The following is a 144,179-nucleotide window of genomic DNA, read 5'->3' as shown; positions in this document are numbered from 1 at the left end:
TGTCCCATATCAGAAGAGCCCTCTAGTGTGGGACAGAGAAAAGTCAATATTTTTATTTAAATCAGATTGATCTCTTTCTAAAGAAGAAAAGGGGATATGATATAGATATGATAGGATGAATGGGTAGACTAATGAACCTACTTTTAAAGAGCAACAGCTTGCTTGAAATGTTTTACATTGGTATAGATTTTAGTTTATTGATAACAATTTAAAGTTAATTTTGTTATACTGTGTGTATATTTCTACTCTTGTTTAAGGTATGTTTGTACAGATCATTTAAAATTGTAATGGATAATTAAGAAATAGATTACTAATTAGTCATCTATGATAATCATACTTGTAGCCATGTTAGTTAAGTTTTCTAGGTATACATAGATATATTTCAGATACTTAGGTAATCTTCAAATACTTCAAAGACCTACAGAATATGGCATTTTTAAAATGTTTTAAAAATTTAGACTTTCTGGACAGTGAGACATGTCTGCTCCTGGCAGCACCAATTTAGTTCATAGAGGAGGATGGTCATTGAAGACACTCCATATGAAGTTTATCTTCTTCTTGACAAAAACAGCCATTTGAGCAAGAAACTGTTCTTGTCTAGACTGCCTGAAAAAATGTATCGACTGGACATGCAGGACCCATAGGAAGGTGACCACTGAACTTTGCTTGGCAAGATTGTCCTTCAGGTTCCTGCTTCACAGAGGAAACTGCCAGACATTCTACAGGACACAGAGAAAAGTGACTGAGAGACTCTTGGCCTGTGGGCTGAAGACAGATGCCCCAATTTTACAAAAGAACTTTGCATGACTGTCCAGGCTGCCAGCTGGCTCTGTCTACTCTCTGAAGACTCTTGAAAGTTTCTTGTATCCTTCTCCCATTTCTCAGGTAATACTATATCCTTCTGAGATCTTTGATGTTGTTAAAGTTAAAATCTTCCTTAAAAAAAAAAATTAAATTAAAAAAAACAGAAAAGGGGAAGTGTTGTGCTTTGGGATGTCTTGTATGTTGTGAATAAATAAAACGCTGATTGGCCAGTAGCCAGGCAGGAAGTATAGGATAGGCAAGACAAACAGAGAAGAGAGGCTGGGAAGTGGAAGCTGGGAGGAGATGCCAGCCTACAGCATGTAAAGGCAGCAGGTAAAGCCACAGAACACGTGGTGACATATAGATGAACAGAAATGGGCTGAGTATAAGAGTAAGAGCTAGACAATGGTAGGCCTGAGCTAATGGCTAAGCAGTTTAATTAATAAGAGCTTCTGAGTGACTGTTTTATACGCAGTTGTGGGGTCCATGGGGCTGGACAGGACTGGAGAAAACTCCAGCTACAATTAAGTGAAAATTTGTCAAGAGAAGTTCTCAGTTGTCACACAAAAAAAAGAATACTAAAGGTCTGTGCTATAAGTTTGAAAATAAAATCTATGCAATTGCTTCAGAAAATTGACATTTTAAAAAACATATTGTTATTATTCTATGTATGTGTGTTTATATGTGTGCATGTGTAATATAGGGGTGTGTGTGTGTGTGTGTGTGTGTGTGTGTGTGTGTGTGATGTGGCATGCCTGTGGAGGTCACTGAATAACTTTGTGCAGACAGTTTTCTCTTTCCACCTTGACAGATCTTCTGAGATCAAACCAGGCTATATCTGCACATGCCTTTACTCACTGAGTTATCTTGTGGTGGTTTGAAATAAAATGCCTCCCAAAGGGAGTGTCATTATTAGAAGGTGTGGTCTTGTTGGAGGAAGTGTGTCACTGTGGGGGTGGGCTTTGAGGCCTATTTTCTCAAGCTTCACTTGTGTGACAGTCAGACAACTTCCTGCTGCCTTCTGGTCAAGATGTATTCAGCACCACATCTGCATGTCACCATGCTCCCCACCATGATTGATAATGGACTGAACCCCTGAAACTGTAAGCCACCAGCTCAAATGTTTTCTTTGTAAGAGTTGCTGAGGACATGGTGTCTCTTCACAGCAATAAAAAAAAAAAAAAACTAACTAAGGCATATCTCAACAGCTGTTATTTGCTTTATTTGTTGTTTCTTAAATAATATTGTCTTTTAGGACTTGAACTGCAGTGCTTTAGACACTTCTGGCTTTCCAAGTTTCCATTAAGAAATTAGCTGTTATTGCAGAAGCTGACAAAGGAACATCTATCTATCTTCCTGGCTTCTGAGTGTCTTTCTCCAGATTCACTGCCAGAGCCCACTGCTGGTACCCAATGGCAGAGTCCTGAAAAATAGAGATGTCTCCTGCAGGCCCTTTGGGAGAAAAATATCTTTAAGACTCTGGAAGATAAGCCATCCAGAAAAACTAGTCCTCTGAGTCAATCCTCAAGTGATTTCCTGGGGCTAGGGGCACAGAGTCATGAGAGTAAGGTTGGAAGCAGAGTGTGGCTTTTTAGAGACAAAGAAGGCTGTCTCCTTCAAAGGGATGTGTCTCCTCTAACTGACCCAAAATTCCTGGTATTAACTGGGCTAGCGCTTTTTCAAGGTTGGATGGGATGATCCAATAATTTTGAACTAGAAATCAGCAGATCCTCTCTCTCTCTCTTTCTTTTTTTCTTTTTTTTTCTTTTTTTTTTTTTTTTGGTTTTTCGAGACAGGGTTTCTCTGTGTAGCTTTTGCGCCTGCCTCTCTCTCTCTCTCTCTCTCTCTCTCTCTCTCTCTCTCTCTCTCTCTCTCTCACACACACACACACACACACACACACACACACACATGCACACACACACACACACACACACACACACACACACACACACACACACCCTTTCTTAGCCCCAGGGTACTCCAGTTACTACTGCATTACATTCCTCCCTGTTTATAGTGAAACCTTCTGAACTACCTGTCTAAACTTGCTGCCTCCACTTCCCGATCTTCTGCTCGCTCACCAACCCAGGCCCATCCCTGAAATAAGGCTGTGCTTCCAGGCTCTCCCAATGACCTCATCTACTCGGATTACTTCAGGTATTACTTCAATGCGTCAATTTCCAGTCCCTCTCCTGAGCTCCAAAGCCATGTGTCCTGCTGCCTACCAGACGTCATGACTCAGCTAAAACACAATCATTTTAAGCTCTGCATAGGCAGAGCTGAATTCATCATCTTTTTCTCAAACCAAGTTGTTCTGGCTAGTGTTATGTCAACTTGACACACGCTATAGTCATTTAAGAGGAAGGAACTTCAATGGAGAAAATGCCCCTATAAAATGGGGCTGTAGGCAAGCCTATACAGCATTTCTTTTCTTACTTTCTTTTTTTCCCCATTTTTTCAAGACAGGGTTTCTCTTTGTAGCCCTTGTTGTCCTGAAACTCACTTTGTAGACCAAGCTGACCTCGAACTCATAGAGATCCATCTACCTCTGCCTCCTGAGTGTTGGGATTAAAGGCATGAGCAGCTACTCCTGGCCTGCATTTTCTTAGTAATTGATGTGGAAGGATGTAGTCCATTGTGCATGAAGCCACCCCTAGGCTGGTGGTCCTGGGTTCTATAAGAAAGCAGACTGAGCAAGCCAGTAAGCAGCACCCCTCCATGGCTTCTGCGCCAGCTCCTGCCCTCAGGTTCCTTCTCAGTTTGAGCTCCTGTCCTGACTTTTTTCAGTGATGAACAGTGATGTGGAAGCATAAGCCAAATAAACCCTTTCCTCCCCCCCCCCCCAAAAAAAAGAAATTAGCTGTTATTCTGAAGGATTTTCTTTCATATGTGACTTTCATTTATTCTCTTGCAGCTTTTGATATCTTTTTGTTATGTATACTCAGTGTTTTAACTATGATAGGTCATGAGCAGTTTCTTTTCTGGTCTTGTCTCTTTAGTGTTCTGTGTGCTCCTTGTATTTGTATTGGTGTGTCTTTCCTAGTATGGGGAAGTTTTCTTCTATGATTGTGATGATGCTCTTGTCTATGCCACTGACTCAGGATTCTTCTCCTTCATCTATGCCTATAATCCAAAGGTTTAGTTTCTTCATGGTGTCCCACATTTTTTTTGGGTGTTCCTTTCCTATGGGTTGTTTTTCTATTTTTAGATTCATTGATGATTTGGTCTAGACACTCTACTTTGAGTCCTGATATTCTAATATAAGGCTTTCCTTTGAGTTTTCTAGTTGTTATTGGAGTTTTCATTTCCATCTGCACCTCAGCCTGAGTCCTCTTCACAGTTTCTATCTCCTTACAGAATCCCATTCTCAAGTCCTGGGTTGTCTTCATCGTTTTCTTCAGCCTTGTCTGCTTTCTTGGGCATCACTCAGGCATTTATACTCCTTAAGTTCTTTCTCCTTAACTTCATTGAGCTGTTTCTTTGCATTTTCCTTAAACTCCTTGAATTCTTTGATAAAGTTTATGATTGTTCTTTTAAATTCTGTGTGCTAGAGTTCATCTAGGTAATTCTCAGAGCAAACATTTCTACAAAACCAGTAGGTTTTGAAGAGAATATACTGGCTTTATCGTTCATACTGTTTGTATTTTGCAATTAGATATGAGCATGTGAAATATTTTGTTAGTTCTAAGTCTGATATAAACATATTGGGGCAGAGGAGAGGTGTGCAGGTGATTTGGGCCTAGAGTTGGAGATGGCTTTGGTGAAATTAAGTCAAGTAGACAGAGGGAACTGCCTTATGTGCAGAATATGCCCCCTTGTCTAAATATGGAGTGTAGTGTAGTCCTGGCTCAGGGGAAACTCTGGAACAGTGGATATGGTGCAGGATGGGCCTGTGAGTTGTTTGTTAGGGGTGGGATTTTATGTTCACTTCCTCTTCTCAGTGCAGAGATTTTGTCTGGCTTGAGCTGTGTAGGCCTTGTGCATGTTGCCACAGTCATATGTATATCAGTCCTTTTATGTCTGAAAGACATTATTTGCTTGGACTCATCCACCACTGTTGGCTCTTACAATCTTTCTGCCCCCTCTTCTGCACAGATCCCTGAACCTTGAGGGGTGGGGTTTGATGAAGACATCCATGTAGGACTGAGTGCTCCAAGTCTCTCACTCTACATACTGTCCAATGGTTTGTCTTTAGGTGATATCACTGTATGCAAAAATGATTAACCTCATCCTCAAGAGGGAAAGAGAACTCACATTAAGTGGGCCATGGTGGCACATGCCTTTAATTCCAGCACTCAGAATGCAGAAGCAAATGGAGCTCATGAGTTTGAGGCTAGCCTGGTCTACATAGTTAGCTTCAGGCCAGCCAGGGCTAGAGGAAGACCTCATCTCAAACAATAACAATAGATAGATAGATAGATAGATAGATAGATAGATAGATAGATAGATAGATAGATAGGTGATAGATAGATGATAGATAGATAGATAGATAGATAGATAGATAGATAGATAGATAGATAGATAGATAGATAGAAGACAGATAGATTGTTGGAGGGCAACTTTTACCAAATTGTCTATACAAATTCAGTCATGTACCTGTTACTATCTGAAGTCCTGAAGATTTTGGAAAAGATACTATATATTCTCAAGTATCTTACTGTGTAGATGCTCAAGTGGTGCTAAGATCTAAGATGATTAGCTAATGAGTAACTATTATTACAGTTACTTTTGCTTCAAAATGGTCCATTAAACTTAATGGCTTAAGGTAACACTTTTTCCTTATCTAGCAATTCTGAGGTGAGGGTGTCAATGGGGTGGTTTTTCTGCCTGTCTGGCTCAGGCATATAGCTGCAATTTGGTGATGGGTTAGCACACACTCTCTCTCTCTCATCATTTCACTTTTTTGTAGGATATTGATCGAGTCACTTTCCCCCTTTTATTTGTGGCTACATTAACTGACTTATAATTCACCATGGACCATCATCCCTACTTCTTATAGAGTGCTAACTCCCATCTGAGAAGGAAGAAGGAATCTATTTGGCATTCAGCACCAGGTTTTTCCATATTCATGTTGAGTTAATAGTATCAACTATGAGTGAAACACTGTGGGTTGAGAAGTTAGGAGTAACCAATCACTTTTCCATTGGATGTAACACCTACTCCATGAGATGGAACCATTACATGACACTACTAAAGTGACCAAGAACCTGACTTATTATGTCATGGCCCTAGGGGAAAACCAAACACTATTGTTCTGCCAAAGGAACATAGCAATAAGATGGTTCCTTATGACATACTGCAATACCCATAGTTCAGGGCTTTGTTCAGTCTATATAGGAGAAGCTTTCTCTTACAATAGATGGAACCTGGCACAGAGACCCACAACTGGACAATGTGCAGAGAATGAGTGTGGTAGTGTGGTGATAACTTGTATGTGCTCTAACAAATAAAGCTGGCCTGAAAATCAGAGGGCAGAGCCAGACCACTAGTTAGCCATGGAGGCCAGGTGGTGGTGGCACACACCTTTAATCCCAGTACTTAGGAGGTTGAAACTGTGGGGCATACATGGGCTGCAAAGAGAGTGTGGAAAGAAATTCAGATAAATAGAGCTTAAGCTTTAAGCTGTTTACACAGAGGGTGGATACAAATGGTACCAGAAGAAGTTAGTTTAAGCTGTTTGTGCAGAGAATAGATAGAAAGGATGGCTAAGAGGAAGTTAGCTTGGGTTGTTTGTATGGAGATTAGAGACAAATGGTGAGGAAGGAAGTTAGCTCAAGTTATTTATGGTAAGATAAGATACTAGTCAGGGCATAAACAACTTGTAAATAGGGTGCCCTTTAAAATGACTGGTTGGTTCCTTCACCCCCCCTAGGGTTCTGAGGTTTTCTGGTATAAAAGAAGCTTACTGCCTATCAATAAACGAGTTCTTGCTTGACTTGACTCCCCGCTGCGTCTGATTGTCTCTGGGTAAGAGGGAGGCTGGGGAACCGGCAGCTGCACACTTGCTTTTCCTCGGTTCCAGGCCACCTCTACAGGTGACCTAAGTTCCTGGTGGGGCAGGAATGATATGGCTGGGCAGAGAGAGGAATGTAAGGTGGATGGTGACCGGAGCTCAGCCCTTTCAGCCTAAGGATTCCGTAGAGGTTAAGAAGTCCCTCTAGTGGCTGGCTCCTTTGTTTCTCTGATCTTTCAGCATTTACCTTGCTATCTGGCTCTGGGTTTTTATTAAGGCCCATCCAGATTCGTGCTACATCTGATGCCCAACTTGTAGGCCATGAATTCATGAAAAAGCTGTTAGGTTTTCTTTTGGAGTGTGCTTCTCACCACCAGCCGGCTCTGCCTTTTAGTCAGTTCCCACCACAAGTATTTCTTCCCCTTCGGTCCCCTGTGTGTGTTTTTAGAGAGCAGGTTCTCTCTCCCAGTGGGTTGTGGGCTTTCCCTGGACCCCCCCCCCTCCTTGGACTGCTGCCACACTAGGTAGCTCCCTCAGTTTACCATCATCCAAATCATCATTGTCACCAAATTTGGTGAGTCAATTGGGATTTCTTTTTTTTCTTTTTTTTTTTTTTTTTTTTTTTGGTTTTTCAAGACAGGGTTTCTCTGCGTAGCTTTGTGCCTTTCCTGGAGCTCACTTGGTAGCCCAGGATGGCCTCGAACTCACAGAGATCCTCCTGGCTCTGCCTCCCGAGTGCTGGGATTAAAGGCGTGCGCCACCACCTCCCGGCTAAACAAAAAAGTGTAGCCCAGGCTGGCCAAGAACTCGTGATACTCCTGCCTCTGCCTCCTTCAGCAAATCCTACCGCCGCCGCCGCCGCCGCCGCCACCACCACCACCACCGGCCAATTGGGATTTCTTAAAGGGAGGAATTTGGGTTTTTTTTTTTTGTTTGCTTTGTTTTTTTAAAAGACACAGTAAGTTTTTCTCCCACATGAAAAAATGGGAAACATTATTAGAATGGAGGGAGTTATGTCTCTGTTTGATAATATGCTAGATGGTTTGAAAATGGAATAATTAAATGACAGGATAATTAATTTAGATAGGATTTATACAATGTCAACTATAAATATTATCTGTTTGATCATCTGTTTTATCATTAAAAATATCAATTAATATGAGTGCCAAGATAAAAGTTTTAGAAAAATTTGTTAAAACAGATCATAGTGATATTCAGACTCAGAGGAATTTAAAGGAGAACTAATCTTAGCACTACATTATAAAGTTAGAAAGGAGCAGCCTAAGGCTTTCAAACAGCCAACCTTAATTTATCCTTACAGGAAATGCCAAATGATAGATATCCCCCAGGCTGTGTAAGAACTAAATGGACACCTATACAAATGTTAGATTTAAGGAGATTCAAAGAAGCAATTGTTTCATATGGCATGCATTCACCTTTCATGAAGAAGATGTTAAACTCATGGTCAACTTGTAATAAAATTATCTTTCAATACTAGAGAGACTTGAAATATAGATATTGCCAGTGGGAAAATGTGGTTTCTAAGTAGGTTCCACAAATGTACACTGGAGTGTGGAAACATGCATCAGTCTGAAGAGCCCTTGCCATTCAAGCATGAGTGCCTGAGTTTGAATCCCCAGAATCCACGTGAAAGCTCATGCTGTATCGTGCATATGCTGTCTCTGTGCTAGTGTGGCAAGGCAAGTGGCAGAGACAGAACAATACCCAGAAACCTGTGGGCCAGCTTGCACACCTTGTAACAAACAACATGGGGAGCAGGGACCTCCAGAGCAACGTGGCACACACGACCTTCCCTTACACACACAGACAAGCACTCACACAGACACGGACACACACATCGTGAGAGAGACAGACAGTTTTTAAAAAACAAGAAAACTACAACAGGGCTAAGGGGTTTAATTGCCTTTGTGCTTTAACTTTGTAGTTGCAAACCTCTTTAGAACTAAAAATAAACCGCTTTCCTGTTTGCTAACCCAAGAAACAGCTGATTTCCTAGAAATGCCCCAGGTACAGAAGAGGCTCAGCTGCTTTCAGTTTCCACCAGAGTTATACCCCAGGAAATGCCTTTTCAGGGGCCGGCTTTGGCAGCAATCCTGCAAGGCTGGAAGTGTGTTCAGTGGGGAGGGAGAACCCGCATAGGTCAGATCCCCAGACCCACCGCCCTTTCTTGTTGCCTTCCAAGATAGCCTTTCATGGTTTTGAAATCTTTCTGTAATCAGACTGAATGTAGACAGGCCTGCTGCCAGGGCCAGGCAGAAATGCTAATCACCATTTTTGGCTATCTCCAAGTCTTTCTCTGCAAGGGACATAGTAGCAAAAACAAAACAAAAAACCTTGAATCATACCACCTGCTCAGAAATCTTAACCGCTTCCTATTGCCTGGGATATGCACCATCTCCACACCACCCTCTGTAGCATCTTATGCACTCTGACCCCTGCTGCCCTGTTCTAAGCCCTGTCTAACTTAGACAGTCAGACTTTCAATTCAAGACCAACTAGACACCTGCACACACATGCATACACATGCACACACATAAAAGGTCACCAGAGTCCCCAGTCCTTCACGAACCAGAAAAGATATATTAATCTTCAACTCAGTAAGATCCAAGGTTCTGAGATTGAGTCTTAGATTACAAACACATCCTGCAGTGGAGTAAATGTTTATCTTTCTCAAAAATTCAGTTCTCAGATTCTACCCCAGAAGATGGTTCAGTCAGGATGGAAAGCCTTTTATGAGATGTGTAAGTGGAGATGAAGAGCTCTCATGACTGGAATTAGTGCTCTTACATAGTGCTCCCCAGACAACACACTGGCTCCTTCCACCATGTGAGCGGTGGGCAGTTACCTAGCTGAAGTCTCACCAGACACCAGCATGCTGGCACTCTGATTTTAAACTCACAGGTCCAAAACTGGGATTTTATGTTGTTTTTTAAGTGTATCCTGTTTGTGGTCTTTTTAATCCTAGCACCAAAAGACATCAAAACAAACACACCCATATTTACTCCTCCTATCAGAGTCTACATCTTAATATTTATTCTTTTTCTGAGCTTATAAAGGATTTTATGTCTTATAAAGGACTTTAAAGGAGTCATAAAACTAAACTATTGAGGAGCCTAAGGAAATTGTGCACTATATCCTATATTTCTGGATGTACTAAATATTTTAAACTAACATTTCGTGATTAACAGTCTCATAAAATACTGGGTGCTGTGGATGATTGATTGATAAATAAAGTGCTGATTGGCCAGTAGCCAAGCAGGAAGTATAGGCAGGACAAGGAGAGAGGAGAATTAGGGGAAGAGGAAGGCTGAGGCAGAAAGAGATGCTGCCAGCTGCCATGATGAGAAGCAGATGTTAAGATATGGGTAAGCCATGAGCCACGTGGCGACTTATAGATTAATAGAAATGGGTTAATTTAAGATAATAAGAACAGTTAGCAAGAACCCTGCCATGGCCATACAGTTTATAAGTAATATAAGCTTCTCTTTGTTTACTTGGTTGGGTCTGAGCAGCTGCAGGACTGGCGGGTGAGAGAGATTTGTCCTTTACCATGGGCCAGGCAAGACCAGGAAAACTCTAGCTACTACTGACACTTTGGGACTTGGAATATTTACTGAGAGAGAAATGTTGTAAATGCTTCAGTTGACACTCAGAATTGCCTAATATCAATTAATATGAGCTCACTGGACACTCTCCAAGGCACAGAGACATTGAAAGCATTTTGAATCTTAAAATATATTTTTCTGTCCTGTGTATAAATTTAGACCTTAAAAAGGGAAACTTGCAGCTCTTTGTGGGGCTATGAAGTCAGATTATTCTCTGTAGTCCTGGCCAATTGGAAAATCTTTCCCTGAGTTGTAGCTGAACAAAAGCTCGTTGTCCCTGTTCCTCAGTAAATTGCTCTCTGTCACCTGCTTAATCTCAGGACCCAACATAAAAACAGTTAGTTGGCTGAACTTTGAGTCTTCAAGTTTTACACCCACATCAATAAACTGAGGTTAGGAGTTTTGTGCAGACAGTCGTTCCCTGTCCTAGGTTACCAGCCAGACCTAGTAAGAGAAACCTGCATAGCAATTTGTTGCTTTGTACCTTTAACCTTGGTTCCACACATCCACATCAGACAGCTGGTTATCATGTTCTTGTGAACTGGACTGCTTTTCCTTGGAATAGTTTAATCTTAAAAACTACCAGCAAGTGTAGCTAGAGTTTTCCTGCCTGGCCCAGAGTCAGGACAAATCTTTGTCACCCACCAGTCCCACAACCGCTCAGACCCAACCAAGTAAACACAGAGACTTATTTTGCTTACAAACTGTATAGACATGGCAGGCTTCTTGCTAACTGTTCTTATATCTTAATCAATCCATTTCTATAAATCTATACCTTGCCAGTGGCTCGTGGCTTACTGATACTTTACATCTTTCTTGTCCTGGCGGCTGCTGCAGGCAGTGACCCCTTCTGCCTTCCTGTTCTTTTATTTCTCCTCTCTGTTAGTCCCGCCTATACTTCCTGCCTAGCCACGGCCAATCAGGTTTTATTCCTTGACCAATCAGAGCAACTTGACATACAGAACATCCCACACCAACCAAGACACCTGGTCTAATCTAAAGCTACTTTGAAACTTTATATTACCTAATAGCATACAACTGTCTTAACAGCTAGGGAAATTCAACAATTTTCCTATGTCAACCTGAGCTGTGATATAAAGTAGCTTCCAGTGAATTTATAATCCCTGACCTAAGCTAACATTATTGATGTCAAATGGACAATACAGCTTAAAGTGGTGCCATCTTCCAAACAATCAGCAGATAGAGATCCCCAATAGATTGGGATGCAATCATGAGAAAAACACACTACAATACAGGCATGGGGGATTCCCCATAGCTGCCAGGGAAAATTACAATAGCACACTTGTAATTTCAGACAGAAGCAAATGATATTCCCGAGTCTTTAGCCTCGTGGCCTTGCCTAAAATGAGGTTTCATATTAGAGAGTTTTTTTTCCCTTGGAGGCTGACATCTGAACAATTGCCATTTGCTGTTCTCATGTCATGACTCTTGGCAGCTCATTTCATTGGCTGTGTATTTTAGTAAAGCAGTGTCTCTAACAGTTCCTGTAGAGCTCAAGAGATGGCTCACTATTAAGAGCACTGCTTTTTCTTCTGGGGGTCCTTAGTTCAATTCCCAGCAAACCCATGATGGCTGAAAACCATCTACAATGGGATACAATTCCATCTTCTGGCATGCAGGTGTACATGCAGACAGGGTACTCATATATATAAAATACAAGAATAAATAAATAGCTTAAAAACACTTTTTAAAAAGGAGTTCCTGTGAAAATACTTCCCTGAAATAGTAGATGTCTCTAATTAGTATGTTACAAAGTATGAGTTTTCCAGAAAACAGTGGCTTTCCTTATTTGTGCACAAATGCAATGTTTATAAAATTAGACAGCATCAGAAAGGTTTTAACTAGGGTTACTGTGTTAAATTCCTGAGGATCCCAGAGCTCTGATATCAAAAATAAGATGTCTGAGCTGAATGTCTCTGAGCTCATTTGATGATTTCATGGTTTAGATTAAACCTGGACCTCCTCCCCAGATAAAAAAAAATTACAGCCAGTCTCTTATCTTCTACCATTATTACAAAGTAAACAGCTCTTCCCCACAGTGAGACATCTTCCTAGAGTGAAGAGAGGTCAAGGCTACCCTATGTGTAGGACTAATTTGGAAGTCATGTGTCCTTAGAATCAAGCTGCAAATTTGGCTCATGATAGAAGATAGTCATTCTACCACAGCATTCACTGGACACTACTAAAAATTTATCTCAATCAGCACTTGCTTCAGACCTTTCTTTTGAGATATTCTTCCTTTACAGAACCACTCATAAAAATGTTTGCCATCTTGTCAACCCTATCTTTACAGCATGTTTTCATTCCCTTTGTTTAAAGGTCCACACTCTAGTTTTTAAAGATTTTTTTATATGAATGTTTTGCCTGCATGTATGTAGTGCACCGTGTGTGTGCAGTATCCACAGAAGTCACAAGAGGGTGTCAGATTTCCCCTGGAGCAGGAAGTATAGACAGCTGGGAGCCACCATGCTTATATCATGACAAGAGCTGCTCTCAGGGCAGAGACCACAGCAGCAGACTGAGCATGGCCTCCGTCTCCTGTTGTTTACATCTCACATGGCCATTAGAACAGCAAACCAGCCCCTTGCTGTGCACTTGAGGATGTCTGGGAGAAGTTGGCACAGGTGTCTAGCTCATGAAAGAGGCTGGACAAGGACTCAAGGAGCTTCTATGGGAAGCTTTCTGTGACTGAGGCATCTGAAGAGAAAGTCAAGTGCTGTGGGATGTTCTGTATGTCCTGTGGGAGCCCATTCTCAGGTTCTTTGTGGCGTTACCCAGCAGGTCCGTATAGAGGATGATTAGGACCATAGGCCTGAGTGCAGGTGTTTGAGATGGTCTGCACTTGGCTGTGCTGGGGGATGGTCTGTATGTCAAGTTGCTCTGATTGGTTAATAAATAAAACCTGATCGGCCGTGGCTAGGCAGGATAAAAGGACAGAAAGGCAGAAGGAGACGCTGCAGCCGCCGCCATGACCAGAGAGGCTGCAGCCGCCGCCATGACCAGAGACACTGCAGCCGCCGCCATGACCAGCAGCATGTGAAGACGCTAGTAAGCCACCAGCCACATGGCAAGGTATAGATGTATGGAAATGGATCAATTTAAGATAAAAGCACAGTTAGCAAGATAAGGACAGTTAGCAGGAAGCCTGCCACGGCCATGCGGTTTGAAAGCAATATAAGTGTCTGTGTTTACTTGGTTGGGTCTGAGCGGCTGTGGGACTGGCGGGTGACAGAGGTTTGTCCTGACTGTGGGCGAGGCGGAAAAATCAAGCTACAGTCAAGGATCCAGTCTCTGTGAATAAACACACTTCCTCCCTGTTTCACAAAGAAAACTGAGAAAGAGAGTAGGGTCGGGAAACACACCAAGGTGTGGGGGTGGGGGGTAGAAGCCAAACAGACAAGTTTCTAGAATATCAAATGCAATGGAACCAAGGTCCAGAGAGCTGAGAAACCTTGAGAATTTGGCAAAAAAAAAAAGCCCTTTTAGGAAGCAGGTAGGTGCTGGGGATAATGCCCTTGTACACAGGTTTAATAAAACACTGATTGGCCAGTAGCCAGGCAGGAAGTATAGGAAAGGCCAGCAGAAGAGGAGAATTCTGGGAAGAGGAAGGCTGAGTCAGGAGATGCCAGGCCACCATCCAGGGAGTAGCATGTATGACACACAGGTAAAGCCATGGATAATGTGGCCACATATAGATTAACAAAAATTGGCTGAGTTTAAGTGTAAGAGCTTGTAGATGTAACCAACCACCTTATTAAATAAGAAACATAGAACCAATGTAAAGAAGAAAGCCAAGAGGTCAGAGCTCAGAGCTAAAACCTTACCCTTCCTCCTGCGGTGGTCCTACCTCTCCAAAAGAGACCTACTTCTTGTGTGTTTGTCTTTATATAGTCTTTCTGTTCTGCCTTCTCATTGGTTGTAAACCCAAACACATGACTGCCTCGTCACTGCCTGTATGTACAGCCCTCCAGGTCTTAAAGGCGTGTGTCTCCAATGCTGGCTGTTTCCCTGAACACACAGAGACTTACTTAGCTCTGCCTACCAAGTGCTGGGATTATAAGCGTATGCCACCACCACCCTGCTTTCCTATGGCTTGCTAATAGCTCTGACCCCCGGGCAACTTTATTAACATACAATTAAAATCACATTTCAGTACAAATAAAATACCACCACAAGAGCTAGTCAGTAGTAGGCCTGAGCTAAAGGCCAAGCAGTTTTAATTAATATAAGCCTCTGTGTGTTTCCTTGGGTCTGAGTGGCTGTGGACCAGGTGGGACACAGAAAAACTTCAGCTACAAGAGAGGGATAAGAAATTTGTAGATAGAAAGATGGTGACAAGAAAAAAGACAGAAACACAGGAAAGCTTCAGAACCTGGGTCAATAATCAATGGCCCAGAATTTTATTCAATGGGGCTTTTTATAACAATGCCATGGGGTGAGGCAAAATACCTCCCCCTTGCTATATACAGCCAAGTGTAGACCCTTCCAAACACCTGATACCCAGGCCTGTGTTCCAATCATCCTCTTATGCAGTCCTGCTGGGTAAAGCAAGCTCAGATCTTACTAGGAAACCTCTACGGGTTCCCACACTTGATACGATACAAGCCTTGTTCTCCAAATGAGCTAAAGTAAGTCTAGTTACTAGATGGATAAAACTTAGTCATCAGGGCACTTACCACAGGTGCAGAGAGATTAATGTACTATTAAAATCTTAAAACACACTGGTATTTTTAAGGGATTGGCCAGCCTGTTTGTTGTTACTCTCAGGATATGAAATTTGTGCAAATAGTGATTTGCTAGAGTCAATACCATCCGTGTGGTTGTCATCTGAATAGCTAACTTCTCCTAACGAGCTTACCAGCTTTACCATAATGCCTACTTCAGATACTGTTAAAAAATGTTTGAACAGGCCGGGCGGTGGTGGCGAAGGCCGGGCGGTGGTGGCGCACGCCTTTAATCCCAGCACTCGGGAGGCAGAGGCAGGCGGATCTCTGTGAGTTCGAGGCCAGGCTGGGCTACCAAGTGAGCTCCAGGAAAGGCGCAAAGCTACACAGAGAAACCCTGTCTCAAAAAAACCAAAAAAAAAAAAAAAAAAAAAAAATGTTTGAACAGCCGGGCGGTGGTGGCGCACGCCTTTAATCCCAGCACTCGGGAGGCAGAGCCAGGAGGATCTCTGTGAGTTCGAGGCCAGCCTGGGCTACAGAGTGAGTCCCAGGAAAGGCGCAAAGCTATGCAGAGAAACCCTGTCTCGAAAAACCAAAAAAAAAAAAAAAAAAAATGTTTGAACAGAACAGCAAATTGGAACCCAAATCAGAACCCAAAAAGGTAGATTATACATTTTATCAGTTAAGGAATATCTAAAATATTGCTTTATTTTCTTGCTTAATCATGGAAATGGAAAGGCTCATTTCTTTTTCAGAAAAACATAGATTCATAATAGCAGCTGTCCACAGGACTCTGTGCATTAAATCTGAGGAAATATACTTCCTCCCCCCTCCCGCCATGTATCAGACCCTCTGTCACTGCTCTCTGAGGCCTGAATTAGGCATATAGCCAAGCCCACCCACCATTTCCTGAGTTCTGGGGCTCTCAACTCCTGCCCTGGTGGCTACACTAGCAGAGCCAATCCCCAGCACTTGAAATACCTTTTTTTTTTTTTTTGTAGTAACATGGGATAAGATATACATGCAAAACCTGTTTCTGTATTTATCATTATTAAACTCTGAAGACAGAATAAATATGGCAAATTGCCAAAAGAAACAATCTTGAGTGGAAAACTATCATGAGGAGGCTCATTGAAATAGACGTGATAGACTGAGGATCTCCTGAATTTAGTAAAGTTGCATCCTGGATGTCATAATAAAAAACAATGATCTGTCATGTGGTCAGGGGCAGTAAAGGGGGAAACGTGCTGGCTTTTCGGTCTTTGCTGGCATTTACTTTTGATGGAAATGGGTCTTGTATGTATGTGTGACATAGAACACATAGGAGACTGAGAAACATCCATGATACAGCATACCTAGTGCTTCCAACTGTACACACAGTAGCCAAGGTTCTTCTTCTTCTTCTTTCTTCTTCTTTTTTTTTTTTTTTTTTTTTTGGTTTTTCGAGACAGGGTTTCTCTGTGTAGCTTTGCGCCTTTCCTGGAGCTCACTTAGTAGCCCAGGCTGGCCTCGAACTCACAGAGATCTGCCTGCCTCTGCCTCCCAAGTGCTGGGATTAGAGGCGTGCGCCACAATGCCCGGCACCAAGGTTCTTCTTAAAAGCATTTACTGATTTATTATCTATCATCTGTCTATCTACCTACTATCTATCTACCTACTATCTATCTATCTATCTATCTATCTATCTATCTATCTATCTATCTATCTATCTATCTATCTATCTATCTATCTATCTATCTATCTATCTATGTGCATGTGCTCGTGGAGTCCAGTCAAAGGCTTTGTATGTCCTGGAATTGCAGCGAAAGGCAGTTGTGAGCTGTCAGACTGGATGCTGGGACTTAAGTCCTCTGGAAGAGCCTTGAGCATGTTTGACCACTGCACCATCTCTCCAGCCCTAGTGCACACACTCTATGTGTGCTTTTCTAAGAGGGCTTGTCATTGTAATTTCCCTGGCCCTAAACATTGCTGGGCTCACTGGGCATTAAGACCTTGTGTTTCGACATGTTTCCATTTTGGGACTTATTTGAGTAAACCTACTGTTTAAGGTTCCTTTCTATTGCTGTGATAAAAAGCATCTTAGTGGAGTCTAGGTGTACTTTGGCTTTCAACTCCAGGTCATAGTCGATCACTGAGGGAAGTCAAGGCAGGAACAAAGCAGGCCTGTTTGTATTCCACACAGCATTCCTTCTGAACAAAGAATTCTTCACAGCCAAAAAAATGCCCTGAGAATCCTAGAGAATGCTGCTTAGTGGCTGGCTCACTCACTCTGGTTTAGCTAGCTTTACATCTCAGGGTCACCTGCCACAGGGTGGTCCTACCCATGGCGTCCGGGTTCTACATCAATCAACAGACAAGATGGTCCTGCACAGACAGCAATATGATCTAGGTGGTTTCTCAGTTGAGGCTATCAGATGACTGCAGGCTATGTCAGTTGACAGTTAAAGCTAATCAGGACACCTACACATTGTAGAATAGGTAGGCTGTATAGTTTTAAAACACTGAGAACAATTGTTCAAATTTCTAAAAGGTCTTGTAATAAAAAACCCAGAACCAGATATTGGGGTAAATGCTGGAAGGTCAGAGACAAGGGAACAAGCCACTGCCATGCCTTACCTCTAAGACTCCTCAGCCTGAAAAGTTCAGCCAATATCCCTCTACCAAATGAGCTTCCTCAGCTGAAAAGGCTTCTAGTTCCTGTCTCCTCACACCTTATATACCTTTCTCCTCCCAGCCATTAAAGGCATGTGTGCTTCCCTAGTACTGGGATTAAAGGTGTGTGCCTCCACTTCCTGGCTCTGTTTCTCTCCTAGACCGACTCAATCTCATATAGTCCAGGGTAGCTTTGAACTCACAGAGATCCAGAAAGATCTCTGCCTCCCGAGTGCTAGAATTAAAGGTGTGTGCCACACTGCCTGGTTTAATCTAGTGTCTTGTTCTGTTCTCTGATCTTCAGGCATATTAGGGTACACAATATATCACCACAACCCTTTTTATTTTGCATATGTGTATATGGTGCCTGTGTAGAGACCAGATGCAAATTCAGGTGTCATTTTTTAGGATATGACCACCTTGTAACTATTTATTTGTTCCCCCTTTCCCCAAGTGTGTGCTCCATGCACAGGTGCTCTTGGAAATGATGAGGGTGCCATATCCCTGAGGGTTGAAGTTACAGGTGGTTGTGAGCCACATGATGTGGGTGCCAGGATCCAAACTATGACCTCTGCAAAGGTAATGTCTTAGGGCTTTTCTTGCTGTGAAGGGCACCATGAGCATGGCAACTCTTACAAAGGAAAATATTTAGTTGGGGTGGCTTAGTCTCGGAGGTTCAGCCCATTATCGTCATGGTGTCGTGCAGGCAGACATGGTGCTAGAGAGTCCTACGTATTACAGGCAACAGGAAATGATCGGTGACAGTGGGAGTAGTTTGAGCACAGAACTTAAAGCCTACTCCTACAGCTACACACTTCCTACAAGACCATACACATCACCCCAATAAAGCCACACCTAATAGTGCCACACCCTATGAGATTATGGTGCCAATTGTATTCAAACTACCATAGATATCAAGCACTCTTATACCCTGACCCATCTCTATAGTCCGTGTGTGTGTGTGTGTGTGTGTGTGTGTGTGTGTGTGTGTGTGTGTGTGCATGAGAGAGACTGACTCTTATGGGACTTGATCTCATTGGTTAGGCTGGCTAACTGGCCAGTGTGCTCATTTTATCCAAATCTGGGATCACAAAGGCAATCCACTCTCTGGATTTTATATGGGTCCTGGATCCAATTCAGGTCCTGGTTCTAGATGAGTACACACATTTTGGACTGAGCTATCTCCTCAACTGTCTGGATAAGTGTTCTCTATGTCTTTGTTTTTCTACGCTAGGGTAAAACTCTTAGTCCCTGTCAGTACTGGGTAAAACCCTTTCCCTGTATTTTTTGGTTTACTTTCTTTTTCTAGTGTGGATACAAATGATTCCATTTTGACTCAGAAAATCTTCTCCCATTAAATGATTTCTTCTAAAGGTACCATTGTAGCTCAAATTCTAATTGGTCTTAACAATAAAAACCCAGAGTCAGATATTGAGGTAAATGCTGAAAGATCAGAGAGAAAAAGGAACAAGCCACAGCCACCACTTACCTCGTCAACTCCTCAGCCTGAAAGGGAGCTGAGCTGCTGTCTCCTCCTGCCTTATATTCCTCTTTCCACCCAGACATATCACTTCATGTCTCCACCTCCCTAGTGCTGGGATTAAAGGCTTGTGCCTCCCAAGTACTGGGATCAAAGGCATGAGATCCCAAGTGCTGAGATCAAAAGCCTGAGTATCCACTACCTGGCTGTTTCTCTTTTAGAGTGGATCAATCTTGTGTAGCCCAGGGCGGACTTGAACTCCTGATCTTCCTGCTTCCTCCTCCCAAGTGCTGGGATTATAGGTGTGTGCCACCACTGTCTGACCTCTATGGTTAACTAGTGGATAGTCAGGCAAACTTTATTTGTTAGACCACAAACAAAATATCACCATATACCACTAATTATCCTGTTGGTTGGTTTTGATAGTCTCTTGTTGCTAGCTTAAAGTTGTTTGGTGTCATCTGGTCCCACAAGTGGTAGATACCTAGAAGTTAATGTCAGCAAACCCTTTTGATCAAACTCAAGTAACTAAGAGGTTTAAGTTTTTATTTGTGTATGTATGTATGCATACAGGTGTGCATGCGACATAGCCTGTGTGTGGAGCTCAGTGAACACCTTGCAGAGGTTGGTTCTCTCCTTCAACTTTGTTGAGACAGTTTCTCATTTCTATTGCTGCACAGCAACATACTACAGACAAGCTAGTGTGCATGCTCTGGCTAATCCTCTTGTCTCCACTCCCTATCTCACAGTAGGGCCATTAAGAGGTTTAGGAAGATGGGGTCTGAGGCATTGCTTACCTGGACTCTACCTTTAAATCAAACCTATCCATCCAGTAGGTGATATCCTAGCATTTCAAAACACTGGACCAGATTTTTTTTTTTGTAGTTATACTTATGCATTATATTACCAGACAACAGTTGCCAAGATTTTACATGAAAGAAAACTGTGAAACCAAACTAGCAAGAGAAAAATTATATAACTAGTCCATGTGATGGTTCTTCACCTAGAAGCAGTGTTATGTTGTCATTGTGTTGGTATTTCCTGTTTTGATCAAAGATAGTTAAAGAAACAATTTGTTTGAAAACTCTAGTTTTGTCAGAAAGAAGATCCTGAGTACTTTTTAGATTCTGTTTTTTAAACTTTTAAAAAAAGGTTTATTGTATTATTCTGGTTATAGGGGGCGCCTATACACACATATAGTTACCCACAGAGACCAGAGCTGCAGTTTCAGGCAGTTGTGAGCTGCCCTCTGCTGGAGCAGCACAGGCTCTTGACCGCAGAGCCAGGCCTCCTGCTCGAGCCCTTCTCACAGATCTGAGCCAATGCTTTGGACAAGAACCAAAACTATGGCTGATAAAGATCTGGAAGAGGTGGAGCCACGTTCATCTACATTTTAGGATAATGATTTTGACTAATAAAATTATATAAAGAGCATCTGGCTCTTTGTACCTCTCAATAATTCATTTAAGTTTCCATTCTAATGTAAAGAATAACAGTTTTAATCTATGCCTCATCAATAATAGGCTACTTTTATCAAATTAATTATAAAATATTAAATGACAAAAATCCCTATGTAGCATTAATGTTCAAATTACCTGTTTTAAAAGAATATACTTGTCTACTGGTGTCTTCTGTGGTGTCTAAATCACCAGAATGCTTCTGTTGGAATGCAAAGGTACTTAAGATATCCTGTGATCTTTACTCAAGGATGATAGTCATGATAATAGTAGGAACACACAAACCTGAAGAAGACTACTATGCTGTTTGAAGTACATGTTTCTAATATAGAGTGGCAAGACAACACATAAACATCCCAATGCTACAAGAGAAGGGTGGCGGGACAGAAAGGAAGGACTAAAGCAACAGTGAAATATAGCAGGAAAAATGCTAAAAATCTCTAACTTTGTGTGTAGCATCAGGGTAACATATTGAAAGCTCCGAGAGGCTTGTGTAGACCTGCCCTGCCACCATTTACAGTGACACTGTCATGAACTGGCTCTGCTCATGCAAGCTTCTTTCACTGGCAAACACTCTATGTTCTCAGCATCTTTGTTTTCCTGGAGTACAGTTTAGAGGAGAGAGCCACACTCCACCTCCAAAGCTTGTTGGCTGCCTAAGTGCTTGATGCACTGCGTGGAACAGAGGAATGTCGGCTCCCCAGAGGAGCTGGAGTGAGAACGGCTGAGCCAGTGTTCTTGATGCACTCATAATCCATATTGCAGTGTGGGGAAAGGAGGAGACTAAAGGGGTCCTCCAGACTGCTGAGTAGTTTGGGACAAAGGTTTTGTCTCTATTTGGTACTCAAGGACTGGAACTGTAAAAGCTGGAATCAAACAGATTCTGGAGCCACACTGATTCTGGTTACTAGGGGCAAACCAATGCATGGCTCCTTTAAGAGATGGGTTCCTGGTTCCTACTAGCTGAGCAGCAGCAAGCTTTTCTAAGAGTTACAGCAGCTCAGTACAGTAATTCTGTCTTCACCCTAGGGCACCTCTCCTAGGGAAAGCTAACTGAAAGTGCCTCTGTGGCTGAGAGTGAAGCTTCAGAGATGCTTGCTTGAACTAAGCTGCATCAAGGGGAGCTGTAACAAATTTTGGACTGCTCATATTTGGAACTGTTTGTCTAAAAGTCATTACAACTTGGACTGCTCAAACGGACTTCAGGATGGCTGATGAGCCAGGCCCTGATCTTGGGCTGTCAGTGAAATGGTTACTAGAATTGACTTTTTTGAGCTTTTGCAAACCTCATAAATCAAACAGTTTTGAGTTCACCTACAATTTTAACTGTGGTGACTCTTAATCCATGTACTGTCTGTCTTGTTGGAAGAAAATGTAAATAGTTCTGTTAAGAGATCACTTTTGAATGTTTGCTAAAGTTTGCTAAGTGTAAATAGTCCTATAGTTTGTTTCTAAATGTAAGTTTGTAAGAATTTTAAATATGTATAGCAATATTCATGCTAGAATTGTTAATATGTTGATATTAATGAACCATAGTTTGTTGAAGCTAAGGGAGTCTTTTAAGTTTGATGTAGCTGCATCAGCAGTTTATTGATTTGATGCATTTGCATCAAGAGTTTTTTGATTTAAAAAAGGGCTTGGTGCAGCTAAGGCTGTAATAGACATCTTAGACCCATTCAAAAAGGGACATTCCATCTTGGTCATCCTCTTCTCCTCTACTAGGGGGTGTGGTAGCTATAGGGATTGCTGTGGTTGTTCCAGCTACTTGTAAGCTCTTAGTAGGGGCCCGAGTCTAAGCTGAGTTAAACTCTATACTTTCCCCTGCCACAGGTTGGTAGTCAGAGACCAGTTAAGTTCTTCTTGCTAGCTGCCAACCTAAGGCAGAGTATGCTTGATGGAAAGTGTATCTCTATGACGGGTAAGGCTGATTAGTGAAGATGACCCAAGGCAGACACAGTCTATCTGAAGGATCTGAGGAGCCCTTTAATTTATTAAGAAGGGGGAGCTGTAGAGACCCACAGAGGTTTCCTAGTGAGAACTTACTCAGGGTCCAAGAATCTGAGCTTGCTTTACCCAGCAGGACTACATAGGGAAATGATTAGATCACGGGCATGGCTATCACATGTTTGGAAGGGTCTACAATTGGCTGTTCAGTGTGCTTTGATCTAGCAAGGGGGAGGTCTTTTGCTCTACCCCTTGGCATTGTTATAAAAAAACACTTTTGAAGAGGCAGAAAGGACTGTTGGGTTTTGATTTAGGTACTCCTGGAGCTATCCTGTTTTTTTCTCCTCTTTGCTATCTTTTTATCTAAAAGTTTCTTATCCTCTCCTCCTAAAAAAAATCTTTAAAAGGTGGGTGCTGGCCTTCCTCAAGCCTCACTATTATCTACTCTCCCAAAAGAACTACCTATGCTTCAACTGTCTCAGAAGAGTAAAATACCCATATGACAGTCACATGCAGTGCTAACTGGTTATAAGCAGGCTTCTTTCATTGTGTGTCACCCCCACATACAGACATTTTCAGTCTAGGCTATTACTAACATTTGCTAATAAAAGGAAAACTTGATCAATTACTTTTAGTTAGGAAATAGACAATTTTTCTGTTCATATAATCTAGTCTTTATTAAGTCAAGTGACCAGTATCACAAACTCTGAAACTCTTAATTGTGGAGATTTGAACAATTTACTTCCTAATTATACCAACCGAGGGCAAGGTACAGTAAAGGTATTAAACTTTATTCTTGACTCAAGAAGAAAAAAACCCAAACAAACCAAAAAACAAACAGATGGGGCTCATGGGTAAAATGAAAGATGTTGTACAATCTTATAAGTATAATAAAACACAGTATATAATATGTATCATAAATACTCTCTAGGGACTGCAATGGATATGTGGTACATGGTCAGTATATGGATACCACACTTATTTTCATTTAACAACAAGGTACACATAATAAATATATAAACTCAATATGCCTGGAACACAAACTTTACCACCTAGGAAGAAAGAATTTGTTCAGCATACTCAAAAAAGAGAGACGAAATCATACGAAAAACCTGTTTAAAAATCAGTATATTTTGTTCATTGACTCTGAAAGACTTGTTGGCCCCTGTTTTCATTGGAGAAAGGACTGACATAGTTTAGTAATCAAGTGAACACAAGAATGTAAGACACAGCACTAAAAACAGGGTTTCTGTACTGGTTCTACAGCTGAGGGTAAACCACCAGCCCTGAACTGTATCTTTCGATCCCTTTAGATCTCAGCGAATCATACTGTGTTGTGTGTTTGAAAAACAAAACCCTCTTACTGAGAATAGACTTGTTACAAACAAAGTTAGTCAAAGCCTCCTTCTTCTAATGAAAACAACTACTACTAATGCTAACTCTACCTGATGCTTTCTGACAATAGATGGGACTTGCAGCAAAAAAAAAACCCTTTTAATTAAAGCAAACTTTATTTGTATTACAAATTCTATTCTGACATACTGGACCAAGAATATTTGAGACCATGTCTCTGAAATACTATGAAATGAGTTTTGGTTTATGATTCATAATGAATTTCAAAACAGTCAAAGTATCTTTCTTAAACATTTGCTTAACTGAATATTTCACTGCACACTAAAGTAACATTTAATAAGTTGGTTCTACTAGATAGCTTTTAATATTGAGTTTCAAATAAATTGAGACATGAAAAAGAGACGAAAATATTCACACTAAAAAACAAACCGTTGAATTAGTGTGAATTTAAGGAACCATACAATTCTCCTTTGTTGTAGTTAGAGACAATATTTGGAGATTTTCTGGGGCCATTTTATAGAGCTAAAACAATATGAAATCCAAGTAATACAGTTAGTCCCACAAACATTAACTATGAGAAAGTAGACAAAACAAAAAACAAAGAAATAAACAAACAAAAAAAAAAAACAGTGCAGTAAACATCTTAACTATTCATACAAACTCCAGCACAATGGGGACATGGCCACACTATGGTTTATCAGTATAAAGTTTACCAGTAGAGGACACCTGAAATGAACAACCACATAGTTCCACCAGCATGGGAAGAAATGCCCTCCTTTTCTTCTACATGCTGGCTAAAAATGGCAGTGCTGACTTGTGGCTGGAAGTGTACTCAGGAGTCCTTTATAGTTCAAGCTTTAAAAAGCTACTTCATTGTCACCTGAAAAGAATTAGGCAGGGCAGCAATTGGGCGTACTTCTCAACATACTTTCCAGTTTTTGTTTTTGTTTTTTTCTTGGTTCAATATTTCAAAGTCTAGATCTGTCACATGAGGAAAAGTAGTTTTGTTTTGTTTTTTTAAATCTTCTTTCATCCATGGGTAAAGTTTATGGAAAATAAAATCAAGTGCAGAAGATTAATAATTAGTTATAAAGACCAGCATCATATGATTATCAGGCATAAATAATGTACTTGTACTTGTTATGGCAAATCCACTCAGGACCACACAGTGGATTACCAAATGTGGACCCTGGCATCTCCATTTCCGCCTCCAACTTCTAGATCCACTGTAGATTGGAAGGAGGTGAAGGACTTCTGGGGCAAGGCTGAGTCTCACTGTCATCTGAAGATGCTGGCCTGACTGGGACACTGTATCATCAGTTCCAACACTCCAACCGTTGTGCACTGCACCAGCAGTTCATCTGTTCCCTGTGACCTCACTGTCACCACCAGTCTGCCATTATTAAAAAAAGAAGAAAAACAAGAACATGTTACCAGCCAGTGATGCATACTCTCCTATATAGAAGTTGCCTTAGGAAATTTGGGACAAATAATGTTTATGGTTAGAAAAGACTGGAGAGGAACAGCAACTCATAGCAGTCCTTGGAGTCACAGGGTGACAAAGTGTGAGGGTATGAAGAGCCATGCTCTCACATTAACATGTGGTCTGTAGTCAGTAAAGGTTACAGAATGTAATTACTGGGATGTTTCATAGAATTAAGGGTTTCTGTTTCAGAGATAAAAAAAACTGTGACAACGCAACTGTCTGTAAAAGCATTTTAAAGCTATTTTCCTTTTATCGAAAATAGATTTTTTTCATACAATATATTCTGATTACTATCCCCCCACTCCCATCTGAATCCACACCCTTTCTGTCTCTCCTTAGAAAAGAAGTGTCTAAAGGATAGTAATAAAAAAAAAAAAAAAACAAAGACAAGCAAACAGGAACAGGACAAAATAAGCAGAAAAAAAAAAAAGCCAAAGAAAAAGCACAAGAAACACAACGACACGCATTCGTACACACAGGACTCTCATAAAAATACACAACTGGAAGGCTAATATATTTGCAAAGAACTTGTAGGAAAACAATAAATGGCCATCTACTGTTGTAAGGTATCTACCAGAGAAGACTGCTCAGGCACAAGTTTAAGCCAATAGGTCTTTATTAAATAGACTGCTAGAGACTGCACTGGGTGTTCAGGACCAGCGTGCAGTCCTGTGTAGTTGGAGTTTTCTCCAGTGCCACTCAGACCCAAATAAACACATAGACGCTTATATTATTTAAACTGTTTGGCCTAATAGCTCAGGCTTCTTGTTATCTAGTTCTTATATCTTAAATTATCCCATTTCTATTAATCTGTAAGTTGCCACGTGGCTTGTAGCTTACTGGTACATCTTGCTTTTCATGGCAGCGTCAGCTGGCAGCGTCTCCTCACTCAGCCTTCCACTTCGCTCTGTATAAATAAAATGCTGATTGGCCAGTAGCTAGGCAGGAAGTACAGGCTGGACAAGCAAAGAAGTGAATTGTGGGAACAGGAAGGCTGAGAAGGGAACACTGGCCTGACGTCCAGGGAGCAACATGTAACAGGCACACAGGTAAAACCATGGAACACATGGCAACATATAGATTAACAAAAATGGGCTGAGTTTTTAAGTGTAAGAGCTAGTTAGTGGTAGGCCTGAGCTAATGGCCAAGCAGTTTTAAAAAATATTAGCCTGTGTGTGTTTATTTGGGTCTGAGCAGCTGCAGGAGCAGGGTGGACACAGAAAACCTCAGCTACAGTCCTGAGCCTTTCTAAGGGTGAGCTTTTAAGCACAAAACCACATCCTGAGTTGGCACACCCCAATTAGGCAGAAGCCAAGAAGCACAGTACATCTAGGAATTTTCCCAGCACTATGGACTTTGAGGGACTAGTCTTTGCTCTCCTTCTGGCAGGTGTTGCTGCCTACCTGCTGGGTGCCAAGGTCTGAATGGTATTTCCAACATGGCATCAGTTATGCTAAGGTCTGGGGCATGTAACGTTACTGATGGGGATGGAACCTGCCCATCAGTTACTTTTCTTCAGTATTACCAAAGAAAACTGTCACTAGCAAATAGACACATAACAAAACATTTTCCTCACCAACAGGCAGTTTTAAGGGCATGGCCACAGCATCTAGCAGTCTTCCATGCCTCATGTCTCTTCAGTCTGGCCAGCTCCACGATCTCTAGCTGTATGGTCAACACCTGTGACTGGGACACCATGCTGCCAGTGGAATGCTCCATGCGTCTGTTTGTGTTCTCACCAGGCTGAGGAAATGACAACTCAGAGGACCACACCACTCAGGGTTTGCTGCTATCCTGTCTTTTGAAACAAGCAAACAAAACCCAGTAATGTTTTTCTGTTTAATAGTATGATCTGAAACACTTTCTAAGTGGCTTCAGCATTTAGATAAAAATTTATGGTCTGGTTCATGGTCTTGTAGGTGAGAACTAAGGGCTAAGTCTCTGCCAGTGAACATGGTATCTGAAGTCTTCACATGTATGCACATCCATACAGTCAGACACTACACTAAAAAAAATTTCAAATAAAACTTTTTATACGTCAAGTTTTTGTGGCTACAAAGATATTCATTTGGAGTGCTAATTTTTAAAGAATAGTGACATTAAAAAATCAATACATACAAAATTGCTTAAATATATTGTTTATCTACACAAATAGGATTCTAAGGTTATACCAGAAATATACTATAAGAAAATATTTAAGGAAACAGAATTATGCTCATAATGTATTTTAAATAAATAAAGCAGTGTAATATGAATCTTAAAAGGTCTTATTAATTAAAAAAAAATCCAGAGCTGGGTATTGGGGTGAATGCTGAAAAGATCAGAGAAATAGAACCAGCCACAGCTAATCTCACCTCTCCAATTCCTCAGCTGATCTCGTTTCCTCAAACTGGAAGCCTCTAGTCCTCATCTGAATGGATCTCTGCTGAACTGCCACTCAAAAGCCTAAAAGCTTAACCAGGCTCTAGTTCCTGGTTCTCACACCTTATTTACCTTTCTGCTTCCTGCCATCACTTCCTGGGATTAAAGGCATGTGTCACCATACCTGGCTGTTTCCAGTATAGCTTCGAACTCACAGAGATATGGATGGATCTCTGTCTTCAGAATGCTAGGATTAAAGGTGTGTGTGTCACCATTTTCTGGCCTCTAGATCTAGTGGCTCTTCTGTTCTCTGACCCCAGATAAGTTTATTAGTGTTCACAATATATTGGGGAACATAATATCACCACAAAGCAGTATGAAAATAATGTTCTCTTATCTGATTACTTTGTATAAAAATATTACATAAATGCCTTAAAAACATGAATTGAAGTCTTCTTGACGAGAGCATGAGATGTCTGTTGTCTTCCCATTGAAACAAATACAACTGCCCAAAGTTTTATTTTTTTAAAAAGTTGTGTGTGCTGTGTACATACACATGTAAATATGTCAGGTGTGACTGACTGCATGTGCACATGCATTTAGAAGCCACAGGTCACTGTGAAGCATCTTCCTCTACTGCTGTCTACCTTCTTCCCTGAAAAAACGGTCTCTCACTAACCCTGAACTTGTTATCTGGCTGGCTGGGGCTGCCAGTGAGCCCTGGCATCTGCCCACTGCATCAAGCTGCCTATACTGGGTTACAGTGCATACACCACATGCCTGACTTTTATTTTGTTGCTGGGAATCTGAACTCAGGTTCTCATGCCTGTTTATGCAGGAAGCACTGTACTTACCAAGTCAAGTCTGCAACCCTTATAGGTATTCTTTTTTTTTTTTTAATAATTTATTTATATTTTATATACATTGGTGTTTTGCCTGCATGTGTCTGTGCAGGTGCCGGATCCTCTGGAAAAGGAGTTACAGACAGGTGTGAGCTGCCATGTGGGTTCTGGGAATTGAACCCAGGTCCTTTGGAAGAGCAGCCAGTGCTCTTAACTACCGAGCCATCTCTCAAGCCCCATCTAGTTTTTAAGAATCCATTTTTATAAAATTTTATGAAAACAGAAGTTTCAATGCCTTAAAATATTTAAGGCCATATAGCAAAACCAAACCAACAAAGCAGGCAAACCCAGCTTAACTCCCTCCTTGCCTTCTTTCCAGGTCATCCCCATTCCTGTGTGTCAGCTGCCTATCCCTAGAAACACTTTAACAGGGACCCTCAGTAGTCACACTGGGCTGGGACTCAGGAGATTCTCACTATCCTTCCTGTCCTCCATTCAAGTTTCTCCTGACTTGACTTAGTCCTGGAGCAGCCTGTTTTCAGGGGCCCCTCCTCCTACTCCAACACTGCTCACTGGGACCACTTCTGGGTGTGGACCCTGGGCTCCCCCAGCCCTTTATCCCTGTCTTTGTCCTGCTGCAGCCTGAGTGCAGAAGCCCACCATTGACCAAAGCTCCACTCCCTGGGGATTCAACCTTTTGGTGCAGACCTCATGGCCCAGCTTTAGCCCTAACCACTCTCAGCCTTTCCTCCTAGCCCATCTCCATTCCCTTTTGCCACCCACTGACCTGCAGAAGCTCTCTATACTAGGGACCCCATAACCACCCAGCCGAGGATCCAGAGAGGACATATGTAATCACCACCAACTAAAAAAGACAAAAGCAGTTATCAACACCAAGAAAAACTTCAAACATCATTAACTCCAGAAGTGCAAAGAAACACAAACACAAATAGCCAAGACAATTACAGCAGGTCCTGAGAATTGCAATACAGCTGAAGCACTAGGCAAAAAAACCCTACTGTAACTGAGGTACTGACAATACAAACACTGCATGCAAAAGCCAGTTTCCTCTCAGAAGCTGAGACCGGAGTAGAAGAAGATAGGAAGTAGACTACCAATCACGGTGGGTGTGACATCCAAATGGGCCCTCCGCATTAGACTCCGACTTCATTCTGCTGAAGATCATGCTCAGTGTCTGGTGTCAAGCCTGGCCATGCTCTGTGACGACTGCCAAGGTCCTTCCTAGAGATGATTAAGACACAGACCAGCTCATTAGTATCCCTGATTTAAATCAAACAGTGATGTCCCATGCTGGGGCAAAAGAGAGCGAGTAAATAGAGGCCAGTTCTCCCCTCACAGCATGTTTCAGAAAGATATCCAACTCCAAATGAAAGTGCTTTTCTAAGAGCAACTAGGTCAGCAACACTCTTGTCACCAAGACACTATCTTTAGAATTGGGCACTTTCCGGAGCAGAAGGGAGGCCCCAGGTTGATAAAAGCATTGAAAAGAAGAAAACCAAAAGATTTTTTTACATGGCAGTGTACCAGGAACCTTGAAGGACACAATTTTGCAGCATGAACTAAGTAATCAAGGCGGGTAAGTTCTTTTTCAAGAAGATACTAGAGAGAGTTATGGTAACAACTACCCCTTACTTGCATGCAGCAAATGCTGCTTGTCAGTCCTATTAAGGAGTCTCTAGTGCTTAGTGAATACAACCAATACACCAGGATACAACTTTGATGACCTAACAGTGAACTACTAAAAACATCACTCAATGCTTTGCAAAGGACCTTTCCAAATTTACTGACTATGGAAACAATGCTGATACTCTTCTCACATAAACTAAGTCTTAAATGTGAGACCACACACACACACACACACACACACACACACACACACACACACACACACAAATACTGCCTAAATTAAGCTAAATAGCTTAATAAAAAAAAATCTTACTTAATGTAAAATAGTTAAGTGTTATGCTGGAGCTTGAGTGGTGGCTCACCTCACAGCTTTAATCCCATCAGCTGGGAGGCAGAGGCACGTGGAGCTCCATGAGTTTGAGACAAACCTGGTCTATGTAGCAAGTTTCAGGCCAAACAGAAGTATATAGTGAGACTGTCTCAATCATGATGCCACCAAAAAAAAAAAAAAAAATGTTAAGTTGGAACAGACCAAGAGAATGAAAGTTATTTTAATGACTTTGAAAATAATTTCCATTTATTATGAGATTTAAAGTAGTCATGTATATTCTTTCTAAGCTGTCACTACACATGTGAAATATGAACTGAATAAGTTAAAATAAAGTACCTTGAATAAGTTAAAATAAAGTACCTTACTCTTGACAAGCAAATAATTCACTAAATACTATTCCTGATACCCTAGCTCTAGTTTGACTTGTTAATTCAAAACCATAGAATACAGAAGGAGAGAGGAGGACAAGCCAATGAAGTCATGCTAGCAAGTGACAACGACAGCTCTAACAGCATTTTCTGCTGCTGAGCAAATCCCCATTGAAGGCACCTTTACAAATACGCACCTGCAACTCTCTTTAAAAAGCATTGAATAGAGGCAGGCGGATCTCTGTGAGTTCGAGGCCAGCCTGGTCTCCAAAGCGAGTTCCAGGAAAGGCGCAAAACTACACAGAGAAACCCTGTCTCGAAAAAAAACAAAACAAAAAACAAAACAAAAAAAAACAAAACAAAACAAAAAAGCATTGAATAAACATATATAGTAACGTGGATAAATGAAAAACCATGGGAGAAGCACAGCATTAAGACTCAAAACTGTGACTCAATGAAAAATAAATTATCTCTACATTTTCTGAAATAAACACATTTCTCCCTACTATCTTGATTTCTATTTGAAAGATGGAATATGTGCATCAGAGATAGAGAAGACAGTGATTTATAAGCATGAACTTTAAATGTCTCATAAATAGAAGTGTACATTCCAAATACATAAAAATGTAGTCCTAAAACTCGATTAACTTCCTTAACGATTACAAAGCTCAGTTCCCCAAAAGATGTGGAACTATACAGAAAACAAAACAAAGTGTAAACAAGGTAGCAAGATAATATTTCTTAAGGATGACTCCCCCACTGTACAAAGCAGCAAGACAGAAGGAAATTATTGATCTCTGAAAAATTCTTGCTGTTTGTATCAATCAATGCCTTCTGGAACAATAGAATGTTTCCAGATTACGTTTCACTTTCACCTGGTATAAACACACAATATGTTATTTAAGTGGTTCATGTAGTGATCAGGTCTAAGAATCAAATGTATACTCTGGAGTAAACTGAAGGATGGCCAGAATTTTATGTATTCAAAGATTTAATATTCTCACATTCAAAGTGAAGCATAGGAAACAAGGTATTGCCAAAGCTGGGTCGTATGAAATCACTTTCATTCCCAAATTCTATCTAATACAGTATTGTTTCTGTCCCCCCTTCTGCCAAGGTCCTACTAACCTAAAGCCATGCAATCTCCTTTCTTAACTGCTAACTCTTTGTAAACGGCACAGAATGTCTCATAGCACTGTTGTTGTTGTTTGGGGGTTTTTTGTTTTTTTTTTATAAATGGAAACACTGGAAAAAAAATTCCTATACCACTCTATCGTAAAATACTGTAACTTTTTTCTCATTAACTTATCTGAAATTGAAACTCTATTGAAATAACAGTCAAGTATAAAAATATAAACTAATGGTCTTTGGCTGTGAAAGGATGACCCAGGGCCAAGTATTAAACAAACCTCACAGCTGCAGTGAAGCAGGACAACCTAGGGAGTCAAGGACTTGCTGCCAGTGTTGACAACTTGAGCTCTGTAACCAGAACCCCACATGGTGCAAGGAAAGAACTGACTCCTGCAAGTCTGTTTTCTGATGTTACTGTACATGTTTGTATGTACACACCCCCACTATAAAAGCAATAAAATAAATAATAAAAATAAAAGTTCTCACCTGCACTGAATGTTAAAAAGATGTTGGCCATTCCAACAGTGCTGGCTTTCTGTATCTATATCTTTACATCTCACTATTAAGAGTTGTTTTCTGTGTGTGAGAGACAAGTTCCCATGTTTTCAAGGCTGACCTTGAATTTGCTATGTAGAGTAAGGAAGTAACCTTAAACTTCTAATTCTCCTGTCTGTACTTGTTAGTACTGATATTACAGGCATGCTCCATCATGCCTGGTTCATGAGAATTGCTTTCCTAACCATCAGCATTTCACATTTTCTTCATTTCTTTGGTGGTATAATGTTTGTGAAACACATCATTTATTTATTTATTTATTTTTTGGTTTTTCGAGATAGGGTTTCTCTGTGTAGCTTTGCGCCTTTCCTGGAGCTCACTTGGTAGCCCAGGCTGGCCTCGAACTCACAGAGATCCGCCTGGCTCTGCCTCCCGAGTGCTGGGATTAAAGGCGTGCGCCACCAACGCCCGGCTAACACATCATTTATTTTTATAACTGTTTTTAAATAACTTTTTAACAGAAGGGGCCCAAATAAACACAGTTTTTATTGGGAATGCAATAACAAATAAATTTTTCTATGTGATTTGATAAATACTTACATGTATTCTTGGAAGGCACTTAAGTCATCCAACTGAGTGCCAATGATGAGCCATGCCAACTGGAAGTATGCCAAGGAAACAGTGAAGAACATAATGGCACATCATGACACGGTTGTAAAAGCTGGCTCATGGTCTTGTTAGAACATGAGTTTCAAGAGCTGCAAAAGAGAAGGACAATATTAGCAGATGAGTGGACAACACAATGTAGTCTAAGCACACACCTGAATATAACTCCACCATTAACAGGAACAGATGTGACTTTAATGTATGGTTCTAGATGATGCATTTAGATTTACTCAACTCACAGGAAATAATAGTGAGTACAGAGGCTGGCACAAGGAGAGGAAGAGAAGCTGTGGCTAGCATATATGATTTCATGTTAGGATTATGGGGAAGTATGGTAATGCACTGGTGATTGTTGACCACTACGATGAACGTACTTAACGTCACTGAATGGTTTAGAATACAGACAGTGTAGATTTTGCTATATTTACTATAATATGTTTATTTATATTTACTCTAACAGAAGAGTTACAACATGCTTGTTCCCGTACTCAGCCCACCAGCATCTATCCTCTTGTTCAAACAGTGTTTTTTGCGTGGCTACCTTGTGCGAGGAACCGTTGCCATGTGAATATTCCTCTGGCCTCTTCCCAGAGAGGAGGGATCCTTCCCCTACATTTCCAGGTACAGAATCTATTCCTTTCTTCAACTTCACATTTTCTTTCTCTTCTTTCTCTACATCCTTTTTTCCTTACTTGCTTACTTTACTATGAAGTAAAATTCAGATGGTTCCCAGTGTTAGTCTAAGGCTCCAGGCTCAGAGAACACACTAATGGCCTCTTACTGCATGTGTTAAAATGTGTATGATTTTTGGCCGGGCGGTGGTGGCGCACGCCTTTAATCCCAGCACTCGGGAGGCAGAGGCAGGCGGATCTCTGTGAGTTCGAGGCCAGCCTGGTCTCCAAAGCGAGTTCCAGGAAAGGCGCAAAGCTACACAGAGAAACCCTGTCTCGAAAAACCAAAAAAAAAAAAAAAAGTGTATGATTTTATCTAACAAGAATCCAAATAACAGAAGTTGCCTCATTCATAGTGAGAGGAATGGTCACAGCATACCTGATGTAAAACATGGAGCAGCTTTGCACTGCCACCTTCTGAGTGACTTGAAAAAGAAAAAAATATTGAAGCGTGGATCATATATGTTACCTCAACCCAGAAAAAAATAGTGATAGAAACTATACTGTATAAGTGCACTCTGAATATGCCAGACGCACAAAGATGAGTAAAGAACTTCAATTATCCTGAAGAAGAAAAAATCCCTCCATCCTCAATGTCTGATATATATATTATCACACAGTTACTACTCTAAGTAGAGAATAAAAACATGAACTTTATTGCAATATAAAAGTTAGGACTCATTTTTCCCCACCAATGTATGAACTCTATAGTTGACCATGATACTTATCCAATAGCATTTGTGAGAGGTAGTCACTCAAAAGGGAAATACTAGGCAGTCAGGGATACAAATCTGCTGGATATGTACAAGGCTGTTTACATGCATTTGTGCATGTATGTATGTGTGCCTGCATTCACATGCATGGGAGGTGATTCTCTAACAAATTTAAGTTCCAATGGTAAAGCATGCTGTCTTTGTCACCTTCATGCAGATCAATTTCTACTTACTTCCTTTCTTTTTAAAGATTAGCTTTAGTTTGTGTGTATGAGTGTTTTGTCTGCACATATGTCTGTGTGCAACATACATGCAGTAGCCAGAGGTCAGCGAAGGTGACAGAAGAACTGGAGTTACAGATGGTTTTAAGGTGCCATGTGGTACTGGGAATTGAACCTGGGTCCTCTGGAAGAACAGCCAGTGCTCTTAACCACTGAGCCATCTCTCCCACCCCTTCTATTTGCTAAATATCATCTTCATTTCTGTTTTTTTTAATTCTTATTTTTCTTTATTTTCTGACTTTCACACATCTGTTCTTCACTTTCTTCACCAAATAAAGAGACAGTTATGTGTACAATCTAACACACACTAGCTTCTGAAGGGTAAGCTGTTAGGATCATTATTGCTGCTAATGTTGATGCAATGCAAGACATATGCACAAAGTTCTTTCATAGCCTATGTGTTCATTCTCTCCCAGGTGAACAGTATGTCCTTCAAAATTTACATCGTATTTTTAATTATGTGTACGGATAGGCCACAGCATGCGAGGCAGTAAGAAGACAACTTGTGGGAGTCCTTTCTGTCCTTCATCATGTGTGTCTTGGGGACTAGACTCAGGCTGTGAGGCTTGGCAGAAAAAGCATCTACCCACTGAGACACCTCACCAACCTCATATTATCTGTGTCAAAAAGATTTAATGGAAAATTATTCATAATCTATTTACAAGATCACATGAATTTTAGAAAGTGGGTGAAGGCAAGAATGATTGTCAAGAGGACAGCAAATAGAAGAAAAGAATGTCAACAGAGTAATGCAGAATATTCCACAATTTCAAGGGGTCATTTTTAGGACAGGGAGCATGGGCACAAAATACGTGGCAAGATACACCAACCAAACATTTAAGCAAGTAATGAGCAGGCACACTTATACATCCAAATGCATAACATGGTATAATGAAAGGTCTAAAATTATCAAAGAAAAGTTTATAAAAATGAGTCTTTCCATGAGACCTCTGGAAGCAAGTGAGTTAGGACAATGCTTAGTTAAGTGACTTAGCTGAGGGGAAAATAAGATGAACGTCTATCAGAAGCCGGAGATCCAACATCTGAAAGATGTCTTTCTCTGACATCATCATTCTCCCTTACGCTTTCTGCTTCTCATACAGAAATCCTTGATGGATCTAACAATTTCTGTTCCCTGTGACATTCTATACTATGTTTCCTACAAAAATATTCCATGCTGTTTCTTCTTGCTCTAATTTTATACTTTTTCATTTAAATATTAATTTTTATTCTCAGTTGAATAAAATTATCACAAAAATTGTCTCATATGTTAAGATAAATATGAGCTCATGAGTTATTCTCATGATCAGTATGGTTGAGAGGGTACTGTAAACACCATGCATGTCATACTCAGAAAGGTTTCTTATAGTGGTATATTGTGTTCCCCAAAATATTGTGCACCCTAATAAACTTATCTGGGGTCACAGAACAGAACAGCCACAATATTAAACATAGAGGATAGGCAGTGGTAGCACACGCCTTTAATCCTAGCATTCCAGAGGCAGAAATCCATGTGTTCAAGGATACAACCAAGCATGGTGACTCACGCCTTTAATCCCAAGAAGTGAGCCTTTAATTCCAGGAAGTGATGGCAGAAAGCAGAATTATATAAGGCGTGAAAACCAGAAACTAGTAGTATTTGGCTGGTTAAGCTTTCAGGCTTTGGAGCAACAGTTCAGCTGAGAGCCATTCGGATGAGGACTCAGAAGCTTCCAGTCTGAGGAAACGGGATCAGCTGAGGAATTGGCAAAGTGAGGTTACTGCGGCTTGTTCTACTTCTCTGATCTTCCAGGGTTCACCCCAATAATCGGCCTCAGGTTTGATTTTATTAACAAGACTCTTTAAGATTCATGCAAGTTTCTTACAAAAATGAGAGTACTCACAGAAGTTGAAATAACTGAAATTTTGAATATAAACACTCACAATGATGAACCAGTGACTGTAATTAACATGCTTTTATAATACATTACAGCTTTGAGTATTGTTCTCCAACCTATCATGATGATCAAAATATCCAGGCAATTACATAAATAGTAATTTATGACAGTGTAGTTTGAGAATCCAAATTTTCAGTATGTCTTCCACCACATAGTGAAGAATAAAGAAACCGAAGAAAATCTCACAGGCTGCCAAGAAGAAATCAAAAGCTGTGATGTAGCAGATCACTTACACCATACTGCCTGGCAATTCAACCAATAATCTACATTACAATTAAACCACAACAATGCATAGGCAGAATCAGGAAAGCCAGTCCATCTATTGTCCTTCCACTACAAGGGAAAATAGATGAGATCTCTATAGCAAAATGGGGTGAGGGGTGGGCAATGGAGGGTAGGGCATGAGGGATGAGAACATAAGCAATGGGATGGTCGAGCTGGAACAGAGATGGAGTGGGAAAGCAATGAGAACGATACCATGATGGAGGGAGATATCATGGGGATAGAGAGAAACCTGGTGCTAGGGAAGTTGTCAGGAATCCCTAAGGATGACCCCAACTTGGGAAATAGGGAGAAGTTGCCTTAACTGAACTGGCTTGCCCCAGTAATCAGGTCAGTGAATACCCTATCATCACAGAGCTTTTCTCCAATGACTGATGGAGGTAGATGCAGAGATCCACAGCCAAACACCAGGCAGAGCTCCAGGAGTCCAGTTGGAAAGAAAAGAGAGATTTTATGAGCAAGTGCATCAGGATCATGATGGGGAAACCTGCAGAGATGACCAAACCAAACTAGTGGGAACTCATGAAAGTTGGATCATTGGCTATGGAGCCTGCATGCCCTCTGCACGGCAAGACAATTACGTAGCTTGCTTTGCTTGGGGGGCCCCCTGGTGGTAGAATCAGAATTCATCCCTGGTGCATGAGGGGGCTTTTTGGAGCCCACTACCTATGATGGGACATCTTGTGTAGCCTTGAGGCAGGGAGAAGGGCTTGGACTTGCCTCTACTGGATGTGCCTCCCTCTGGGAGGCCTTGTCTTCTTGTGAGGGGAGTGGGGGGCCGGTTGGGGGGAAGCGGGGGGAAGGGGGAAGAGGGAGGATCTCTAATTGGTGTGTAAAATGAAAACAAAATTTTCTTAACAAAAAAAAAAAAGGAAGAAAAGAAAAAAAGCAATAACAAAAACCTGCTACCACAAGTTACTTCAACCTGTTAAATAATAATGTTGATCATCATTACTAGCTCCATGTAGGAGCATGGGCTATAAAAGAAGTTAAGACTTCATAAGACCATCTACCCCAAAGTATTATTTCCTTCTTAGGAGATGCATAGAACCTAAGATATACACATACACACACATATAAACATATGTATATATCTTAGCTTTGATTACTGTATAATTTTTAAATAAAAAAATTCATCAACAAATAAGCCTTTCTAAGAACTGGATGGCATTCTACACCATGAGAAAACACAAGCCTTGGACTGAAGAATAGCATATAAGGTTTAGGCTACACCATGGCATCTCTGAACACTGTCTTAGGAGATCCTCCTCCTCCTTCATCTCCTGCAGCTCCTGCTTCCCTCGACCTTCCTTAATGCCCCAATTTCGTGTCCCATGTGTGCTTCAGCAGCACTCCAACCCTCACTTCTTAGGGACTGGAGCAGTCACTCAGTTACGTAACATCATATTACAAGTGCAGAGTTGGCCTTGGGATAGTTTTCTCCCCTTCCCAGGGCTTTATAGACCACAGTACTCAGAACCTGCTGTGGTCTGAAATACTGTTGACAGTCACACTGATGGCACTGATCTTATGTGTTTACTATAACTGGAAGACTTTTCTTGACAAATTCCCACTGGAGAGATGTCATACCGAGAAAGTGAAATGATACACTTAATGGCATCATCTTATTAGCAAAATAAAATGCCCAGCTGCATAATTTGAAAGTTTCTAAATTTAACAGTAAATATTACCACTACCTCCATTCGGGACAAGTGGCCACACCTGGAGGCTGGCCTTCCAGAGTTCATGTAAGCTCTAACATCAGCAATCAAGACAAGAACTGTGGTAAATGAGAATTCCTCTCCTTTATCAACTCTTCCATTCTTTACTAGTTAAATTTTGAAGTGTATTTTCAACAGAGAAAATACTGAAAAACCATTACCTTGTGACAGCCTCAGAGTGAACTCAAGAGAAGAAAGTGATCTATACACCTTAAGATGTGGCTCTGAATCTGTCAACCACTTCCAGAAACCAAGAAAACTGTAAAGTCATGGAGGAACTACCTTGATTATGTTCATCCTTAAAATCTTGGGAATGAAAGATATACTCAAGACATTCGATTGACTTTTAATTGTCACTTACCTGCCTATCGTTCTCCTGTCCTGATTTTCACAGGAATCATTAGAAAAAGTTTGACAGTAATTATAATGCACTTTGATTCATCCTAGTTACAACTGGCCAGAGCTGAGTTTAACGTGAAGTTAAAGCAGAACTAAGTTTAATGTGGAAAATTATGACAAAGTATACATATATATTATGAGACATATTGAACGGTAATATATGTGTAATCCATGTGACTGATCTTCCAGTGTTGCAACATGATACTCAGTGTGAACTGTGAATCTTCCTTGCTCTGCTTGACATTTTGTTCTCTGGTAGATGCACTGTTTATCTAAGGTACTACACAGTTTATTTTGCTTACTGTTCACCATTCATCTCATTCTTGCTTAAAGCAAGCTGTGTAGGTAAGGGTCTGTGTTTCTCACTGATATGTCCCAAGAGCCAAGAACAGTACCTGTACAAATACTTTGTCTGAGAAATACAGGATCAATGCATCAGCAAATAAGAGTTCCCAAAGAAGCTAGTGAAGTGTGTCTATTTCCTCACTGTTTCCCAGAGTGGTCATGGTAGCATCATCAAAGTTTTTGAAAGAACTTTGTGTCCTGGGCGATTCTTAAGCATGAGCAAGCAACTGGGAATCTACCAGGCCCCTGAATTCTCCGACCGATCTGAAAGTGTGGCTGTCAACTGTGAATGGAAAAAGGAGGGAAAGGAGAAAGGAGTCATGAAAAACAATGGTGAACATACTGATCACCCCAGTAATGATTAGAGGCAGTTGCTGGGGGGGGGGGGAGCGGGGATTGGGAACGGGTGCTTTTTCTAGAAAGCTTATAGAATTGGGATGAATTTATATTGGATTAAGGTTCTTTTGAGCATCTGTATGTTCATGTGTGTGGGTGTATGCAGAAGCCAGAGGTATACCTTGGATATCACTCTTCAGTAGAACCTGAAGCTGGCTAAAAGGGCTAAGGTGGCTGGCCAGTAAGCTTCAGAGTTCCTCCTGTAACTGGCTGCCCTCCCCACCCCCATCCCAGTGCTAGGATTACAAGTGCATGCTTTTAGCCAGGCGGTGGTGGCGCAGGCCTTTAATCCCAGCACTCGGGAGGCAGAGCCAGGCGGATTGCTGTGAGTTCGAGGCCAGCCTGGGCTACCAAGTGAGCTCCAGGAAAGGCGCAAAACTACGCAGAGAAACCCTGTCTCGAAAAACCAAAAAAAAAAAAAAAAAAAAAAAAACAAAAAAAAAAAACAAGTGCGTGCTTTTGTAGGTGGAGTTTTCTCTCTGGATCTCTCCGAGCCCCAGCAGTCCAACAGCCTACTTATAAAATAAACACACAGACGCTTGCTTATATTATTTACAAACCATATGGCCATGGCAGGCTTCTTGCTAACTGTTCTTATATCTTAAATGCACCCATTTCTATAAATGTATACCTTGCCACGTGGCTTGTGGCTTACCGGCATCTTCACATGCTGCTTGTCATGGCGGCGGCTGGCAGTGTCTCTCTCCACTATCCTGTTCTCTCCATTCTCCTCTCTGTTCTATGCCTACCTGTGGGTTCTGGGGCTTGAACTTGGGTCAAACATGCTTCCTCAGTAAGCACTTTACCAGCTGAACTAGCTCTCCTCTATTTAAAATGTTGTTGTTTTATTTTGTTTTCATTGATTGACTGGGACGGTTTCATGTAGACTGGGCTGGCCTTAGATATGCTGAGTAGCTGAGGACTGAAGATTATGCTAAACTTCTAATCTCCTGCCTTTACTTCCCAAGGATAACATCACAGGCACAGACCACCATAACCCATTTAGGTGGTCCTGAGGAATCAAGCCAGGTTTTGTGCATGCTAGGCAAGCACTCTATCAACTGAGCTACATCTCCAGAACCCTGGAATTAAAGTCCTCTATAAATCATAATATTTCTATCTGTTTGTCAAATACTCTTATTCCATCAATCCTGCAGCTTCAACTCTTACCTTGCTATCAGCCTGGACCCTTAGCATCCTTTGTCTATGTAGTGTCAAGAAGGGTATTTTTCCCTAGTCCATATTCAGAATAGGACATGTCTAGACAACTGGTTAGAAATAGGAAGGACATAAGCCTGCAGTACACACCTGACCCACAGAACAGGTTATTGTTGGTGTTGTACAATGAAAAGTCACTAAAAGTTGACTAGGTTTCTTGATCCAGACAGATGTTTTCCAAAGCCAGCAATGTGGGCAGCGGTTTGCTCCCTGCTTCTTGACAAATTCAGGTAATAGCCTGCTCCACTGCAACTATTCTCCAGTGGCGACTCTTGTTCTCTTCTTCCACTCTACACAATTCAACTTGTGTATATCCAACTAATTTAAAAGGACAGACAACAAACACAACCCCCAAAACAAAAACAGGCAATAGAAACAGTAAAATCATCAGAACATTTGTGTCTTGTGTCAATTACAGGCACTAGTTTCCTGGTAAAATAAGGTATTTAACATAAATTTTTCACTCTGGGTAAACACACATGATGATTCTTACTGAATCCTCAGAGTTACTTCAGAAATGAAGATTTAGTATGTCAATTTAGTCCCTAAAAGTATGAAGAACCCACACAAGGATGTCTGTTCACAGAGCCTATGCCATTGAATCTCAGTTCCAAGGCTGCCTTCCCTGGTGTGTGACTCAGGGACTAGATGACACAATGTCCCCAGTAAAAATTATAGAGAACAGGGAAAGGAGTTTCATTTTCAGCCTTTGTGTTTTCATATGAAACATAAGGGTACGTACCTTAGAGGCATTCTGTGAGGAAGAAGAGATACTCTATCTTTGAACAGGGTCTGGCACATAGTAGGAGCTGTACAAATCTCTCTTATCAATGATGTGAGATGAAGCAGCACATTGGAAAAGGCACCGCAGACTGAGGACATGCTCATGCTCTGTAGGAACTAGGAAAAGGAGTGTTAGAAGAATCAATACCATCGTTAACATGGAAACAACAGCTTTTGAGATCATTTAGTGCCTTTTCTCTAAAACTAACTTTTGCTAAATTTCTGTTTAAACAATACTAAATAGAGTGTATACTGGGTAGTTGACATAATCTGGTCATCAAAAATATGTATATTGTGATGTAATTCAGTTGGTTTCCATAAAATAATCTAGATAACTTCACAGAATCAAGACACATGGTTAAAAAGAGGACTTCAGCCACAACGATTGCTCAGGGCCAATAGAGCAAGAGGACACTAGGTGGCCCACTCTGAAACAGCCTGAGTGCTCAAAACTTCTTTGGATTGTCTTCAGTAATTGTAAGAATACATACCTTCATTTAATGCACAAGGTGCTTAAAGCACTGGTATCAAAATGGACAAGCTCCTGCAGATATGCCCATGTACAAATATAAACTCATTATCATTAAGCTTTGATATCAGACAAGTCCTCATCAGCTCACACTTTTAAAGTGATTTTAAAATTAAAAAGTGATTTTAATAGAAACATGTTATAGAGGGAAGGTGGCAGATGAGAGCTACCCAGTGCAGTCCTTCAGGGACAGGAGGGCAGTACAGAAAGAAAGGGCAGTACACAATTATGACAATTTGGTAGTGAGAGGCACTTTGTATTTGTAGAAGAAAAAACATCCTATTTTGACACCTGGTGACAGGGTAGGTGGGGAAGAAGAAAGAAAGAAAGAAAAGAAAGAAAGAAAGAGAGAGAGAGATAGAGAGAGAGAGAGAGAGAGAGAGAGAGAAAGAAAGAAAGAAAGAAAGAAAGAAAAAAAGAAAGAAAGAAAGAAAGAAAGAAAGAAAGAAAGAAAGAAAGAAAGAAAGAAAGAAAGAAAGAAAGAAAGAAAGAAAGAAAAGAAAGAAAACCCTGACAATAGCCAGACACAGAATCTGGGGCTGCAAAAACAGTTTATGAGAAGTGTGATCTCCACAGAGAGTAAACACCAAGAAGGTGTTCCCTGCACCTTCTAGCTTGTGAGCCAAGGTGGGGAACCACATCCAGAGGATGTTTACCTCATCAAACTCTATGGCTGGAGCAGGGAGAATCAGTGGTCCACCCATTTTTCTATCCTAAGTCCCAAGCCAACTGTGTAAGTGACCACACTGAGAATCATAGGCCCAGGAACCTGGTTTTGATTTAAAGTGGACACAGGTCCACGGGACAGACATAGTGGTATGAATGAAAATGTGGATCAAACTGAGAAACACTGCCAGACCTCTAAGAAGAGGAACAAATCTAGCCACGTGTGGATAACAAGCGAAGGCTCAGTGTGCATGGAGTGCAAATTGCTTTGGTTGATCACCTCACCCACTTAGTGCTCAGAGTAATCTGATGGAAACAGACCACTATTCAGCCATTCTCATACTCATGTGCGTAAAGGAAGAGCACCTCGAGTGAGAGGGACACTCCAACTGTCCATGAATTCTGTTCCCTGGAGTAGCCTGGAGGCCGCTCATGCAATCACTGCATTGTGGATCGGCTGGGGATCAGTGCCATACATTCAGCCCATGTTTTGAGTCAGGCACTCTAAGTAGGTAAGGCAGGGCTGGCTGGACTCAGCCTTCATATAGTCCTGTCTGGGCCTGAGAGATAAAATGACCCAGGTCCCTTATTACACTTATTAAAATTTCAAAATGAGAAGACTATGAGGGAAAAATCCTAGCTTTTATCTAGATTTTAAAGGAAACCTTGGAAGAATAGATGATCGGGTTGGAATCCCCGCAAGCAGCCCCGAAGAGAGTGGCACAGCATACAAAGCTGCGAGAGGACAGCTGAGGCTTCAACTGAAGGTCCAGAACTCGGACCTGCCAGGAATGTGGACCACATGTTAAGAAAAGCTGTGGGCAATGTGAGCAATGAGCAGAGCCCACAGATGAGGCCACATGGGCTTTAAAGAACACTACTATGAAGAAGGCATGCTATGACCTCCTCCAAGGTTCTACAATCTCACTACCACAGGGTGCACCATACTCAGATGGGTTCTGGTCTTACTCTGGTCCAGTCATTTTTGCTATTCTACTATTCTCTTTTGTAATGGGATGTTTACTCGGTGCCATTCTATCATGGAAGAATGTAACACATTTTGGAGTTTCACAGAGGTAAATCTTTGCTGAGTCTGAGGCTTTAGACTTTTGAACAATACTTGAACTGGCACACTTGGAGATAACAATTTATTTTTGCATTTTAAGATTGACATGACTGTTTCGAGGGCCAGAGGTGGAATGCTGCAGCTGGGATATCAATGGTCTCCTCAGAGGACTCATATACTCAAGACTTGGTCACACACCTTATGCAGTGTTCAGAGGAGCTTTGGGAATGTGACTCTGTCAAAATTCTCTTTGCCTTTATCAATATATTAATCTATTAGATGAAAAAACATATTCTAAGTACCCCATGTAGCGAAACTAGTATTTGAAAGAGCAGACTTCAAGCCAAAATTATTCAGATGAGATTAAGGTTGGTAAACATGAATAAAGGTATCAATTCTTTCAAGATCTGGTATACTATGTTAGGTTCTTTAATAACTAGGAAAAGGACTGAGTTGAATTTACGACTGACGATTCTAAAAGCTCTGCCGGGCACTGTTTTGGGAACTGGTGGTATATGCCATAATCTTATGCAAAAATATAGTAATGAACTAACACAGAACAATCTGTCATTTTTATATCTTACATAGTAGGAGAGTTTCAGTCAATATTTGCTAAATCATTAAATAGAGTGAATAATAAAATAGAATAAAGGAGAATGGCTGCCACAAACATACACAAAATCCCTTTCTCTCATTCCCTATAGTTAACCAACCTATATCTAAATTGCTTAACTTATAAATAGCATTGGTGCTCACCTTCTAAGTTTGCTATGGAGATTAAATAGGTAGTGATTTTCCGGAAGACATAAATAGTTGCAAGGCACCTGCCAGACTTTCTATAACTGGGACTCTATTACCCTCTGAAGGTAGAGCAGTAACGTCCACAACTTACCATAGCCCATTTCTTATATACTGGTAAATGCACAGCAGGTCCTAAAGAAACAGAAATGATACCTAAATTATTCTTAATCTTGTGCATTGAATTTAACAAACCAAATGAACAATTTTCAGGGAAAAATGAGTACTTTCAAAGTCTTTTTCCAGTACCTCCCAGAAGTCCTCCAGTCTAGAAAAGATGATTTTTTTCCCCCACCAAATGAACAATTTTCAGGGGAAAATGAGTGCTTTCAAAGTCATTTTCAAATATCTTCCAGAAGTCCTCCATTGAAGAAAAGAGGATTTTTCCCCCTACAAAGATATAATTTTAAGTGGTATTAAAATGCAGTATTTGCTGTATTACAAAAATTATTATAAAACATGTTGACTCAATTATACTCTATACTTCTTATATGAATGGTGACATAAATTCAACACATAATCATTAATGCGTGGTGCACAATTTCAATTTGTTTAATGTTCTCATTCAAATTTCAAATTAACACTTAAGGTAGTTAACTTTTATTGATGAAAATACTACACTCACATATTTCTTAAAACAGAGTTAAATGGCCCTTAGAAAAACCTCACACTCACACAAAATACTGATAATTTATGTATCATTTCTATGCAGCAGTCATACTACATATAATCTTGGTGTCACCCACTGTAACTATGGGTACACTACTGTTTAAATTATAATTTTCATACTTAAAAATTACTATTCCTGTCCATCAATGAATGGATAAGCAAAGCATACAGCCATAAAAAGGAATGGATTATTAGTACACATTAGACATGGAGGTATAAAAGAACCCATACACAAAAGCCACGTTATTTCATGATTCCATTTATGTTATGCCCCAAATTGGCAAACCCACAGGCAGAAACTCTATCAGCAGTTCCCACAGGCTGAGGAAGAGTCATTTAAAAGTGGACACCAACACACCTGGGGCTTTTTCTGCAGATGAGAGAAATCTGAAACTAGACAGTGATTTCAGAATGTGATGAACATGCTAAAGATCACTGAACTCTGTACTCTAAAAGGGTGAATTAATTTCAATTTCAAATTAAAAAATAATGTTCCAGTAAAGATCAGTGTCCATGACTGTGATTAAGAGCATAAGAAGCAAGTTCTCTAAGATGAAGAGGTCATATCAGGAGAATTTCTGGGCAAGGGAAATTAAAACGTGTTCATTATATTTATTAATTTAGGGTGTGTGTAGGTCAGAGAACAATCTGTGTGAACCAGAGTTCTCTCTCTCTCCATCATGGGGTTACCAGAGATCTAATTCAGTCTTTGGGCTTGGTGGCAAGTACCTTAGCCCACTGAGCCATCTTGCAGGCTTGGTAAGGGAAAATGTAAAGACATATTTAAGAGCACAATGGAAGAAAACACTGCTGTGATTTACACATGTAAGAAAGATCTTTCCCACAAACAAATTAAAATTTTTGCAAGAAGCCAAAATTGTCAGGTAACAATCATTCCAATGTTGTATTTTACACACAAATGCAGCCTTCCCTATACCAAAGCATCCAGCCTAGGAAACAACCAACTTACCTTTATTAAGGGTGATCTAAAACTCAGCTGGTGAAAATTTCATAGATGCTGTTCCTGGGTGGTGTTGTTTCAAGAAAAAAATGTACGCACAGGGATCTTGCTGCAAGAAACTGCCCGGAGGTGAAAATAATGGTCTGTAAACCAGTGACTTTGCAATGTCTCAAGAGGATGGTGATGCATATTCATCTTCTGACTTAAAGCAGATTCTCATAAGATGGACAGCACCAAGAGCTCTTAATTAAAGAAGATATTGTTTTGAGTGACACAGAGCTCTGGCATCCTCTGCAGGGAAACCTTTAGCTCAGAGGCCTGCCCACACTCTTGGCTGAAAGTCTTCATTATCTGTGCTTGTCTGAGGACTTATGATGCTTCTTCTCTTCCTTATCTCCAGAACTGTCCCATTTCTCTTTCTTTTCTACCTTTTCTTTATCATGTCCAGACTCCTTTTTCCCACTGGATACTTTATCCATCTTTTCGGGTTTAAATGAATCACCTTTTTCTTTGCCTGAAGACTTTGACTTATTTTTTTCCTTGTCTTTCTCACTTGGATAAGGAGACTCACAGGGACTTTCACTTTTGTGTTTTGAAACTGCCAATATTCCATTTTCATCCTTCCGCCTTTTGATTAAGTCAAGGGGCACTTCCCGGTCATTGTTTGAATAATCCCTTTTCCGCTCTTTCCTGTCCTTTTCGTCTTTCTTCTCTCTTTCTCTGGATCTCTCCCTTGACTTCTCCAAATCTTTCTTCTCCGTTTCTCTCTCCTTACTCTTGCACAATGGCGGTAGAGTGTGGTTGATGTAGAGCTTTGCTGAAGACTCCTTGAGTTTGACCAGACTGTCCTTTATTGTGGAAGAATGGGATGGAGAAGGGTGGGAATCAACCTTTCGACGTTTTTCTCTTTCGGGCTCTGCATTATCTGTTCGGGAAACTGGGGATTTCAAGGACACAGACACTGGTGTTTTTTCCCCTCCTTTAACAGTTTCTTTTGACTTCATTTCCTTTGCTAAATCTCTTTCTCTTGATGACTCTTTCTCTTTTTCTCTTTCTTGAGTGGATTTTGATTCTACATTGGGGACGATGATCCTGAACTTCTCATCTTTAGCTTTTTCCTCCTTCTTTAATTTTTCCTTGTCTTTGTCAGATTTAGGCATTCTTTCCTTGGTATCTCTTATTTTCTCATCTTTACTTGGCTGTTCTTCCTTGGGTTTTTCTTTATTGTCTTTACCAAGTACCCTAGCCTCTGGAATAACAGCTGGGGTCTTCTCTTTTTTTTCTTTTTCTTTCTCTTTCCCCTTTTCTTTGTCATTTTCCTTAACAGCTTTGGTGTTAGAGCCACTAATTCCATTGTTTGAATTCCCTTTTGGTATGGCGCTAGAAGCTTTATTAACAGCTTTCACACCACACTGAGACCTTTCCCGTGACTTGTCAGCCTCTTCAGTACTGCTCTCATCTGACTTAGATGTACTTCCTATAGATGATGGCAGCCCACTACTAGGCCCATTTTGTACACTTGTAGCAGCATTTCTTGGAGGAGGATCTTTGTGATGAAATTCATTTTCAGGTATCATGTATGTCTTTCTGCTTTTCAGCTGCCCAGAGTAGACCATTGCTAGTGCATATAGGTCTGGCTTCTTTTCTTTCTCTTCTTGGCAGATCTTATGCACTCTTCTTTCCAAAGCCTGACCCAGATTTAAAACTTTGGGGTACCATGGCAGTATTTTTGTTAGCACAATCAAGATATTCCTGATATGAGTATATTCACCTGTCTCAAGGCAATGTACCGATGCCTTGGTTAGTTTATAATGCCATTTATGTACAACATGTCGAAAATTCTCATAATCTAACTGATCAGCTTTATTTCCACCATCAAATCCAGTTGCTCGTAATATAGTAAGGAATCCTGGATAGTTTCCACATTCCTTCTCATAGGTGGATCTGTCGCTATGCCACCGAGTCACAGTCTCTAACATACAGCAAAGAAATCTCCCGTATCGACTAGCTTCATTTTCAGTAAAGCTAGCAACCATGTAAATTATGTCAGAGAAAACTCGGTCATAGCAGAGAAGTGTGGAGAAATTTGGAGTCTTTTGTTGATGGACCAACTCAACAAAATGAGCACAGTAAACAGAATCAATTGCTGAAAAAATACATCGAGGAAATATACACAACTGGAGAAACTTTGTGATGGTCTCATTTTTAGTGGATTTTGCTAAGAGCCAGTTGTCCTTTTCCAATTTCAGTCTCTGTAGCACTCGCTGTACATGCTCCATCTGTTTCTTTTCTTCTTCAAGAAGCTTGTCCTGGAGGGCAGTACAGCGCTCTTTCTCTTTTTTCTTTTTATTCAGAGGCATTTCTTGATTGTCGTCAATTGCTTTCATCTGGATCTTGAGTTTATTGACTTCTCGTTCATAGCTGGTGTGTGGAACTGCAAGGTCATACATTGTGAGAGACCAGAATGTGGTATAGAACTGAGGGCTGATGTCTTCCCAGACTTTGGAAACATGTAAGGAGACCACTGCTTCATGGACAGGAGCCATCACCATCTCACACGATGTAATGTACTTATGGACTTTATGTTGCTGTTTACTTCCCTTTTCTGATTTCTTAAGTTCATCATACTTTGATGAAATATGGTGTGCATACATTGGCCGAGACAGAAAAAATGCTGCATCATGGGGTGTATGAAATTCATTACAAAGCACATCAATTGAAGGTACTCTCTTTATGTAGTCATCTGTGCTTAAATTTGATGCTAAAAATCCACCAAACTGTACCAAAGTATCATGACACTGGTCATACAGCTTTCCAACAAGTTTCAAATGTTTCTCTCCGCCTTCCTGAAAGATCACCCCATTCCTCTGCTGAGCCATAAGCAAACAAAGAGGAAGGGCAAGATCATGGTCCAGTAGTGCATCCTTCAATCTCTGAGAGGATTTTTTAGTGTTTCTTATCTGGCCAAAATATCCACCCTCTGCTTTCAGCTGCTCTCCACCAGTCATGGCCTCTAGCTGCTCCATTGTCATTTCTTCTGTAACTTCTATGCCTGCCATCTTTTGAACCACTTCTTTCAATATAAGCAGGTCAAAACTTTTGCCTGCCTTTAACTGATTGGCTACATACTGAAGAAGACCAGCAAGATCAATTGGGTATTTACGAAAAACCGCACCACAGAAACTAGCCAGACTCTGAAGCCAGCTTGAGATGGTTGTGTCATCATGTTTCATTCTTTCTTTTTCTGGATTAGCTAATGCCTCGATGATACAGTAGGCCAAAACATCATAATTCAACGCAGTGAGATATTTCAATGAGTCTACCACAGGTGTTATTAAGTTATCATACTTCTGTATTTGTGACAAGACATAATCAAACAAAATGGTTGGATTGCTGTGGCTCAGTTTCCCAATCTGTCTTCCTGAAGGCTTCACATTTTCCTTGGTTAGACGCTTCATGATGTACTTGGCTCTGTCTACTGTATGGGCTTTAACTTTTACTAAAAGTGGGTGACTGTGGTAAGTCTCATTCTTCCACTGGCCATATAAGCGGTATCTATGCTGATAAGGAAATGTTTTAAACATTCCCCATAGTTCCTCTGACATACACGCATTGCAATCCATCAAAGAAAGAGACGGAAGCAGTACCTGATCAGTAACACTAAGCAAACAACTAAAGATAACTTCCATTTTCTCTTTATTTTCTTGTTTCCCATCAGACTGAAATTCCTTCATAAATGACTTGCCTATGCGCACAACCTTTGCAAATAAGATGGGATCATGGGAAAGGTGAGGACCAAGATAACAGAACATACTGAATACGTCTCTCCTTAAGTCCTCAAAGCTCTCTGCCTGTTTTGGTGACTTCTTGCTTTGTAAAGCATTGACAGGTGAGCCTTTAGCACCTTTAGGAACACCAACTCTTCGGTAAAGAGGCTCAATAGTTACATGTATAAGATTGCAAATAGCAAGGGCTATTACTTTATGTGATGCTGCATAGTACGGAGGCATCCGATCCATAATACTCTGTGCATGCTGCCAATCACCAATAGTTAACAAGGCTTCCAACAAGCCAAGCTTTTGATTGTCAGGTGCCTTCTCTACTTTATCATCCTTTTTCTTTTCTTTCTCTCGTTCATCACTTTTGTCAGAAGGCAATACAACCATAGTAAGTTTTCTAACAATGTGCTTGGCTTCCACAATTTCTCGTTTGTATTCATTCATAATGCAACTATCAGCTGGAAGAAGGTGTACATAAAGATCATCCAAATCAATAAGATTAAACTGCAGAAGTACTGCTGCAACTGTATACAAAGATGATGGAGTCTCACCATTTGGCTCCTGGTAAAACTTGAATTTGAATCCAAGAATATGACACAGTGTTTGTGGTTCACACATATTCATGTAGGCTTCTAATAAAGATATAAAGAAGTCATGGTGTTCTGGCCTACACTCAAACACTTCTAGAATGATATCCAAAACTCGATTGGGATCCAGATTAAAACATCCTATTAAAGATTTGAGAATTTCTAAGATTAAATCACTAGTAATATTTCCAGATAAATCTTGCCCCAATTCAACAATAAGCTTGGCATAACCTTCATTTTCTTCTCTTAACAAATTGAACTTCTGCTGTTTATAAAAGAGTTTTGTCTTGATTTTAACTGACTTTTGATTGAACTGCTGTGATTGCTTAATAAGGCCTAATGATTCCAATGTTTCTGGATCCAAGCGTTCCTTTAAAACTGTGTCTGAAACTAAATATAAACAGGCTAATACCAATTGTGTAAAGTGATCTCTCTTGCTTTTTTCTTCTAAACAATTCGTCTCGATGTCTAATATGCAGAATATATCAGCAAGAATAAGTGGGATATCTTCACGAAATTCACTGATGTCACTAAGAACATTTGATGCCTGTTCAGGCTTTAAAGTTCCTTTAATGACATGGTATGACAATTCATAGAGAGCTTGTTGAAAATCTCTACAAGCCAAAGTGTCGCGGCTTTTACTTTCACTGAGAATCCGGCATAAACGCAAAAACTCGCCTCTCCCAGATTTCTCCCAGTTCTTGATCCACTCCGCGGGAACCACCACAGTTGCAGAGGCCATCGCCATCTTCTCTTTGCTAGTAACAGAGCCCGGATGTGCAGTCCGCACTCACACTTGCTGGAGGTCAAAAGCCCCGCCCACAGCGAGTGCTGGAAGCTGGGCGTTCTAAAGAAAGGGTTTTAGGGTTGAGGTACTTTTCTGATTGAGGAACTGGAAGCTGGGAGTGCTGGATGCGTAGTGTCACAGTCTGCTGTCCGGGTGACTTTATGTCCTCTGGCACACACACTGTAGGTCACTGCAACGAAGAAAGAGCCAAATAAACTTCCAAAGGCACGGCTCAGAAGTTCCCTGCGCCAAATACCTCCATCTGGGAGCTGTCGTTAGTGAAGGACTGAGTACCCACCCAGGTTTTCTCTCAGCCTTACCTTCTTTCTGCATCATTTTTCTAGGTATCACAATCTTATTGGCTTGTTCATATTGGCTTATGTGAAACAGCTGACTCCGACAGGCTAGTCAGCAGACCCTGCGACTGTCTTCAGAATCCCACCTAAGCCTTGCTCTCTCCTCATGCTGAACCTGTGTTTGATCTGCTCACTCTACTAGGGACCCTTCCCAGTTCCCCCGGTGGAGTCTCCACTCCTCTTGGTTCTGGCTTTGAGAAACGACCCCTTGGTGACTACCACTTGGGAGCCTTTGATTTCTGTGGGTTAGGAGGCTGAGGTTGAGTTTTCCCCTTCTACAGTTTGTTCAACCATGCTTCTAGTGTGGGCCACACTGCTGGAAAATCTTTTCCCTGCATCCTACCATGTTATTCTTTCTGGTCCCCCTAAACCTCGAGGAGGCAACTTCCCCAAGTGCCTCTCCTTCCCTGCTGGTTCCCCTAATTCTACCACATCTCTACATAAAGTGTCTCTCTTCAACTTGCTCTAATTACCACTTTGGTTCATCATCATTTTCCTTTTGAAGGCTGACAAATACCCATTTGCCTCCTGTCTGCTAACCAAATCCTGGGTGGAAATCTCTAACCTAAACCACAAATATTCAGCTCATACTGAGTGAACCAAGGAGGAGGCTGGAAGATACATAGATAATCTAGAGTTAATCTATCCCTCCAGAAGAGCTCCTAGTAGTTCCAGGTATCTTGCCCATCCAGCTCGCATAAAGCAATGGACAGTGTCCTCTGCAGAAGCATTTTGCAGATGTAGGGTAGCAGTTACCAACCTGCGGGTCCTAGTAGTTCCAGGTATCTTGCCCATCCAGCTCGCATAAAGCAATGGACAGTGTCCTCTGCAGAAGCATTTTGCAGATGTAGGGTAGCAGTTACCAACCTGCGGGTCACATAGTAGGTAACCCAACAGATAAGTATATCAGATATTTACATTATGATTCATAACAGTAACAAAATTACAGTTATGAAGTAGCAACAAAATAATTTTATTGTTGGTGGTCAACACAACATGAGGAACTGTATTAAAGGGTCACAGCATTGGAAGATTGAAAACCACTGCTCTGAAGTCAATAGAAGAGTGAAGAGGACTTGAAGGAGTAAGACCCGATGAATCCTCAATGACAACTAAATGATTAAGATTACTCCCAATTAATGTAAAATGGTAACAGATGATACTGGGGTTTCCTGTGAGAAAATTGTTTTTAAAATATTTTTTTTTTACTTCTAAATTTGATAGGTATGTGCAAATACACAAATATATGCATTTTGTTCAGTGATTTTAAAATGTTTTATTTTCTTATCAGACTTAGATTGGCATCTGTTGCTGAAGTTCTCAGGCTCTATAGGGCCTTTCAAGGCTTTCAGAGAGAAGGACAAATCTGCTTGGTGTGTAACACCCTCTGCTGCACAGCCAGAGAAGCCTCTAGCTTTGAAGGATGACTATTTAATAGACCTATGATCACCCTAAGTGACCTTAGACCCTGTCTTGAGCCAGGTTCTGGCAAGTCTCAGATATCTATGACTGACAGTTCTACACAAGTCAGGAACAGCTACACCACAAGTCTACAGTCTATGAGTGCTGGATTTGCATCAAACATTTTATGAAGCCTAAACACAGAAATGTATGTGAATTTATTTGTATAGTGTCAATTGCAATGGAAAAGTATCAGTTCACTTCTTTCATTCTGGATGGAAAAAAATCCCACACACTCTAAACAAAAATGTATTGTGGAGAACAAAGTGAGTATGAAATAACTTTAAATGAGGACCAAAAAGAATAATATTAAAAATGTCAGGTAACAGACATATGCATCACATACAACATTACTTTTTTTATTTAACTCTTGTTTTAACAGTTGAATTTTCTTCTTTCCACAACAAAATCCAAAATAATACACACCAAAACACAGGTCATTACAACCAGCATGGAAACTAATGGAAGCTACTTTCAAACACAGTTGATCACTTCAAAATAGCTAGTGTAGACTATCTTGTTACTATTATAGAGAGAATACATGTGCAACTATTTATCAATATACAAGACAGTATAAAATTATATCTATTATAAAAATGGCCAATGATAATAAGAGATTAATGATTACAATGAATGGAATGTGAATGGATTAAATGCTTGTAAGATGACCAAGCTCCAATAACTGGTTAAAATGTAAAAGGCATCTCTAGAATTTTTGTAACATCATTTAAAGTGGACAATTATGTAAAAAATAAGGCAATCTTTAAAAAACAGTAAGGACAAAAAAATTTTTAAACAAGTTAAGTGATACTATATTCATCAAATAAAGAAAACGACCTACATCATAAAGAAAATGACCTACTTAATGAAGTATTAAGTTTGATAAAAATTATTTGATATTGGGGCTGGAGAGATAGTTCAGTAGTTAAGAATGCTGGGTGCTATTGAAGAAGACCTCTGTCAGGTTCCCAGCACCCATATCCATACCTATATTACAACTACATGTAACTCAAGCTCTTGAGGATCTGACATGCTCTTCTGGCCTCCTCCACACACACCACATACAGAGACTCAGGTTCATGTAAAAAGTACTAAGATATATATAAATTATTTTGTTATCATATAACAGTGACTTGACTATCATAAATTCTTAATATATTGAACAAAGCATCAAGACATATTTTAAGAAATATATCAAACTTCATACATGCTGAGGATCCCTAACCCCAAAGTTAGAGATGTGAATTTGATACAAAGTCTGAAGTCTGATCAACGGACACCACAAATCAAAAAATTACACAACATAAAACTCTTTCATTCACAAAAACATTACAACATTGCTAAAATGTTATTATATGTTACATTATATACCGTATATAAAGGCATATACAAACTTGGGTCCAATCTGTAAGATATACCAAATATATGCAAATATATTAAAATCTGGGGAAACCACAAATATTCAATACTTCTGGTTCTAAGTATTACGGATGAGGGATATTCATTCTGTACCATACCAAAAAAGATCATTCATATCTTTTTTTCAAGTATTTGTGGAAGATTTACAAAAACTGGTCATATATTAGGTCACAATGGGAACACCAGGAAATCCTTAGGTTGAAAATCAACAGGGTAGACAGTTTAATAAGAACCCTGGAACCCAGTCTTCGTATTAGATCACAACCACAGTAAGGGCAGATTCCTTATCTTCCACTATTCCCCAAGTGATGTCTAACTACTCCGGGTTGTTTTCAGTAAGGACTTTTAGAAGTCAGTTTAGACAGAATCTCCCTTAGGCATTTTCTATTCACTGACCCCCCCCCCCACAACTCTAATTCTTAGCTATAAATTCCCTCTTGCCCATCCCAAACTTGGGAGTGGAGCCTACTGACCCTCTCTTCACTGCAGACTCTACTGATATGGCTCCTATACAACAGTCTTAAAAAAGTCTACAGTGCTTTCAGCGGATACTGTTTAACACACTTTAACAGAGAACTTACACTGAAATGGAGAGAACATTTTATCCGGAAGCCTTTTGAGAATCATGAGATTGATGAGGCTGAAGTGTGTGGTAGTTTGACACTCTTGTCTCCATCATCTAATTTAGTCTTCTGTTTGACCAGTATGTCCAATTTAAATTTTTTCTTGTGAACACCTCTAAGATATTAAACTACAATTAGTAGAGTTATCGTGTAAAAGAGCCTTTATTTTTCTTCTGTTGACTCTGGTTATTAAGATAACTTTGTTATTTAAGGTCAACTGGAGTTTGCTATTTCAGGTAGACCTAAATAGAATGTAAATACTGAACTTGAGAACATGGGAAAGAAGAAGGGGGTTGGGAGGATAAAAAAGGGCCATTTAAAAAATCATGATGCTAAAAGAACTGCTTTATCTGGGGAAAAAAAGTGATAAAGTATCTGAGTCAGCTCTAAGCTGAAATTCTCAAATATCAATGGCTAAATACATATTTAAGTATTCTTGGCTCCCTAATTTCTATGAAAGGAAAATAACTGTTTCTATTAATAAATGAGCTTTCATAAATTATTGGTATGAGGATAGTGTTTTAAATAGCTTTTTTCACAGGTCCTTACTAAAAAGTGACAGTTAAATAATCTAATTAACATTCAATTTAATGGCAAGGACTATACAAAGAAAGTAGCTGCATTTCAAGGAAAAATCTAGCAAAAGATATAAAGTGAATTATTTTGGTGACCAAAAAAATGTAATTTTGTCTAAATGAACAAAATATTGTAAGCATTGCTTCAAAATGTAAATTTAAAGACAGAACTGTTCAGTTGGAACCTCCTGCTTGCTCCTGCACTGTCTGAGAAGCCCCATTCCTGTCTCTCCAAACCCTGCCCACTCAGAGAATCTCCAAAGGAAAGGCACCAAAAAGCCCAGTTCTACATTCTTGGTGGCTAAGGCTGCTTCCTCCCCTGAAACTGCCAGCTGCCCAAGTCCCCAACTAAAGCATTCAGCTTTTACCATACTTGGGCACAAACCCAGCTTGTGGTGGACACGTCATTACCCCTCAACTACAACCTATATAATCTCCCTGCTTTAGGTTCAGGCATGCAGCTTCTCCAACCTCAATCTCTGGGACTGGAGAACCCGCCCAGGAGTTGCTTTGCTCAAACAAATCTATTGTTATACCTTTGCAATTAGGATTTCTTACTGTGTCCTCAGAGAAACCTATTTGGGGGGAGTTAGGGGGCAGAAAACCTATAAAGAACTAAGAACAAAGGCAGAAAGAAAAATAAATACTCAAAAAGAGCATCTACTTTAAAAAAATAAAAAACAAGTTGAACATACAACTGTTATTAAGAGACCCCATCTCAAAAATAAAAAACAAACAAACAAAAAAGGTGGAAAGTGATAGACACCTCATGTTGACCCCTGGCCTTGGCAAGGAACATGTGGGTGAGCACACTTGCCAATACATGCATACATATATCACACACTCACCAAATTAATATTATAAAATTAGCTTCAGGGGTTGGAGAGATGGCACAGTGGTTAAGAACACTGGCTGGTCTTGCAGAGGACAGTGATTCAATTCCCAGAACTTACACAGTGATTCACACCCATTTGTAACTCCAGTGCCAGGGGACTTCATGCCCTCTTTTGATTTCCATGGGCACCAGGCACACATGTGGTGTACATACACACAAGCAGAACACTCATACAATAAAATACACCAATTTAAAAAACAGCTTCCAATACAACGAGAAATTATTAATTTAAAACGATTGGTTTGTCATGCAGTATATTTATGAAATATGGGCTCTTTCTGAATTTGTCCAATAAAAGATGACAGTATTATGATTAACTTGAAAAGTATTTGGGTAACATAAGGAATTAATTCAGGAAATAAACTAACCCCTCAATATGAAAAATGACAAACTAAAATGTCTTAAAATTCTGAGCAAAAATATGGCAAAAACTTCTTTGCTATGGTTTGGTCTACTGGTTTTAGACCTATTTTGAGTGAGAGGAAAGAAAAGGAAGAAGGGAAACCCTTATACTATTAGCCAATTAACACTTTCCTTATTTCCATTCAGCTGGTTCTGATATATAGGTATTTGGTGTGTTTTACACACACCTCTCTATATTAGCAATGGTGTGAATTAAAATCGGCCTACATGGTTTATTTTCATAATGCCAGAATCTTTCATTCAGCTCACTGTCTTGGTCTGTTTTGTTATGTGCTTTCTTTTAATTTCTTCTGTTTTTTTACCTCTCTGTCAGTGGTTTTCAACCTCCCTAATGCTGAAACCCTTTAATACAGTTCCTCATGTGTGGTGACCCTCAACCATAAAATTATATTCGTTGCTACTTCAGAACTGTAATTTTGCCTACTGTTATCAATCGTAATGTAAACATGTGTTTTCTGACGGTCTTAGGTGACTCCTGTCAAAGGGTGGTTTGACCCCTGAAGGGGTCGTGACCCATAGGTTAAGAACCACTGCTCTCTATGTCCTCTCTTGGAACTATGGAGCTTGTTGGTATAAAAATAATTGTTAAGAGTAGGTGAAGCATGTGTGTACTTGTATGGGTTTTTTAAGATTAAGACGTCTTTTAAAAGGCATCCAAAAGAATAACTTCTGCCAAATGTTTGAGCATATCATGGAGACATACCTAACGTTTGTTAAATGCATACAGTGTAGTATTTTTAGCACTCTAAACAATGTGTTCTTGTCGGAACATCTTGGCTACGTTTATTGCACCGCGTGAAAAATTAACAATAACTCCCAGTGTTAATTTAACACGGCTGATATTCTGATTTTGTTTATAAATGTGATCCTGAAAATAGCTCCTACAGGTGCTCCCTTTCTGAGGGGCAATGCATCAGGCAAACCCAGAGACAGCAATACACACTCCTAAACGCCTGGTACTGCGTCCTCTTCTCGAACCTAAACTAATCTAATCGCCCCCCGCCCCCGTCCCCGTCCCCGCCACCCCCGTCCCCAGCGTTTCTACAACCTTAGACTATTACCGAAAAGTACTTCTAACAGCAGTGAGAAGAACACTGAAACCGTTCCCGGGAACACTTTCAAGCTCTTCACCCCTTTTGCTCCCGTTCCTGGTTTTACTGCACCTGGGACACAGTTTAACTCTCCGAAGCTCACTGTCCAGACACCACCTAGTGCCCGTCAGGTGGGCATTTTGTGTCCTGAGCGACGCCAAGAGGAGCCACCCAGAGCCCAGGCACCCAAGTGGATGGCCTCCGCCTCCTCCGAGAAAGCCCGGGAAGGACTGGGAGTCCCGGCTTTTCCCCGCGTGTTTCCGGACGGGTGGGCGTCCAGTCGTGGCCCAGCGGGACGGAGGCCGCTGCCCGCCCACGTCGGCCCGCCCGCCCCCCGAACTCACCTCCTCGCGCCCGGCCCACGCCGCCGTCCGCGGCCGTGTCGGACCCGCGCCTTCCGGCCCCGGCCGCCGGGAACCGCCTCGAGGCCGCGGCTCGGGAAGGGGCTTCGCCGCTCCGCGTCCACCAGACCCGGCTCGACGGAGACCCGACCAGACCCAGCCGGCCCGACGGAGCGACGCGCGTGGAGAGCCCGGCAGGCGCTCCCCGGCACCTGGCTGACGTCACTGCCGAGCGACAGCGGTTCCTCCGCGTGCCCTGCGCGCATGCGCGGCCGGGCCGCGGTTAAGCGGGGCGGGGAACTGAACTGGGGTAACCTGGGTCACCTGGCCCCGAGGGCGCTCCTGTTAGAAAACACCTCCCCGATGCTGACTGTGTGGTCGCTCGCAGTTTCCTTGGAAAGAGAATGCTCAGTTCAAACAGTTCCGTGAAATTTCGGGAAAACCTTGCGGCGATTTAACTGATGGAAGATCTGGACGCGTGTTAAAGGGAGACTTCAGTTTATTTCTGCAAGTGTGCTAAGGAGTCTCCAAACTACAAAACAGGCCACAAGCTAGGGAAGCATGACTAAAATTGTTCAGTGTGCACAACTGCGATAAAGATCTGTTCCCAACCAAACTCTTAAAGATATTTCTCTGTGTAGCTCTGGCGCCTGTCCTGGAACTCACTCTGTAGACCAGGCTGGCCTTGAACTCACAGGGATCCACCTGGCTCTGCCTCCTGAGTGCTGGGATTAAAGGCGTGCGCTGCCACCACCGCCTGGCTAAAACTAAAACTTTTTTTTTTTAATCTGAAGGACGCATGCATCTTGACAAACAAGGAAATATTTTATAAAGCTATTGGAAATTACACTGGGGTTATTGGGAGATTGACTAGTTGTGGTTTTCTGTCATGGTCTCCATCGGCTATGAAAAGCAGAAGCTTTGATGAAGGGTGAGGGCTCCACTTTTTTTTCTTTAGATTAAAATTATTTTTAAGGCCAGGAGGTGGTGGCCAGCACTCAGGAGGCAGAGCCAGGCAGATCTCTGTGAGTTCAAGGCCAGCCTGGTGTACAGTGAGGTCCAAGACAGGCACCAAAACTACACAGAGAAATCCTGTCTCTAAAAAACAAACAAACAAAAAAATATTTTTAATGTAAAAAGACATTAGGTTTTAAACACACATTAAGATTTGAACTCATTTTGAAATTATCTCTGAAAATTAGCATTTCTATTGTGATCTCCATATAAAATCATTGTTCATATATGTGTATATCCAACCGCTATGTCATAAAACAACAGGCAATAATACATAAAATCAAGTAAGATACACATCTTTTTTCCTGACACTAAGTGTAGTTGAAAGTTTTCCTGTGTCCTGTCTGGTCCTGCAGCTGCGCGGACCCAAGTAAACAACACCGAGACTTACATTACTTACAAACTGTATGGCCTAATGGCTTGGCCTTCTCGCTAGCTAGCTCTTACAATAACTCAGCCCATTTCTATCAATGTGTGCATTGCCACGTGGCTTCATGGCTCACTGGTACTTTCACATCTTGCTTCTTTTGGCAACAGCTGGCAATATCTGCTCCACTCTCCTTTCTTCTCTCTCTCCAGTTCAAATGTCCCACCTAACCTTCTACCTCACCATTGGCCAAACAGCTTTATTTATCAACCAATCAGAGCAACACATATTCACAGCCTACAGAAAGACATCCCACAGCAACTAAGTCTGTTTGTTTGTCTCAATAGTAAGCTCTGGACAGATAGGGATCTACTTTTTTTTTTTAATCCACCATCACCAGGCTCTAACATCGCTTTACACATAGCAGTAGGTACTATATAAATGGCATGGCCATTCCCTAGGCAGTTGTTTCTATTTAGATACCTTTCCCGACTGTGAAAAAAAAAACAAAAAAAACTGAGCACTTTTTTTTTTTTAGGGTAAATCTTACTTCCCTCAGAAAAATACCACTCAAAAATCTCTGCTTTCCTTATTCTTTATTTTTAAAATTGGTTCTTCCATAATTTCATACAAATATGTTCTTTGATCATTTTCTCCCCCATTACTCTCTTTCATTCTCTTCCCCCTTCTTCACCTGTTCCGCCCCTGACTTTTATGTCTTTCTTGTGTGGCCCACTGCATTTAATTAATCTCCCACCATGGGTGGGAGAATATTTACTTCTGTTCTTCCAGCAACCATTTAATGCCTACAGCTTGGTGAGAGCTATACTTATCTGCAAATTTCATGATTGTATTTTTCCTTGCAGCTGCATGTTATTCCATTGTATACATGCACCACATTTGTATTATTCATCTATCAGTTGAAGAGTATTTAGGTTGTTTCCATTTATTAGCTATTGTGCTCAGCAAGCATCTGTGCAGAACAATGTCAAGTCCTCTGGCCATACGCAGAGGAGTGGAGCTAGTTCATATAGTAGCTTTTTGAGCAATATTGGCTGTGCTTGGTTTCTTGCACATGGTCCCCAGTTGGTAGAACTATTCGGCATGAATTAGGAAGTCTTACCTTATTTCACTGAGGGGCAAGGAGGGGTTTTCTGAGGTTTCAATAGCACACACAATCACACCTTTCCCAGTTAGCTCTCTCTGCATCATGTTTCCTAACCAGATGTAAGCTCTGAATTACTGCTCCAGTGCCATGCTTGCCTACCTGCTGCCATAATCCCCACCCTGATGGTCATGGACTCACCCTCTGTAAGCCCCAATAAACCCTTTTCTCTGTAAGTTGCCTTGGTCAAGGTATCTATCCTTGCACAACAATAGAAAGTAACTAAGGTAAGTGTTATTTTCTCCTCCACTGTATGGGTGATGGATAAAAGCTATGTGAAACAATTCTACTCATTGTCTGCATTGTATCTTAGAGGAATAAAAACCTGCTGCGGGCCGCAGGAATATCATAAGAACTCAGCTGGTTATGGCAAAGTCACTACCTGGAGGAATCAGGGCATTCCTCCAGAGGAAGCCAAATCCCAAGGAGTTTTTGGTGTTACTTGGCTTGTTATATATCAGCTGTATTCTGTTATGAAAATCATGTGTGCCTTCATAGATTTCCCAATTGACTTTTCCCTAAGAAAGGCTAACAGTGTGGACTGATCACTCTCTGGACATACACATTCCAAGTATTTGGAGAACAGCCTCAGGAAAGGCTTTCTCTGGAATCAGATATCTCCCCTAGCCACTTTCAAGGACTAAAGGAGACATCACCCAGGTGGTCACCCAATTTCTGAGGATTAACAGTGATAACAAACCACAGGCGAGTCTCCTGACTTAAGGTAAATTCCACAAGGGGACACCACCTAGGTCAGGTAGACATTAAGTAATAGCTTTACACAATTTAGCTCAGACCCCTCCTTTCTTACAGCCTTACTAACTTTATAGACATCTAACTACTTACCTAACCACTTCTAGGAATATTTAGATAACCCTCTGTGCTAACAGCTATGCTCAGCCAGAACTCCCAGTTCAAGCCTCCCTGTAATTATCATTATTGGTAGCTTCCGGCCAGGTTCATCACCGGATGGAGGAAAGTACCTTATCAGAGATACCTCTACTCTCTAAGAACAGACTTAAGCATCCAGGCTACCTGTTTGAGAAGGCCTGGTGGATGTGCTAATTAAGCTTTACTTCCTCCTTTCCCAAACCTTTAACTATCACCAGAGGCATCTAGCTGTACACAGGTTGCCTAGCGACTGAGCACACTTTCCCCCACCCTGCAGAAAAACGGCAGATAGCTTGGACAGATAGGAGCCACAGGAAAAAGGAAGAGAGTTTTATTTTCTCCCATTAACCTAGCAACTTATAGATTCTTAACACTTTCTAAGATTATAGTTGAGCACATAAGAGCCCCCTTCTTAGATATTACCTGAATTTAGCCTTTAGTTAATTCATTTCTCCATTGGTCACTTCCCTTTGGGGCTGCAAGTGATAATTAACGGTTGTTGCCTCCCTATGTGATTCTTATCACCCCTCCATTTGACCCTGGAAGCCTGTTTTTGCACTGCTAAGGGAATACTGCTTGTAAGTGTATATATACCAGGACTTCCAGGGCACAGGGACAGAGAGAAGAGAAGAGAATGGAAAAACTAGATGGGTAAGAACTTGAGAGGAACAAACTGAGATGGGGAAGAAGTAGATTGAAGGGCTACAGGAGAGTACTAGAGAAACGAGATGGAAGATGAGGAAGAGCCAGATGAGAGAGAAGGAGACAGGAGAGGAAATGATATGGGAAGGAACAAGATGGAAGAGAACCTAGAAGAGGCAGAACAAGACGAAGGAATTAAGATAGAACTTAGAGGGGATCGCTGACAAGTGTAGAGAGAAATCAGGCTAAAGATGACCTAAATATGAGAGCAGAATATAAGCTCATAACTGTCACAGAATAATAAAGAATATGGACTAAGGAGTTTCGTTTTCATAGATTCATATCTTCCCATTAAAGATTAATTATCAGCTGGTTGTAGATTCTTCCCGGACCCTGGGAGGGGACTATCGAGGGGCTGGACCCCCTTAGTCTCTGATAAAAACCCATGGAACTGAACCATGCATGATTATGCCTAGGACGTCATGCAGGCAAATCCTTTGTGGCATATCCCTGTAGAGTGTGCCCACTAAGTACCAGCTATCAGGTCTACAAGGTTTTCCTTACCCAGAACTCAAGAAGGGTTGCTTTGTTTACCATTAGTACAAGAGAATTACTACCAATATTGGGGGGTGGAGTTGTGAATTGAGCATGGCACACTATTTCTCAGTGTTCAGCAGCCAATAATATTAACAGTGTACCCACATACTCTTTCCGACATTTTCCCTCTTCTGTCTTTCTCACGCTGCCATTCCTATTACCTATATGTTCCAAATGTCTACCTGTCCTGGAGTCTGTCCTGGATTATACTTCTGTGAGGAAAAGGAAAAAAGACTGTGCATGATGGGTTTGCTGAGAGTCTAAAAATGTATGTTTAGTGTAAAAAGCATATAAACGTGTTACTTGTGTCCTTCCTGGACACAGAAAGGAAGGTACTTTTCCAGGGTCTATGCCATGAAAAAAGGCAACTCTTTCTTACCATATCAAGTCTTTATTAAGTAATATACACATTATTACAGTTACAAAATTCTTGATTGTCCAGGAACCTTGGATATATAATATCTTAAATTATGCCCATTACAGAGAGGAGAATAACAGCAAAAGAGATTAGGATTGGCCTTCCCAGGACCAAAGTAGAAAAATATATGAACGTATATGTGAAAGGGAAAAAAAGAAAATGAATTCTGTAAAATTTTACAAGTTAAATGAGAAACAGTATAATAATAAGCATCATAAAAAGATGTTCTAGTGACCATAATAGATATATGGCACATGGTCGATACACATGGATACCACATAATGAATGCACTTCAAATTGAAGTTTGTTTACTTGTAACAACATGGTACACATACATAAATACATACACACAATAACCCTGGAATGCAAACTTCAATACCCAGGAAGAAAAAAATTAGCGTAGCATATCTAAAAGAGAATAAGATAGACATGGAGCCATCGGCGTTAAGGGAACACAACATGCTTCGTGTCTGTAGAAGTTGCTAGAAAGGCCTATCTGCTCAGCAGTTTGTTGGAGGTTTGATGTATCCTATGAAGTAAATAAATGCTTGAGAATTTAAAGAACAGCACTAAAGCCCAGGACTCTCTTCTAACTGTTCTCTACCTGATGGCTCTCAAAAGGCCAGGTTATTCAGCACTTTCTAAAAACAACTGTTCTAGCCTGGTGTGGTTACACATGCCCTTAATTCCAGCATGTAAGAGGCAGAGAGCAGGTGGATCTCTGTGAGTCTGAGGCCAGCCTAGTTTACAAAGTTAGTTCCAGGACAGCCAGGACTATGCAGTGCGACCATCTTTAACAACAAAACAACAACAACATATATTGAGATTTCTCCCATAAATTTAGAAAGACCCTCACCTTATGAAAATCATTGCTGATATGCAACTTTCAGCTGATCCCTTCCAATAACCCCTTAATACTGGAGGCCCCTTACACGAAACCGAACTAAATTTGCATTATACATTTACATTCTGAAATATAAGATTAAGGATACTTGAGAACTACATTCTAGATACAATGTAAGTCAAACCTTTACTTTTACAGAGCTTTTATGTATTTCAAAACTTCCTTAAAATACTGCTTCACATGTACACATTTGCTGAAAGAAAACTTCCACTGCATACTAAAATATTCAGTAAGTTTGTCTTATTCATTAGTTATTTTCATATTAGATTCAGTTGTAAATGAGACACATGGGAAAGAAAAACGGAGAAATTTCTATGCTAACAAAGAATTGAAAAGTCAAGTTTAGTGACAGATTAAGGCTCTTTCCAATTCTCCTACATTTTATCCTATAATTTATCTTTTTGGCTTTTCTTACCAAATTTCCAACAAAAGCTAAATAACACAAAAAATAAATGATATGGTTAGTCCCACAAACTCAGAATATAATAGCAAAAAGGGACAGCACTTAACATCTATCTCAACTGTTCATACACAGTTTAACAATGGCTACACATCTATACTTTGCTTTGGAGTTCTCTCCTACTTCGTTTTTGAGAAAAGTTCACCCCAGAAAGGTTGGTGAAATAAGACTCCTCTCTTAGAAGGAAGTTTGCAGTAAGCTCCCAAGTTACTTCTGAGTGGAAGGAAATGTCTGGTTTTCCTTAGCGCACTGTACAGGCCTGCCATTGCTGACTGCGGGGGCTGGACATGAACTCAGAGCAGCTTTTAGAGGCTCCTTCACGGTCTCCTGACGACTTGGGTAGGGCAGCAGCTGGGTGTACTTTCAGTTTTTTGGTTTTTTTGTTTGGTTTTTTTGTCTTCTGAACTCAGTATTTACATCTAGATTTCTCATATGAGAAAAAGTAAAACAATCTTCCTTGAATCATGGGTAAAGTTTACGTAAAATAAATTAAAAGTGCAGAAAACTATAACAATTGGTCACAAAGACCAGCATCATCACGTAGCCGGGCATATAAATACCATAACTGCCATTGTCCTACTTGACACCCACCTCTTGGGATCTCGGGAACACACATACAAACACTCGTGGATTATTACACATGGGCATTGGCACTTCCATTTCCTCCTCCACCTTCCAGGCCCTCTGCAGACTGGGAGGAAGGAGGCCGGGAACTTCTGGGGTGAGGCTGACCGTTGAGTCCCATTTGTGTGCCTAGACCATGACCCGTCTGGGATGCTGCATCATCCGATTCCCAGCGCTCCAACTCTTCCCGTACCAGGCGCTCCATCTGCTCCCTGTGGATCTCACTGTCACGACCCAGCCTCTCATCCTAACAAGGAAATCAAAGACATGGCAGAAACCAGGGCACTGCATGCTGTATGTTACATAATCTTCACAGAAACTGAGTTAGGAATTTTAGGTGAAATAAGCTGTAGTTATGTAAGACTGCAGCTAGAGACAGTGTGCAATAACAGTTCTGAGAGTCCACAGAATGATTCCTCACTTAATTGTATCCCCCACTGCTGGTAGTATTCTCAGAGGGTGGATTATCAAGAGTCGTGCCTCCAGATTATTATTTGATCTAAGGTTACATGAGGAGGAAGACAAGCATCACGTTAAGTGTTATGACATGTGATGACTACCTTTATGCTCTACAGAACTAAAGAATGTTTCTGCTTAAGGGGGAAAAAATCTGAAAATAAAAGTGAACAGAAACAATATTTGTGAATTATGTAAATGTAACTTTAAATGGTTTTTATTCTTCTTCAATATTTCCAAATGGAAGGTGTCATGGGTGCCCATCTCTATCAATGAATACCTTGTCCCCCAGGGAGCTTAGGCTCACGACTACCTACCTCAGCCACCCCATCCAGCAGCCGCCCTAACACCTCTCGCCTCTTCAGCTTGGCCCGCTCCATGATCTCAAGCTTGACAATGACAGCATCAATCTTGGACACGATGCTGCCTATGGAGTGCTCCATGCGGTCCACACGTCTCACTAGTCTGCAGGGGATGACATCGGACACAGCAGGTCACGTCTCCTTGTCCTTCAACCCACCTGACTCTTCCACAGAAACGCCAGACAGCGTGAAACAGGAAACACTTTCTAAGTGTTCACAAGACTTAGAGACAAACTGTTATAAGCTGCCTGTGGGAAAGATAACCTCCATCCTCTTGCCAGTAAAACTGTGTCTAAATGAAATTTCATATATGTCATTTTGTGTTACAAATTCATCCACACATACAGAGTTGCTTTTCATAGCACAGCACTGAATAGTGGCTATGCCAAACAACCAGTAGGAGATCATGTAAATAAACAATTCACCTATACAATAGGTGTCTAAGGTGACACCAGAAATTGTACTGTGTCACATTTCCTCAAATAGAATTACAAGTTAATAAAACTGTTAGAAAATAGGGTGCTCTTTTAACATCTTTTTTTTTTTTTTTTTTTGGTTTTTTGAGACAGGGTTTCTCTGTGCAGCTTTGCGCCTTTCCTGGATCTCACTCTGTAGACCAGGCTGGCCTCAAACTCACAAAGATCCGCCTGGCTCTGCCTCCCGAGTGCTGAGTGCTGGGATTAAAGGCGTGTGCCACCACCGCCCAGCAAAGATTTGTTTATTTATTATGTATACAGTGTTCTATCTGCATGTACCCCTGCAGATAGGCACCAGATCTCATTACAGAGGGTTTGAGCCACCATGTGGTTGCTGGGAACTGAATTCAGGAGCTCTGGAAGAACAGGCAATGCTCTTAACCACTGAGCCATCTCTCCAGCCCGCTCTTTTAACATCTTATTATTTTGAATGAAAATATTTAAATGCCTTAAAACATGTCAAATGGCAACAATTTGAATTCTCCCTCCCTGGCCCCTCTCCTTGTGATCCTAGTGACTGAAGAGTGTCTCACATACTAGGTCAGTATACAACCACTGACTGTATGACCTGGGGACAACCTCTCAAATGCTAGTATAAGAATACTAGCAGGGTGGTGGTGGCACACGCCTTTATTCCCAGCACTTGGGAGGCAGAGCCAGACGGATCTCTGTGAGTTTGAAGCCAACCTGGTCTACAGAGTGAGTTCCAGGACAGGCACCAAAACTACACAGAGAAACCCTGTCTCGGAGGGGAAAAAAAAAAAAAGAAAAGAAAAAAAGAAAAAACACAAAAACAAAAGAATACTAACAAGGATAGTTGTCAAAAATTATTTTTAAAAATTCAATCCTTTTAAAGGTCTAGAAGTCTTATGAATATAAGACAAATGAAAACCATTTATCAAAAAGGCAAACACAGAAAAGTGAGAGCTTGTGGCATTTAAAAATGCACGACTCACATATCTTCAGATAATACTTTCCCCAGGTTTGATGAGAAACGCTGCAAATCCGAGACACTCAAAATGACAAGTAGGATAAACTCAGAGCTGCACATCTAGACACACACAGTGAAGGTACACAAAGACAAAATGACAAGTAGGATAAACTCAGAGCTGCACATCTAGACACACACAGTGAAGGTACACAAAGACAAAATGACAAGCAGGATAAACCCAGAGCTGCACATCTAGACACACACAGTGAAGGTACACAAAGACAAAATGACAAGCAGGATAAACCCAGAGCTGCACATCTAGACACACACAGTGAAGGTGCACAAAGACAAAAGCAAAGAACGAATGAAAGCACCAAGAAAACAGCTGGTCTTTGATGTACAAAGAATTTCACTGAGCTGCATTCTCAGGAGGGACACAGTGCATCTCACTGAAGATAAAGACATAGTGAAAGGAGGCCTGATCTACTGGGACTTACTTGTTACGAACATGTATGCACCTAACAGCTTCAAAATACACTGAGCGGAACCTTCTTGAATTACAGGGATACGTGAATAATAATGATAGAGAGGTGATTACCTCACTTTCAAAAGCAGAAGTAAACGTGCAGAGCATCAACAGGAAACAGGAGACAGCAACCGACAGCCATCTACAGAACCCTGAGGAGCAGCAGAATGAACATTCTCCTCAAGGACAGACCCTGTGTTAGGCCGTAGGACATGTAGGACTGACACACACATGTAAAAGGAGACACAGACTCTAAAATTTGCTAAGATGTTTTGGTTGGAAAGAACACAGAGGATATTAATGTTTTCTCTGCTTCCATACTTTCTGATAATGAAGATCTTTTATGAAAAGAAAAATACTCTAAAACTTATTTGAAAGAAATGATATTAGTCACGAAGAGAAGTAGATGTCTAACTCCATGAGAAGCCGCGTCATCTCATGTTGACCCTGGTCAACAAAGCTGGGAAAGCGTTTGTACTTACACCTGGAACTCTTCATAGGAAACCCCGCTGGAGATGCTGCCCCTTCTCCTGGAGCTATGCCCACTGTCTTCGTCATCCTCCTCCTCAGAGTCATCCAGGCTTCTTGGGAAACTTCTGCTGCTCATGGGACGTGGTAAAGAGCTATGTTCCAAGTCCAGGTCCTCCTAAAGAATGTGCAGTCTTCCAGTGAGGGGCCAACATACCAAGACTTCACAAAAAATTTTACCAAGCTCTTGGGCCAGGAGAAAATGGGTTGTCCTCCAGACTGGTTTTCTACAGTTATTTCATGGATTGACATTTTAAAGCAGGAATAAACGAAGTGAATAAACAAGCTACCAATGTGTAGGCTGAGGGTGTACGGAGGGAAAAGGAGGAAGAGAAAACAGTAATTAGTACATGGGGATGCTGATCCAGTCATCCCCTAAAGTGCTCACCCTCTCTTTTTCCAAGTCATCTCTCATCTGTTGATGCTCACGTTCCGTCAGTTCCTGATCACCATCCTGGTCATATTTAGTGAATATGGCCTCAATTTCTGCATCCGTATGGCCTTTCCTGAAAGTTTTGAGAGGACTGAGGTGAATTTCTTTGGTGCATGGTCCAGGCCGACCACTGAAACATCAGAACGCAGGAGGAAGGGAGACATACAGCATGTTCCAGAGAAATACCTGCTTCCCCAAATGAAAAATATTTCTCTACCAGTACTTGGGGAAGAAACATCTTCTCGTCAGCCACGGATTAACATGTACAATAGGCACTCCCAGGGTCTAGCAGTGCGGCCCTCACCCTTTCAGGTCCTGTCGAAGCTCATCAAAGTTTAACTTGCCCCCACCTTGCCGTAGACTCTCTGAAATGTCATCTACAGTATTTCTTTTAAGTTTTAGTTTGACCAATGCTTTTTGGTAGCCCTATTGAAAAGAAAAGAAAAAAAGACATGATTTTGGTTTTATTCTCCTTTTGTCTTTCAGTTATAGTGAAATCAAAGTTCAGCACTTGGTAGAAGACAGCAATTCAAGAAAAATGTGTTCCTGAATGAGTAATGAATGTAATCTCAGTTTTCTATAAAACTTGTAGAAAACTCAGTATCTTTCAATAAGTCAGGAACTAAGGACCTTTTCCATATGTATGTGTTTGTGTGTGTGTGTGTGTGTGTGTGTGTGTGTGTGTGTGTTTACATTTGAAATATAAAGTTAAATATGTATGTTTATATTTCAAACGTATACCACTATGAATCCCATAGCTGTTGGCTCCCCAGAATGCAGGGAATGTGAAGCAGCTATGGGCTGTTTATTTTTCATATAATAGTAAGAAATTTTCTTATAGGTAAAAATATATTTTTTAAAGCCAGTGAAATAAGCCTGAGGATTTTCCAGAAACTAGAGGCAATGCTAAAGAAACACTCTAGTGATCAAGTGTCTGACAGTCATTTGTGAGCCCGGGTTCAGACCCAGGACTGCAGAAATGAAGCAGGGAGAGAGTTTGCTTTGTGTGGTAAGCAGAGCTGAAATTTTGCAAAGTGGAATGAGCAATCAAGAACAAAATTAATTGTTTTGTGAGCTTTAATTTATTAAAACATTAAAAAATCACCTTGGTATGAATTTATTTATAATTCTATATTCAGTATTTATAGAAATATAAAACCAACTCCAATATTTACTAAGGCAAGGAAACTTAAACTATTAAGAGCTCTGAAAACAAAAGTCTTTAACTTCCTTGTAAACATATCCAGGATTCTGAACAGGGCTTGACTTCTATGATGCAGTCACCTCCCTTAAATGTAAGCTGAACACACTCGCTATGTTGGTGAATTATCATACCCTCTCTACAGATAGATCAGCTCCTAATATTTTTTATTTTTCTCACCTATTATTGAAAAACATCTCTCTATTTGAATGATAATGGCTCCCATCATATCATACATTTAAATGCTTGGTCCACAGTTGGTGAAACTATTTGGAAAGAACTGGGTGTGGCCTTGTTGGTACGTCACTGGGGGTGGGTAGCCTTTGAGGTTTCAAAAGCTCACACCATTCCCAGTCTCTCTCTCTCTCTCTCTCTCTCTCTCTCTCTCTCTCTCTCTCTCTCTCTCTCTTCTCTCTCTCTCTCTCTCTCTCTCTCTGCCTCCAACTCACAGATAAGATGTGAACTCTCAGCTACTGCTCAGTACCAGGTCTGCCTGCCTGATGCCATGCTCGCCACAATCACCATCATGGGCTCAGCCTCTGAAACTCTAAGCAAGTCCCAATTAAATGCTTTTCTGATAAGTTGCTTGGTCACACTGTCTCTTCGCTGCAACAGAACAGTGACTGAGATACCCTGCTAACAGTTACTTTAACGTGACGTTATTTGCAAGCGTCAACATATATTCATTATAATGTGTATTATTTATTTGTTGATAAACTGATCTTAGCTAAATTACTTCAGCTGTCTGCCTGGATCCTTCACACAGTGGCTGTGACTACTGTCCCACTGTAAAGTATTTCTTCTACAACCATGTTTCTTTTTGCCATTGTTTCTCTGCTGTGCTTTTATCTTTGTTGGCCCATTCTCTTTTTCTCAGCCAGGCTTCTCACTTTAAAAAAATATTTTATTTATTTATGTGTGTGCATGCATCTGTGTATTTATGCACAAGTGCCCGTGGGGTCTCACAGAGGCCAGAAGGCGTCAAGATCCCTGAACTGGAGTTACAGTCAGTTGTGAGCTTCCACGAGGGTGCTGAGAGCCAAACGCCAATCTTCTGAAAGAGCAGCAAGTGCTCCTAACCACTGAGCCGCTTCCTCTGCTCTCCTTTTCATTAAAAGATGCAGGGGGACAGGAGAGCAACACCACCTGCTGTGTGGTGTGTGAACTAAAGCAGAGCTGTGCAGTGGCCGGTCAGCAACAGAAGGAAGGGTCATAACCTGGCCACTGAGGAAGATACACACGTTACTTAGGTGGTCATCTGTAGACTAAATAGCTAACAGATCGCACTTTGCGACAAAACAAATTTGAATCCTGTTGTTGAAGGCCTGATGTTACATAACAATGTAGTAATTGAATTTCATAAATATCAAAACTCTGCAAGTGGAGTGCTTATGTTCACACTAAAAAGAGGAGTCAAACGCCATCACCTGTGGAGTAGAACCCAAGACAACGGGCACTCAGGGTCTGTCCAAGAAACTTCATGTAACTGAAGTTTTCCCTTAAAGCAGAATTCACACATAAGGGGGCTTAAGCTTAACAGAAAAGAAGTAAAGCAGCGGCGATTCCACCCTACCATGACGGGAGGGTGTTGTGTGCTCTTATTTATTTTTATTTAAGCCCAATGGAGCCACAATGAGAAGAACAAAGCACTTCCCTACCATCTAGTTAACGATTACTATGACACATTTGTTGAGAAGGTATGAAGGAAGTCCTCAGCCCCCAAGCTGTGGCCTGATCAGGAAATTTTCTTCCAGTTTTCTACACAGAAAGGCTAGAGGTGAAAGGAGAATCACTGCCTCCTTCTGTCTCAGTTCAAGTGGTAACAGAGACAAGGGTGGCATTAGATGCGTGTGTCCCAGAACCCCCGCCCCCTTTTCAGCCTGTTGTGAACTCAGGATTCTGGGGCACCGAGTGATTAAGAACCAAAAAGATTATTTTAAAATTGAATTGAGACCATAAAAGAATCCTCAGAATTTAAGTCCTAGCCTATCTATCAAGCCTCTCGCCAAAGGAAACATTTATTTCTAAAGTAAAGAGATCTATCCTTCACTTCAAATAACTTCAGGGAATCAGTGTTGATTTGGTAAGCTGATTAAAATAATGTTCCTTTTACGTAGGAAAAAAGTTGTGGGGATTGGGGTATAGCCTACCTTTCTGATAAGGTCTGAGAGTTCCATTTCTGCCTTCTGCTGGGCCAGATCCGACTTCACTTCCGAGTAAGTGTCATTGATGATGGCCAAAAACATGTTCTGTTTGTAAAACAGAGGACGAAACTCAATATATATTTTGAAAGCAGTCTAAACACTGACACATGCCTTTTCATTCACCTTTTTACCAAAGCTGAATAATCATAAAGTCACTGGTAAGTTTCACTCTCATACTCTTTGAAGCATTTCTCCACTAAGTCATACCAAAGGAAGTCTCACTTATAAAGCCACGCTGTGCTGGTTGGCTGTGGTCAGCTCAACACAAACTAGAGTCCCTTGGGAAGAGGGAACCTCAACTGAAAAACTGGCTCCATCGACTGGCCTGTAGGGGGGGTTTGTGAGCATCTTCTTGACTGGTGATTGGTGTGAGAGGGCAGTGGCCAGCACTAGCCATGCGCCAGGCAGTGGTCCTGGGCTGCATAAGCAAGCATGCTGAAGACGCCATGGGAACAAGCCAGCATGCAGCGTAGTCTCTGGTTCAGTCAATTCCTGCCTCGGGTTCCAGCCTTGATCTCCTGCACTAACTGTCTTCAGTGAAGGACTGTATGCAGCATGTAAGGCAAGTAAACCTTTTCCTCCTCGTGTTGTTCTTGGTCAAAATGTTTTATAACAGAAGTTAGAACACATTTTTTTGACATATTTTGCAAAGAGACAATAAAAAGCTACAAAGTATTAATGTATTTATGTACAGATGGAAGAATTATTATTGTTTTCTACTTTTAAAACACTGAAGTTACTGTGTAGAACAATCGAATTAATTAAACTTTTTTCAAGTTTTGCCATACACTCAGGTGAGGTACATGGGACATATTTTAAGAATTGAAATGACTTCAGTAACAGGCACAGAGTAGACCCCGTATAAAGACCAAGAAAATCTTTGTGAAAAGATGAAGACTTCAGAACTCATCAAACTCGGGTTCTTGTCTTGGTGTGACTGGGAAGAGATGACAGGAATTACCAGGAAATCAGGAAGAGATCAAACAACAACAACAGCAGCGCCCAGGAAGGAAGCAGAAGACAAAGGAAACCCCACCGTTTGCCTCCTACTATGTACACAGCTGGGCTCCCCAACAGCCAACCCTGCCTGTGTTAAAACAACTTCCACGGCAGCCACCATGTCAGACCTTCCAACCGGAACCCTCACACAACAATGAAAGGAAGCACCCTGACCCAGTCAGCTGAACCTCGTGTGTGGGTAACCTGGAATCTCGAGCCCCAGAATCATCTAAAACCCGGGAAGGGAAGCCTGTGATCTGGGGCTCTCAGGAAACCCGAGCTCACTCTTCAAGTGGAAACTCTGTAGTAAACTTCCACATCATCCGTCCCTCACTTGTAACTCTTCCTTGACAGAGACACGAACCAGGGAGACAGGGCAGTCTAATCCAGCTTCCACATCCAGCAAACATGGCATGGCCCACACATGTTGTCTGACCTGTGTGTAAGTGTTGTGTGAATGCAGGTGTGCATATGTGTGCACCAACAAGTGCACAGGCAAAGGCCAGAGCAAGCGTCTTTTCTTGTCTCCGTCTTACTGTCTTGAGACAGGATCTCTCACTAACCTGAAGCTCACTCATTGGCTACATTGGCTGAACAGCAAAATGTAGGAATCCACTTGTCAACACCCACTTCCTGGTGCCCCGGAAGGTGGAGGGTACTGTGCGGGCACAGGCAGCCATTTCTGGCATTCTACTTGACTGCTGGAGATGCAAATTCAGGTTCTCATGTTCTCAGAGCAATCATTCTTACCCAATCAGCCATCTCCCAAGACCGTGTCTGACTTATTTTAAAATATAATTATGTCTTTGCTGTTTGAGATTATAGTTTAATACAAGTGTTTGGTTGTTTTTTTGTTTTGTTTTGTTTTGTTTTTTTAACAGCACCTCCCTTACCTGTGTACCAGGCTGGCCTCAAACTCACACATACCTGCCTGCCACTTTCTCCTGAGCGCTAGGATGATTTGGCCCACTCGTTTTAAGAATTTGTCCTGCATTTCTTTTCTCTTTATGTATGTGTTGGGAGGCAGCCCAGGTATGCTCACCCATACAGGTGTGTGTGGCAGCCACAAGGATGCCTTCCCACTCACTTCTCCCTCCACCTGATGTATCCACACGGGGTCTTTCCCTTGAACCAGAGCTTCCCTCATTTGGCTAGTCTGTCTGGCCATTTGTTCAAGGGATCCTGTTTCCATCTCTTTGAGCTCTGGGACGATAGGCTGGCTGCCATGTCTGAACCACATTCACGTGGGGGCTGGGGACCTGGACTCGGACCCCTAGGCTTGAGCAGAGAGCACGTCACACACCCAGCCCTGTCCCTAGCTCCTTGCATTGCATTTGTAAGATGGAAAAAGTAACAGTGCCGCCCTTAAAAACTGCTTGTGTTGGTTAGTGAGGTAATCCACGCCGTGCTCAGGAACAGCGACAGTTCTAATCACTACAGCTGCTGTCACCCACCAATCTCTACCTGCTTTTCCTAACATCGTCCCTCCCCGGAGGTAATGAGTATTCCCGTGAGTTTGCCACACACTTTCTCAAAGCACCTAGTAAACCAGCTCCGTCTCCTGCACGCTGTTTGTATCTGGCAACTGGCTTATAGCTGCAGGGGTATAGTTAACTATGTCTGCTTTCCCCACACAAATCCACAGAATCAGAGGAAGTCCAGGCTCTGTTTCCCTTTTCACGGCTCCCTTGGCTGTATAACACATTACCGAGTGCACAAACACTGTAGTTTACACTCTATATGACACTGACCATCTGTATAAGAATACAGTGGCCCAGGCAATATTCATCCAGTGACTGGTGAATGAAAATTAAGACTCTTATTTCAGTGGGGAACTATACATCCCTATCAATAAGGAAGACTATTGCTTAATATTGGACACCAGAAATTAAAACAGAACATAAACTATACATACACCCATGGGTGTGTGCTCCATTCTGAGCACAGGTAATTTCAGTTAAAATAAGGCTTTGGTTTTCACTCTCCTTACCCAGATATCTAACATTCTATTTTCACTTTCAAATGCTTAAATGATGGCTGCATATATTTTAGTTCAAGTAAATTAAAGTGTGGGTTCTGTGAGATTTCCACCCAGTAGACATAGGTGGTGGCTAGTGGAGGCTTTTGTGAGGCAGTCTGAGAAGCACTGAGAATTCTTTCACGTTCTGGGGTTTGATTTCATGAGAGGACGAGAGCACCTAGATTGTAGGTGGCAGCGTCTAGTGCGGCACAATCACCAAGTTCTCCTTTGAGCACTTCAGCCACACTGTGTCCTCACAGGCGGCAGAGGACAGCTGAGGGGTCTGCCTCAGGATGCACCTCATGCTTATAAAGATCTTAGCAGAGAGCCCGGAGCCCCAGAACCCAAAGGACTGCCCACGTGAGAGGGAAACAAAGCCTTGTCAACCCCTACTTTTTCCTTAATCTGTAGCAGGAAGAGGTCAGTTAATGAGGTAAGTTCAAATCTGGCCACGATACTGGCAAAAAAGCAGGGTGTGAAGGAATGGACTTCTCGGGACCTTTTGTCCCATGAGTGGTTATCTAAGACTTAATGAGCACCATCTGCCGAAACGGGATACCTGGGGAGACTGCAGAGATGAGACACCTAAATTGAATCATTCAAACCTCCAGAAAGGAAAATCTGAAAAATGATAGTGTTTGGATGAAATATACTTTCTTCCTCAGTTAAGCTAACTTCCGCTTAATACTTTTTCACCAGACAAGTAGAATGTAGAAATGTTAAGAAAACCACAAAACACCTTAAAAAAAAAAAAAAAAAAAAAAAAAAAACTTAAAGTAAATGGTAAAAGTTGTTATAAATCAAGAGAATCAAAGGTATTTTAAAATGTATTCTGGGAGCAATTCCTAATTACTGTTAGACTTACTTTTAAGTTTAACAGATGCAGATTCTTTATAGGCAGTGTATAGGCCTGTGGGCTATGAGAAGGTTGAAATATTACCTTTGCCTTGACATGTGATAATTCACCCAGCTATGACTCTTGATGTCCTATTTCTAAGTTGCTTTGTAAGTTCCTATTTTCTCAAAGAAAAGGCAGGAATGGAAAGTCACACTAGCAACTGACTAAGAGGCAGTAGGTGACACCGTGCTGTGTAAGCAGGTAAGCACGTCCTACTGCTCAGGCAAACCACCATTTAGGAAATTGATAAATCTGCACTTGTAATTACTTTTACAGTGGTTAAATACACATTTATAGATGATCGAAAGACCATGGGAAAAACAAATTATTGTCCAAAAACTAAAAATCAATGAAAAAAATAAGTTTTCTAGAATCAGCATTTTTTTTCTGTTTTCCACATGTTTATTTGAGATGATGGGTGACCAAGCAGGAGAGAAAAGGGAAGGTGGTGATTCATGAGCACAAAGTTTAAATCACCTCACTATAAAAAAAATATACATATACATACCAAAAGAATGAAGAACATAAAGAACACAAATGTAGTGAAATAAAGTGGTCCCAAAACTCGGTTAGCTTCCTCAATCTCTGCGAAGTTGATATCACCCAAAATGATGCGGAACTGAGTGAAGCTAGGGAAACAAAAGAGAACACAAGACAAAACCAAACAGTGTCCAGCTGCGGACGAACATGTATTAAAGATGATTTCATATCTTTATGAAACGCCGGGACAGTCTGGGGAGTTCGGGAGAGCCGCCAAGAAACCGAAACTGCCGGCCTCTTCGGGGAAGTCTTGCTACCTGAACTGCCAATTGACGATGCCTTTTAGTAACGTGGTTTCATATGACATATGTCATTTCTACTTCACATCAAACCTGATTATTAGATGGTTTATAGAGTAAGAATATATAACCTGGGTTAAACCTGGTAACTCAAATCTTTATAATAGTCACACTTGGTCAGAAGTTAACATATCTTTAAATAAAAACAACGGTGACAAAACACATATTGAAAAATGGCCAAAATTGTAGAGTTCAAAGGTCCATTTTTTTCACAGTCACTCAAAGTGAGGTCACAGCGGCTAGACACTATCAGTGACATCATTTCATTTTTTGGCTTTCCTCAACAGCAAGACTAACTAGGGATCCCCATCCACAAGTCACACTAACTCCCAGTTTCATGATCTACTCTTTCCCTAACTACCAAGTAACTTTGTGAATGGCACACAACTGTAATTCAGAATATTGTGGGTCTTTTTGTTTTGTTTTGATTTAATTTTTTTTTCCAGTATATTTGGGAACACTAGAAAAAGACTGAAGATTTGTGAACTGGTTTTAGTTTTTTCTACAATATTAGAAACATATTTTATCTCTTAGAGGTTGAAATTTAAGATACAAGGCAACGATATACAAGAGGAACGAAAATGCAGGGAAATGGCCTCCTTATGTGCGGAGAGCGGGAAGGAGGACGGAGCCCTCGGACGGAGCCCAGGGCTAAGCATGCCTCCCATGTGTACCTCCCCTGCAAATGGCCATTTAACACCCCCACCTCTGCTGGGTGTGGAGAAGACCTTGGTCTTTGGAACAGTGCTATCCTTCTACAGTGATTCCACTCTATCTCACTACTTGAAGACTGCTTCCCTAAGAACCAACATTTCCAAACACCGTGTTTTCTTTGGTCAGACGATGTTTGTAGAACAGGAATTCAATCTGTCTTTATTTTTAACATTTGCTAGTCAAATAGTGACAAGAATAATATTTTGGCTTTAGGAATGCTGTGAACTGATTAAACTTTATACATTTTAAAAATATTATTTGACAATTTCATACATTTATAGAAAAAAGAACCTTTTGTTTCATCTCATAGATACTTACATACATTCTTGGAAAGTACTGAAGTCATCAACTTGAGTGCCAAAGACAAGGTATGCCAGCTGAGCATAGGCCAAGAAAATAATGAAGAACATAATGGTGAAACCAAAGAGGTCTTTGGCACATCTGGACATGGTTGTGGAGAGCTGGCTCATGGTCCTGTTAAAGTTGATGAATTTGAAGAGCTGTAAAAGGAGGACATTGTCATTAGATGAGTGGATGATACAATGTGCTCTTCATATACAATGGAACTATTCTATCATAAGAGGGTATGGACTTTGTTACTGGCTATGACATGAACTTTGAAAGCATGCTAAATGAAATAAGGCAGATGCAAAACCTCAAATGTTGTATGCCTCCATCTGTGAGGCACTCTGAATAGTCAAATTCACTGGGATAAGAAATACAATGGAAAGCCGAGCTGTGGTGGTGCATGCCTTTAATCCCAGCACTTGGGAGGCAGAGCCAGGCTGATCTCTGTGAGTCTGAAGTCAGCCTGGTCTACAGAGCAAGATCCAGGACAGGTACCAACACTACACAGAGAAACCCTGTCTCGAAAAAAATCAAAAAGAAAAAAAGAATACATTGGAAAGTTGATGTGCTGGGATATAGCATTTCCTGTTGGGATTACAAAAATGGTAATGTACAGCAGTGACAGATACAACACTGTGCTGTATGTATTTCATGCTTCTGGAGTATGCATATAAAATGGTGGAAATGGTATTGTGTAATTTTATTTATCATAGTAAAGAAAAATAGGTGAGATATTACTCACTTTTTGTCTCTTTCAAGTCTAGGAATATCTATCTTGCCATTCAAAAAAGTATTTGTTGAGTACCTAGCTCATGCTAGGTCCTGTCCTCAGGGCTGGGAATGGAACAGTGTGAAGTATCTGTTGAGTACCTAGCTGTGCTAGGTCCTGTCCTCAGGGCTGGGACGGCAGTGGCAGGAAGGGTAAGAAGGTGGTTTTAAGTCTCAGCTCTTAGCTACTGCTCTGACCTCTTGGGCTTTTAACTCTGCATTTGGCTCTGTTTCTTATTTAATAAGATTGTTATATCTACATTAGTGTAAAGTATTTGTTGAGTACCTAGCTCATGCTAGGCCCTGTCCTCAGAGCTGGGAATGGAACAGTGAGCAGAACAAAGCTTCTGCCTCATGTTGCTCACATCTTAAATCACAGTCACAACGTAGTAAAAAAAAAAAAAGTGTAAGTTCGATCGATGAATAAGTAATAATGTCTCCCAAAGGACTAAATCAGAAAATAGTTTTGTGCATCATTGTCATGTACCAAGTCCCACAATGTAGGGGTAACTTTGGGTAACTGCCTTCCATCTTCAGTAACATAAATAGGTAGATACTGGTATATTTATCCCTAGACACCAGACGGACTGGGAGGCACTGGGAGCCAGCCGAGCCCGATTGAGAAGCCCAGTGAGCAAGTGCCAAAGGATCTGAGTGTATCCACGAAGACTGGAGCTCAGGAGGCAGGACAAGACATGCTAAGATGCATGCAGCTCACAGTAGACGGCTGTGTAGGGAGCACGTGGGAGTGAGCGTTAGGAGTCACTGTTCCTGCCTGGGAGAATCCAATGGCCGTGTTCAAGAAGCAATGCAATACATAAGACAGCAACTCAAAATGCACACCAAGAGAGAAATCTCTAGAGTTCCACTTAATGGTCTTTTATGAACAGCTTCTGGACACAATAAAAATCTCTATAGGCTGTTATCATCAATATTAATCATTAATGAATTTCCTACTTTTTATTCACTCATTCTTTAGTGCTGGGTTGGAACCCAGGGCCTCCCATGTTCCAGCCAAGGCCTCTGCCACTGAGCAACTCCACCAACTCCAATTCCTACGAATTTTATGATAACGTTTGGTGTGTTGGAGATGGCCTCTCTTGAACGAGTAACCAGTGAATGACAACATGGGAAACGCAACGTGAAGTCCATGTTTTTGGTTAGCCCCAGGCCTTGCAGTGTCTTGTTGCTAGGTACCCACTCTGGAAGCTGCTTCTGAGAACTTGCTGTGATGGTCCTAAAACAGTCGCCATTAGCAACACGTGGATAAAATGTGACTATGGGGACGGAGGAGCTGAGGTCTCAATTATATATTAAAAACTTCGTTTAAGTGCACACTGTCCGTGTGCTCAGGAGCACAGCACAGTCCCAGAACCCGGGCAGGTGGCACGTCGGTAGCTGCCTCAAAATGGCTGAAGTTTTCTGTATCTCCAGAACTCAGGCTCACCGCTCATGAGATGCCCTGTCGTTTACACAGAGAATGAGTGGGAAAGTAACTGTTCAGAAGAGCAGCCTCAGCTGGGCAGAGCTTCCTCAGACCTGAGAAGGATCCGGGCAGCCAACATTGTCTCATCCACAGTTACAGGAAGGTTCACAGAAGCTGCCATCTACGTGATGAAAACTATGCAGCAACCTTGGCTGGCCGTGTCAACCTGGCCAATAAGGCAAATCCATGTCTTCCAATGGCCTGTGTGACTCATGTTTATATATATATTACATATTATATATAAATCACATATATACATATACTATATAAAATATATATAATAAATACATATTAGTAAATATATACTATATATTATATATATAGTAAAGATATATGCTATATATATATATATAGTAAAATAAAAAATATGACATAAATTACCTTGATCCAGACCAAAAACACCATGACAGCAGCTATATTGTTGAACTGTATTTGCCAGTATGCCACATGCTCGAAGTTGGGGAAAGTGCTTCGATCTTCGAGAAACTGCAGCAGACCCTCTCCATTTGACAGTCGGTAAATGTTAACTACCACAGCTACTACGGATAACTGGAAGACAAAAGATTTATAGTCATTACATCACTTTAGAAATAGATAATCCACTCTAAAATGACTAGTTTTCCCCATTGATGTATGGATTGGAGGACTGACCATATTCCTCACCCAATAGCACTCATCAAAGGCATCAGCTAAAACATGAAAACAACATATAGCTTACATCCCCCTAGGGACAGAAATCAACTGAAAATATGTGAGGGGTGTACATCCATGTACACAGAGGAACTCATACAGTAACAAGCTCAAACGCACAAGGGAAGGCTTTCTGCCCAGCCGCCCACCACAGCTAAAGGACCAGACTCAACCTGTTTCTCAGGCAGGAGGGCTTCCTACTGAGTCCTATACCTTCTCCTGCTGGGGTTCCTATTTTCTTTGCTCTTGCATGCTCTGAAAATGTCAGCTGAAAGGGGTGAGGGGCCCTTTCGTTGTTAGAGCAAATCCAATAATCTTTTATTTAAATCTCAGACAACTTATCATCCAGTCAAGATGTCTTTAATATAAAGAAAACCAGTATCACATTCACACATCGACTTTCTTTGAGTTTTCTTTCAAACTAGGGAATGAAGAAAGGAAAAGAGATCTTTTTTTGTGAGTATGCTTATTGTTAAATCACAACTTTTTTTCTTCGAAATTCTCATTTCTAGCTACAAAAACAACAACAACAACAAAACCTTTCTCCCAAACCAGAACATGACCTTTAGGCTGTCTTGTATATCCCTGCGTCTCTAAGACCTGGAACACAGCTCAGGACTGGTATGTTATCTTTGTTAAATAAATGACTTCACTCCGTGAAGATAAGCCATCAACATTATTTGAATTTAGACTTCGAAAGTTTTTTGTTTTTTGGGTTTTTTTTTTGTTTTTTTTTGTTTTTTTTCTGGTAATTCCGAAAGGTAATTGGCTAGGACCCACAGCTAGCTGACTGGCACCAGCCTGGAGGCTTCCATGTATTTGCTGGAGAAACAAAACACAGGGAACTATCTCCATGGGATTTTGAGATGTTGGGTTTTTTTCAGGTGGCCTTAATTTTCAGCTGCATAAAACACAAGCCCTGGCACTCTTGCAGAGCTTTCCTGACCCAGGGAAGCAAGCCGCACCAGCAGGGATGCCCTTCCCTCCAAAGGAGACACAAAAGCCCAAGCTTCTGAATCCAGTCCTGGCAGCACTTAGGTTCAAGCAGAATTAAAAGCTGGAGGAAGGGATGGGTGGTGGTGGCCCACGCCTTTAATCCCAGCACTTGGGAGGTAGAGCCAGGTAGATCTCTGTGAGTTCAAGGCCAGCCTGGTCTACAGAGTGAGATCCAGGACAGACACCAAAACCACACAGAGAAACCCTGTCTCAAAAAACAAAACAAACAAACAACAACAACAAAAGCTGGAGGAAATAAACCTTCAAAGAGATGCTTGCACAATGCTATGGCTGTGGGGGAGGGAGCCACCTTTGACTTCTATGTCAGAAACTAAGAGCCCAGGGGTCCCCAAAGTGTGTGTGTGATGCAGTTCACTGGTGTGGAGGAGAAAGCCTGACATGATCTGTGGGTGAGTAGGTGGTTAGAAAGTGTATTAGTGGTTTGAAGAGGTGATAAGCAAGCCAGTTTGATATGAAATATGAACATGAACCCCTGAATTATATAATACTATACACTTTTCTTGATAGACTTTAAAAACATTTTTGTAACATGTAACACACATGTTTATGGTCTATATAGGAAGTAGAAATATAGCCAAATGTTAAAAGCTAGAATCCTACTTATTTGTATCTTTTTAATTCTGTGCAGGTCTTTGTTTCCATGGCTATACCTGTTACATCTCTACACACACCACAACTGAACACATTCAGAAAATTAGGGTACACAGTTAACTTTTTCACTGATCGGCATTTGAGATTTAAAATGTTCACTGTTGACTAGTTTGGGTAATATGGAAACTACTTGGTTAAAAAAAGTCTGTAATTAATTACCATATAGCACTTACTTTTTTACAGTTCTATGCCCATCAACCTGAATATAATTATATATATGCTAAAAAGCAACTTTATACCTTAAAATCCCAAACATTGTTTCCTAGAATAATTTAAATGTATATGGTCCGGGACTCTGTCATCACCGATAAAGAAATATTCTGAAACATAATTTCCACACCTGTCTCCTTGTTTTCGTTAGTACTAATTTTTTTGTAACCTTGCTCAGTATTAATACTTTAGTAATGTGTGGCTTAAGTAACTGCCTTGTCATGTGTAACCATGTGATGTTACAAGAACACCGTGAAGTGGGGAGGCGCCAGCATCCACTGGGCCACCATGAAGGGGGAGGAGCCGGCATCCACTGGGTCACCATGAAGGGGGAGGCGCCGGCATCCACTGGGCCACCATGAAGGGAGAGGAGCCAGCATCCACTGGGTCACCATGAAGGGGGAGGAGCCGGCATCCATTGGGTCAGGGAGGCGCCGGCATCCACTGGGCCACCATGAAGGGGGAGGCGCCGGCATCCACTGGGCCACCATGAAGGGGGAGGAGCCGGCATCCACTGGGTCACCATGAAGGGGGAGGAGCCGCCATCCACTGGGCCACCATGAAGGGTGAGGAGCCGGCATCCACTGGGCCACCATGAAGGGGGAGGCGCCGGCATCCACTGGGCCACCATGAAGGGGGAGGCGCCAGCATCCACTGGGTCACCATGAAGGGGAGGAGCCGGCATCCACTGGGTCTCAGGCTGTAGTTTGAAAGGACGTTCATTTCAAGTGGAAGCACTTTCTGAAGCACACATGTACGTGACTCCGTTAGGAGGGGGCGGAGTAAATGAGAGAGCCAGATTAAGGATTTAACAAGCATTTCTCTGTGAGAAGTACTTGGGAATGTGCCAAACACACATGGGTCCTAAGGTCTAAGCCATTTTCCTATTATTATTATCAATGGTGCTAATACCCCTGTTGCCATGCAGTACCTGTCCACACGGTTCTTCCTCGTGTTTTAAGATTTTTGTTCCTTCACACATGAACAGCATGTTCTCTGTTTTATCAACAAATTCTAATGGGCAATACTTGATAAAGATTCAATACATGGTTCACAAAGGCCTAGTAATTTCAACTTGGAGTGAGGAAAGACTACTGTCAGGAAGAGGGCTGACAGGAGAATCTCAGTGGTTACTGCAGCCCTCCTGAGAGCCAACTGGAACGGTGAGACTGGGAGGCAAGGACACACAATGACACCGGGGCACAGCTGTGCCCAAAGACGGCACAAACATATGACATTAGTCACACTGATACACACTTCAAAATACAAGAAGACAAAAGCGTCTATGCTGCTGAAAAAGGAAAAGCTCAGAGAAATGAATTTTTACACCGAGGGCTCTGGAAGGAGGCAATGGATGTGACTGACGGATATGGTTTAAATTCTGTTCCCTCTGGCTGTGTGACAAGACTTCCAAACAACAGGATGTCTTTGGCATTACACAAAAATTTCCAGGCTGTTTCTTCTTGTCATAATTTGATACTTGCAAAAAAATTAATTTTCACTAGCAGAAAAGTATTACAACCCCCCCCCCCCCCGATAGTTTTAGTCTAGAAATCTTCTATGACATACCAAAGGTAAATTTAATTACTTATTTGTATGATTAAGTCAGGGTTCAATAAAAACAACCCCATTATAATCAGGAAGGTTTCTCATACAAAGTGAGAACTACAAAATTGTAACACAGATGTTAATATAAAAGTTTAGATTTTCTAATAGAAATACCAAGATTACCAACACTGAGATTAAAGGCAGCAAGTTAACAGGCTTTGGAATACAGACAGGAAACGAGGGAGTCACGGCTGGGATGCCGGCTTTCCCCTCCAACCTACCACAACAATCACAACATCCAGACAATTCCAGAAACTCCTGAAATAGTGTAGTCTGTGAATCCGAATCTCCAGTATCTCTTCCACCACATAGTAAAGGATAAAGAAACAGAAGATAATCTCACAGGCTGCCAGGAAGAAATCAAAAGCTGTGACGTAGCGGATCAGTTTTACAGGCTGGAACTGCCAAGAGGGCACCACGCCACCTGTGGCTGGGAATTCAACCAATAACCTGCATTGCAAAAAGAACAATTAACACCACAGTGTATGCTAGACCTAGGAAAGGAAGTACATCTGCTCTGTTCCTGTACTATTGAAGTGAAAACCACTGCCACTGCACGCTACCTCAAGCTGGGAAACGTGTATGATCTGGGTGGAAACAGGGCATGCATTTCACAACTATAAAACATGGGGCTACCTCATGTATTCAGTTACTAAGTAACATCTAATCAGTCTTCAGTTTGCTAGTTCCCTTCCCTTGAAGGCTGTATATCCAAGACACTCAATACCCACCTGCTGCGTGGAATAGACTGTCCCTCTTTTATATTAACACAGCACTGGTTTTCACTACATTCCTAACTGAACTGTGCAGGTTCATGGTGTGAAAGTTCAGTGATCCAATAAACAGAAGTTGTGGGAAGGCTGGAAGGCTGAGTCAGAGATGCCAGCCCACCATCCAGGGAGCAGCATGTAATGTCACACTGGTAAAGCCACGGAACACGTGGCAACATACAGATTAACGAAAATGGGCTGAGTTCAAGTGTAAGAGCTAATCAGTGGTAGGCCTGAGCTAATGGTCGAGCAGTTTTAATTAATATAAGCCTCTGTGTGTTTTCTTGGGTCTGAGAAGACCAGGCGGGACACAGGAATTTTATAAGTGGCTGTGGGACCTTGGTGCTGGGTGAGCATAGGAAAATGTCAACTACAAGAACCACCTTCCACATAACTAGAATGTCGTTTCAAAAGCCCCCAGTCACATGGCTGGTATCATAATGCCCTCCACCACAGGACAGTGGCCAAACCTAGAACCCAAGCTTCTAAGACACACAGAGGCTCTAGCATTGACCAGGTCAAACCCAGGACTCTGGAAAATGGAAATTCTTGTCAATTCCCTGTCAATTTCCCTATTTGATGTGGAGCACCAGAGACAGGCAGAATAATTCTAAAAGTAATGGGTGTCATTTCAGCCTTAGTGTGAACAAGGCAAGGGGCCCCTGTGTGTCAGAGTCCCTATGTCCCACTGGGTCTCTGAGCTTCTTAACCACCTAGGAACTTAAAAAGAAATGGAGTAATGGCCCTGACGGGGCCACCTTTGAATTCTAGGGATGATGCGGAAAAAAATTAAATTAAATTTAAAAAAAGCAAAAGCAAAAACAACAACAACAACAAAAAAAAAACCACACTGAAGACATCCTGAAATAAAACATTTACTAGTCTGCCAGAGTTGCCTGCCTATTAGAATCCTCTTCAAATCAACACTGGGATCATTATGAAAAGCTTAGTGGCAATTATAATCAATTCTCATTCATTTCTAATAAGATCTACTTGGTTTAAAGAGGTATGTTTATGTTCAGCAAAAGTTGACAAATATAAATACCAGCAAACTCTAACTGCCTATTAAATCAGAGTTGAATTTAATGTGAAAATTACAACAAAATCCTAATATTATGAGAATATATCCTGACTTCCCGTGGAAATCTACGTGCAGATGACCAACGTGAGTGATCTGGGGGTGTTGCTGATGTGGCATGTTGGGTGAACACTGACTAACTCTTACCTTGCTCTTACATTTTATTTTAAATAGCACTCACTATTTACAACACTACATGACTTGTTTCTTCTGTTTATCTTTGCTGAATACAAGCTTTCCAAGTGCAGGGATCTTTGTTTTGTTCTCCGACATACTCAAATAGCCGAAAACAGTAACCAGCACCCATACGTCCAAGAGCAGCTGACAGAAGGCAGAGTAAAGCCAGGCACCAAGACCTTTGTCACAGTTTCCCACAGCGGCCAGGGCAGCAGCAGCAGAGCCTACGCCTGGAACCTGGGGTGTCCCAGGGACACTCAGGGAGAGGAGCCGAGGTTGGGTGGCCAGAGGACTTGGTAACAAAGGGTGGCCATCCTTATAATGGCCAAAGGTAATGGTTAAAAAAAAAAAAAAGCAAAAGAACAACAGAAACCTTCCTACAGTGCTTTGACTGGACAGGATCTGGAAATGGGATAAACTTGACCAGATTTAAGGTTCTTTCCAAATCATAACATTCCGGGATCTTAAATCCCTCTGCAAATATCCATTTTACTGAGTTACCCCCTTCCCTTGGTCTCAGCCCTTATTCTTGGTACCCTCCCTTAGCCAGCTGCAAGAAGGGTTTCTCTAGTGCGTTTCCAGAAATGGCTGTGCAGATTACTACCCACACAAAGGATGGCTACAAGCCCACGGTACACACCTGACCACACAGAACAGGTTAATGTTCGCGTTGTACACTGAAAAGTCAATGAAAGTCGCTCGGGTCCCCCGGTCCAGCCAGAAGTTTCTCCTGAGGCCAGCAATCTGAGCAGCCGTTTCCTCCCTGGTTCTGGAAAGATCCAAGTAATAGCCCGCTCCACTGTACGTGGCAATGATTCCCCAGTGGCTGCTCCCATTCAAGTCCTTTTCACTCGTGTAGACCCACCTAATTAAAATAAAAACAACAGGTCAAGTTAGGGAAAGACTTGTCACAGCTTGGAAGACAGTTGCTGCCTGCTGGGATAACGTATGTATAAAAACGGTGTGCTTGGAAAAACGTTTCTATTTCTTTTCCTAGTGAATCCTCACAGCTACTGTTTGGTCTCAGTTTGGTAAGGAGGGCCCCGAGGCTTTGTAAATTTGATTTATTCCCAATGTGTTTGAGCTCAAGAGTCTAGAACCCACACTAGACCCGTCTGTCCACAGGGCCTATACCACCACGTCCTCCCATACCTTTTCTGATGCCTGATTTGAGGTTTACATCCCTCAAAGGCCCCAGTGAAAGCTGCGGACAAGAGGGGCATGGGCACTAAGTCACCCACTGTCTCTCCTTGCTTCCTAGGACACAAGAGGACACCTGTCTCAGAGGTGTTCTGTAGGTGGGATGAGATACATTACAACAGGGCCTGGCACAGAGTAGCTGCACCGATGTCTCTTATCGATGGCGTGGGGCAAAGCAACAGTCCAGAAAAGGAATTAGGAATCTCTATGCCAGCACTCATATGCTGGCGGGAGTTAGATAAACATGAGGGAAAATAAATGAAAAGAGACAAAGAAATAAAACAGGATGGGAACAGTGTGAAGGAGTAATCTATTTTAAAGATTCATTCATTCATTCATTCTTTATTTGTGTGTGTGTGAGAGAGGGGGGGGGAGAGGGAGGGAGGGAGGGAGGGAGGAAGGGAGGGAGGAAGGGAGTTAGTTCATGTGTGTCATGTGCATGCAGGCACCCACAGAGGCCAAAAGAGGGCATGAGGTCATCCCCTTAAACTGGAGGTGCAGGTGGTTGTGAGCCTCCTGGGAAGAGTGCTGGGATCCCCACCTGTGTCCTCTGCAAGAACAGTACGTGCTCTTAACCACTGAACCATTTCTTCAGTACCCCTAAGTCTGCACTTTAAATAATTACGTTCTGAACAAAAACAGATTCGTAAGAACTACTAAAATGAATTAGTGGATAATCTTGTTTGTCCTAAAATAAGATAATACCAAAGCATCTTACAACCTCTAAAGGCTCGGATCACTTCATTTTCTTGGGTTATATGATCGGCTGTGGGAGCCCACAAAGGCTTCCTAGTGAGATCTGAGCTTGCTTTACACAGCAGGGCTGCATTAGGGGATGGCTTGGCCACATGCGTGGTTACAAGGTGTCTGGGATTGTCTGCACTTGGCTGTGCTGGGGGGGAGGTCTTTTGCTCCACCCTTTGGCATTCCTTTAAAAGCCCTTTACCAGTGACAGAAGGGGCTGCTGGGTTTTGACCCAGGCCCTCCCAAGGTATCCTGTATTTCTAACTGTCTCTCTCTCCCCTCTATATTTCTATCTAAATCTCTTACCCCTCATTCCTTAAGAGTCCCTGGAGTAAATAAATGTGGGAGCTGGTCCCCCACAATCGACAAGTCAGTCTTTTTGAAATGTGCATCTAGAAACATCAGAGAAAATGAGGAGAAAAGGTCAACTTGACCCAGGCCCATTAGAGGAATCTTTCTGTCTGAGAAGGAATAAAGAATGAATGCCACCCACTGGACACACGGCACAGACACTCACGCAGTTCCGTTTCGCGGTCCAAATGGAGCCCTGTCCTCACTGCTGACAGAGTAGACATCGTAGCACTCTTTAATTTCATCTCTCAGGTCCTGAGGAATGGAGCAGGATCCGTTCCTGACTCTGAGTTGGCGCAGACGAGGCACCCCGAGCAGCAGGTTCTCATAGAAAATGAAGCTTCGGTTATCAGCTGGTGTGTGGTTCCCAGTCTGTGCCTTCCAGTACAGCCCGTCCAGGAAGGCGCCTTCTGTGAACTGAAACAAAGAATTCTGGGTAGGTTCCGAACTCAGACGCTGGCTGGCTTCTGCTTGGAGCATATGTATAACCCAAACGTCACCAAGGCTTTGAGCAAGGAGAGCGATAAGCACAGGCCACATGGTCAGAAAAATCTGGGTCTGGATCTTGCTGTCATTTGCTAGGTGTGGGGCCTTGCGTAGGATTCCCTAAGCTGGGCTCCCACATTTGGGAAATTCATCTTTTTCTGGTCAGGACACCTGGCACAATATCAGTGTACTCTGACTTCTGTGCTGGGACTAATGACTGAGAGAAGCATGTTTCATAAATACACAAAGACCATTAACTTTGCTTTCCCTTAGAAAAAACATAACCCATAATCCCATAATCCCGCATAACCCTAAGTCTGGAATGAAAAGGTAAGAGTGTCAATTACCTTCTGTACTGGATCTTTTTCTACCTGGATTGCTTTGCTACACGTGGAGTCCTTCAACCCTACCCATTCTCTTTGTGAGTGGTGTTTATTATCATGGGAAGGTGCATGTGAGATGTTTCATGTTGGGACAAAAGGCTCTTCCTCAACAGAGAACAGAGGTGGTCATTTCTCCGTGCATTACCAGGGCATCCACAGAGACCTGCCACACTGAGCAGGGCCACGGGCAGTGTTGCACAACTGTGGGGTTTTGTTTGTTTGTTTGTTTGTTTGTTTGTTTGTTTGTTTGTTTTTGAGCTAAGGATCGAACCCAGGGCCTTGCGCTTGCTAGGCAAGCACTCTACCACTGAGCTAAATCCCCACCCCCTTCAACTGTGGGGTTTAACGACAAGTGTTCTTACATATTAAAGGTTGCAGTGGCCCAGTTTTCTCTATGCCTGAAACCAAGACCTCTGGCTTCAGAGATTAATAAGAATTTCCCACATTATTTCTCCTGGGAGAAATAATAATTTCCTTTTAAATTTCCTCTCCAATTTTCCAAGGTTCTGAGCAGCACACCATCTGGACTGGCTTAATCACTGTCCTATGTTACTCAGTGCTTTTTGTTTGCCAGTTGGAGCTTAGAATTGAGGAGAAGGCTAGGTTGAATTTTACAGGGGCAGACCTTTGAAATGTGTCCATGTCTTATTAGGAGTTGGACACATTCTTGGAGGTGAGGGCACATACCACTGTCAACAAAGACACGAATCACAAAAAGTAGAGCAGCGTTTGGCACCCAAACTGCCTACTTGGGACTTGTGTCATAGGACATTCTCAGCCATCATGTACAGAATCATGCATGACCAAGGGAACAGTAAGCTATAATGAAGCAGCAATCATACTTAAAAAGAAAAAAAAAAATCCAGGTCTTTTCTTCTCTAGCCATGTGACCATACACAGGTGAGCACCCTGAATTTCACTTTACAAACTGGGGCATGCGTATTATTATGTACCTGATAAGATCACTAAAGGAATTTAAGAAAGGTGTAAAACATTCAGCTCTGTGAAAAGTGCTTTCAATGTTCTCAATAAATACCAAAAGGAACAGGAACTCTACATGACTTAATATAATTCACGACTCCTGAAGATACTTATGAGTTGAAATTATGATACCAAATGGGTAATCTTCATAGACAAGGAAGTACTTTTAGTCATTTGTAAATACCTTCCAGAAGTCCTCCATCGAAGAAAGAGTTTTAAAGTTAGTCTTCTCTGTTTTAGACACTGGGGTGTCTATGAAAAGCTGTGACAATGTCCGTGTGTAGTAGTACACATTGGAACTCATCATGCCATAGGTCACTGGAACACAGAAAGAACCGAGTGAGCATCAAGAGGGACCCTACACACACATCTGCAGAGCCAGCAGCCTCCAAGAAGGGACTGTTCCTGGTAGGTGGACTTTTGGATGGATCAGTGTTCACATAAGGTCATCTCTCCCCTCTGCCTCCCTCTCCTGCCAATACTCCAGGTTATCCCCATCTCTCTGCTTACATAAGAAACATGCAGCTTCAATACTGGCCTATGTGAGACAAAACAGGCCCAATACTGAGTACTGAACTGACTTCCAATGGGTGTATTGTTTGGCCTCCTACTGTTCCCTGGATCAGCCCCTGAAGCTGTTGAGACTGCTGTGTTCAGAAGCCGACACATGCTTTGGCATCTCCCCAGTCGGCATTTGTCTGTCTTCTCCCCCATACACCCCGGCTCCTACTTAATTCTCCCAGATCAATTCTTCCTCCCTGTCCTCTCACAGCTCTGAGACTAACCTCCACTCACTTAGACACCTGAGACCTCTCTTCCTTTGCGCATCAGGGGAGACAAACCTATTTTGGCCCTGGAGCCCTATGCTCATCTCCTCTTGATGCAAGCTGGCAGAGGATCCTCTAGCCTTGGCCACAGCTGTGGGGAGACTCCTTACCAACAACCATATTGCTCCCTCCGTGGTCACCTACGCCTACAGGTGGTAACCTTTCCCAAGGGGCTCTCCTCCTCTGCTGGTCCCTTAGCCTGTCATGTCCTTACAAACGGCCCCTTGGTTTAACTTGCTTTAATTACTACTGTGGATTGCTATCTGCCTCCCACTTGTCACTCAAATCCCAGATGGAACACTGCAATCCAGGTTATGGCCCCACTGTTAGCACTCATGGATCGTAATGGATGGACCATGGAGGAGGCAGGATGACGGCCCAAAGGCGTAGAGTCTCATTGCTGGTCACGTTTCTTACTTCCTGAGTAGCTGTTTTTACTCTGCGAGCTACAGAACAAGAACAGCTTCATTCCTGTTCCATAAGTTGTGATAATTAGCTACCCTACAGGACTTACGGGTGCTTTATAAAAATAGCTCAAACCTACTTAGTACAGGGATAACAGTCACGAAATGTCCAGTCATGCTGACTTCTCCTTTCTAACTGGTGTGCTACAAAGCATCTATTAGAAACCCGGGACTTCCAAGCCAGCTGGGTGGCGCAGTGAGTAAAGGCACTTATCACACACCCCTGGTGAGCGGAGAAAACGGGGGTCCTTTGGCCTCCACATGTGCACCACGGCATGCCTGCTTCCATACACACATCACACACACATTTTGAAAATTAAAGCTTTTAGCACTTTAGCAAGTACTGTTTTATGCTGGAATTATTATGACCACAGGTGTAATGTGCTATAATTCCTATGCTTTGCTAAAGACAAAAAGCTTCACGAAGAAGAAATTCATTTTCTGTATCTTTTTTGTTTGTTTGTTTGTTTGTTCTTGTTGTTTTGTTTTTCGAGACAGGGTTTCCCTGTGTAGCTTTGCGCCTTTCCTGGCTCTTGTTCTGTAGACCAGGCTGGCCTCGAACTCACAAAGATCCGCCTGGCTCTGCCTCCCAAGTGCTGGGATCAAAGGCGTGTGCCACACACACACACACACACACACACACACACACACACACACACACACACACACACACCCGCCCGGCTCATTTTCTGTATCTTTTGGCCACAGTGATGAACACACAGATGATTATTTCCTGATTCTATAATAACTTGTATTAAACTAATTTTTCTTAAATGATTGGTAAACCTGTCACCCTTGCCCTTCTATTATCAAGCAGCATATCAAATTAAGATCATTAAAGAAATGTAGTGATAATAATCCAACATGAGTATGTTTGAGAATTCATCTCAAGTAATCACTTCAGCAAAAAATTAACAGAAACCCACAGTCTGTGCACTTGTATACAGAGTATATTAAATAACTTCTAGTCCCTCAACCCACCCTTCTATGATCTAATGTATTTAGAATATGAACAACGTTCTTCATATGATACCTGACCAACTTCCCACTCCAACACCAGACTGATCCTAGTTCAGGATTTGGAATTCTAATCCATTCAATGGGACAGTTATTAGACATGAGTATTAACAAGGAGTGACCTCTCCCTCCGAACAAGGGACTCCTATGTCCTCAGAAAGTGTGCTGCCCGGCCACCTCACCTCCACAGAGGGATGGATAGAGGCACAAGGCCCTGGGCAGCAATGCCTGTGAATTCGTCAATACAAGGGACAGAGGAGATAAAAAAAAGTGATGATGGAAGAGCCTCACAGTCAACCTAATAAATGATTAGGTTGGTTACTTTCAATTAGTGTGAAGTTAGGTGTACTTTGGGGCACAGGTGGGGTGTTTTACCTACTGGTCACTGTTGGAAATGATTTGTTGATGGGTTGAAATTGTAGACATCTAAACATGGTATAGACACCACCTTTGAAAGATGTCCCCTTTGTCTCCCATTAGCCTTCAGACCAGACACTGGTGTTTGCTGCTGAAATTCTCAGGATCAGTATTATCTTTCACGGCTTCACTCAGAGGGAAGCAAAATCCCACTATTTGTGTTGCACCCTCTGCTGGACATCAGAATTGATGCTTCTAGCACTGAAGGACTAAAACTGTCCAGCCACCATGAACTATTTCTGAACTGTGTCAAGACACAGCTCTGACTCAGGTATCTGGAGCAACATTTCCATATATGCCCAGAGCAGGAACAGTGTGGGTACATGTCAGTGGCAGCTCAGCTCAACATCAGACAGTCTGGGTGAGAATCTCAGCCGGGTTCCACAGAGTATCTGCCTCTGGGCTCACAACAGAGGGTGCTGGTGCCCCAAGATCTTGAACAGCTATAACTAACCTTCCTAATCGTGAACTTGAAAATGAGCATAATCACACTCTAAATGAACTGTGATGAGATCAGCACTGTGTGAAACATATAAACTTAAATGGAGACTGGAAAGGAAGATAAACATACACTTATATGATACTAGGTAATGGATATGTAGGAATGTGCGTGCCTATGTGTGTGTGTATGTGTGTGTGTGTGTGTGTGTGAGAGAGAGAGAGAGAGAGAGAGAGAGAGAGAGAGAGGAGAGAGGAGAGAGAGAGAGAGAGAGAGAGAGAGAGAGAGAGAGAGAGAGAGAGAGAGAAGCATGTACACATATTCCACCTGCCATTTCTTCTCTTAACCCTTCATTTTCCATTTTTCCAAAAGTCAGAACAAAATACATTAATACACAGGCTACTCTTGAACACACTGACACAGGAGAAAACTTCCTGAACAGAACACCAGTAGCCCAGGCACTAAGATTGGCAATTAATAAATGGGACCTCATGGAATTGAAAAGCTTCTGTAAGTCAAAGGACACTGTCAATAACACAAAAAGGTAGCCTACAGAATGGGGAAAGATCTTCACCAATGCCACATCTGACAGGGATCTGATTTTAAAAATATATAAAGAACTCAAGAAAGTAGACATAAAAAAAAAAAAAACAAATAAACCAATTTAAAAAATGGGGCACAGATCTAAACAGATAATTCTCAATACAGGAATCTCAAATGGCCAGTAAACTTAATGAAATGCTCAACATCCTTAGCCACCAGGAAAATGCAAATCAAAATGACTCTGAGATACCATCTTACACCTGTCACAATGGCTAAGATAAAAAATACAAGTGACAGCTTATGCTGGAGAGAATGTAGAGCAAGAGGAACACTCCTGCATTGCTGGTGGGAGTGCAAACTTGTACAGCCACTATGGAAATCAATATGGTGGTTTCTCAGAAAATTGGGAATCGATCTACCTCAAGACACAGCTATACCAATCTTGGACATATACCCAAAGGATGCTCAATGATATCACAAGAACACTTGCTCAACTATGTTCATAGCAGCTTTATTCATATTACCCAGAAACTGGAAACAACCTAGATGTCCATCAACCAAAGAATAGATAAAGAAAATGTGGTATATTTGCACCATGGAGTATTACTCAGCTGTTAAAAAAAAATAACACCATGAAATTTGCAGGTAAATGGATATAACTAGAAAAAAATCATTCTGAGTGAGGCAACCCAGACCCAGAAAGGTAAACATGGTATGTACTCACTTATAAGTGTATATTATCTGCAAAGTAAAGGATAACCAAGATATAATCCATAGAGCCAGAGAAGCTAAGTCAGAGGGAGGGCTCGAGGGAGGACTACTGAATCTCCCTGGGAAGGGGAAAGAAAATCGATATCACGAGTGGAGGTGGGGGGACGGGAACAGGAGGAATCAGGTTGGGGGAGGATGGAGGGAAGAGTAATGAAAGAGATGACTGGAATTGGGGGCATCTTGAGGATAAGCTAGAAACCAAGTGCAATGGGAACTCCCAGGAATCCACAAGGGTGACCCTAGCTAGGACTTGTAGCAATGAGAGAGAATCAGAACCTGAACTGGCCATCTCCTGTAACCAGGCCAGACTTCCGGTGGAGGAATTGGGACCCCAGCCCAACCACAAAACCTCCGACCTACAATTTATCCTGCCTACGAGATGTGATAGTTCAGGTGGTGCGGTCATTGTGGAGTGGCCAAACAATGACTGGCCCAGCTAGAGACCCATACCACAAGGAAGCCCACCCTGAGACTGCCTGGAGGGCCAGGACCTAGAGGCTAGACAGCCCAGAGACCTGGGACAGAAGTAAACACGAGTGTGTGTGGGGGGGGGGGGAGCGCCACCACAGGTTATCAAACATGCAGCGTGTAAACTACGAGAAGCTGCCTTGAAAACAATGATGCGTTAGCCAATGATACTATTTTATTCATTGTTGAGAAACTATAAGCTTAAACATTAAAAAAAAAATGCCATATAGCATAGAGTTCCATCTACTGCATTTATTTCAATGGCTGGAAGCAAAAGAAAAAATTCTAATTTCATGAAAGAAAAAGAAAAATGTAAAGTTGACAGGAAAACATAAACAAAGCAAAACAATGGAAATCTGGCAAAACCATGAAATCTGAATGTGTTAACCTCTTACTAGGAAAAAAGGGCTTTAAAATAAAAAGTAACTTATGAATTTTTTTCTAAGAAACCTACTTCATATAAAGTTAAAGAATGGAGGGACACTTCACATTTGCTACAAAAGCTTAGAGACCTTACTTCAATCTTGGTCCCACGTGACACTGGAAAGAGAACCAACTCGATCAAGCTGTCCTCTGATCCCTATGTGCAGCCACAGCTAACACCAGCGCATCACATCGTGCACACAATAATAAATGTTTCCCAAAAAGAGTAAGGTGACATGCTGCTTACTTCGTTTTTTGTCAACTTGTCACAAATTAGAGTCACCTGGGAAGAGGGAAACCCAAGCAAGGGATTCCCTCCACCAGACTGTCCCGAGGGTATCTGTGGGTGACTGATGTGGGAGGGTCCAACCCCCTGTGGGTGGTGCCAAACCCTGGCAGGTATAGGGGAGGCTGCTGAACAAGTCAGAGGAAGCAAGTCGGTAAGCATTGCCCTCCTCAGTCTCTGCTTCAGTTCCTGCCTCCAGCTCCTGCCCTGGCTCCCCTTGATGATGGACTGAAAGCTGTAATAGGAAACCAACCCTCTTCTCCCCGGGTTGCTTTGTGGAGATGAAAACACAGCAACAGGAAGTGACAGCAGTTACCTGACAAGGGAGATCAGAAAGTGAGCACTGGCCCCAAAGAGAAGATTAGTCCATACTGATCGATGCCATCAACCATGACGTCACTCGCATAAATTCTTAGGTGTTAAATAACACATTATCAAGACGCATGAAACGATACGTGTAATATAAAAATAAGCAAAATCACATGGGAAACTCTAAAATGACAGACTTCTGTTTAAGCGAAAACACAAAGTAAAACCTCCTAAAACAAGGATAACAAGCTTAAGCAGATAAAACCTTTACATAATAAATTAGCTAACAAAAAGGAAGATATGTACATATTAAACTAAATCATTTAGCAATTTTAAAAACTGCTTAAAAAATCGTAACTGTCACAGAAGGTGACACCAGGTACAAAGACAGCAGAATCAAGATGCCTCGGTCCCAGAATCTACTGCTGCACAGGAAACTTAATTTTATATATATATATCTATCTTTATCTCACTCCATATGTTCTCCTGGGATACAATATGAAACTCTACTTGAAGGGACTCTGTCTATAAATGCACAGTGCTAAGTATACATCAAAGAGTTACTAAGTTTGAACTGGTGGAGCTGCCATCAACTTGCAGGAAGTTCTCCGAACTAGTGAATGAGAAAACCAGTAGGAAGTTGTCCGAATTAGTGAAACGAGCAGGAAGAGGGGGAACGGAAGCGAGTAACATGCCAGCAGTGAGGAGCAGCTCCGCACACAGCACCGCGGAGTTGCGGATATTCCTCTACGCTGTGTGAAGTCGTGTCCCTGTGATTGGTGTAATAAAAAGCTAAATGGCCAATAGCTAGGCAGGAGGTACAGGAGGGACTTCCGGACAGAGAGAGCTCTGGGAAGAGGAAGGGCAGAGTCGCCAGACAGACGTGGGAAAATAGCAGGATGAGCATAATAGAGATGATGAGGTAACCAGCGTGGAAGAAAGTAGATTTTTAAAAAAGAGTTAGTTTAAGTTATAACAGCTAGTTAGAAACAAGCCTAAGCTAAGGCTGAGCTTTCATAATTAACAATAAATCTCTGTGTTATTTTTGTGTGTGTGTGTGTGTGAGCTGGCAGGCCAAAAACAAAGTCCCTCTTCACTGAGGTGCACAGGACAGCATCCACCCCCTAATCCCCAACCTCCAGCTCCCCACCCCACCCCCTGCTCCTTCCTTCCCTCCCAGCATGACAGATGCAGGGGGCCAGTAAGAATAAACCAACCCAGAGATCTCTAAAATGAACAAGAAAACACAACTGGTTGTGTAACTTCTGTCAGGTTCTCAAACTCTTCATCTTGGGTTTATGTCTTTGGCCTTGTTTGCAAACTTACTTTTTCTCATATCGAAGAAGCTCTGCTTTAGTTGACCAGGTACAGCTATAATTTTTTTTTTAAGTTCTTTTGGCAACTGATACTCAGTCTGGTTAATTACTCAAATTCTAGGCTTACTTCACATTGGGAATATGCTTACATATGTGTTGTTTGAAAATGCTGAGTAGTTCTAATGGACATGTTAATGTGAAAGCCAATGTGGTTTAATATTTAAGCACCATCTCTGTGTTGGGAACAAACGCAATCTCAGTGTTCTGTACTCGAAGGGCTAAGAACATGAAAGTCTGAAACATTCCATCTCCTGCTTCCTGAATTTCAGTGTAATATGCACATGACTTCCAGCTTTAGCATTTTGGTGTTGGAAGCCATGTCTTTAAAAAGGTCACATTGTGAATATAAGGAATGCAACATGCTGAGCTCCCAACACTATGGTGGTGGCTGCCAGGGCTGGAAGGAAGGCAGGTGGTAGTCAAAAGACACAACCCTCCAAGTCAGCAGAGCCCCGCGATGTAAAACCCGAGAGACGGTGATGGGAAAGAGGCCGGCATCAGCCCACTACTGAAATAATCAGGGCAAATTCTCAGATGATAGAAATGCTCTAAATCTGGACTGTGGTGGTTAAACCTCTGTACATTAGAAAAATAAATGACTCAGATGCTTGAGTGGATGGATCTTAAAGCATGTAAGTTACATCTCATTCAAGTTGTTCCCTAAATAAAGCTTTCTTCTTCCAAAGGAAAAAAGAAAAACAAACTAACGTCATTTTAAAGCTTGTTCATGGTTATTTATTTTAAATTTCTGGATTTTCTCTGTTGGCAGATTGTGCTTTGCTATCCAAGATGATTACATTTCAGAGCTGCGGTCAGACCATTATCTTCATGGTAGGTATTAAACTAAATATTTAATAATTGTGGCACATCTACCAAGCACCAGGAATAAACAATAGGTCATTAAAACAGAAAATAATAATGTGAAACTTCATTTAGATTTTTTTTTCTCTAAGCAAACATTCCTGGGTCTGCTCTCCTGTGAATTACACTCTTGAGAATATTTCACTTTTTTTTCATCTACCAGCTTATTGTAGGGAGTGTAAATGAGGGAGATGGGTGAAGGTACCCACACGGGGAAGCTGCTCTTAACTGGAGCCACCTCTCTAGTCTCTCACCAAAGAACATTATTAAATGACTGATTAAATTCTCATTCTCTCCATGTATGAAAAAGACGGACTCTTTTCTGTGTGGCCGTCAACTGTTAAGCATCCCTCAGTCTACATTGGAAGAGGTAGGTTTCTTCTTAGGAGCTTTGTAAAAAGCCTAGGGATGGCACAAACTGGCTTCCTTGTCCCCATAAAAGGCCTCAGAGAGGACGTAACAGAGTTCTATGCTTCAGGGCCAGCAAGATGGACAGCAGTTAAGGCACCGAACGTGCAGGCCTAGTGGCCTGAGTTCAAGGTGGAACCCGTACAAAAGTAGGAGAGAAATGACTTTACAAAGTTGTCCTCTGACCTCCACAAGAACACTGGTGTGCACATGCATGCATGCATGCAAACACACACACACACACACACACACACACACACACACACACACACACTTTAAAACCCATACTTTAACATGCTTTGATTCAGGATACATGATTTTTCTGGACTCGAAAGCCAACAGTTCCTGAGATGGGTTTTGAGCTCCGGCTTCCCTCCCCTCCCGCCCCAGAGAACACATGAACACACAGAAGTAAGAGAGGAGAGATACAAACTAGGTCAGCTACGTTTCCCTTAAAGCCTAGTGATGGCTGAGGACTTGGAAGAAGCAATGAACTTTAAGGGAAGCAGTGACGCAAACTGTCAGGATCGGAAAGGGGACCTCGGAAGCCATGTGCCAACAGGAGCCGTGTCGGGGAACACTGTCTCCTGAGAGTAAAACGTGGAAGTGTGATAGTCACTGATACGAAAGCCAACATCCAAACCCTTGGCTGGGATTTTTGTATACAGTAGGTTTCTCGTGCATCTCACAGTGAAGTCGGTCACAGCCAACAATGAACTGGCCAGCAGAGAATGTCCCCAAATTCCAACCTGAACCGAAAACCACACTGAGAAGAAAAGTGTTAGCTTGACCCTCCTGTTGCTCACATGCTTCTCAGTTATGATTATGACAGGCTAAACACCTTCAAAACATTTCCATTAGAGAGGGAAACCGTGTACTCACAGATGCACAAGACTATGAGAAAAAGGAGGTACGTGACCAGTTCCCGTAACACACTTTTCAGATATTTCTCTCGGTTAGTGTTGCTCTCTTCCATGAGTCTTGTTCCCCAGAGACCTTTAAAATAATGAAAAACAAACAAAACAAGGTCATCTTTCTTAAGAAATTTCACAAGTGGCAAAAGGAAAAATGAAACTAATAGTAAACCAGTTCTCATATGGAAATATGAATACATAAGAGTACTGCATGTGACTTAGAAGTCACTTAATTTAGTATACACCATGCTCCACCCCCCTCAAAAGTACAAACTCCAAATCAAACCAGTCATTTTTATAACTTCTAGGACCATTAGCAAATATCTTTAAAAGTTTAGGAGGATGGAAAAGGAAGACAATTTAAAAGACTTAGCAATTTGTGTCACATAGCTCTTCCTCCTGCCTGGTACAGGACACACCTGGTGTCCCCCCTGCTAAACTCAGCTAAGTAGACGGTGTGACCACAGGGTACATCACGCTGAGGTCGCCACAGTACAAAATCCGAGCTGTTGCATCATTTCATTTGGAAACACCTACTGAGCTTCTAGCATGGCGGCAGGAAGGCTGCTCTGGGCTCCTCTTTGTCCTGTAAGAATGGCACACAACGGCACACAATGGCAACTGACCACCACGCTTAGCCTGTTTAAGCTTAGCAGGTTTGTAAAGGGCCAATTACTATGGTTTTAAACTAACGGCAACAGCTCATGTGGCCCTTCTGTCTTTCGTTTGGGAAAAACTACGATCAGCAGCCATGTCCTGTGTTTCAGCAGATGGAAAGTGTCAGGCTAGTGAAGTAAAGATGATGTAACCCTCGGAGAGGTTACTGGAGAGAATGACAGGTTTGGGATTCAGCCAGCAGGCAGTATGGTGGCTGTCCAAGCCCCTGTTAATAAACAGTGTGGTCAAGTCGCAATGCCAGATCTTTGGGAGAGCCTTAATATCTTCCCTAAAACACTGACTTCTCAATCCTTCCAGTTAGGCTATGAACAGACACAAACCTGGCTCCCATATGTCACCTCTCATTCTCTCTAGACCTTACCCCTTTCATTAACCCAAAATCAGACCACATCTGAGCTAGAAACAAGCCACAGGGAGAAAGGGGAACGCTGTAAGGTTTTTCACATCGAGGAAATGAGGTCATCATTAAGCTTGACAGACTTTTTTTTAACAACATAACACCACAAGAGCTCTACTCTATTAAATTTAGATATTCCATTTTCCTTTTCTTCCTTTAAAAAATTAGCATCTAAATTTCAAGGACACCATGTTACGCATCTCAGGTTTCACCACTCTGAGAGCTGAGCACAGTTTATGACCAGGTCTGCTGCTGCCAAGAGCTGGTATTTGTCAGGGAATTGCTCATGCAGAAGAAATGCAGCAAGCAGAATGTTTATTCATTGAAACTCTATCATATCCGAGGGTTTTTACAAATGTAGATGACATGGAAAATTACAAGTCAGGCTAACACTGCAGCCAAGGATCAGGCTCGGCATCCCCGGGTACAACTATTCTTCTGTCTTTGGGTCGAGTTCTTCTGGAGGCCAGGCCTACAGCATGTGTAATGTGGTGCCTGCTAGTCTCTATAGCATCTTTACTGCTACGTGGTCAGTGATTTTATTCCTTCCAATGGTTTATAGACAGCCATGCAATAAGGAATAGACATAATTTCATACAAATGGTATTCTCTGACCTTTAAATAGAAACAGACAAAAAACGATGTCAGATTTTTCTCAAGCCAAATTTACAAAGAATTATGGCAATTTAATTCAAGCCCTTAAAAGGAAATGAAAAGAAACATCCCTTTTCTTATCTCTATATGCTATCATGTGTTTACTTTTTCTAAATTACCCTACCTACCTCCTAAATATTAACAGTCTTTACTTGTCCCCCACCCCCCACTGGGTACACATAAAGGTCTTTCTTAGAAGATTTTCAGAGACCTCTCTGCATCAGTATCCTGTTGCAGATGACTCCCCCAGTTAGGTTGACAGGCAGGAGTGGTTTAAGGTGCATATTACATGGCAGCTCAGATTCACATGCCCCAAATGAATGCTCTTTTCCCCCTCTAGAAACTTCTTCCTATTTGAGCAAATGGCATCAGATCTGAGGTCCATCTCAAAGGCAGCTCTCTCTCCTCTTGTCCTTCTTCACATGGAGTTGGTTCTGCAATTATTTTATTTTATGCGTTGAGACAGGGTCTCATTCTGTAGCGTAGTCTGAGTTGAACTTGGAATGCTTCTCCTGCCTCTGCCTCCGGAGTGCTGGGAATGCAGACATGCACCACCACACCAAGCCTGAATCTGTAACTCTGATGGCTTCTGTCTTTAATCTAGGCCTATAGCATCACAGCCTGTATGCTGACTTGCAATTCTGGTCACTTTTTTATGTGTCAGCTCTCTCCTGACCATCCATCCACTCACTGTATCCTCTACATTCTTCAGTCTGGCATATGATTATACTAGTCCTGTCTGAAGTCTCCAGTACTCCAAATGCCTACAGGAAAGTGTACCAGCTCCCTAAGGCAACATTCAGGTCTGCTCAGCCTTGTTCCTGCTACTGTTCCCTGCCAGAATCCACCCCCCCCCTTCAAGTGTGACTCACTTTGAATCCCCATGAAGACCTTCACTGACTTCCTCAGGTGAGACAGATTACCTCTGCCTTGAGTTCCTCCCATACCCAACACACTCACTACTGTAACTACTGATCTGCAGCCACTTCCCCTGCTAGACTTGGAATCTGAGCAGCTTGAGATTTGGGGCTGTGCATTATTGATCCACGCATGCCTAGGATCTATTATCACAGCAGCAATTCTCCACAAGTTTATTGACGACATGGTCACATTACTAATGCGACTTCATCACACCCTAGAGGGCAAAGCCAGCAATGAAAATGGAAACTGTTTGTACAAAAGTTTGGTGCAAATGAACGAAGGAAGAGATGACGGAGGGTGTGGAGTAAAGCTAAAGAGGAAGTCTCTGTGTCCCCATGTGGGGCGCACAGGTACACACAGAGGCCAGAGGACAACCTCGGGAGCCTCTCCTCAGTCACTGTCTTAGTGAGGGTCTCTATTGCTGCGGTGGAAATGCCAAGACCAAAGAGCAAGTTGGGGAGGAAAGGGTTTATTTGGCTTACACTTCAGCATTGCTGTTCATCACTGAAGGAAGTCAGGACAGGCACTCAAACAGGGCAGGAACCTGGAGGCAGGCGCTGATGCAGAAGCCAGGTAGGGGTGCTGCTTTCTGGCTTGCTCCCATGATTTGCTCAGTCCACCTTCTTATAGAAGCCAGGACCACTAGGCCAGGGATGACCCCACCCACCATGGGCAGGCCCTCCCCCATCAATCACTGATAGAGAACATGCCTTACAACTGGATCTTATGGAGGCATTTTCTCAGCTGAGGCTCCTTCCTCTGATGACTCTAGCTTGGGTCAAGGTGACACAAAACCTGCCAGTACACTGTCCACCTCGGTTTTGAGACAGAGGCGCCCCCCCCCCCGCCGCCGCCCGCCCCCCGCCGCCCCCCCCCCCGGCCCCCATTGCTGGCCAGGAAGTTGCCAAGTGAGCTAGACAGTCCTGCCTTGCCTTCCCCGCTGGTGGGATTGGAAGCACATGACACCACCACACACTCAGCTTTTTAAATATGGGTTCTGGGGATCAAACTAAGGATGCTGCAATCTCCCTAGCCCAAAGGAAAGTTCCAGCCGCCAAATGTAAAAGGTGAAAAGAAAAAAAAAAAAGAAAAAGACAAAAACAAAGGAACAAGCCCCTCCTCCCATTGGGCTGTGGGGGTCCTTCTACTCATCAGCTGGGGCTGAAGGCCAATATCAGCCCTCAGGTATCTTTGTTTCCTGCCTCAGTCATGACTAGAAGCTGGGTGTCCCTCGGCCTCTACCAGGCAGATTGAGCAGAATCAGGCCAGGACCTTCAGCAGCAGTCATAAGGAGGAAGGCTCTGGCTACCCTTTGGTACCATCAGGCTCTGGAGAGTTACTCCTGCTCTACGTGGCCACCACAGGCATAACGTATGTCCACCACCCATGAGGACACGGGCCACAGCGATGCCTGTGAGTGAAGGGTTGAGCACTCCCCTATGTTTTTGGTGAAACCATGGCTCTGGTCTTTAGGGAGGTCCCAGGAAGGGAGTATCTGGAGTGGTAACTGAGATAGCAGGGAGACAGAACACTAGAAAGGATCGTAGGAGACTAGTCACCTGGGAGGGCAGCCTGCCCATCAGCTCAGCCACATCTCTCAGCAGTATTTCACACAGGATGGCTGGGGGATGGGCAGTGAGGAAGAGTTGAGAGCAGGTGCTCGAGACTGGGTGCCACTGACCCCACGGTGAGGAGACCAGACTCCACACTGGCTGTAAGCATCAAGTCTGAGAGATGGCCCCCAGTTACCCACAAGGTCTAGCCTAGGACCCGCCTCTGAAACATTTCTATACTAAGGTGCCGCCTTCAAAAACTGATAATTTGCCAGTGGCACATGCCTTTAATTCCAGCACTCAGGAGGCAGAGCCAGGTGGATCTCTGTGAGTTCGAGGCCAGCCGGGTCTATAGAGTGAGATCTAGGACAGGCTCCAAAACTACACAGAGAAACCCTGTCTCGAAAGAAAACAAAACAAAACAAACAAAAAACAAACAAACAAACAAACAAACAAAAAACTTGATATGTCAATACTTTGGAAAAGCTCCAAAGATCTCAAAAAAGTTTCAGGGAGCCGAGTAAGGTATTATTTTAACTGTAATCCTAGTAGCCAACTTCTGGAGGGATGAAGCAGGGGATGGAAAGTCCCAGGCCAGCTTGTACTGTGAGACCCTGTCTCAAAAGGCCAAAATTTTAAAAAATACCCAAAACATGTCCATTATCAGGGAAAAGTTAGGGAAATGGGGTGTTTATGTGTGAATATGATAAAAATACACTGTATGCATGAAAGGAACTCTCAAATATAATAAAAATACTAAATTAAAAAAAAAAACATGTCCCTCAACTAAGTAATGGGTAAACAAAATGTAATCCACATACACAATGAACCAGGAGCCAGTCATCTCTAGGAGCAAAGTTCAGGAGCACACTGCTGCAGGCAGGAGCTTGAAACTAGGCTACACAAAATAAGCCAGACACAGCAAGGAAAATTCTGACTTCACTGGTAGTGTACATGATCATGAAAAAGTCTGGGGAAAAAACAGTTAAGTAAACCACACTGTTAGAAATACATCTAATGCCCATTGAGCTCTGGCTAAAATGGTAAATGTGATGTTGCATGAACTTTGGCACAATTAAAAAAAGAAAGTAGGTTCCTCCCCTTCAGACAAACTAGGAATTAGGATACACAGAGTCAATGATATGGTTAACCCTAAGTATCCTGATGAATCAACGTTTAAAAAGTAGGGAAATATGAAAAATGGCTGACTAAAGTTAGGTATCAGCACTGCAGGTATCAGTCATAGCAAGAACAGCTTCGGGATCCAATGCCTGTAATTAAATCCTAGTTCCAATATTTAATAGTTGTGAAGTCATTTAAGATATAAAAGCCTTGGTTCCCTCATCAGGAAGATGGTGTGAGGATAGCTCCTACAATACAGGGGACACCCTATGGACAAAACTATGACCATAAAAAAGGCGTCAAGAGTGCTGAGCACAGTGGGTAATTAATTCATTGCCACTTCACAGGTTAGGGCACGGTGTCTCCTCGGCCTCTCTACCCGTGACATGCTGGGTGGGATGATGTACCTAATGGGTTAGGGCACGGTGTCTTGGCCTCTCTACCCCTGACATGCTGGGTGGGATGGTGCGCTGTAGTGGAGGAAGAGGCCTCCCTGTGCTCTGTAAGATGTCAGTACCATTCTTGCCTTCTACCCAGCAGGTGCATCCCTCCTCCCATCCTGTGTTGTCAAAGCCCCCAACACATTCGCAAAGATTTGCTGCCCATTTTAGACACCTTCTCATTTGATTATTTCAACACATCGAGGGTTATGTACTGCCCATTTCTTTTCTAAAAGAAAACTTCAGGGTCAGAGCAGTTAAATAACATGTTCAAGGTCAAACAGTAGGAGAACCAGGATTTAAATGCAGGCCTGTCTAAACCACATTGCTTCAACATCTGGATAGTTTCTGTGCTGGACTGGGAATTGCAGACAGAGGTGTGGGGGGGGAGGGGGGCAACAAGAAATACCAGGATGAAACTCTTAAAGAGGGGGGGTAAGATAACTAGGTGGGTGAGAGTTAGTGAAACCCTAACTCTTCACGGATGCCTCTGGTGGCAAAAGTTTGAGAACACGGGATTCAATCTGCTGTTGGAAAATCTGTGTCCTCTCCAGCCTAGTGGAGAGTTGTGTGCACAGAAGGCTGACACACGAACCAGCTGGTATCTGGAGAAGCAATCATCTTGTTGGAATGGTCGAAAACATTATTTTAAAACAGACTTCCAGTCTTTAAACACTCATGGGGTAGGGGTAATGTTTTCTTTGCAACTGTTTAAGAAATACATCTAGAATGATAAATGGTCTACAGGCGTTTCAGTATTCATGTCGTCAACGACTCTCCTCTCCACCAATCCTACCTATCTAAAGGCATCACTCTCAAATCATGGTTAACGCTGTAGGTCTCTTCCTAGACCAGCTGAAGGGACATGGCGCATGGCCACCAAATGAAAAGCATGGGAGCTGGAATAAACTTGTTCCTCATTTTGGGACATTTAGCAAACACACAGCTCATCGGTTGTACTAGAATTGTCTCTTTTCGTCCTCTACAAGCCCCAGATACTCCCGAAAACGGCTTTCTCCTCTTTACGCAAGTGTGCTAGCATCCTAAAGAGAGAGGGAGGCGCCCAAGGAATTCGCACCAACAAGGGCGCAGTGGAATTCCGCGCTGGGTACCGGAAATCGCGCAGAGTGAGCGGAGGTGGGGAGGGCGCTCGCGAAGGAGGCGGGAACGCGGAGGACGAGGGTTCGGGCCCGCAGGCAGGCAGTTCTCACGCGTGCACTGGACGCCGCGGGTCCTGTTCTTACCTCGCAGCCCGCGCACCAGCCTCTCGGCCCAGGCCACTCGGGGCGGCTGCCCGTCCAGGGGGAGGTGGCGATGCAGCGGGTCCCCGCCGCCTGCGGGGCTGGGACACGGCGCTCCCTGGTCCTCTAGCCGGCGCCTCCTCCCGCTCGGGTGCCCGGCGCCCCGGTAACTCCCCAGCGCCCGGCCGCGGGCGCCTGCCGAGCTCACAGCCGAGGAGGAGGCCGACCTGCGGCTGCCCGGGCGCCACTCCACGTCCATCTCCACCACCATCCCTCCTTCCTCCCCTTCCACCTCGTCGTCGTCGTCGTCCTCCTCGGCCTCGAAGCCCGGGTTATCGCGGCTCCACGCCTGCCTGGAGCACGACGAGAGCGGAGGAGAAGGGGAGGCCGAGGCTCCGGCCGGGGGGTCCCGCGCAGCCGCCTGCCGGATGCGCTCCATCTCGATCTCCAGGCCCCGCTGCTCCCGGAGGCCTCCCGGGACGGCCAGGCCGGCGCCCCCAGCCGCGCCTCCTGCAGCCAGCCGGCCTGACCCGGGAGCTCGCGGTGCGGGCGAGCGCTTGGCATCCCCGGGCGGCTGCGGCTGCACGCGGTTGGAGTTCACCATCGCGGTCACTGGTGCCCCGCGCGCCCCGGAGCGGCGCTGCCCTCTGCCGCAGGAGCCATGTTCTTTTCTTCCCGGGGTCCGCCGCCTGCTCCCCGCCCCCGCCCGCCTCCTCGGCCCGCCTCCCGGGGCTAGGCTTCGCCTCGGCTGGCCTCAGGCGCGGGGAAGTGGCCCTGGCGGCCAGCGCGTGTCCCGCGACTCCCGGGCCAGCGTTCCAAGTGGAGCCGGGGTCCCGAGCGGCGCCCACGTTTCTATGGGGTGGCTCGCGAAAGGAGGGAGTGCTTGGCCGGCCAGCTCCTCTGGAAAAGGAGTCCTGGGTTTGTCCATGCCTGCAGGACCTGGAGATAATGCTTAGGCCATGTCCATCCCCTGCCTAGGTTTACCAAGGCCCAAAGAGAAGAGTAAAGACTGGGATCCTCTTGTTGCATAGTGTGAACTGGTGAAATCTAGCTTGAACTGAAGTCTCCAGGAGGGCAAAGAAATCTATCCTTCATTTAAAAAACAGAACAGATCACTAAGGCTGTCCCGCCTTGCACTTGGTGGCCCTCATCCCGGATTCTACTGCTCTCCTGTCTCCTCTCTCCAGACATCCCGAGGATGCCAACGACTGGGTTTTGGGACTCGGATCGCTCATGCCTCCACCATTATCTCATTTCCGCTCCTGCTCAGCACTGGGCTCTGAGGAACGGAATCCTGCCTCAGGCCTTAGGTCTAGATGTTCATTCCTCCCTCCGCCCCAGCTGGCACATCCAACTTAACGCTCTGCAGCTGGTTCATGCTGAGCCTTCTCCAAGCTCAATTTTCTATGGTGTCCCCATCTCTTTGAAATCCCATATCCCTGGTTGAGACTTGTGCTCTCTCGCTTCACTTCTAAGGCTTCTCTTAAGATATTCTCATTCTAAGGCTTCTCTTAAGATATTCTCATCATCATCCTCTTCAGATCCTTCATGAGTCTCCCTGATGAACTCTCTGCTTTTAATTCCTGCTGCTAGCATGTTCATTCCACACTGGAGTGAATGATTTCTGCCAGTTCTGCCTCTCTTCTGCCATTCCAGGACTAAACCAGCCTCACCACCTTCTTTAGCTTGGGGGGAAAAGACTGGACTAGAAGCCTTCAGGAGTGCTAGGACGCCTGTGTTCTCCCCGTCCCCCCAGATTATAGGATCGGCCATGTTGATTCGTAAAGGAGTCTATGGAATTCTAGCATAAGTGACAGCATTTAATTTCTGTAGTTTAGCAAATGTGCATGATCTGCTCCGATGTTAGTGTGCTAGGCTTGTTAAAACAACCTACCTCATGCTGTGTTCAATAATACAAATATATTTTTTTCAGAATAGGTTGGTTGGCCTCCCCTGAGGTCGCTCTTGGATTGCAGATGGCTCATTTTGCCTGTGTCTCCCCACTGTCCTCCCTTGGATATTTTCTCCTCCTCCTCCTCCTCCTCCTCCTCCTCCTCCTCCTCCTCCTCCTCCTCCTCCTCTGCATCATAGTGGTTACAGACAACTATAATTGTATGATTTAAATTTAGTTGCTTTGAGAAAGACCCAGTGACCAAGTATAGTCGTATACTGACAAACTAGAGCTTAGGAATTCAATGTATGAATTTGGGGGTACACACAATTCAGTCATAATGAGCCCTATAATACTTTTCTAGAATTTCAGTGATGCTCCAGTCTTTGTCTGTGTTTATACCACACTAATTCATTATCAGCACCATAGAAGCAGACAACTGCAGGACCTGGGGGGAAGTTACTTCACGTGTGCCTCTGAAAATAGAAAAAATACAAACCTGCCTCGTAGGTTTGTAGTGACCAGGTGAATTGATACATGTGTCTGAGACCATCCCTACATATGTCTGAGACCATCCCTACATGTGTCTGAGACCATCCCTTTCGGCTGCTGTAACAAAATTACCATTACCCCGTGGCTTAGAAACATTTACTTCTCACAGTTCCAGAAGAGAAGGTTTCAGTGCATGGTGCTGGCTGAGTTGGTATGTGTGGAAAGTCCTTTCTGAGTCATAAGGCACCTCTTAGATGTATCTTCATGTGGTGAAAGGGACACAAAGCCTGTGTTGGGATTTGGATCTTAAATGTCTGTAGATGTAACCAACCGTCTTATTAAATAAGAAACACAGAAACAATGTAAAAGAGAAAGCCGAGAGGTCAGAGCTCAGAGCTAAAATCTCACCCTTCCTCCTGCTGTCCCAGCTTCGCGAAAAGAGACCTACTTCCTGTCCGTTCGTATTTTTAAAGTATGTTGTTCTGCCTTCTCATTGGTTGTAAACCCAAACACATGACTGCCTCGTCACTGTCTGAATGTACAGCCCCCTAGGTCTTAAAGGCATATGTCTCCAATGCTGGCTGTATCCCTGAACACACAGAGATCTTATGGGATTAAAGGCGTGTGCCACCACCGCCACACTCTTGCTATGGCTCTAATAGCTCTGACCCTGAACACACAGATATCTATGGGATTAAAGGCGTGTGCCACCACCGCCACACTCTTGCTATGGCTCTAATAGCTCTGACCCCCAGACAACTTTATTTATTAACATACAATCAAATTAATATTTCAGTACAAATCAGAATAATATTTCAATACAATTAGATTACCACCACATTTCCCCTTTTCTATTTTAATAAAAAGAAAAAAAGCAAAAGGTTATGACTAACAAAAGAAAAACTATATACAAAAGTACAATAACTATATACAATATATACAAGTAATAAATACCTAAACAGGTATTTGACGAATCAGAGAAAATAATTCCATTATCTATCCTATTTTGGTAATTCCAAGATGTATCTAATGTACTTTCTATCCTAATTAATGTTCAACTATAACTAACTAATCTTCAACCATAACTAACTAATCTTCAACTCCCTCAGAGACCCAAGAAGGGAATAATATTAGCTAACAAAAATAAAAACAGGAAGTGCATGCAAGCAACTTCCAAAAAATTTTGTGAGTTGACAGAAACAGCCAGCTGCCTGGGCAGTCACCTGAGGTTTCTCCGCAGTGTTGGGGCATCATCTTCAGCCTATAGGCTTAGTGTATCTGACAGACTCATTTGTGAAGTAGGATGTACACAAGGTCAACAGTTCAACCTCACATTGGGTGAGAGCAGTCCACGTACCAGAAACACCTGAATTCCACTAGTGTCCTGTCATGATTCAGGATTTTAAATTCTGGAAATTGTTGACAGTTTTTTAATTCAGCTGTCCATTCTTCTTGGCTGTGTATATATGGCTTCATCTCAGCATCCCCTTCTTCTCCACATCCCTCTATTAAATGCCAGTCTACTTTTGAGAGGCATGAGCTTTCAGCTGCTGTTCCATTGTACAACAGAATCCATCGGCCCTCTGCCTGTTAAGCTGCCTTCGAAGAAAAGGGCACTGTACCTTTTCCGGATGCGAAGGCCACTTCAGGGATGGGGCCATATTGTCCTGGCCTCAGAAGATGCCTTTTGATAAAGCCATAACCACACTTGTTTTGGCAAGAATCAGTAGTCCCTTGTTTCGTGATCTGTCTGTCCATTTTGTCCTGTTGATTCGAGGATACTTTGTTGTCCAGTGGCTAACTTTTGCCAGAATGAAAGTTGACTCCATATGCAGTTTCTTCAATGCCCATATTTTCTCTAAAGTAGATTGGTACTGCCAGGAGCCGACATGTCTCAAAAAAGAAAAATTTTCTAAGTTATTAAAACATTTTAAATGCCATATTCTGTAGATCTCTGAAGGGTTTGAAGATGACCTGTCTAAAACATCTCTGCTCAATTTTTAAAACATATCTAATATGACTACAAGTTCTATGATAATGTCTAACTACTAGCTTTCATTTCTTTATATCCTAATAGTTGATAATAATAACATTCAAGGATCAGAAATTTGCATTACATTGTTAAATGGATGGAATAAATACAATTAGAAATATACATATAGCATTTTCTAACAATATCAGTTTCAAATTTGTGTACAATATAAAACAATTCAATCCAATGTAAAGTATTTAAAACTAGTAATTGTCTTTCTCTTTTCTTTCTTTTTTTTCTTTCTTTCTTTCCTTCTTTCTTTCTTTCTTTCTTTCTTTCTTTCTTTCTTTCTTTCTTTCTTTCTTTCTTTTTTTTTTTTTAAACAAGAACCTTAAATCTAATCTCCTTTGCTTAGCCTTTTTCCTAACCCTTGACAATAACTTGTAACCAACCCCCCTAAATACTGAAAATTATCCCAGACCCAGAACCCATTAAAAAGACCAAAAAACCACCTGCCCCACACCACCTCTTTGGGAATGTGGGCGTCGTATTCTTAAAATTGCTTCCTGCTGGGTATGGGCGAAGTTTTCTTTATCCTGAAAGAAAAATTTTAGGTTAATTGTCAAATTCTAAGAGAGGTAACTATATCCTTCACTATCCAGTCTGTGTATAATGCCAAAGTTCAGGGTTTATCTCAAGTCCTTATTCAAGTAGTCTTTGAGACTGGATCATCTCAGCTAGTCATCTCAAAATTGCTCTGAGCACCTTGTAGTTCAAAGCTGATCTGTGGATGATGTTTGTCAGCTTAATGATATTATTATTGTCCACGTGGAATTGTTGTTGTTGTGGGGCCCCATCTTCTTTCTGGAGACTTCAGTTGATGTTAGGCCTGGCCATGATTTCCTGCAGAAAACTGATAAGAGACTTGAACACAAAAACATATATATGCAGCTAGCCTTTTTTCTAGAATTAGTTAGTACTCTATGTGACCATTCATATTTAAAATGTATATATATATATTAATCTTGTAAATTTTGATATAAAATTTATACTTTGAGAACAATTTAAAGAATCAGAATAGAATCAAAGAGTTGAGATTAGTAATAGAATAGTCCCTTAATTAATTTTGCTTTTGTCCTGTACCATAGCAGAAATGGCTCTTATTCTGGCATGATACAGGGAGTTTGCATTTTCCTTTTAACAACATGCTTGATTTTAAAGAAGGAGAGAGCCATTCTCCAACTCCAAAGTCAGCTTTAAATTTTAATTGAACTGGGACTATTAGAAAACCAATAGTGTTAAATCTTTAGAGAAAAGCAGAAACAAACATTTAAGAAGACATAAAATTTTTTAGATAATATATACCCATATGCCATATACTCCAATATACTCTGTTTCCTGGGATAGATGATTTGTCCCTTTTCTTCAGTTGTCTCATTTGTCTTGTGTCCTTCAGATTCCTTAACCTTCATTCTCCTAAAAGACAAAAACAAAAACCTTTCCCCAAGACTAATTTTGGGGATGTTTCCTTTTGACAAGTTATTATCTGATTAAATGAAAAGGCATGTGTTATTGATACAAGTTAGTTTAAATTGGATGTTCATGCTGGTTGATGAACTATCACCTCCTCTAATTAAGAGGTCTCTCTTGTTCAAATCGAACCTTTATCAATTTTGATGGTACCCACAGCTTATCTTCTCCTGTAGAAACAAAAGCAAAACCACGTCCCCAATGTAATACATACCCTGGTTTCCATTCTGAGGTCAGCACATCCTTAAAGTATATAGGCTGATTTAATTCTGTAGTTTTTTCTATTATCCAATGTCTCTCTGCAGCTGTTGTTCCTTTCTCATTGGCATTCAGAAAATTCAAAGTTAGAAGAGCATTATGCAGTCTATTTCTGGGGGTTTTTGTTACCCATTTCTGTTTATTTAGCATATCCTTTAGAGTTCTGTTTGATCTTTCTATAACTGCTTGACCTGTAGGATTATGTGGTATGCCTGTAATATGCTTTATATTGTAATAAGCAAAAAACTGTTTCATTTTAACAGAGACATATGATGGAGCATTGTCAGTTTTGATTTGTGCAGGTATACCCATGATGGCCATAACTTCTAGCAAATGAGTGATTACAGAATCAGCTTTTTCAGAACTCAAAGCAGTTGCCCATTGAAATCCTGAATAAGTATCGATAGTGTGGTGTACATATTTCAATTTTCCAAATTCTGCAAAGTGAAACACATCCATCTGCCAGATTTCATTTCTCTGAGTACCCTTTGGGTTACATCCTGCTGGTAATGGCGTCTGATTGTAGAAGGAACAAGTAGGACATTTCTTTATTATTTCTTTGGCTTGTTGCCAGGTTATGGAAAAATCCTTTTTTAAACCTTTACTATTAACGTGATGTTTTTTATGAAATTCTGAGGCCTCCAGCACATTTCCTATCAATAATTTATCAATCTCTTCATTGCCTTGTGCTAGAGGGCCTGGCAGACCAGTATGGGATCGAATGTGAGTTATATATAAAGGATGATTCCTTTTCCTGATTGTATCTTGTAATTGAATAAATAGTGAAGTTAATTCTGAAGCATCAGGGATAAATTCTGCAGTCTCAATATGTAACACCACTCTTTCAGCATACTGAGAGTCAGTTACTATGTTGAGAGGTTCTGAAAAATCCATTAATACCAACAGAATAGCATACAATTCTGATTTTTGCACTGAATTATACGGACTTTGAACCACTTTACTTAAATTTTCTGATTTGTAACCTGCCTTTCCTTCTTTGTTGGCATCTGTATAAAATGTACGAACTCCAGATATGGGTTTTTGCCGTACAATTCGAGGCAAGATCCATTCAGCTCTCTTTATAAGATCAATTCTATTGCTTTTGGGATATTTGCTGTTAATTTCTCCCAAAAAATTACTGCAAGCTCTTTGCCAAGGTTCACTTTCTGTCCATAATTTTTCAATGTCCTCCTTAGTTAATGGTACGACAATTTCTGCTGGGTCTATGCCTGCTAATTGACGAAGTCTCAATTTTCCTTTGTAAATCAAGTCAGAGATTTTTTCCACATAAGTTTTTAATTTTTTATTTGGTTTATTTGGTAAAAATATCCATTCCAATATAATATCTTCCCTCTGCATTAATATTCCAGTAGGAGAACGCCTAGAAGGTAAGATAACCAAAATGCAATCCAGCTTTGGATCAATACGATTCACGTGTCCTTCATGCACTTTCTTTTCTACCAATGCTAATTCTTTCTCAGCTTCAGGTGATAATTCTCTTGGACTATTTAAGTCCTTGTCACCTTCTAAGGTTTTGAACAAATTAGTCAGTTCATCATTTTTTACCCCAACAATAGTTCGTAGATGAGAAATATCTCCAAATAATCTTTGAAAGTCATTAAGAGTCTGTAGTCTATCTCTCCGAATTTGCACCTTTTGGGGTCTAATTTTTTGTAGCTCTATTTTATATCCTAAATAATTAATAGAATCTCCTCTTTGTATCTTTTCAGGAGCAATTTGTAATCCCCAGCGAGGCAAAATTTTCTTTACTTCTTCAAACATTATTTCTAAAGTATCTGCATTTGAGTCAGCTAGTAAAATATCGTCCATATAATGATAAATTATAGATTTAGGAAATTTTTTACGTATCACTTCCAATGGCTGTTGTACAAAATATTGGCACAGAGTTGGGCTATTCAACATTCCCTGTGGGAGGACCCTCCATTGAAATCTTTTAACCGGTTTAGAATTATTATAAGTAGGCACTGTAAAAGCAAATCTTTCTCTGTCTTTTTCTTGTAAGGGTATTGAAAAGAAACAGTCTTTTAAATCAATAACTATGAGAGGCCATCCTTTTGGTAACAGAGTAGGCAAAGGCATCCCAGATTGTAGAGAACCCATTGGCTGAATTACTTTGTTAATTGCCCTAAGGTCTGTTACCATTCTCCATTTACCAGATTTCTTTTTAATAACAAATACAGGAGAATTCCAAGGGCTGGTTGATTCTTCAATATGCTGAGCATTTAACTGTTCTTCTACCAGCTCTTCTAAAGCCTGGAGTTTCTCTGTTGTTAAAGGCCATTGCTGGACCCATACAGGCTTGTCTGTTAACCATTTTAAAGGTAGAGCTGTTGGTGTCTTTGGAAGATCATCAGTTATTGTGCCCTGTTCTTGTATAATATGGATGGCTGGTGACCACTCATTAGAACAATATCTTCTAATATTTGTCTCAGTAACATGTGCTAGTTTATGATTTGTTTCTGAGATTGGAGGGATGTTAATCTGAGTATTCCATTGTTGCAACAAGTCTCGACCCCACAGGTTCATAGTTATGTTAGCCACATATAGTTTTAATTTTCCTCTCTGTCCTTCTGGACCTATACATTCGAGCCATCTTGCACTCTGTTTCACCTGAGATAATGTCCCAATTCCTAAAAGTTGAACGTTTACCTCCTGAAGAGGCCAAGTTGGATGCCAAAATTCTGGTGCAATTATGGTAATGTCCGCACCTGTGTCTACCAGACCAGACAACAAAACACCATTTATTTTTATCGTTAATTTTGGTCTTTGTTCATTAATAGAAGTTTGCCAAAAAATTTTCTTTATGTTTTCTCCTGAATTTTCTATTCTCTCTGTTTCATCATTCTGACCAGCATGATTTATTCCAATAGGCATTTGGTTATTTAATCGCTCTCCAGAGCAGGCATTTCCTCTATGGCTGCCGGAAAGGTTTGAACTGGATTTGCACTGGGGGCCTGCCTGAGGCCCCTCTGGGAGTTTCCCGAAGACTGAGGCAAAGGATTACCCTGTCTGTCCTTTGTTGATCTACATTCGTTGGTCCAGTGTTTTCCCTTACCACACCTTCTGCATACTCCAGAAGGAAGGGGCATTCTGTTGCCATTGTTCCTTGAAGAAACATTGTTTCTGGAAATGACCTGTCTACAGTCCCTTTTCAAATGTCCTTGCTTTCCACATCCAAAACATCTAACACTCCTCAAACCTTTTGAAATTACTTCTCCTACCCACGTATCATCATGCTCATCAGCTTCAACATTAATTGTTTCTCTAATCCAATCTTCCATAGGTGCAGATCTTGCCCTTAATGGCCTGATTATTCTTTTGCATGCTGTATTCGCATTCTCAAAGGCCAAAGATTCAATTATTGCCTTACCAGCTTCTGAATCCGAGACCGTTCTCTTTACTGCTGAAGCCAGTCTTTGTAAAAAATCTGTAAAAGACTCTTTTGGGCCTTGCTTCACCTTTGTAAATGACTCAGATTTTTTTCCTGGTTCCTCAACTTTGTCCCATGCATTCAAGGCTGCCGTTCGACATAAAATTAGGGTTTGGACATCATATAAACATTGTGCTTGTGCTGAAGCATATTGGCCTTCGCCCATAAGCTGATCCTGGCAAACTTGTACTCCTTTATCCCTCCATTGTTTTTCTATGTTTTTAGCCTCCTCCTTAAACCAAGTCAGAAATTGAAGTCTCTGGCTGGGTTCCAGAACACCTTGTGCGAGGTCCCGCCAGTCCTGTGGTACTATCCTATTATATGTTGACCAAGTGTTTAACATTTGCTTTACATATGGGGAATGCATGCCATAAGATACTATTGCCTCCTTAAACCTTTTTAAATCCAACATTTCAATTGGAGCCCAAGTATTTTGTGTAGCCATTTGATCAGGCATCTGCTGTACTGTTACAGGATAAATTAAGGGTGACTGTGTGAAAACAGGCTTTCTTTCTGCAACCTTATGATCTCGACTTGAAACAACTTCACTGTTAATTTCTTCTGTCTGAATTTTTACAGGTTTAACAAGTTCTTCTAACGCTGTTATCCTGGCACTTAAATTGACTATCTTTTTAAATATTAAAATGTGGATTATTATAGTGATGAGGTGCATAATTCCACCAATACTAATATTATATAGTTGTTCCATTGCCAGACTGCCTAAAATTTCGAACAAAAACCAATTTTCTTCCAATGTACACATAAAACCCATTTGTTTTTTAATGTGGAAAAAAATCCTCTTTTAGATAGTTTCCTTTAAAATATCTGATATATTATGACTTACCAAATCTGCGTAGAACAGTAGAAATCCGAGGGGATTTTCAAAGCAGCCACCTAGTGTCCCAGGTGTAAATCCAGAGAGAGAGAGAGAGAGAGAGAGAGAGAGAGAGAGAGAGAGAGAGAGAGAGGAAAGAGAGAACGCACAAGAAAGCGTAGCCGGCTAAAGCTTAAATGCAGCCACGTGTTCCCTCTTGTGCCGAGTCAAGGCTTGGGTCTGGCTTCCTTAAGCTCCGACCACGTGCGTTGGCTTTACGGGCAGGTCTGAGTTGTTTGTAGCACCGGCTTTAGGCAAGCTGCTCACAGACCTAGGCCCGGGCTAGAAGTTGCTACCCGGACTAGGACGCCAGCAGCTCGGACTAAGAAGCCGATCGCCGCCGGCCGCCGCTGCCGCCGCCGCCGCCACCGCCGCGGGCTGCCTGCCGCCCTTGCGGGAAAGCGGACCTGCCGCCAAGCCAAGCAGTTTTTAATGGATTCTTGTCACGTTGGGCGCCAGATGTAGATGTAACCAACCGTCTTATTAAATAAGAAACACAGAAACAATGTAAAAGAGAAAGCCGAGAGGTCAGAGCTCAGAGCTAAAATCTCACCCTTCCTCCTGCTGTCCCAGCTTCGCGAAAAGAGACCTACTTCCTGTCCGTTCGTATTTTTAAAGTATGTTGTTCTGCCTTCTCATTGGTTGTAAACCCAAACACATGACTGCCTCGTCACTGTCTGAATGTACAGCCCCCTAGGTCTTAAAGGCATATGTCTCCAATGCTGGCTGTATCCCTGAACACACAGAGATCTTATGGGATTAAAGGCGTGTGCCACCACCGCCACACTCTTGCTATGGCTCTAATAGCTCTGACCCTGAACACACAGATATCTATGGGATTAAAGGCGTGTGCCACCACCGCCACACTCTTGCTATGGCTCTAATAGCTCTGACCCCCAGACAACTTTATTTATTAACATACAATCAAATTAATATTTCAGTACAAATCAGAATAATATTTCAATACAATTAGATTACCACCACAAATGTCCTTCAAGGTTTGTCTGTTAAAGGTTCAGTCACCAGATCATGATCCTGTTGGAAAGTGGTGAACTCTGTGAGGTGGGAGCCAGTGACATTAGGTCATCAGGGACATACCCCTTCTTGAAGGGCATGTGGACCCAGGTCTTTCCTCTCATCTCTCCTCCTGTCATTTCCTCTCCTACCCTATCTTCTGGTCACAAGTAGCATTGTTCCACCGTGTGTGTGTGTGTGTGTGTGTGTGTGTGTGTGTGTGTGTGTGTGTGCAAAACCTACAATGGTATTCTCACTCAGAAGTCTAAATGAACAGAGCTAATAAACCATGAAATGAGCCTTCTGGAACCATGATCCAAGCAATCTTTTCACTCTTCTGACTTATCTCAGGCATTTTGTCACAGCCATGGAAAATTAACCCACACAAACTCCGTTGTCCTCATAAGACATCCGTCTCCATGACTCCCTATAAAGATTCTCACCTCCTTCTATCATCCCTGTGACACTTCAGGATTTCAGCCTATGAATTTGGGAAGCATCAACACTCAGATTACATCAGTAAGGCATATGGAACATTGCTGTATGCATGGTAATGCTGTGTACTGTTAAAGCTGTGTTTGCTCTTACGTCTTAATTATAATATTTATCTTTGACCCACTATAACTGCTTGTTGCTCATCTTTGTGCCAGCTAGACTGTGTATTTGTTGAGAATGGGATCCATGGCAAACTCAAGATGGTAGAGCAAATAAATACTTCCCGAGAGTCCAGCGTGCATGAGACACACCGCTAGGAGCAGGAGACGGTCTCTGAGAAACCTAGTCCTCGTGGGGAAGAGGCTGTGAGTTGAACAAATGCTGAAGCTTAGGAATCTCTAGTCACAGAGCTGGAGCTTTGGTCAAGGCTGGGGTCTCCTGACTTTTCAGAAGGGTTTTGCTATTTGCTTGCCTTTGGGATGTTTTTCCCACCAGAAGACAGCAGGTCACTGCTGAGATGTGCTTTTCTCGTCTGTCCTCAGCATTTCTTGCAAGTACATGTGAAGTCCGTTGGTTTGAGCAGGAGCGCATGGGTAGAAAGGTGACTTAGTCAAGGAATATAGAGAAACCAAGCCTTTCAATTACTTTATATTTACCTTGAATGTCAAATTCTGTGTTTTTACCTATATAATAAATACATGATTTTAGTTAGGATGAAATAGGCAGATCCTTCACGGAGTTATCATCTCACTGGAGAGATCTTCATCTTGAGTCTAAATAACATCCACAGGCGGACTTATTTAGTATCTAGCTAAAAGTGGAAGTTTCCAAGTCAAGAGGAGATTCATGAGAGAGACTCCCTGGGCTGAAGTGGGTAGGAAAAGCAGTAGGACCACAGGATAGAAGGTCTCAGATGTGATTCTGATAAACAAATCACAAAGTCAATAAACATAGTAATAAGTCTGTGTGTTTTTACAGTGTCAATACTTGAAGTGTGAGACATTCTTACTAAAATGACATCCTCACCATCAAAAATAATTCAGATTGGTTGAAAATGTATCTAAACAAGCAACTTAGAGTTGGGTGTGTGTTTACCTCAATTTTACTTACAAGAAAAGTAATTCTAAGAGACTCTCTGCAGTTTTAATGCACAATAACTCAATTAGCACCTGGTCCCTTTTGTACTGAATCTGACTTAACTTTAGTCTTAGCTTTCAAGAGCCCAGGACCCCTCAGTGAACATGTTCCCTGCTCTTCATTCCTGTCTGTTTGCTAATGATCCCTTTCTGGTTTTACTTTGATGTGTGTATCTTTTACAGAGCAACTGGCTTTTGCTCAAGCAAGGCCTGAGGCTGTCCGTCTCTCTCCCTGTGGATGGAAAGACTTCCTTTAAATAGTCAAACACCTACTTCTCATAGATTTTTCCCTTATTTAAAGTGGGAGTCACAGAATTATATTTTTCTTCACCTGGCTACCCCAATCCTATTGTATTATGGATTTCAGTAATCTAATACTGTGGGGAATGGATGTTGTTTGGTTTCTTTTCATCGTTGTGGTAGACTTTTCTGGGGACGCACTGTACAGATTCCACATTTAGTCTGAGTACTGCTGTAGACATCAGAGAAACTTGTAAACAGCAGCCTTAGGAAGAGTCCAGTTAAATTTAACACACAGCAGTGTCCATCCATGCAATGCCAGCACTGTTAATTTTGGAGGTTTGTTTACTGGTTCACTTTAATTTTCCAGTGAAAACTAGCGAGACAGAAACAAGCAAAGTACCCGTTGGTCTGGACGTCTCCACCTTCAATAGGAAGTCCAAAAGGAGTTCCTGGCATGTGTGGTGTTGCTTAGCAACTCACCAAACAGACATTGTTTTCCCTCATTTTCCCCCAAGGACTTATTTATTTAATAATACTCTAAGATAAATTTTATCACTCAGCATCTGAAATCATTAGCAGAAAATCTGACATTTGGGCCATTATAAGAAGAAATGCTAACTTTTTTGTAAACTTCAGTTCATGTCTCATTTCATTTCTCATAAGGCAGGGCACAGATTTGTGGCATTCTTAGGTCTGGTTTGGGTTTAGCTTGCTTGGCCTGCCTATGTCTGCAAGGGGTGAACTTGGCATCATCATTAGCTGGCACTGTGGTGGTAGTGACCTAACCCTCTCTCTTAGTTTCCTATTCAGAATAATGAAGTTTAATATCTATCTCCAGATCTTCTTTGGAATTCAGATTGAATGCCAATGAAGGCATATTAACAAATTCACCAAACTTTTAGTGAATGCTCACAAGGCATCATGTGCCATATTGGACTTTAGGGAAACAAAAATAAGGCATAAGTTCTGTTTTCAAGGGAAGCAAATTGTGTAAAGAGACCACCTGCACACACCTTCAAATAGCTCTCGTCCCCTCTTTTCATACTTCACAGAAACTTGCCGGCCTTTCTAGACTCAGACACTCAGTTACCAACTTCTGGCACCTTCCTTAGCTGCAACCCTGGTCTCCATTGACTTGCTGGTCTTCCATGTAAACTTTTGTGTCATTTGTACCCCTGTCTGTCATCTTCCTGAGTCCAATGTATGCCCAGGGTAAGTGGGAGCCATGGCTGACTTCACTGGTGTCTGTAGCTCAGCAGCCTGTCTCTTTTTGAGTGATGGTGGTAACCAGACTTTCTGGGCAGCAATGATTCTCTCCTATCCTGAGTGTGGATGTGACTCAGAGGTGGCTGGCACTACCATTAGCTCCAAAAAGTGAGTCAGGCCTCAAACGTGGCCAGTCAGAGTGTCTAGTCCCTTTAGCCCTGTGATTTATTTACAAATGGGTACAGTGGCCAAGTTTGATTAGTGTTACTCAAGCCAGAATGTGGGTTATTTTTCACCAAGTATTAAAAATGAACCATTTTTGCCTGCTGGATTTGTGTTATAGTTCTAAGTCCAGACAAACTGGCAGCCAGAGTGTTGACACTCAGGGAGAGTGGAGCCAAGAGCACATATATAAAAAGTGCTTCAAACCGAATGTGAGGACCAGAAGCAAAACAAAATCAAATTAATGTTAGGGTGGCCACGTTATCGTACAATACACACACACACACACACACACACACACACACACACACACACATCTTATTTCATGTAATCCAGGCTGGCCTCAAACTCAGTGTGTAGCTTGAACTGAGATTCCTGCCCCCACCTCCTGAATGCTGGAATTACAGGTGTGTGCCACCATGCCCTTAATGCCAACACTCTCCCAAACTGGCCCCATATCCACCCTTAACACATGTTTCGTCCTGTGCTGTCTCCTTGTTTTGTCAAGTGCAGATATATTATTTATCATCTGTACATCTGTACATCTGTTCAAGGTGGGACTAAGACCAGAGCTGTTTGAACTATTGTATAAGACTTTCATCTTAACTAACTATAATATAGGATTATTTATTAATCATTTTAAATGAAGCAGAGGCCACTGGAGAACACAATTTCCTGGTTTGCTTGCCATGGCTTTCTCAGCTTGTGTTCCTTTTTTTTTCTTAGTTGTTTATTTTTATTTTACTTGCATTGGTGTTTTGCCTGTATGTACGTCTATGTGAGAGTGTCAGATCTTAGCATTACAGACAGTTGTTAGCTGCCATGTGGGTGCTGGGAATTGAACCCAGGACCTCTGGAAGAGCAGTCAGTGCTTTTAACTGCTGAGCCATCTCTCCAGCCCCATTTATTAATAATTTATGAGCACTCTCTGGGCATGGTTGCTAAAAGACTTTGAACTATACTTTCACCAACCCAGACTTTCCCAAAGGGTATGGAGTCATTTTTCCAACACCTCTTGACCCCAATAGAAACAAGGATCTCGGCGTTCCAAGACCTACCAGACTTTGCACAGTGCTTTCTTCATGTCCATCTAGACAATTGTAGCTGTGAATGAGTCAGAAGGGCTGTCTCTGCCAGCACTAAGTTTGCTATTAGGTTGCCACAGGAGTGAAACATTTAACCAACATTTAAAGTGTATGACATTCTGCCAGGAAATCATTGTGTTTTAAAATACAGATTCTAGAGTCTAACTCTGAGGATTTCTGATTCACTCTGTCTTTGATAGGTCGTAGAAGTCTGCATGATAAGAAGGCAGAGTGAAACATTGAGAAAGAGCGTGTTTCGATTTGAGCCCCCAAGTCAGCACTTTTAAAGCTATAGCTTTCTACAGCTTTCCTATTCATTTATTTATTTATTTATTTATTTATTTATTTATTTATTTATTTATTTATTTTCTTTTAAGAAAGGGGTTCTCTGTGTAACAGCCCTGGCTGTCCTGGAGCTCACTCTGTAGACCAGGCTGGCCTTGAACTCACAGAGATCTGCCTGCATCTGCCTCCCCAAGTGCTGGGATTAAAAGTGTGTACTTGCATAACCACCACCCGGCTGCCCAAGTGTCCTTTCTTGACCATGTGTAAAGTGCACATAAGCATCAAAGGAACGCATTACCAAACTGCTTTCGAGGATGAGTACAGTCTTACATTCCCACCAGCTGTGCATGATCACTGTCTCCACATCCTTCACAGTATCGGACATCATTATTTGTAATATTATATTTGTCATTCTTTTTTTTTTTTTTTTGGTTTTTTCGAGACAGGGTTTCTCTGCGTAGTTTTGCGCCTTTCCTGGAGTTCACTTGGTAGCCCAGGCTGGCCTCGAACTCACAGCGATCCTCCTGCCTCTGCCTCCCGAGTGCTGGGATTAAAGGCGTGGGCCACCACCGCCCGGCCTTATATTTGTCATTCTTATAGGCGTTTCGTGGTTGAATATTGTTATAGATTGTTTTATTTCTGTTCTTGGCAGCACTGGAGATCCAACCTAGGGCCTTGCATGTGTTCTTCACATAAATGCTGGGCCTCTGGGCATTTGCAAATAATATCAAACATCTTTCAATGTGTTTACCATCTGTGTATCCCCTTTAGTGAAATGTCGGGCATATCTTTTGTCTATTTTCTGATTGCACTATTTGATTTGTTTTACAATTTTAACTCATTAGAGTTTTTTTTTTTTTTTTTGTTTTTTTGTTTTTTTGAGACAGGGTTTCTCTGTGTAGCTTTGCGCCTTTCCTGGAACTCACTTGGTAGCCCAGGCGGGCCTCGAACTCACAGAGATCCGCCTGGCTCTGCCTCCCGAGTGCTGGGATTAAAGGCGTGCGCCACCACCGCCCGGCTAGAGTTCTTTACTACAGTATATTAATAATGAAAAGTCAGTTCTGGCCTGTGGTTCATGAAACACAGCTTCTAAAACATTGTGCTCTTCTCAGTGATAGGAGTGAGCTGTCTGGCTTTGACTTGACACAAGCTAGAGTCGTCTGAGAGGAGGGAACCTCAACTGAGAAAACATCTCCATAAAGATCAGGCTGTAAGCAAGCCTGTAGACATTTTCTTAATAAGAGATTGGTGGGGTAGCCCGTGGCGGGTAGTGCCATCCCTGGGCAGGTAGATCTAAATTCTTTACAAAAGCAGGCTGAGCAGGCCTTGGGGAGCAAGTAAGCAGCACCCCTCCATGGCCTCTGCATCAGCTCCTGCCTCCAGGTTCCTGTCCTGACTTCCTTCAGTGATGAACAATGATGTGGAACTGTGAGTGAAATAAACGTTTTCATTCGTTAGTTGCTTTTGGTTATGGTGTTTCATCACTGCAGTAGTAACCCTAACTAGGACAGGGAATGTTGCCTGAATGCTGGTGAGATGGTGCTTATCTGGGGTTCCTGGATAGATTAGAGATAGGGGCTGGCTGTCAGAGGAGCCAGCCATGATGCAGGGATCAGAACTCTCAGCTGTGCTGCTTTGCCTCTAAGGGGGGCAGAGGTGCTAGAGAGAGTTCAAACGGCATTGAATAATTGACTCAATTCGGACTATGCAATAAGACATTTTTTAGAAACCACAGAGTGTGTGTTCCAAGGACACTTTGCATACCCCACCCTCCACACACTTCCCCTTGTGTCCATGCCATTTAGTTGTCTCTGAGTGTAGGCGGAGTTTTTCATCTGGGCCAAGATCATCCCTGTTCCACCAGCCACTTCCCAAATAACCACCCAGAGACTTATTATTAATTATAAATGTTTGGCCAGTAGCTCAGGCTTATTACTAACTAGCTCTTACAACTTAAATTAACCCATTCCTATTCATCTGTGTGCTGCACCCAAGCTTGTGGCTGTTACTCTCCCGCATGTCCTGCTTCCTTTCCATCTACTTGGCGACTCCTCTGGCTCTGCCCTCCTTCTTCCCAGCATTCTCTCTGCCCAAAAAAATCCTGCCTAGCCCAAAAAAATCCTGCCTAGCCATTGGCCAATCAGCTTTTTATTAACAATGAGAGCAATACATATTCACAGTGTGCGGAGATTGTACCACAGCATCTGAGTTGTATTTTTAACAGCAATTCAGTAAGCATAGTTTTGTTTGTTTGTTTGTTTGTTTGTTTGTTTGTTTTAGTTCTGTAATTTGTTTAATTGAACTATTGGGTGTGACGATGGCGGCAATGGTAATCCTTGAATTTGTAATGAAGTTGGACATGATATAGAGACTTACAACTTAAGCATGGTGAGTGAGACAAGTGCAGTCCTGTGGGACTGAGTCCATTGTTCTGTGGGATCTGCAGTACCGCAGGGTAGTTAGGGTGAGAAGCGGTTGATGTCATGGCTCCTGCACAGGCTAAGGACTGGGTATTTGTGGTCTAGATCCCTTTGCAGGGTGTGCAGTGGACAGGCTTTCTCCTTGCCTGCATTTTGTCTTCATCCTTTCATCAGGACAAAATTTTAAATTTTGAAGATGCCCAACTTAGTTATTCTTTCTTCTTATGGCATTGATTCTAAGGTATCTGCTTAGTTTGAGGTCTGAATATTTTCTAATTTATTATATGGGAGTTTTTTTTATATATTTTTTTAGTTTATATTCCATAATCCACTTTGAGGATTTTTGATTTTTTTTGTTGTTGTTTGGCTTGGAGTTTTTTGCTTGTTTGTTTACTTGCTTGCTTTATGTTTTGTGTGAAGTGTGAGACTTAGGATGTGGTCTTCCATGTTATCATTGCTTTTTTTTCTGTCCTATGGATGTTCAGTTGCTCCAACAGTGCTGCAAAGACCATTGCTTCTGCATTGGAGTGACCTTACTCCTTTGTCAAAAATAACTGTGTCATCTATCAAGACCTACTTCTGCAGCCTCCAGCCTGCTGCATGACCTGTACCTCTGTCCTTCTGCCGACACCACACGGCCTTGATTGTTGTGGCTGAGTAGTAAGCTTGATACCACAAGGAGCTATGCTACTGAGTACATAGCAAGCCGAAATAAAATTCTATTATTTACAATGATATTATATTTCTGTTATATTATGTTACATAAAATTATAATATTATAGTAGAGATTCTTAAGGTCTTTATGTTCTCATGTGAATTGTAGAATATATTTTACCATATGTCCAAAAATTTTGGCTGAGTTTTGATATGAATTGTGTTAACTTTCAGATAAATTTGGGGAGAATTGGCCTGATATGAAGATAATGAATCTTCATATCTCTCTGGTTTTCTTCATTAGATCTTACAACATTCATCATTAAGTGTCTGCACATGATTCACTGGGGTGATGATACCTCTAGCACGAATCTTAAATGGTCTTATTAATCAGAGCAAACCTGGAGCCAGGTATTGGGGTGAATGCTGGAAGATCAGAGAAACAGAACAAGCCACAGCTTCCTCACCTTGCCAATTCCTCAGCTGGTCCTGTTTCCTCAGACTGGAAGCCCCTGAGTCCTCATCCAGATAGGTCTCAGCTGAACTGTTGCTCAAAAGCCTAAAAGCTTAAGTAGCTAAAAGCTTCTAGTTCCTGGTCTTTACGCCTAATATACCTTTCTGCTTTCTGCCATTACTCCCTGGGATTAAAGGCTCACTTTCTGGGATTAAAGGTATGTCACCATGCTTGGCTGTACCCTTGAACACACGGATTTCTGCCTCTGGAATGCTAGGATTAAAGGAGTGAGTGCCACCATTTTCTAGCCTCTGTATCTAGTGGCTGTTCTGTTCTCTGACCCCAGATAAGTTTATTAGGGTGCACAATATTTTGGGGAACACAATACCACCACAGATACCTAAATATTGACTTTTTGGGGAGCAACTGTAATGTCAAATGGCATTCATTTTTTATTTTGTCTCCATCTGTTCCTTGTCAGAATACAGGAATTTAACTGAGTTGATCATGGGTCCTGTGATTTTAAAAGCTGGTTCTAGGTGTGTTTATATAGATACCGACGCTGGCTGGTTTTATGTCAACTTGACACAAGCTGAAATCATCTGAGAGTGGGGAGCCTCAATTGAGAAAATGTTTCTGTAAGGTTGGGCTGTAGGCAAGCCTGTAGGTCATTTTCTTAATTAGTGATTGATGTGGGAGGGCCCAGCCTACCATGGGTAGGGCCATCCCTGGGATGGTGGTGCTAGGTGCCAGGAAAACAGACTGAACAAGTCATGAGGAACAAGCCAGTAAGCAGCACCCTTTCATGGCCTCTGCAAACCAGGTTCCTGCCTGGTTTGAGTTCCTGGGTTGACTTCTCTCAATGGATTATGATATCCCAATATGTAAGCCAGATAAACCCTTCCTTCCATGAGTAGCTTTTGCTAATGGCGTTTCATCACAGGAATTGTAACCATAGCTAAGACAGGTATGGCGGTTTGCCTTTTTCTTTTACATGGGATTGCAGTTAAGAGATTGCCTTGAGTCTCAGAAGAGACATGGACTTTGGACTTTAAAATGGTGCTGAGATTGTAAAAGGCTATGGAAACTTTTGAAGTTGGACTGGATGCATTTTGCATTATGATGTGGCTGCAGGCCTGTGGGGGCCAGGGAGTGGGAAGAGGTGATGTGAGAGAGAAGGGCTTTCATGTGCCCACACCTCTGCACACTTGGTCTCTCAATTCTGTTTGGGGAGGATGGTGGCCTTCTTATAGGAGGTGTGTCACTGGGGGTGGGCTTTGAGGTTTCAAAAGCCCATGGCAGGCCCAGTCTGTCTCTCTCTGCCTGCCGATCAGAGTGTAAGCTCTCAGCCCCAAACCTGCCTGCCACCATGCTCCAGGCCATGATGACCATGGACTCACCCTCTGAAACTATAAGTAAACCCTCAATTACATGCTTTCTTTGATCAGACTTGCCTTGGTCATGGTGTTTCTTCTCAGCAACAGAACAGTGACTAAGACTGTCTTAGAATTTCGATCCCTTCCTGTACCCTCCCCCACCCCTGTAAGGTCTCACTACTCAGCCAGCCTGGCTTTGCACTCACAATTCTCCCGTCGTAGCCTCCAGGGTGCTGGGACTAAGGGTTTGTACCACGATGGTCAACATTTCCTAAATGTTTTCTACACAGACAATGGTATCATCTGAAAATGGAAAAGTTTCTATTTCATGTTTTCTAGGCTGCGTGCTTTTCATTTCTTTTACTTCATTGCAGAGAATACAACTTCTGGTTCTACATTAGAATGAAGAAATGAGACATTCTTCCTTTGTTGCTAAGGGAAAGAACTCATCCTGAAGTATTTATCCTTAAAAAAAAAAAATAGCGATGTGTAAGATGGATCGCTAAACAGTCTTATTAATAAAAAAAAATCCAGAGCCAGATATTGGGATGAAAGCTGAAAGATCAGAGAGAGACAGGACAAGCCACAGCTAACCTTGCCTCGCCATCTCCTCAGCTGATCTTGTTTCCTCAGCTTGAAAGCCTTGAGTCCTCACCCAAATGGATCTCAGCTGAACTGCTGCTAAATTAAGCCTCTAGTTCCTGGTCCTCACGCCTTACATACCTTTCTGCTTCTGCCATCACTTCCTGGGATTAAAGGCGTGTGTGCTTCCCAAGCAAAGACATAAAATAACAAGTGCTGGGATTAAAGGTGTGTGCCACCATACCTGGCTCTGTTCCCAGTGTGGCCTTGAACTCACAGAGATCCAGATGGATCTCTGCCCCCCAAGTGATAGGATTAAAGGTGTATGTGCCACTATTTTCTGGCCTCTATGTCTAATCTAGTGGATGTTCTGTTCTCTGACCCCAGATAAGTTTTATTAGGGTACACAATATATTGGGGACACAATGTATCACCACAGCAATGTGTTTTCAGAGATGCTCTTTGAGGCTGAGAACATACTCTGTTCTTTGTGTATGTGCACATGTGTGTGTCGATGCTCAAGTAGGCCAGAGGGTGATGTAGGGTATCTGCCCCAGGGGCTCCCCACTTTATCTTCCACTGAACCCACTGATCACCTAACTAAACTAGTTGGCCAGTGAGTTCAGGGAATCTACCATACTCCATCCTTCCCAAGCTAAAGTTACAATTGTGTTCATCCACACCTGGCTCTTAATAAATGGGTATGGAGATCCAAACGCAGGCCCTCATATTTATGCATCAGGCACTAGGCTTCCCCATGTGTTCTTTTGGGTTTCTGTTTGTTTGTTTTTGTTTTTCCAAGACAAGGTTGCTCTATATAACAGTCCTGGCTGTCCTGGAACTCACTCTGTAAACCAGGCTGACCTCAGACTCTCAGAGATCTGCCTGCCTCTGCCTCCTGAGGGCTGAGACTAAAGGCATGTACCACCACTGCCCAGCTATGTTCTTATTTTTTTAAACTGTTACTGTATTTATTAAATTCTTTACATCACCAATACCATCATATGACTTTTTTCCTCTAACTTACTGATAGAATGGGACACATTGCATGGTTTTCAAACACTGAACAAACCATGCATATCTGTCCTGGATCCTACCTGGTTAAGAGGTACGTTTTCGTATGTTGTTGGATTTGATTTTCTAACATTTTGCCGAGGACCTCTGTGCCCGGGTTGATGAGAGTTATCGGTTTCAGCATCCTGTGTACATGTGAGTTGCCTCCATCTGCATTTAGTGCTAGAGTAACACTTGTCTCATGAATGAACTAGACAGAATGCTCCCTCCTCTTGTGCTTTCTGAAGGTGACGATGGAAAATGTGTGCTAATTCTTGGAATGTTTGGTAAAAATTTCCAGTACAATTATCTGGATCAGGAGTTTCTTCTTCAGGAGTTTTGAGTTACAAGTTCAGCGTCTTAAGTGGTTATTAAGGCCACCCCCCAACCCCCCACTTCCCCCACTGTCTGCTGTAATCCTGACCCCTGTCATCCTGACTGAATTTTTGAGAGTTCATAGCCTTGGGGAACTGTTTGGTTTCTTTTAGGTTGATGAACTTATGAGCACAAAGTTGTTTAGAATTGCATTTATTTTCTAGGGGGCTGTAACAGAGATCCACACCCTGAGTGGTGCAGATACAAAAATGTTCTGTATCAAGTTCTGAAAGCCAGAAGTCTAATATCAGCATGGTGTCAGTGGGGGCATATTTCCATGGAAATCTGTAGAGGTGAGTCCTTTTCTTCTCCCAGGACTCAGGAGCATCATTCACTACCTCCATCTTCATATCCCTTCTTTTTATAAGGTTACCAGCTGCTCTGGGTTAGGAATCCACTTTACTTCATTGTGACTTCATTCAGGACTTTGCACCTGAGATGTTGGACATCAGGATTCCAATACATCATTCTTTGTGGAAGATTCATCTCATCACACTGGCTTTCCCCTGGTACTTTTAAGTAGCACCAGGGCCTGTATGATTGCTCTGTTTATTTCCTGATAGTAATGAACCGGATCTTCTTGGTTTTTTTCTGTGCTTGTCTTGCTAGAACATTTTAAATTAATTTGTGGCAGGACTGGTATTGTCCCCCAGGGCCCAGTGTATCCAGGGCAAGCACTCTACCTCTGTGCTATAGCCCCAGGTAACTAACAGTTTAGAAGAAGCAACATGTTTTATTATGTCACATGATTGCCCGTTTTGTCTGCCCGCTCTGGTCTACTGTTCCTTCTGCCCACAGTGGGTTTGCTTCTAGTTTCTTGGGGTTGAGACTTGGATCATTGTTTTACCCCAGAGGGAGACAGTGCAGTTCTGAATCTGGCTGTCTCCTGTATGACATCCGTGCTTTATCCCCATCTTTCCCTCGGCCCGAGACAAGGCAATGCATGGCAAAAGTCAAATGTCAGAGCGTGTATTAGAGTAAGGCCCCCATGTCCTCACTTGGCAGAATGTGGATGCATCATCTTCATGCAAAACGTTGGGAGTTTTACTCAGCGGTATCCAGATAATAACTTCAAAGTGTACCTTGACATGTGTGATTTTGGTAACGCCGCACCATTAGGATCTTACACTCAGGCCTGTCCTGTTAGACCTGCCCTGCGTTCTTCTCTGTGAGACAGGTCAATAGATTCAGCCACCTCAGCATTTAGGGTCAGTTTATCTGTAAGTTCCTATGGATGCACGAATGTGTGGGGGGGAGGGGGGCGGTCTGAAGAGCAATCCTATGACCTTGCGTATGCTGGGTAGGAGAAAAACTGCATACGTGTATTTCCTCACAGTAGGGGAAATGGGTTTGTGAGGCTGAATGTGAATGATAGGCAAAACTGAAGACATCACATTTTTCAGTTAACTCTTTCCTTCAGAGCAGTTGTGTCCTATTTAGACACATCACTTCTTGTGCAACGAGCCTCACATTCATTAGTGATCATTTCCTGAGTCAGTGTTACAGGGTGATGTATGAATTTTTTTTTCTAATTTCATCGTTCTGTCCTCATGTTTTGTTAGTTGAGTGTTTGCCTATTAAGAAGAGCCTTTCTTTTATTCTTTCTATCTTTCAGTACTGTGGAATGAAAGTAGAGACAAAAAAAAAATGCCCCCGAAAATGCTGTTGTTTTGAAGGTGTGAGAGGCAGGGACTGAGTAAATAGTCTGTAAGAGGATCGCGAAATGTGTACCCCAGTGCTTTTGGAGCACATGTGTTTCTCAGCTTACTAGCCCACTCCCATTCTTGGAAATATTTCCCCCTTCTTACTAAAATGTCCATTTTTATTTCTAAGCACGCGTCTCTGGTCCAGTTCTTTGCCCAGGGACACAAGAACCTGCATACTTAAGTAGGTGCCTATGGGACTCAAATCCTCATTTGAAACAGTGTTGCTAGATCTAATAAGATCTTGATACAGCTTGTCTTAATCACATATAGCTTGCCAGAACCCATTACGGCCACAGCCACTTCCTTGCTTGGCTGTTGGCCCGATGGAGACCCTTCAAGTCTGCTCCTCGGTTCCTTGCATGTGACCTTATCTCGTCTTTAGGTGCTTGTTTTTAGTTTATCGGACAAGGTGGCGTCAGGTCCTTGAGTTAGCCTTTTCCCGGTGATCCTGTTCTGCTGTGGGCTCAGCATCCTTTCTCCGCATCCCTTGCCTTTGATCGGTGATCCTGGAGATGGGCCCGGCAGCCTGCTTGCTTTGCCAGCTGGCACAGTGGCACTTTGTCAGTAGAGGGCAGCGGAGGGACACTGCAGAACTGCCTCACTCTGGCTGTCCCTGGTGACCTTGTCCTTGCTCTAAAAGCAAGGCTGCCAGCGTCTTTCTCCCTCAGCCGCCCTGCCAGCCTCGGTACATTGGAGGTCTTCTGAAAGCACCGACCGGGGGTCACCAACCCCGACCGGGGGTCACCCAGCAAGCTGGTCTGCTCCTCTGCTGGAGTGCACCCACCACCCCTGTAGTGAAGAATTTTAGGGAGGAGCCCCTTCTCTGCGAGCTGTCCCTTATATGGGTACTCCCATTCCTATCGTTGTCATTAAAATGGTCTTTTGTCTTCTATTAACACCTTATTTCTGGTAGTTAATTTTTTGGTATCATAATCTCCCTGTTCAGAGTAGTCGTGAGACTTCTGCCCCCTGCGTAAACCTCATCTAACAGAAAAGCAGAATGGTCTTTGAGTTGTACCAGAACTCAAAGATGTGATTTGGGGTTTAAGCTGCAGATGCCCTTGGATTTCAGCGTGTGCTGACAAGAAAGAGGCTGCTTGAATTCCACAGCATGCGGGGATGACACAACTAACTTGTGACTGTTGGGGTTGATTGTGATGGGTGCCAAGGGAGGCTAGTACACCAGGAAGCTATGAGTCACTTCAATTGACGACTGGTGTCTGCAAGGACAGTGATATAGGGTATCGGACACCATCTCTACTGTACAGTAATTTTCCACATGCATTTGGGCTTATGCCTGACCTTACTGTCTTCTTTCCTGGATGTTTATATGCCAGTACTGCAGTGCTTCTGGTGTGTGGGGGTCGGGGGGTGGGGTGGGTAACTAGGACAAATCCTTCCTTATTGCTATCATTTCTTTTTAGATTTTTTTCATTATATTCTTATATGTTAATTTCCATATCAACTTAAAAGTTAGCCTGCATAGCTCTAGGGGAAGAGTTTCATTTTATTTATTTATTTTTAGGAATCATTTTTTATTTATGTTGTGTGCATGTGTGCTTACATGTGTTTATGTGTACCATGTGTGCAGTATTTCCAGAGGCCAAGAGGGGGCAGTCACAGGAGGCTGTGGCTTCCTGGTCTAGGTGCTGGGAACCAAAGCCAGGCCCCTAGATTTATTTTTTATGGAAATCATATTACATTTTTATATTACTCAGAGGAAATCAACATATTTATGAGGTTTTCAAGTCCTATAAAAATAAATGCTACCTGTCTTTTTGTTCAAACTCTTTTCTGGTTTCAATAAATTTTAATTTTGAAATTAAAATAGAATTTTATCATTTTCCCTTTCCCTTTCCTCCCTCCAGCTTTTCCCTTATACCATCCCCTTATTCTCTCTCTCTCAAATTCATGGCCTCTACTCCTTGCATTGTGGTTACATATGAGTGGTGTGTGTGTGTGTGTGTGTGTGTGTGTGTGTGTGTGTATTCCTAAATATATAAGTATAACCCTCTCAATCCCTATAATGTTACTTGTATGTACATATTTCAAGGCTGACCACTTAATAATTGGATAACTAATTTAGAGGCTCCTTCCTGGGGAAGATGATTTCTCTTGCTTTCTGTATTCCTTAGTTGCCTGTAGTTCTTAGTTTAGAGTTTAGGCACCCTGAAGGTTCCCCCTTCCTTGTTAGCATGTCTATTAGGGTTGTCCTTGTTCAGGTCTTGTGTAGGCAGCCATGTTGAGGCTTCATGGGTGTAGCTTCTGACATTTCTGTGATACACATTCTCAGAGCGGATTTCCTGGTCTTCTGCCTCTTGCCTTTTTCCACCCTCTCTTCCTCTATGATCCCTGAGCCTTGAGTGCAGGAATTGTGTTGTAAATGTATCAGTTAGCACTGGGTACCACACCGTCACTTATTTTTTGTGTTTTGGTCATTTGTAGTTTTCTGTAAGGTCTTCATCTGTACCAAGAAGATGTTCCTTTGATGAGAAGTGCAATTTATAATAATCTGGGGTATAAGGACAAATATTTAGAATGTAGTTAGGAATTATGTTGGTTTAGTAAAGCAGCAGTTGTAGGTTCTCCATGGCTTCACTATCCCTGGTAAATTGGCTGAATTTCTAGCACTAGGCATGCTTTCCTTCTTGTTGAAAGGGTCTTAAGCCCAAGGAGAGAGCTATTGGTTGCTGCCAAGATACGCATGCCACTATTGCGCCCTAGTTGGTATCATGTCATGTTGATTGTTGCTTCAGTTCATAGGCATCACAGCTGGGTGTAGCTATTGGTTGCTTCCCTCCCTTGGAAGCTTGCATGGCACCTTCTGGCCGTGAAAGCTAGTCCTCAGGGAGGAGGTTTTCAGGTCAGATCCAGTTCCAACCCTCTGGATCTTGTGCCTGAAGTACATGGTATCTTCAACCATAGGGACTTTTATCTTCAACCTCTGGAAGGCAACTAAGGGCAACAACAATAGCCTATAAAGTTTTGGTGGTCTCTTGGACGGCCCTGACCAACAGCTCAAAAGAAGGCTTCTCTTGTGGCCTTTGATTGACAGTCTATAGCTCTTGCGGGGAGCATTGTCAGCCCAGATGGGAATCTTTCGTTTAATCTCTAGTTGTATATGTATGCATAGACATATATGTAGTGCATGTAATTTTAGGTCGGTAGACAATAATATGGCTCCTTATGACCTTTTCAGACATCTCATTGTTATTTTTCTTCCTTCTTCTGTATTTGTCTGCCCCCCCCAATCAAAGCCCACCCATTTCCTCTCCACATCACGGGTACCCTGCTAGTCTCATCTCGCTGCTCCCCTGCACCCCACTGTACATTTTCACTGTCCTGGTTTCTGTAGCCACTCCAGGCCATATTCACATCTGAAGATCTAGAGCTAGGAACCACAGGTAGGAAACATACAGTGTTTGTTTTTCTTGATCTGGATGAACCCCCTCAGTGTGATCTTTTCTAGTTCCACCCATTTACCTGCAGATTCCATGACGGAATTTTTCTTTAAAGTTGAATAGTGTTCATCTATCAGTTGAAGGGTATTTAGATTGTTTCCATGATTTCTAGAAGGAATATCTATTTTCAAAGGCTAAATGCATGTGTGCCACTTTAGTCCTTCTGAAATTTCACATTTGAATGAAATTGAGAAGAAATTCGTTTTCAGATGAAACATCATATATATATATATATATATATATATATATATATATATATATATATATCCCTGGTTCCACTGATCACTAAAACCCTAAATGGTTTTAACTACATTGGGCAAGTTCATTAAAATGGTTACATTTTAGAAATTGCAAAGCAGTTGTGAAAAACCAATAAGGAATAATTGACACCACCAGACTTGCTACATTCAGGATATAAGATTTATTCACACCAACAAAAATAATCACAACAAAATGTACACTAATTATAAAAACAAATGATTGTAGTGACACAGACTGCTATAGTCTCTCTTTTAAGCGTGTGAAGGCATTTTGCTTGTGTCTACATACATTTCATTCATAAAAGAATAACAATCATTAAGATGCAGTGGAGGTTTGCTTTTCTTCTACAGAAAGAGCAGAGGCAAAGTGCTGAAGCTTTTAGGTTACAGGGTGTTTTCATGAAGCAACAAACTAAGCTAATGGCTCAAAATATTATCTGTTTCCTTCTCCACATGCATATATCCACTAAACTGAGGAAGAAGCAGCTAACATTCTTGCTTAGCCCTCACTAATATTTTTTCTTCTTTTCTTTTTACTAAAAGCAAAGTAAGGAACTGTGGTTTTGCCTCTTTTTTAATTGACCTCAGAAGATGAACTCTCTATTTCATGAGAAATGTAAATTTTCAGGTTGTTAGTGTCTTCCTTACTCTTAGAAACTGGAACTAGCTTGTCTTCCTGGCTATGGAACTCATGGCTCTGATGTTCCTGGCTGGCTTTGGAACTTTCCTTGCTGTCAGTCACATCAGACAGCTCAGTGCTTTCATGACTAGCCTTCTGTTTATCCTCCTGGGATTGCTCATGGCTGTGGGTTTCCACACTTGGTTCATCCATCTGACTTGATTCCTGACTGGTCTTGCCAGAGGGCACGTTCAGACGGTGGGCAACAGGGATGACCTTGAGAGCATCGTCCAACTCCTTGCTCTTCATGTGGGAGGTGAAGTCCTCATCTGTAGCATCAGGATACTAAACCAGAGCAGATTGAAGAGTTATACAAACAGCCAAGAATAAGAGCATTGTAATGCTTTATCTCTAACTTTTAGGTCAAACTGTACTAAATATTTTTAAATTTTTGACTGAAGAAGAAAATGCACTAGCATTTACTTTGTACCTTCCCAGTCACCATCATGTCAGCCATTTCTAGTTTAATATCTATATCATTTATGTCGGTGACAAAAACCTGTAGTGTATTCTCATAGTCTCCTTATCTCTGATTTACGTGAAAAGACATTGGAAGTTAAATTGTCAAATGAATAGTGAATAACAAGGCTGAGTCTAATTCAGACCCTGTGATTAAGCTCATTATACTGGGGCTGGAGAGATGGCTCAGAGGTTAAGAGCACTGACTGCTCTTCCAGAGGTCCTGAGTTCAATTCCCAGCACCCACATGGTGGCTCACAACCATCTGTAATGAGATCTGGCGCCCTCTTCTGTATACATAATAAATAAATCTTAAAAAAAAAAAAAAGCTCATTATACTTGTGATTTTTAGGATTCTTCTCACACACTTAGCTTCCAAATATGACCATTGTATTTCACAGATAACTCCCTGCAGTAGTTATTGAACTAACATAAATGGCTGTTAAATATTGCTTACAGGCTGAATTTAGAAAGATGGAATTGTGTGTGATAGATAAAATTAAAAAGACATTATGCACACTTTAAACAAGACTGCCAAAGTAGGAAAAAGCTCTGTATTCAAAGGCCATAAGGCAGACTTTAAATAAATGCACAGTGCTTGGTGAAAAGCAAGTGAATTTGTAGACTCTGGTTTCCTAGAAGTGAGCTCAAGCCATAGTCATTCCATGTACCTGACAAGGGATTTACCTGGTCATCAGAAATGTGGAACTTCCTGGACTTTGACCGCAGTCCATAAGCCAAACTGTCACCTCGGCCATCAGGGATGTCTACTGTAGGGACAACTGGAGTGAAAACTTCTGTTTGTGTGGTAGTGTCAAAGGACTCATCGGACTCATCAGAATGGTGAGAATCATCAGGATGGTCATCTTCGTCAGATTCATCAGAGTCCACAGAATCCTGGCTGTCTCCATGGTCTCTGTCATCATCATCATCATCGTCATCCATGTGGTCATGGCTTTCATTGGAGTTGCTTGGGAGAGTCTACATCAAAATCAAGATAGCTCAGTAAATTACTGCTTGCATTTTATACTGTGCTAGTTTTGTTGAAATATTTTAATTAAATTTCAAGATCTGTACATTTACAGTACATTCCATGACTTTAAGGTGATGAAGTGGGACTCTTACTTACTTTTTAATACAAGAATAAATGAAATAACATTCTGAGGCACTTCTTTGGCTTCTTAATAAAACGTTATTTTCTTAGATATTTTCAACTCAAACTTATAAATATAATGTTCATATTGATTACAAATTTTACCTCATAAATAGCATACAATATTAATTTACCAAATTCAATGAGATAATAAGCATAAATTCTAGATTGACTTTTTATCTGAAATCAGGGGCTGGAGAGATGGCTCAGCGGTTAAGAGCACTGACTGCTCTTCCAGAGGTCCTGAGTTCAATTCCCAGTAACCACATGGTGGCTCACAACCATCTGCAATGAGATCTGGCACACAAACAGAACACTGTATACATACATAATAAATAAATAAATCTTTAAAAAAAAATAATTTCCTAAGATATCAGATCATCTGTACCTTAATAAAGAGATTAAAATCTGTAATCTCCTCCCTATTATCAAGGATAGTCAAGAGACGACTTTGTAAAGCATGGGTACACAAGCTATAGTCCAAATCCATATAACTAACTAAGGATTAAAGTCTATTAAACTACAAGTCTACACATCTATAGCACTTTTATCTAACTTTCCTTATCAGAGATTATCTATATATTTAAATTGAACCTTAAGGGAAATTTTATGTATTTGCTCAGCAAATAGGAAAGAGTACTTATCAAATAATCTTTAATATTAATGACAGAAACATTTTAAAATAAAACATCTTGGCTTTGTTAAGCTCTGATGATCTGCTTACCAAATATTAGTTTAAAATATCTTCAAACTACCTTTTAAACTACCTTCCATACCTTCCAAGAGGCTTAAAGTTTCAAGCAACAGGCATGAGTAGACACTTCCTGTAACACTAAACTTATCTGAAGAACCTATGTATTCTGATGATGAATGAATACACTTTTTTTCTTAGCAAGCTTTTGAGTAGAGATTCATTCGGACTCTTGCTAGTGGACTGACAGTCTGAAGGCAATGATGCCGTGGCTTCCTCCAGATCTCTAACAGTGGTCTCAGTGAATATGAGAACTTACGTCTTGTTTCAAGGCATCCGTTTCTTCAGAGGACACGACATTCTGAAGAAGGAAGGCCACATATTAGCATACACCATACATTTCAAGATGCTTTATTCAAAGTTATTCTCCTCAATCTAGAGCAGGTTGCGCTTTTTCAGCCTGACTGAGGGTTTACCGTGGGACAGACCACCATGATGTGTGTACTGGTCCTCTCAACACTCACTTGCCTGTAAGTAGGGAGATCCCACTCACTAGCCTGTATGGCCTGACTAGTAGTTGCCAATCATCATTGTTTAGGGGTTTTTGTTTGTTTTGTTATTTTATCATTTGTTTTATTAAGTGTTTCGCTTGCATTATTAGTGTACTGTGTGAATGCAGTACCCCAGGAGATCAGAAGGGGGAGCAGATTGCCTGGAACTAGAGTTGCCGAAGGTTGAGTGCTGACATCTGGATGCCAGAAACTGAACCCAGGTCCTCTGCAAGAGCAGCCACTGCCCTTAATGGCTGTGCCATCGCTCCAGCCCTGTTGTTCAGTTTTAAGAAATTAAAAAACAATACCTGCGGGGCTAGGAGGTTTTGCTTCTGAGATGGGTCGGGCTCCAGCCATGTGGCTACAGCATCTGAGTGTTTGCTGTAAAGCTATTTAAAAAAAAAAAAAGTGTGCATTTGTTATTATTAAAAAATAAACACAGAGATCTGTATGCCATAAGCTTATAAAACGGCTACGTTTCCTACTCCTTAAGAAAAAGCATGGTATATACTCATACTTCCATGCAAAACTTCAGAGATTATAAAAATATAACTTACTTTTTTTTTTTGTTTTTTTTTGTTTTTTTTTTTTTTTCGAGACAGGGTTTCTCTGCGTAGCTTTGCACCTTTCCTGGAACTCACTTGGTAGTCCAGGCTGGCCTCGAACTCACAGAGATCCACCTGCCTCTGCCTCCCAAGTGCTGGGATTAAAGGCGTGCGCCACCACCGCCTGGCTATAACTTACTTTTTATTATTGATTCATTTAATGGCACTCTAAATAGCATTTACTATGGGGCAAGTCTTCTTTCAAAGTGATTTATAAATATTGGTTCAGTCCTTTCAACCCCTTATGAGGTACACATCAGTATACTTCCATGATAATACCAAAGAAGAAGCCCAACCACCGTGTGGCTAGGCAGTAAGAAATGGCGGAGCCAGTGTTCAAACCTTGGCACACTGGCCGTCAGCACCACCAAATATTTGCTTTCCTAGTCTACCTCTGCTGGATGAAGTTTCCTCTCATGTTAACACACTTGATTACTATTGATCCCACTGTTTTCTCTCCATAGGACAAAGAGGAATTCTCTAAGGCAGTACTTCCTAAGATGGTGTCCTTAGCCACGGGCAGCTGTTTAAATGTAAGTTAAGATTAAATTGAATGGAGTCAATTTCAATATAAATTAAGATAAAAAGCAAAAACTCAGTCTCTCCATTGAACTAGCCACAGTCTGATTAGTCAACAGCCACTTCAGTCTGGTGGTTAGCGGGTAGCCATAAATACAGTGTTAAAGCCATTGCTCAAAACTCCTATTGTGCCAGGCTGCCAGTGGTAGAAATGGAATAGGCTGTCCCTTGGGGAAGGCAATCTATCGGGAAAATGACTGTGCTAGTTCAGGAAGTGCATATTGTCCTGCATAAGTGTCCCACGGTAGGCTGTCACTTCACAGACATGTTACTGAGAACAAGCACCCTGGGGACTCCACGCATCCCTTGCACAGTCTCCTGAGCGGGGGTGAGTGGGGAACCGAGCTATTCTGCAGCATGTATGTATGGTTTTCTCGCAGACAGCTCTGCACAGGACTGCTACGTTGGGTTGTTAGAGAGGCTCTCTGGAGGAAGGGGCTGCCGCTGTACCCAGATGCAAAGGCTGCTGAGTGGGATCGCCACGTGCTCTCATATATGCATAAGTAGATGACATTTGTCACATGGCGTAAGTTAGATTTATAAGGTAAAGAATGTAATATGGAAAGTATATATGCAAGCAAAATGAATAGGCTCAAAAATATTCAATAATCTTAACTAGTGTTCATCTTTAGGGGTATAGTCTTAAAGACTTTTGCATATTTTCTTCTGCTTCTATGTTTGTGAGATTCTAGAAAACTGGCTTTTGAGCTTTTCAACTATATCCTAAATACCATTTGATGACCTATACTGTTATGTCTTTTAAAAATGCATTCCTGTATTTTAAAATCTTTATTTTATTCTATTTTTAATGTAGCAGTTATTGTCTCTCTCTTGCACGGAAATGCTAATTTTCCCATTTTGTTAAATTGTGCTTCCACACCTACATTCTCAAGTCTGTTGGAAAACAGACAGGCCTACCCACACCATCGTACACACCCCCTTACAAACACCTCCCTGACTGTCGTCATTAAACATCGAAGCTGCAGTGACCCCCCAGGCAGCTCTACCCTGGCCTTTACTCTGCTCATCTGGAACTGAACTCTGTGTGCCTTTTTCTCCAAACTCCCTGGAACAAGGCCTGTTTGTATTTGGCTGGCACATGTTCGTTCCTTCACCTATTGTGGAGGGACGGACAGGTAACCAACGCTGCTGGTCAAAGAACTGTAATAAATACAGACGTTGCTTTCGTGTTCTTTCTTGTTTAGGAAAATGTGATCTAAAGTCTGCTGACCAGCACAACAGATTCAAACAGCACACAGAGACTTTCTCTTCATGGCGGGTTTCTTCACAAGTGTCTTGGGCGGTGTTGTAGATATTATGGTCATATGAACAGCTCTGGCCACCATCTGAGTGAAGTCTAAACTCAGCCTCTGGGATTTTCTGCTTCTAGGAAAGCATGTTGACTCAAGGAAAGAAAGTCACTCAGGGTCCTAGGACCTATTTTATATAAGCTGCAATAGCCTAGAACGTGCTTTTGTTATATTAAAAATCTAATCATAAGGGAATCTGTAAGCAGTGCCCTGTTTGGTGCTGCCCCTGTCTATAATAGGGAGTCAGTGAGTACTTTGAAATGAACATGATTATGAAGACCTATAAAATGGCATCAGATAAAACACTGTTGCTAGCGACCTCTGCAACGCTGGCCTACATTCTTCAGTTAAATGATCAACCCCAAGTTGCTTACCAGCTTCTTTTCAGAGCTGCCGGAATCAGCCACTTTCACCTTTAAGACAGGAAAGTGAAGGGGAAACATGCATGAGAGTGTACCCAAGCTCATTTGCTTTTGAGAATTTTCTCTGGGCTTCAGTTGTACTCACCGGGAGAGAGGAGGCAATGCCGAAGAGGCAAAAGCAAACCACTGCAAATCTCATGGCTGGTGGTCCTGCAACAGATTTGTGAGGAAGGCTTGACACCCTGACAGGTTCAAACACACCTCTCCGCACTCCACACCACAACCAGGCCACTAATAAATTATGGAATCTTCTCTACATCTCGGAGAAAATGTCATGTCGGCGTGTAAGCTTTTGAGTCAACGTTCCTGTGCCTCTTCTTTCTCTCAGTCTCTCACCTTAGCAAGGGGTAGGGATGGGTGGGTGGGGGCAATTTCACAGCTTCTATTTATCCGAACTTTACATCTGGAGTCTCAGAGCTTAGGTTACCACTATCAGATGTCTCCAGCTCTCCACACCTAAGATCAGTTTCACAGTGCTCTGGTAATTAAAACAGTGAACTACGGTGGGAGTACTCTTTCCGAGGAAGAAAAACAAAAAGGAAACAGAATAATAATAATAATAATAAAGTTGCCTTTCCATTTTTCCAATTTGTATTTCAAATGTGAATTTTTTTTTAACTTAAAAAAGAGAAAGGGATACAAAGATAAAATAAAGATATCTTTGAAATTGAGTAAGATATTCCATTTGCAATGGAAAGCATTGAGAAGTCAATGACTTTTCTGCACATGATAATGACTCCACATGTTATCACATAAGGATCTTGGTTAAAAATTTAAAAGCCAAATGTAGAAGCTAGACATTGAGAATTCCCGTCCCAGATGAGTTAATTTATTAAAAAATAACAGTATCATACTTTAGTTGTCTCCACAGTCATTCAGCAACTTTAACATAATATAGATATTTGTTCCAAAGAGACAGAACCTTACAGTTTGTGTGTGTGTGTGTGTGTGTGTGTGTGTGTGTGTGTGTGTGTGTGAGAGAGAGAGAGAGAGAGAGAGAGAGAGAGAGAGAGAGAGAGAGAGAGAGAGAGAGAGAGAGAGAGAGATTGGTAGCAGTTTTCTCTGCCCTTTTGAGAACCGATTCAATTTATTT

The 144,179-nt window shown here is 41.9% G+C and overlaps 3 protein-coding genes and 1 non-coding gene across 10 annotated transcripts in view; 1 reads left to right on the top strand and 3 right to left on the bottom strand.

The window, feature by feature from the left end:
* Positions 1–23,254: 23,254 nt before the first annotated feature.
* LOC102923476 (THO complex subunit 2-like) lies at positions 23,255–59,290 on the bottom strand. 6 transcript variants are annotated; one of them, XM_076545627.1, is made up of 10 exons: positions 59,060–59,178; positions 55,690–55,846; positions 46,729–52,062; positions 45,339–45,479; positions 45,184–45,224; positions 41,990–42,147; positions 33,219–33,376; positions 29,762–29,888; positions 27,020–27,241; positions 23,255–25,350 (listed from the first exon to the last, which is right to left on the bottom strand). In XM_076545627.1, exon 3 carries the CDS (start codon positions 51,831–51,833, stop codon positions 47,067–47,069), a length of 4,767 nt encoding a protein of 1,588 aa, XP_076401742.1. In that variant the 5' UTR covers positions 51,834–52,062; positions 55,690–55,846; positions 59,060–59,178; the 3' UTR covers positions 23,255–25,350; positions 27,020–27,241; positions 29,762–29,888; positions 33,219–33,376; positions 41,990–42,147; positions 45,184–45,224; positions 45,339–45,479; positions 46,729–47,066.
* Positions 59,291–64,103: 4,813 nt separating this feature from the next.
* Pkd2 (polycystin 2, transient receptor potential cation channel) lies at positions 64,104–108,884 on the bottom strand. Its single transcript, XM_015994243.3, has 15 exons — positions 108,206–108,884; positions 101,165–101,278; positions 91,858–91,991; positions 89,990–90,240; positions 88,169–88,393; positions 85,725–85,953; positions 81,709–81,876; positions 79,044–79,225; positions 77,681–77,801; positions 73,202–73,300; positions 70,155–70,276; positions 69,806–69,923; positions 69,372–69,535; positions 66,912–67,059; positions 64,104–66,385 (listed from the first exon to the last, which is right to left on the bottom strand). Exons 1-15 carry the CDS (start codon positions 108,804–108,806, stop codon positions 66,149–66,151), a joined length of 2,913 nt encoding a protein of 970 aa, XP_015849729.2. The 5' UTR covers positions 108,807–108,884; the 3' UTR covers positions 64,104–66,148.
* On the top strand, positions 104,959–105,059 carry LOC143267700 (small Cajal body-specific RNA 20). Its single transcript, XR_013043122.1, has one exon.
* A 27,895-nt stretch (positions 108,885–136,779) lies between the features above and the next one.
* Spp1 (secreted phosphoprotein 1) overlaps positions 136,780–144,179 on the bottom strand; it is a 7,714-nt gene continuing 314 nt past the window's right edge. Inside the window, exons 2-7 of one of the 2 annotated variants that reach the window (XM_006975432.4) lie at positions 143,172–143,236; positions 143,039–143,077; positions 140,479–140,559; positions 139,939–139,980; positions 138,463–138,756; positions 136,780–137,601 (exon numbers count right to left, since the gene is read on the bottom strand). In XM_006975432.4, coding sequence (XP_006975494.2) covers positions 137,212–137,601; positions 138,463–138,756; positions 139,939–139,980; positions 140,479–140,559; positions 143,039–143,077; positions 143,172–143,225 — 900 coding nt within the window. In that variant the 5' untranslated portion in view covers positions 143,226–143,236 and the 3' untranslated portion in view covers positions 136,780–137,211. The remainder of the gene's footprint in view (positions 137,602–138,462; positions 138,757–139,938; positions 139,981–140,478; positions 140,560–143,038; positions 143,078–143,171; positions 143,237–144,179) is intronic. The other variant, XM_042257754.2, reaches the window with a different exon arrangement.

This window comes from Peromyscus maniculatus, chromosome 10 (assembly GCF_049852395.1).
Source record: "Peromyscus maniculatus bairdii isolate BWxNUB_F1_BW_parent chromosome 10, HU_Pman_BW_mat_3.1, whole genome shotgun sequence".
NCBI lineage: Eukaryota > Metazoa > Chordata > Mammalia > Rodentia > Cricetidae > Peromyscus > Peromyscus maniculatus.
The sequence above is the reverse complement of the archived record's forward strand: the minus strand, read 5'-3'. Positions and strand labels throughout refer to the sequence as shown.

Excerpts from the sequence above, each read along its gene's own strand:
- LOC102923476 (XM_076545626.1), bottom strand. The coding sequence starts at position 51,833 with ATGGCGATGGCCTCTGCAACTGTGGTGGTTCCCGCGGAGTGGATCAAG.
- Pkd2 (XM_015994243.3), bottom strand. The coding sequence starts at position 108,806 with ATGGTGAACTCCAACCGCGTGCAGCCGCAGCCGCCCGGGGATGCCAAG. Across the intron at positions 101,279-108,205 it reads GCTGGTGCGCGGGCTGCGAG|GTCTCTGGGGAACAAGACTC; the intron begins GTAAGAACAGGA and ends ATTATTTTAAAG. Across the intron at positions 77,802-79,043 it reads AGTACTTTCCAAGAATGTAT|CTTCACTCAGTTCCGCATCA; the intron begins GTAAGTATCTAT and ends TTGTTTCCCTAG.